This window comes from Melospiza melodia, chromosome 9 (genome assembly GCF_035770615.1).
Source record: "Melospiza melodia melodia isolate bMelMel2 chromosome 9, bMelMel2.pri, whole genome shotgun sequence".
Classification (NCBI taxonomy): Eukaryota; Metazoa; Chordata; class Aves; order Passeriformes; family Passerellidae; genus Melospiza; species Melospiza melodia.
This window is the reverse complement of record NC_086202.1, coordinates 34,975,904-35,110,035: the sequence shown is the minus strand read 5'-3', so window position 1 is coordinate 35,110,035 and position 134,132 is coordinate 34,975,904. Positions and strand designations below refer to the sequence as shown.

The following is a 134,132-nucleotide window of genomic DNA, read 5'->3' as shown; positions in this document are numbered from 1 at the left end:
CAGTTGGCTCAGCTGTGGAACTGCAGCAGCCAAGCTTCAGTTCTGCTGGAGCAGTGAGCATTGAGCCAGGTCACTGTGTGTGCCCTGGTGTGTTGTGTCTGTAGGTTCCCCTGTGAAAAACATCAGGACAGCTTTGCAAATTGCTGAGCCTGTGCAGGTGCACTTGACCTTGGCAGATAACCATATTTTTAAGCACATGCCATGTATATGGTGCTGAAAAATTCCCTAGCTTTGTAATACCTCAGAGCTTTTCTGCTGCTCTAGTGGTGCAGTGGGTTACCAGTCATTCTGGGTGGAAACTTCTTTCATGATCTATTGTGTGTGTATACAAAGGTACATAATGCAACCAAATTAAATATATAAAGTAGGTGAGAAACAATTAAATGTTCAAGACATGTCCCTCTGGTAACACGATAAAAGGACTCCTTTCTCCTTTTTGGTTTTTTGAGAGGTTTCTGAGCTCCTGTTTCTAAAGTGTGCTTTCAAGCAAAGTTATGTTGAGAGGGTGTTCTGTGCAGGATCACTGGGGACAGCTCTGCTTTCTGGGCCTCAGCTGAGGGAGGTGAGAAGGACAATGTGGAACAGAAGAGAAATGGGTGAATTTCAGTGGTACTGGAGAGTGGTGGAGCCTGAAGTGCAGCTGGGACAGGTCCTTGGCTGCCAGAAACAAGAGCCCAGAGATGCTGAGGAGGAAAGTGAACTGTTCTTTACGGGAAAAGGTGTCCAGTGCCAGGCTGGGAAGCCCCAGGTGAAATGGCTCAAACTCCTGCTGCAGCTGTAGGTTGTTATTCCATTTCCAGTATTAGTTACTGAGTGTCCCTGCAGGATACAGCATTCTCCAGTGAATTGTTGGGTTTGGATGCTTCTGTAGCCGTGGCAGGGAAAACAACACAAACAACCAAGGCAGGAAAAGGAGTGATTCTGCACACCATGGATTTCTAGCCTGTCTCGTGAGCTGAGTCAAATGTTACAAGAAATTGGGCCCTCAAGGATGGCCATATTTTGGTAGTTACCCACCTGCTCTTAATTAGGCAGCATCCAGCTTGCCATTCTCTCTGCTTTGCTCAGGGTAAGCAGCAGTGTGGCGAGGCTTGAGGCTTTTAGAAAGGCTCTACCTGAGAGGAAATAGTTCTGGCTAGAAGGGAGAGGTAAGATTCTTATTTTGATACGTTGCTTGTGTATGTTTTTGTAAATACAGGTGGAGAAAGTAGGGAGGAATTAGACTTTAACTAAAAACATTGCTTTCATTTCATTTTAAAATTTTGTCTCTGGTCCCAGTCACTCCCCAATAAAAGTAATCAAAGTAATTAGATTGTGTTTTCCATAGTAGTGCAGGTGAAAGACATTCATCTCTTAGTGGGTGCTGCACTAACTGCATCTGAGTTTTTAACCTGGATACCTAGCAGACAGTTTTGAATGGGTTTATGTATGTAGTCATAAATCCTGAAACTACCTAATTTCTCTAATGGATTGAAACTCCTTTATTTTCCTAATATTGATGGTGACTTGAAGTTGCTAAAATAATCTGGTTAATGACTGAAATAGCATTCTTATCTCTCTCTTGTTTTTCTCTGAGGGAAGCATAATATTTTGGTTAATAATAATGGTTTAGAATTAAAATATGACTCAGGAATAATGCTGTGAGGATTGTGGAATAGCACTAAATTGGTACCTGCATAGTTAGAGAATCAAAGATTGAATTTTGAGCAACTGGGTAGACATAGAAATTCTTTTGGTGATTCTGATGTTTTTCTGGCTTGAGATTATCTAATGAGGATAAAAAAGTAAAAGGGAATTTTTTTGAGAAATGGTTGATGTACAAAACCCACAAAACTAATATAAGTTAGGATTTAAAAAAGGTTTTAGCACCACAGCAGTTTATCACATCAGGATATAGTAAGAGCTTTAAAAAAATATATATATAATAAAAATATTGATAATAATTTAAAAAATATTTCAAATGGTAATACATACGAGGAATTGTTAAAAGTAAAGGGAGGAGAGAGTACAATTACATAAGGGCTAATTGAGACAAACTGAAATATAGAGGAAATCGAACTGAGTGAAGGAAACCTGTGAAAATTCCAGCTGATACCCTTTCTCCTATACCCTGAGCAATAAAGCAGATTATTTTTTAGTTTGAGGTAACAATATCAAAAGGCAATGCAACGGGGCTGGGCAGATGAACTAGATTGCGTGAGTAGGACCTTGATACATTTTGTATTTTTGTTTCATAGAGCAGGAACTTCACAAAATTTCAAGCGATGAAAACCAGGGATTTTGGTCAGCCAGCATTTTTTAGCTTTGCCTATGAGCTATAAAATCCTGTTATTAGTTCATTGTTAGTCTGAATGGATCTGGGCTCTTGTCCTGTGATTTGATAGTAAATCATTTATGCTGAAGTTACAGCGTGTTCAGTAGGAGAGATAAATCACAGCTCCTCTCCTGAGATTACAGCAGCATGTTAGTCAAAGCATGAGGATGGTGGTGAATCAATTAGGAAGGGGGAATTAACAGCACTGCTGTGTGCTGGGTCACCGTGCACTAGTGAAGGAAAATACAAAGTTTCTGAAGCACTGTGATTTTTCAATATATTTGAAGTCTTCATTGTAATTTATGCTGGCTGGACATACTAAGTTAAAAAAACAAACTGCTGCCAAGTGAAAAAATACAGTACTCTGTTTTAAAGGGGAGCTTTTTGTATTTATGGTTAGCAGCATTCTTAAGATGAAGAGTGATTAACTACCTGCATTGAGTAGCAGCTAGTTCATGAGAACACACAGCATTTATTACCTTACAGAACACCTTAATTCTCTGGTGTTCTTTTAGATGAAAAATCATTTGACTTTCACTGTAGGAGACATAGGGTTTAACTAACAAACTTAGGGATAACCAAACAAACTTAGGGATAACAGAATTAGGGCTAGAAGGCTGCAGGAGCACTAAAATGCGCTTAGCAATTGCATGAAGATCAGATGTGGATCTTCTTTCCTGCACATGCAGTATTCCCGTGGAGCATCCTCAGAAACAGGAATCTCACAAGTTCTAACTGCTGATCCTTTAGGGGAGACATATGTTTGCGTGGGGTTTTGCAGGGAGCTGTTCTCACACAGACAATCAGAAAGTGGCGCTTTAGCGAGTGCTGAAAGCTCTTTATGTTTGGGGAATAGGTCAGTGCACACACACACAGCCAAGTCGAACATTTCTAACGAAACGTGACCAAGTTGCACTTCTTTAAAAATTGAAGAAGTGGCATACATTTTGATAATGGAATAATGGAGGCTCCCCACCCCAACTATCATCTCTGCTCATGATCATTAGGATGGGGAATATTAAGAGCAGAGCAACTGGGCGTAACAGCCGACGTCCAACATCTGTCGCGCTGGGGTCCATTAGTGTTCAATTGCATCCTATTGTTTTTGGATTATTCAACCTCATTTCATTGTCATTGCTTTTGCTAGGGATTAGTCAGCTGTTTACAGCTACACCAAGTTTTGGAGTCATAATGGAAACAATTGAGCTATAGTTCTAAATAAATATACAGTATTCAGTCTCTAATGAAAAAAGTTACTAATTTATGAATGCTGGTAACAATTTAATTAAGTTTGAAATCAATACAGATAATAAATCGTTGTGTGGCAGGGTTTTTTTTTTTTTCCTTTTGTGTACATCATAAAAAGATCATGTGATATTTCCTGGTAAGTTTATGTACTTGTGATTTTAGTACAATACAAGTACAGTAAAAGAAATATGTTGTAATTATGGGGCATGGCTCTGTGTATATTGTGACTCCTCTGGCATTACAGTTGTCGCAGAATTGATCCCTTGCTGCCAGCAAGCAGATTTGTTTTTCATGTCCTCTTTTACTCTTGTCACTTATTTCGAGATCTAGTACTAAAAATACACCTTTAATTCATGTCAAATACACATAGGTACTTTAATGGGGTGTATTAAAAAGGGCAGTTTTCAGGTGATTAGTATACTTACATGTTTTTGTGTATAACTATCATAACCCATCTAAATATTTTTTGCAATTATTAGGTAAATCTATTGCTACATTTTAACTGTTTAAATATATTTAAATTATTTTAATGACTTTGAGTTTGCTGACAGGCAAATATACAATCCCCTTTTTTCTTGAGATACTACTCTGGTTGCAATGTTGTGCACTTTATAAAATATTAAAGTTGTGAATGCTGGAGGGTTTCTAGCAATTTGAGTTTACTTATTTTGGTACCATATGTGCGAAACAGTTCTACTCTTGGCCGTGTGTCTTTTAGCTCTTTCTGCTGTTTGATTAATGCAGTTATTCTTCTATCCCCAACACTTAGCCAGAATTTTCACGGGTTTTAATGTACAAACACTACAATTCACAGAGATTTTTTTTTTCCCCCTGAGTTGCAACAGATTATCCATTGAAAGGGTCTTTTGCTTAACTGCCCAGAGTCTTGTGGGGCCAGCCAGACACTACTCCAGATGGCAAGTTGTTAGGGCTGGACAGAACGGCTTTGGAAGACTTCTCACCAGATGAAGGCTGTAATGTTGGGATTTTGCTGTTTGGCTTTTTCCCCTGTAGTTCCCAGGGTGGGAAGGTGCTGGGATGGCAGCAGCGTGCCGCCCGCCCACCTGCCACCACCTGTTCAGCCCTTGTGTTCCTATAAAGCCTGGTCCTGGCCGCTGCACACCATCCCTGCTGCCTGGGGGAAACAGAGCTCTCTGAGGGAGCCACGGCTGCAGAGCGCAGCCAGCACCATCACTGAATCCCTCCTCAGCTGAGCCAGAACTGCTCTCACTGCAAACTGCCATCACTGAATCCCTGCTCAGCTCCTCAGAGCGCAGCCAGCACCATCACTGAATCCCTCCTCAGCTGAGCCAGAACTGCTCTCACTGCAAACTGCCATCACTGAATCCCTCCTCAGCTCCTCAGAGCACAGCCAGCACCATCACTGAATCCCTCCTCAGAGCACAACCAGCACCATCACTGAATCCCTGCTCAGCTCCTCAGAGCACAGCCATTGCCATCACTGAATCCCTCCTCAGCTGAGCCAGGACTGCTCTCACTGCAAACTGCCATCACTGAATCCCTCCTCAGCTCCTCAGAGCGCAGCCAGCACCATCACTGAATCCCTCCTCAGCTGAGCCAGGACTCTCTCACTGCAAACTGCCATCACTGAATCCCTCCTCAGCTGAGCCAGGAGTGCTCTCACTGCAAACTGCCATCACTGAACCCTCCTCAGCTCCTCAGAGCACAACCAGCATCATCACTGAATCCCTCCTCAGCTCCTCAGAGCATGACCAGCACCATCACTGAATCCCTCCTCAGCTGAGCCAGGACTCTCTCACTGCAAACTGCCATCACTGAATCCCTCCTCAGCTCCTCAGAGCACAGCCAGCACCATCACTGAATCCCTCCTCAGCTCCTCAGAGCATGACCAGCACCATCACTGAATCCCTCCTCAGCTGAGCCAGAACTGCTCTCACTGCAAACTGCCATCACTGAATCCCTCCTCAGTTGAGCCAGGATTGCTCTCACTGCAAACTGCCATCACTGAACCCTCCTCAGCTCCTCAGAGCACAACCAGCATCATCACTGAATCCCTCCTCAGCTCCTCAGAGCACAACCAGCATCATCACTGAATCCCTCCTCAGCTGAGCCAGGACTGCTCTCACTGCAAACTGCCATCACTGAATCCCTCCTCAGCTCCTCAGAGCATGACCAGCACCATCACTGAATCCCTCCTCAGCTGAGCCAGAACTGCTCTCACTGCAAACTGCCATCACTGAATCCCTCCTCAGCTGAGCCAGGACTCTCTCACTGCAAACTGCCATCACTGAATCCCTCCTCAGTTGAGCCAGGATTGCTCTCACTGCAAACTGCCATCACTGAACCCTCCTCAGCTCCTCAGAGCACAACCAGCATCATCACTGAATCCCTCCTCAGCTCCTCAGAGCATGACCAGCACCATCACTGAATCCCTCCTCAGCTGAGCCAGGACTCTCTCACTGCAAACTGCCATCACTGAACCCTCCTCAGCTCCTCAGAGCACAACCAGCATCATCACTGAATCCCTCCTCAGCTCCTCAGAGCACAGCCAGCACCATCACTGAATCCCTCCTCAGCTGAGCCAGGACTGCTCTCACTGCAAAGTGCCATTTGGAGTTGCTGTGCCTGTAACCCAGCAAGAGCTTCTTGGGTTCAACGGACTGTTTTCTTCCTAACATACATTTTGAGAATGGAGATTTCATTGTTTCCTCTCTCTCTTTGAGATTAAAGAAATTAAAAGAGTGAAAGCATAAGACGTAAAAATGCTTCATTCTTTCTTTCAACGATAAGAAACAATTTTCAGACATTTCCAGAAGAACCAGAAGAACTTTTATTTTATTATATTTACTTTTTTAGAAGGCAAGAAAAATACTCCACAATTGATATCGGGAAACAGATTCAAGTGGTACAAGGGTTACTCCATTAATGGTTTCCTTAGCACTCTTTAGAAGGAGAATTTTTGCTCTCTTTGTGATCTTTGTGTGTGTGTGCAAGTGAAGCTGCACCAGCTATGAAGACCTGTAAAGCCAGTCCCCTAGAGAATGGGACAGGCTGTGTGCTCAGGGGCAGCTCGGAGAGGATGGAGAGTGAGGCAGGCTGTGTGCTCAAGGGCTGCTCGGAGAGGATGGACAATGGGATGGGCTGTGTGGTGAGGGGTAGCTCAGAGAGGATGGAGAGTGGGACAGGCTGTGTGCTCAGGGGCAGCTCGGAGAGGATGGAGAGTGGGACAGGCTGTGTGCTCAGGGGCAGCTCAGAGAGGATGGAGAGTGGGACAGGCTGTGTGCTCAGGGGCAGCTCAGAGAGGATGGAGAGTGGGACAGGCTGTGTGCTCAGGGGCAGCTCGGAGAGGATGGAGAGTGGGACAGGCTGTGTGCTCAGGGGCAGCTCGGAGAGGATGGAGAATGGGATGGGCTGTGTGCTCAGGGGCAGCTCAGAGAGGATGGAGAGTGGGACAGGCTGTGTGGTGAGGGGTAGCTCGGAGAGGATGGAGAGTGGGACAGGCTGTGTGCTCAGGGGCAGCTCAGAGAGGATGGACAATGGGATGGGCTGTGTGGTGAGGGGCAGCTCGGAGAGGATGGAGAGTGGGACAGGCTGTGTGGTGAGGGGCAGCTCGCAGAGGATGGACAGTGGCACAGGCTGTGTGCTCAGGGGCAGCTCGGAGAGGATGGAGAACGCTGCCAAGAGGAGGCTGGCTGCCAACGCCCGCGAGCGGCGCCGCATGCAGGGGCTCAACACGGCCTTCGACCGCCTGAGGAAGGTGGTGCCGCAGTGGGGCCAGGACAAGAAGCTGTCCAAGTACGAGACCCTGCAGATGGCCCTGAGCTACATCATGGCTCTGACCAGGATCCTGGCCGAGGCCGAGCGCTTCAGCAGCGAGCGGGAGTGGCTCAGCCTGCACTGTGAGCGCTTCCACGGGGACGGCTGCCGCCAGTACCCGGCTCAGAGAGCCGCGGCCGACAGCGACCCGTACGCGCACAGGCTGTTCAGCTACCACCCCGAGCACTTCCAGATTGCCAACTAGAGCTTCTGACAGCGTGCAGCAGGCCAGACGTGTTATTGAATAGTTAGCAAGAGTTAATCTGCTTGACTAAGGTAATATTGGCATTGTAATAGCTCATTCTTAATTTGCTCTCAGAGCATAAACTCGAAAGATCATAAAGTCATAAATTCAATGACTGAATTTATTTAATGCTGGTGGAAATTATACTTTTAATTTGAAGTGTTTCTGGCAATTCTTTCCTAGTTTATCTAGTGTATTTAATGCTTTAATTGAAGAAGGTTTTGGTGTCTTTTTTTACTGTGATGAATCATGACAGTATTTCTACAGATCATGGGACAAGTTGACCCGTGGCGTAACTGAATGGAATAGCACCAGAAATGGACCTCATTCCATGTTTTTCTTTTAACGTCAGCTTTAAAGTTGTTCTTCAGTGTCTTTGCATAAATGGTTCACACATGGAAAAAGTTTTATAATGTATTGGAGTTCTAGTCCTCAGAGAACTAACTTTCTTAAACTTTGTAAGTTTGACGTATGGGTTCCAAAGTTGTGTAGGTTTGCTTTAATCCAATTTATGGTGTCTCTTGTATGCTCGAAAAAGAGCTGGTTTCAAGTCATGGATGGAATGTTTTATTTTCAATGGTTGTAAAAACATGTGTGATTGTATACTATAAATGAGAATGCTTGTGTGAAAATAATCTAAGCTTCTAGATTTTTGTAGGCTTTAAATGATGGGATTTTATTTTTTAACCTTATGTTATCTGGAAAAAACAACAGATTTTGTAAATCTTAAATAAAGTGTTTTATATACTATGTCCTCACTAAATATCTGAAATTCCTACCCTAGGTATTACTTGCTAGTGGATTTTCTACCCCAAATGTTTCACTACTTCTGTCACAATCCTGGCAGTTTAATGTTCTGAAGAAACAACCAGCAAATGATATTTTCTTCCCAGTTACAGTAAGGAGTGTATTTTATGTAGGAATTTGGGGAAGAATTTATGGAGCGTTTTTGTAGAGCAGTTGAGTTCATTTCAGCCCTGGTGATGTGCTGAATGGCCTTTTGTTTACTTGCTGCTTTCACTTGTGGGGGATAGAGGGGTCTGGGCAGAAAAGGCAGAAGAGGAAGGAGGTTGTGAAGATGAAGAAACGAGGGGAGAGAGGATGGCTGGGGAAGCAGCCGTGTTTGCAGCAGGGTGCAGGGGCTCAGCTGGCAGTGCTGAGTGGTGGCTGCAGAGTGTGGAGCTGAAGGAAGGTGCTGCTGCTTCTGCTGAGGGGAGAGTGCAGAGAAAAGCCCTCCCTGGGGTTACCCTGGAGAGGGAAGGGGAGAAAGAGCTGCTGCCATGTCACAGCATCTTTCATGGAAAATCCTTTCCTTAGGGTTTTTTCCCCTGAGGAGCTGAGAGGCCTCAGGAACAAAATGTAAACAATGGTTATCTGCTGCTGTGGAATGCAACAGGTGCATCTGGGATTGGTCTCATGTGGTTGTTTCTAATTAATGGCCAATCACAGTCAGCTGGCCCGAACTCTCTGTCCAACATACAAGCCTTTGTTATCATTCCATTCCTTTTCTATTCTTAGCCAGCCTTCTGATGAAACCCTTTCTTCTATTCTTTTAGTATAGTTTTAATATAATATATATCATAAAATAATGAATCAGCCTTCTGAACCATGGAGTCAGATCCTCATCTCTTCCCCCATCCTGGGACCCCTGTGAACACTGTCACACTGCCCTCAACAGCTGCTGGTGGATTTCCAGCAGGGAAGGCTGGCGGGTTCCCTGCTGGCTGCTGCCACGTCTTATCATTTAGGATTCTTTCCAATGACAAAAGAATAGCTTTGATAGGAGTTATTTTCGACAATTAAGCAGCTTTCAGAGAAGAACAAAGGCATGGATAGGAAGTGAGCCGTGTTTGGGGGAGAGGAGCAGAACAGAGTCCTGCCCTCCCTGTGCCTGTCCCTGCTCCTGCCTCTCCTGCCCTGCCATGGAATGGCTTTCAGGCTGCCTGAAACACACTGTGCATTCTGAGCAACTCTCTCCTTTGAACACTGGCATTCAGGAACGGGTTTGTAATGTGTATTTAGGCTCTTTAAAGGTAATGAATAGTGTTAACTATTAAAATGTGGGCCTTGCTTCGTGTGAATTGCATTAGATCTTTATCAGCAAGCTGAAAGTGGGTTCAACCTCAGAGATATGAAGTCATGTTACTCAGACAGTAGAATTAATTGCTTTCCATCACATAGGTTACCACTGTGTGAATATTACTTACCATTAAGTGGCAAGTTTATGTATGTAATAACAATGAATACAATTCTTAATTATATTATTTGTTATCTTACCCTAAAGTACCAGCTGTAAACTTCAGGCAGAAAGTCTCACCTGCCCTGCCAACAGCAGTGGGTTTTCCATACTGGAACAGGAATTGGATGCAAATAAGCCATGTGGTTATATGACATAGAAAGCTTGGAGTAGTGAGAGATTGCCTAAAGCTGAGGTGGGAAGGGGAATACAGTGCAAAAGGATAAATGGCAGAATATGGTGCAAGAACACGACTGATGCTTCTGTGCCACTGACATATGATTTGTTTTTGTGGGACATGACATTGCAGTCATTCAGGTAAAAGTACTCAACAGCCATTTCTCTTCCAATTTTGTTTCTTCTATGCAGCATTGTACTTTATGCTGCATATGATGATATAGTTTAAAAAATGGATTAGTATCCAGGGAAGGTATTATTAAATGGTAATAAACTCTCATAAAGAGGAACAAATCAACACAAACCCATGAAATATCTGTGCTCATGTTACCAGAAGTCATTAAGAATTGAAACTGAAGTCCTGCAAAGCACTTCAGTGCAGTATGTAGGTAGTGAGCACTTATAAGTCAGGTCATGGTATCAATCTCTGCTTCTGACCAGTATGGTTAAAGTTGTAATCCTCTGTAATCCCCATTCTCTTAGATTTTGTTGTGCTAATGGGACATGAATGTTTATTTTTATTTGTAATTAGTAATATTGCTGCTGGGAAATTAGTGATTTTATCCAATGCTGTGCTGGTTTTATTCCTTGGGAGGGTGCAATGTTGAAGTTGAGATTTTCAGTTCAGTGTAGTAGTGAAGGCAGCAGAGTAAATTCTGTGTCGTGCACAGACAGCTGTCTGTCTATTGATTATCTGCCAAATCCTTTTGGGGAATGAGTTGAGGTGATGGGAAAGTTTGATCATTAAAAATTCTGTCTGAGTGCAGTTTGAAAAGCAGATAATATCCATGCTGGTTGGGACTTCTCAAACACAACACCAATTCAGTAACTCATTGATTTCTTTTAATAGCTTTTTTTACAAATACTTCAGTGACATTTGTAAAGTGTAAACTTGACAGTTTGACTTGGGTTTGATTATTACTCCCAAATATTTGTTCTCCACTGACTTTTTTGATGCTGGTCAGGCAATGGGCTCTGAGCCACCTCCTGAACTGGACTTTGCTGGGGTGGGCATTTCATGCCCCCTCCCCTTAAATAATTATGGCTTCTGTTAGGCCTTCAAAGAAGATCAGATGCTCAGAGCCTGGTGTGTTCTTAGAGGCTGAGTTTTGTCAGCTCATCAGTCTTTGTCCCACTGAACAGTGCAGTGCAGACCTGAAGTACTTCTGTTTGTAGTGTCAGTACTACATCAGGTGCAGTTATCACTGTAATTGTGGAACCACGTTGTTGGGGGAGCTTTGGGGTGACAAATGCTTGCTTCATTTAGTGTGTCTTGCATATTGTACAGATATGTGTGTCACTGTTGAAACTCAGTGTGAAATTCTAATGAACTATTTGGGGGAAATCACCCTCTATTTTTCTGAAAGGACTTTCTGCAGGGTTTTCCATTTGAAGCTGCAGGTGCTTCCATGATTCTTCAATCATATCACCCTTTTTTTGACCTGCCAAGAAGTTTGAGCTTGGAACTAGAGTGGCATTTTTAACTGGCTAAAAGCAGAATTAGAGTAGCACATTCCCAAAATGTGTCTTAGTAATAAAACCTCAGTGCTTTCTTCCTCATCATCACCATGCCTTTCAACCTCCATTCATCCCAAAATTTTAGGCTTTTGTCTTCCATCTCACCATTTATGAGGTATTTAGTGCACAATCCATCTTGTACTATACATAGACAGATTTCTGTGTGAAATCTTTGTGAAAGTCCCTCCTGTGATGGGATTCACTAGGAACAAATTCTAAAAAAGTTCTATTTCCAGGCCAAAGGAATTGATTTGCCAGAGGAAGCTTTGGCCTTAACACGGGTACCCTTACTCTTGGGATTCCAGCTATTTGAGCTGAGCAATATGGAGGTGCTTCTGTCTAGTTTAGGAGTGAAATTTATCCAGATTTTTAAAATAATTCACAGAATCACCTGCTTTTTGCTCCAAGTATGTTCAACTCTTCTATTTCTACAAAATATCCAGAGGAAAAAGCCAAGTGCACTGAGGATGAAGACATTGTATTCATGGAAGAAGCAGTCCAGTGTTTCCTCTACGCAGATAGCTTAAAAAACCATTTATTTCACCTGGTACTTGTGAACTTCCTAAAAATTCTCTATATTTTAAACTTTAATTACATGTCAAACAAACCTGGCTTCAAAACCCCTAACCAACCCCATGTTTATACACTATTAAAAAATACAAAAATATACTCTTCTACGAAAGAGTACATTTTCATATTGTCTACCTTTTTTTTTTTCCTAATTTGGAGTTCAGTTTTAATTTGTATAGAAATTAGCATTTGTATAGAAATTAGCAAAATATGTCTTAAAATTTGCTTGAAGTGTCTGCATACATAACTCCAAGAAACAAGAAGTTCATTTTTGACTGGCTTCCTGCAACCTGAAGTCCACAGTAATATTTTCTTGTAAATTTTCAGGTTGTCTTCAATGTTCTTCCATTCCTTTACAAAACTGTGTTTCTGTTACTAACAGACTGTGTGATCATAAAGGATGGGCAGTTCCTGAACAGAATTCCCACTGGCATAAATGGAGAACTCCACTTAAATTCACACACATATGGCCCAAGATATCTTTTGATTATGCAATAAATGTGATGGACAATTCCACAGGAGTATATTTCAGAACTGATAGGAACTGATACCAAGAATTGTTTAAAAAAGCAACAACTTTATTTCACAGCTACCTGCTAGAAGCATGGCTAGTATATAACTTGACAATATTTATGATTTTCTTCTAAATAATGTAGTCTGATTTCATTAACCAGCTGTCACAGCAAAGTTCTGAGAAAACTTCTGGCATTGTTGCACATTTTCACAATTATTTGAACATGTGAAAGACACAGTCTTGTATGCAACTCTGAAGCATTTATTTAAGTTCAGGAGAGATGAAGGGAAATACATTACTGAACAGTCAGGTGGTTTTTTTTTCCTTTCATGTGCAGTTAAAATATACTATAAAAGTGACGTGAGCATTTTTCTTCCCAATGAGAATGACTTTGAAAAAAAAAATCAACTTTAATCAAGAAGAAATATTAGCTTAGAATGTTAAGGCTCAAAGTGAACATTTTTGCATTGAAAATAATGAGGCAATTTTCAATGAATCACTTCTCCAGTATTAACAGTAGAAATGTTTCATTAGGTTTTGTAAAGACATTTTTCAGAAACTAGTGCTTTTAAACCTGGTAGCATGAAGAGCCCAGTTCTGGAATGAATCTGCATTCCAGATTTATTGGCTGAAGTACCTACAATTGCCGCAAACAATTGGGACTGGCACACATTGTTCACACATGGAGGTGCAAACTGCAGGCTTTCCTTTTGCAGTGTGTGCTCTCATCTCCTCGTGTTAGCAGATGTGAGGGCTCCTGAACCCCTCTGATTTTCTGAATTCCCACACGAGGCATTCGGAAGGGTTGCTCCACCTTCCATGTGGAACTCAGTCCAGTGGTTTTAGGGCAGGAGGCCCAATGGCACCAGTGCAGCCCCATCTGTAATGCTGCTGCAGGCTGCCTTTGCATCAGTCTGGACCAAAAGTTTAAAGCAGGAAGGAAACTTTTTGGAATCTAGAATTGCAACACCAAAGATGTCATTTCTGCTGTAGTGTGCAGTAAACTGTACCTCTGATTGGTTGTACATCAAACCAGGACTGGCAGGAAATGGGAAACCAAACAAACCCACAAGATTGTGAATCAGTGAACACCTGAGAGGCTCCAAACACGAGCATTTCTGTATCACACACAGCACTGTGCTCCACACTGGGGTGGTTTCATGGGTTTTGGGAGTTAAGAACTAACACTGACTTCAGGGAAGGTGTAACATGTCTTTTCCACCACTTAACAGCACAAAGGTAATTTTGGTGTTGTTTTCTTGCAAGTTCTTGTGATGAGCACATCAATAGCACTTGTCCAGCAGCACTGCCATCCATTCCCCCTTTGCAGGCTCTCTGCATGGGCTCAGCACACAGAGGGGAAATGTCCTGTGGCATTTACTTAGGGAGGAAAATGTAACAGCTCCAGGCCATTTGGGACCAGGGTATGAGCTGGTTTTCATCTGAGCTACTGAAAGGAATTGAAATTGCTGGCTTCTGCATTTTGTAGGGAAATGTGAAGAGTTTTGTTCTTTTTGTTAGGAAATACTGTTTGGGGAGAGAATATTATAGTTCAGCTAACACATTTTTGGTGATCTACCTTCAGTAGCATGACTCTCACTTAGATTTCTGGGGCCCCTTCTTGAATGACTAAGGATTAATCCTTCTTACTCAGATCTTTGGGAAAAGTCTTTCAGCTTCTTGTCCTCCCACTTCCAAAGAACTGAATGGACATTTTAAGAAACATTTCACCACATAATGGTCAGCATGTCAGCTCAGCTTATAACGATGACAGTTTGGGGACACTCCTGTGGTATTGCAGAGAGGATGCAGAGAGATGGTTTGCACGTTTGCACTGTGCACTTTGTCTTTAGATTTGCACTGAGTTTTTGGGTGTGATGTCTGAGAGAAGCACTGCTGTGTCAGTAATACTGATCAGGATGGTTCCAGCAGTGGTAACCTGGTATTTCCAGTGGGGAGTACCAGATTCCTGTCTTCTACACTGTGTGAAGAGCTCTTGGAGCTGGCCTTGCCTAATGGGTTGGAGCCCAGCAAAAAGGAAAAGTTTGTGCTCGCTTGAATTCTGAGTTTCTACGCAGCTGACAGGTAACCTAATCCAGGTGGGATATCTAGACAGGCAGCGGGAAATAAAATAATTTAGGAAGTGCGGAGTGATTTAGGTCTGAAAGAAGCTCAGGGGGTTATCTGGTCCAACCCCTCACTGTCAGCCAGGAAAGAGCCACAGGGAACTTCCAAGCAGGCAATCTCCTGGCTAAGCTTGTGCTGATGGCCAATATACAACCTGGAGTATTTGAGTTCAAAACCTGCTCTCTGCTTTGTGAAATGATGGCATGACCAGGGCTGTGGGTGTGAGTTTGATCTTTTGTGTCCTAATTTCCTACCTTTCCATTTCCCAGCAGCACTGAATTAAGCAAGCAAAATCCAATAACTTTTCTTGGATTATTTTTCCAACAGTAGTAACTAATGTGGGAAACTTGAAATTTTGGGAGTAGTTTTGGAATCCTTAAGCCATTCCAAGAACCAAAAGAAGGAAACAGGAGCAGTAGATTCTCTGTCCTAGAAGATCAGACCCACAGAATGTCTTAGGGTTTGCATCTCATTACTGAAGTCACTTAACTCAATGCATCTCTTTCAATAGCCATGAGTTTTATTTTGTTTGCCAGGGAAGAGGTACAATGTTGGAAACCCCTGTACCTTGTCTTAACCCTTAGGATAATTCTGGGTTTTATCTTTCTGGTCTGTCCAGGCTTGAGTTGCCTGAGATTCCTAACAAAGGCATGAGAGTTATAATGATGGTGTTGTTTTATGGTGTTCACTCAGGTGGGAAGTAAAACAACACAAGAAATTCACTTCCTCTAAATCCTGAGGGAATCAACAGTTAGGAACAGCAGAAGCTCTATTTGCGGGAAGCTCAGTGAAAGACATTCTCTTTCTCAGTCTCTGGCTATATCCAATATTCTTTTGCTCTTAACATAACTCTTCATTGTTTTCTTTGCATATGGACTTTTTTTAAAAGTTAATATTTTAAATTTGAAGAATCCACAAAAATAGTCTAAAATGAAAGCATCTGTTAAATTTTTTTCCATCTCTGTGACTTTGATCATGACTTTGTGGCATTCTGCAGCCATGTTGAAAGCAGTAAGTAAGGAGTGCTTGAAACCAATGTCTACAGAGAGGGTTAGCAGTAATTTAAAGATGCAGGAAAACATCTTAAACATTCACAGATTTTAACAGCTGGGGGTATTGATGCAATTGTATAGATGCCAAATATATTTAAATCAATCATTAAGTGTTGTCACTTAGTACCTCCTGTAGATTTTTCAATCATTTGCCTTATTTATTACTATTGTTGGGGTTTTTTAGCTTTTTGCATATGACTGTTGCTTAACTTCTTAACTTTTGTATATTAACAGAATTTTCTGTCTTCCTCTTAGACACCACACTTGTGATCATTTCCTACATGGTGGTAAAAGTTTACCAGGTCACAATTCCTTTCCATTTAGCTATAAAATGAGTTAGATGGTAGATGCACATTAAAAATTAGGAAAAAGAAACTGATATTTGAAAGCCATGAAGTGACAAGTTTGGTATCATCCATGTTAAAGTCAGAGGATCACTAACATGGTGAAGAAAAAAGTATGAAGCACATCTGGTAAATAATTTCAGCTATGGGCTCAAGAGAACATGCTTCAGACAAGAGGAATTTCCATTTCCTATGTGCCTTATGCACATGCCCTGTACCTTATTTTCTGAACCCTTACACCAAGAATACACAGTTCATAGAGTACACACACACACAGATATAAATATTCAGGGTATACAGCTGTACCTACATGAATTGCTATATTTACCTAGTCTGGAGTTCAAAAATTCTAGAATAGGCTGGCATAATAATAATCATATATAAAAATGAGTTACATCTTTTCCATTTAACTTGTGCTCTGTGATTATTGGGCATGTTTTTTTAAGTTACATTCAAAGTCTTGTTGTTTACCCTCATTCAGGATTGGTGTTACTGTAATGTCAGTGTTTTCACTGGCAGTATTCCAGTTAATCTTTACCATGGCAGCTACAGTGCAGTAGCTCCAATTCAAGAAGTAAAAGTGGTATTGGCTTTTAGGTGCTGAAAACTATGTTTACTATGTAATTCTTAGCAAACTACACAGTACTGAATTTATTGCACAACACTCCATACCACAATTATCCTGCATTACAATCATATGCAAAAGTCTTGTACCATATGTTACTCGCAGCACTTGCAGCAGCAGAACACTTAATTACAAACGAGTTGCTTGTAAACCTTGAGCACGGTGAGTTGTCCCTCTTTTTGTTTTTATTATTTATTTTTCACAGTTCCGAGTACCTCCGCAGGCGCACCTGGAAGGAGTGTTTGTTTTTCAGAGTTCTTCACTCTCCACCAGCTTGTGGCTGGGGGCTGAGAACAGCACGGGGCTCTCGGGAGCGGGGAAGGCACAGAAGGAGTCGAGCCCTTGGCTGCTGACGGAGGGGAAGCGGCTGCCCCCGGGCCACAGCTTCAGAGCCTGCGGGATCTGCCGGTGCCACTGAGCTGCAGCGACACAAACACAGACACAGCGGGCTCCAGAGACCCTGGCTGGGCTCTCAGGAGGCAATGCACACGGGAGGAACACTGGACATCCATCCACACACAGGAGAAACACTGGACACCCATCCACACACGGGAGGAACACTGGACATCCATCCATACATGGGAGAAACACTGGACACCCATCCACACACCGGAGAAACAATGGACACCCATCCACACACGGGAGAAACACTGGACATCCATCCATACATGGGAGAAACACTGGACATCCATCCACACACCAGAGAAACACTGGACATCCATCCACACACCGGAGAAACAATGGACACCCATCCACACACCAGAGAAACAATGGACACCCATCCACACACCAGAGAAACACTGGACACCCATCCACACACGGGAGAAACACTGGACATCCATCCACACACGGGAGAAACACTGGACACCCATCCACACACCAGAGAAACAATGGACATCCATCCACACACGGGAGAAACAATGGACATCCATCCACACACCAGAGAAACAATGGACATCCATCCACACACCAGAGAAACAATGGACATCCATCCACACACCTGAGAAACACTGGGCATCCATCCACACACCAGAGAAACAATGGACATCCATCCACACACCTGAGAAACACTGGGCATCCATCCACACACCAGAGAAACAATGGACATCCATCCACACACCTGAGAAACACTGGACATCCATCCACACACAGGAGAAACAATGGACACCCATCCACACACCAGAGAAACACTGGACATCCATCCACACACCAGAGAAACAATGGACACCCATCCACACACGGGAGAAACACTGGACACCCATCCACACACCAGAGAAACACTGGACACCCATCCACACACCAGAGAAACAATGGACACCCATCCACACACAGGAGAAACAATGGACACCCATCCACACACCAGAGAAACACTGGACACCCATCCACACACCAGAGAAACAATGGACACCCATCCACACACCAGAGAAACACTGGACATCCATCCACACACCTGAGAAACACTGGACACCCATCCACACACAGGAAAAACACTGGACACCCATCCACACACCAGAGAAACACCGGACATCCATCCACACACAGGAGAAACAATGGACACCCATCCACACACCAGAGAAACACTGGACACCCATCCACACACCAGAGAAACAATGGACACCCATCCACACACAGGAGAAACAATGGACATCCATCCACACACGGGAGAAACACTGGACACCCATCCACACACCAGAGAAACAATGGACACCCATCCACACACCAGAGAAACAATGGACACCCATCCACACACCAGAGAAACACTGGACATCCATCCACACACCTGAGAAACACTGGACACCCATCCACACACAGGAGAAACACTGGACACCCATCCACACACCAGAGAAACAATGGACACCCATCCACACACCAGAGAAACACCGGACATCCATCCACACACAGGAGAAACAATGGACACCCATCCACACACCAGAGAAACAATGGACATCCATCCACATACCCATGTCACAAGTGCACCTCATATGGCTCTACACATTATTCACTATCTGTATTTTCTAGTATTGGTTAGTAGTGCTGCATTAACATTTCAATATAATATATAATTATATATATAAATATGTAAAAATATTAAATAAATATATGTTTAATAGACATAGAATATATGCATTTAATAAATGTAGTTTTGTAGTTAAAGGGAACTTTTATATTTAAAATAGGAACTATGTGAGTGGGGGGTTATTTTAAGAAAGGAATGAGGTGCTTGCACCAGATAGCAGCCAAGGACACCTGAATCTTTCAGAGAATGAGAATTTATTGCTCCATTATCAGAAGAAGCTGACTTCTTCCTGCCTAGCTAAGGATTGAAGGTGCCTTAGGATTAGGAGGAAGAAGCTGACACTGCCCAGACAGAATCCTGTGTTTGAATGGAATTTATGCATCATGGATGAGGTGTATGAATATGCAACAGGCTGTTGCTTTTAAGGGTTAATCCTCTGTTACCGTGGGGCCTTTTTCGGGCTTGTGCTGCCCAGGAAAAGGTACCTGGACTGTCTGTAACTCTTTGTTTTTATTGCCTCATATTGTCCTAATCCAAATTGTCCAGATTATTATTACTCTAATTCTATTACTATTTTCATAACCATTTTATTACTATTCAACTTTTAAAAATTTAAAAACAAGTGATTGGCCTTTTCACAGCCGGGAAGTTGCTCCCAACATCCCTGAGGAGAGCACAGCATTGAGCTCTCTGGGTTAGGGTCTGTTCTTTCAAATCTTATCATTGGCATTGTTTTTATGTTCAGCAATTTTCCCTTGAAGTCTACAGGTAAGATTTCATCCCTGTTCAATTCAGTGGCAGTGTTTGCATGGATTTCACAAAGTCCAGAATTTAGTGATTGAATCTTTGGAGCCTTCTCCAGAGCCCTTGCAATCAGAACTAGAAACATCCATAGCATGAACAGAGATGAACAAAGTGGCCAGGGCTCTGATTCTGTTCTGCTTCATCCTCTGGATGGCTTTTCTAGTTACAACTGCTAACATGTTTTCTAGAATTTTTTTTAAATACTGAAAGAAATGTATTCCAAAGACACATATTTGGTAATTTAAAAGTACAATTCTACATGCTAAAATTTTGTAAAAATATTTTATTACATAATATCTAGTAGTTGATATCCCTAAAACACTTCAGACAAGGGAAAATGATATTATCTTTGCCAATGTTTATCCATTTGGGTCTGCCCCCAAATTAGAGAGACATATCTGTCAGCAGTTAAAATGAAAAGGGTATGAAAATGGAAGTCAGGTTCAGGCTCCAATGCTCTGAGATAACTTAGTGTGGGAGACAACAATCTACATGTTAAGCATTGATAGGACATATCTTTCCATGCTGAATTTTAACCCTATCTATCTGGAAATATTTTAAAAAGAAGCTCCTTTTTTCTTGCAGTGCCAATTTTGTTTCTACTTGAACTCATTTTTTACTCATTATTATTTTCCTTTGCATGCAGAATTGCAAATATCAGACCACACCTACCATCCATCGACTCCACCCATGCAAAATAGCACAAAGAAAAATTACTTCTGTCACTGGGTTTGGGGTGTGAGTTGCTTATCTTAGGAAATGTGGTTGGAATTGGGAAGCATTTCTTGATTTCTGTATTTTTCCTGTTTGTGCCTTGAATCCTTCATTTGAAAATTTATGTCTTTCAGCATTTAGATACCCAAGGAAATTTTAAATTTTGTTTCACCTTTCTCAAATCAGCCTCCCCTCTCTTGAGCCTTCCATGCTGCCCATACCACCACAAGGTGGCAGGAGGCTGACAGAGATGTGCCGGTGACTCACTTGTGATGATTAGCTGGGGTTTAAAAACCAAAATGGAAATACGAGTTTGAAAACACGGGCTCTTTGTTTTTTTTGGGGTTTTTTTAAAGGTCTGTTCTAATCCAACCTACCATAGATGTCCAGGCGGGCAGTGCAGGAGACGATGCCAGCCTCGTTCTTTGCAGACAAGGTGTACCAGCCAGCGTCTGCTTTCTTGGCAGGCTGGATCAGGAGGCACACATACCCCGTTGTGTCTTGGTGCATGCTGGAAAACAAGTGTTTGGAAATTAGTACTTCTCATGAGCACGTCAGCTTTCAGATTTTAATAGATGTATATTGAATATGAAACAGAAATGTTGTCATCTCTGCTCCCAAAGAGGCAGCGGTCTACAGTCAATAGATTTCCATGAGAAAATGACCAAGTGGGAAAATCAGAAAGATTTGTTTGGCTGACACTCTGAAAGAAACCTGCTTCATTGTTCCCTCCACTTCCTTGGCTCTCCAGTGATCTGAGGCTTTGTGGCTGCAATTTCCAGGAAAAACTTTCCAGCAGGATGTAACAGCACTGAGACTCTGCTCTCTAGGCTGAGCCTTGTCCTTTTTATCAAGCCAAGTGCTTCTCTCATTATAAAGGAACAGAAGTGAGATGAGCCCTTCAGAACACTTGAAATTCCAGGATGTTCTGAAATTTGAGATTTTGTTTCCATATGAACTGGAACGAAACCGCGGGCGTGCAGGACAAGAGGACATTTTGTGCTCTAATAAAAAGGGAACATTTCACCCTTTGTTCCCAGCACTACACAGTTTGCCTTGTGCTGGGGTGCAGGAGCTGCTGTGTGTCCTTGTTGTGCTACAGAAGCCTCTCTTGGCTTCAGGCAGGAATCAGTGAGCTGGGATAGGGACAGGAGGGGTGATGCTGCCCTGGGTCTGTGCACAGCCACTGGAGCCTTTGGGGTTTCTGCTCTCAGCTGGCTGGGGTAGCAGAGCTGTCACAGCCTTTATCCCTGCTCCTGTGGGCTGGGAAGGTTTCCCTTAGCCATTCCTCTGCTCAGCTGAAGCAAAATTTGTTTTCTAACCTTTTGTGAAACAACTGGAAATGTGGCATTTTAGGAGAGTTGTTGATTTTCCAGCGACTACAACATGTGTGTGTGTAGAACCACAATCCCTATGAAAGGGGAACATCTTTATAGTGTAATCCATGAATTTGCTAACAGCAGACTCAATTCCCTCCTCCAGATTATAAAGATATTAATATTAAACAGGACAGGGCCCAAACCATAGAGCCTGTAGGCTGCAGAGGGTCAGGGTTAGGTGGGGATTTTGGAGAGTCTCTGGGTGGTGACCATAAAAGAGTTTTCTAAGAATGCTTTCCTTGTGCCTGGTGTCCATCCCTGAGCAGCTTGCTGCACTCACAGCCTATGTGGGAAGGGATGGGGACTTCTTGAAGCTGATCTCAAAGATCCAGTGACTGCAGCAAGTTGATACTTGGAGCCAAGTGAAATAAAATACTAAAAATCAGATAGATGCTGAAGTAGAAATATTTAAAAAAAGAAAGCACTTCACTTATCATTAATTACAGCCAGGCACATTATTTCATCAGCTCTTCTTTTTGCAAAAATTAAAAAATAGTGCTGCACTTGGCTGCAAGAGGTGAACCTGAACTTTGTTGTATTTTGTAAGCATGGATAAAAGGCTTTACCTTTGTTTGTGACCAACTTTGTTAAGTTTCTTTATTTGACATGATAAATTCTCTATTACCCATGCTCTGGGGCACTGAAACTGTTCTGAATTTGAATTCATACCTAGTTGGAACCAAGGTGGGAAAACACAGCTTAGAGAGAACAAGGTGCTGCAATGCCCTGAGGTACCACCACACCAGGGTGTGTGTGATGAGGGGATGCAGCACCCTGGCAGCCTGCAGGCTCTGTCCCCACTCTCTGAGGCAGGGGAGCATCGTGCCTTTGTTCTGACCCAAGGAACAAACCACAGGGAAGCAAGGCTTGTGCAGCTTTCTGTGGCTGAAAGGAGCTGTCACCCAGCACTGGGATCTGCCCTCAGCACAGACTTTTCATGGAAGCTGCTGGTCCAGGCACAGGAAATTCAGGCATGGTGTCACAGTACCTCATCCTCTCTCTGTTGGATGGGATGGTCTCGTTGTCCTTCTTCCAGTAGAACACGGGAGGTGGCATTCCCACGACTCTGCACTCCAATCTGACAGGGTAGCCTTCTGGAACTCCACAGTTCTGAAGCTTCTCCAGAAACATGGGGGCTCTCTTGACTTCCTTTGCTGCAAAGAGAATTATTCACAACAACAGGTATTTCATTCTTTGTTTCTCTTTGAATACTATGGGAGAGCATGATTAAAAGTTATTCTTGTGATAGCAAAATAGGTTGTGAATTTTTAGTGGGATGTTGGAAGGGAAGTGAAATGCCATGATACAGCTTTTATAAAGTAAATAATAGGCAGAACTGATGTTCATAAAAGAATATATGCATGTCTAATGAGTCTAAACATACTACCATTGCAGAAAATGAATGCCAGATCTATAAATTTCAATATCTCACATATTTTAAGGCTTTATTAAAGAGCAATATTCAGATTAATTTTTTTTCTATTTAAAAACATTTTTAACCAATAAAATTTGGGCTGAAATCTGGAATACCTCAACATATACATTATGAATTCAAACCCTAAGGATTTTCTGGGGAGAAAGTGAGGATGGGTGATAATGAGGCAGAACTCTTCTGGCACTCTCTTAGTAGCAGGACTCATCTGAGCACCAGGTGGATTTCTGTGATGGTGTTCACAGGGGTTCTTGGGTGAGGGAAGAGACGAGGAACGGACTCCATAATTCAGAAGGCTGATTTATTATTTTATGGTATATATTACCTTAAAAATATACTAAAAGAATAGAAGAAAAGGTTTCATCAGAAGGCTGGCTAAGAATACAAAAGGAAAGAATGATAACAAAGGTTTGTGGCTCAGCTCTCTGTCTGAGCCAGCTGACTGTGATTGACCATTAATTAGAAACAACCACATGAGCCAATCCCAGATGCACCTGTTGCATTCCACAGCAGCAGATAACCATTGTTTACATTTTGTTCCTGAGGCCCCTCAGCTTCTCAGGAGGAAAAATCCTAAGGAAAGGATTTTCCATAAAAGATTTCTGCGACACATTTCCCTCATCAGCTGGGGAGGGAAATACATAGGTAAAAATTACATGTCTGTGTCTACAGCTGTGGGATTTTCCTACTCTTAGTGCATTAACTATTTATTAACTATGAACTATAATTGTCTGTAGGTGAGTTTGAAGGAATGCACGCAGATAACATCATTACTGAGGTGAGTTTTCCAGCGCTCCTTACCTACAACGGTGAGCTCCAGGCTGAATGAGTTCTGTCCCGTCCTGTTGGTGGCCAGGCAGGTGTAGGTGCCAGCATCACTCAGGGACAGGGGGTCGATGAGCAGGGAGTGCACCCCTGTCTCTCTGACCAGCATCTTGTGCCTGCTGTCGGGGAGCACGGCCTTGCCGTTCAGCAGCCACGTCAGCTCCGGCGTGGGCAGCCCGCTCACCTGGGACACAGGGGACACCTCCAGGCTGCTGCCACTGGGGCACACAGCTGGGGACACTCACAGCCAGCCCTGCCTGCAAACGCCACCTGAGTCGTGCCAAAATCTACACCAGAAATTTATTTTTGTAAATTATTTCTCGGGTTTTGTTTGCCTGCTGTCTGCTTCCGAAAGGGAGAAACCCAGAAAACAAAAAAGTAAAGAGATTTAAAAGTACATTAAATAACTACATTTTTCTTAGTTAAAAAGGAAGAAACTTGGTTTGAAATATGAAATTAGAATATGAGATTCACAAAAAACCTTTTATGTTCTGCTAAAATTATTTCTCGGTTTTTGTTTGTCTGCTTCCGAAAGGGAGAAACCCAGAAAACAAAAAAGTAAAGAGATTTAAAAATGCATGAAATATCTACATTTTTCTTAGTCAAAAAGGAAGAGACTTAGAAATATGAAATGACAATATGAGATTCACAAAAGACTCTTTATATTCTGCTAAAATTATTTCTGGTTTTGTTTCTCTGCTGACTGCTACCGAAAGGGAGAAACTCAGAAAGCAAAAAAGTAAAAAGATTTAAAAGTACATTAAATATCTACATTTTTCTTAGTCAAAAAGGAAGAAACTTGGTTTGAAGTATGAAATTAGAATATGAGATTCACAAAAAACTCTTAATAATCTGCTAGTTTTCCTTTTTTTGGTGATGAATAGAAATCGAATTCCTTGATGTAAAATACTACAGAGTTTAAAGAGTTTAAATACAAATTACTTTGTATTTTGTAAAATTTGATGAAGAATGATATAATACTTCATAGCTGTTGAACTTGCATGCTGTAGAGCACTACAAATTAGGTATTTTTTGCAAGATTAGACTGTTTTGTAGTATTAAAAACCTTTTCAATAGGGAGCAGTACTTACTCATGTCTAGAATACTGCTTTCCAAACAACACTTTACAAAGCAGAGACAGAGGGAAGTGGAATTTTCTGAGTGGGGACTGCTCTCTCCCAGCTCTGTGCAATGCCAGACACGCTTGAAGGCCTCACAAGCCCTGCCAGGCCAGCAGAGCTGGGAATAACCAAATTCTCTGGCATGCTCCTTGTAAACTTCACATCGTAAATTAAGTATGATGAGTCTTGCTCATCCTCAGGGCATTAACTTGTGCCTCAGAGCCTCTCCCCTCTTTGGTCAGGGTCAGCACTGCCACCTTTGCTGCACTGCAGGGACATAGAGGGTTCCAGAAGAGCTTGGGGCAGATGGTTCTCCTAAAGGTGTTCAATATTCACTCTGTGTACTCTAACCTCTGACAGCTCTTTCATGCCAGGATTTCAATCAGTAAATTGGGATGTTTCTGCCTCTGTGCATGCTGGGGAAGCATAAAATGAACTGGACTGCATCCCCTCTTTTCAGGGAGTACTAATCTTCAGTAATTCAGTCCAGTACAACGGGAACATTTGTTTGAACACCAAGCAATCCTCTCTTTCTCATGGTTTTGTGCCATTCTGGGCTATGTTTAAGAGTCTGGTAATGGAGCAGAACTTCTGGAGTTCATACTGGTAAAAGACACAGTGAGCACATCTAGTAATTTGGACAAGCCTTCTGTTTCTGGGTTGTGTTTTCTGTGTTCTTCATCCCATGGAATATTTGCTCAAAAGAAATCCCTGGAATCAGCTCAGAGACAACGGCATAAAGAAATAGTTTTGAAAATGAAGCGTCCAGACTTTGAATGGAGCTCATGCATGCATTCAAGAACATGAGAGCACTGCATGTACAGAGGTAGGTGAAGTGAGAGTGGCCAGAAGGAGCAGTTAATACCTTACAGTCCAGCCTGCAGAGCCGCCCCTCGTGTGCCACCATGTCCCCCGGAGCCTGCAGGAAGTATGGCCTGAAGAAGCGTTCCTGCACGGCCTCCTTGTCTCCCTCCGGCGCCCGGGGCCGTGTTCTGCAAAGCAAAAATCACACGGCTCTGCTTGGAAGGCAAGTTTTTCCCCCCAGTGCTTAAAAAAAAGGAGGAAATTGAGGAAAAGGATTGAGGAAAAGGATGGAGAGATAGCTTGAGTTACATAAAAGGGCAGGAAGAAATGGACTGATTGTAATTTAATTCTTGCATATTTTCATTTAGAAAGATTATCCAGTTAACTATATCATGTAGTAGCCTTGGATTCCCAAGCCAGCCTTTACTTATTTTTGCTTTTTTTGGCTGAATTTCATTTTGCTAATCCTTTAGCTCCACTACAACAAGTAAATGAAATCGTCCTTAGACTTCCCTGTATTTGAGGATGCCCTTCAAAAACATAGAAGTGACCTGTTGGGAGGGAACTGCTGCTGTTATTTCCACTTTATGACTGAGAACTGAAGTTCAATGAATGCAGTGGCTATTTTGGATGCCTTCATTAAAAAGGATAAAGAAGTTCTGCAGGACTTTTTTCTTTCACCTGTGAGGCTGAGTTGTGGATATTCGTCCCCGAAAAGGGACACTCTGAACCATCAGGTGTCCTGAACAACTGATCCTCCCCTGCAATTCACAATGGAAACACAATTAATAGTTGGTTAACGGCTTATTTAATTTTAAAGTATAACTATTGAGCCTTACAGTGCATTAGGATTATTTTTATAAAGCAGCTGAGCTATAGTGAGAACACCACTTCCCCAGAGCAAATGCTGTCGGCCTGCAGTTGAGGCAGGGCTTTCCCAAACTCTTCCAGGCTGTGCCAATGCATTTGGCAGTGGTGCCTGTCCCTGCTGATTTTATTTATTCATGCCACAGGTACTGTCTGCTGGTACCTTTGTACTGGCCTGCTTTAAAGTGCAGCCGTATGGAAACTGAACAGAAAAATGATTTCAAAAAAGAGAAACTTTTAAACTGGAAAAAGTTGCCTGATGAATGTGCTTCTAAATAAACAGCTAAGCTAGCACATGGGGTCAAGGAGAATGGTATAAGGGAATGAGACTATTTGCAGATCCATACCTTTGCATCCTGAATAAAGAATATTGTTTAGTAACAGTTCCAAATTTGATTTAACTGTTTGTTCCTGCTCTATTCTTTCTGCCTGAAACATCATGTCAGTCTTGTCAGCACATCTCAAAGGTACCTACCAGCAACAGGGAGTGGGAAGGGGATAGGGCAGGAATTACTGACATGGGAAAATGTCCTTAGTGCTTTTAACCATCTGTGTAACAGGGGAGTAGTTTCATCAGTCATCCGTACATGGTTTCCTCTCCTGTGCTCTGAAGCACCTGATTTGTGATACAGTCACCACTTGATGTCAAAGCATGTGGCCTAATTTGTGTTCTTCTTAATATATATTAGAAAAAGATGAAACAAGCGTTTTTGTAAAAGAAAATAAAACACCTTACTTGTGGGTTTGCAGCCATAATTGTATAGTTGCCATCATCATCATTAGTAGCAGCTTCAATATGTAAAGAACACGTTCCATCCTCTTCTCTGTTCATTTTGAAATGTGTGTTTTTCTTTGAAATCTGCTTGCCATCCTTGAACCAGTAGACCTGTGGTGATCAGACACACCCCCCGTGACTTAACAGGGACTAGAAAAATAACAGAAATTGAGGGACAGCTAATACAATTTTAGAATTGTATGAACTTTGCAGGTCAGTTGTAATGTGAAACAGTGATTCCAGGCAGAGCTCAGGAAGCTGCACATCACAGCTGGGCCTGCCAGGTTCTCTTTCCTCGGCTCTCAGCACGTTACTGCTTAGATCATGTCTCATCTCTCTGGAAGTTCTGGGCTCGAGCAGTTCTGTGTCTTCTGCAGTCAGGGGGTTGCACTCAAGGCCTGCTGCATGCTCAGGAGCAGATACTGTGCTTTTAGGAAGGTGGGGGAATGATTTATTTGGGAGCTCTCTCACGTGCCTAGGAGGGATGAACAGAAACTGCTGGGGAGTTGGGTTTTGCTCCTTAGCAGTCCCAGCGAGAGCGACCTACCTTGGGAACAGGAATTCCAACTATTTTGCAGGTGAAGGTGATAGGGAATCCTTCCATGACCCGGAAATGCTTGAGTCTCTTGTCAAAGATGGGAGCAATGTATTTGCCCGTGGGGATCTCCTCGTGCTGGATTTCATCGTCCGACTCGTCCACCGGCGTCCGCTCCAGGCGGAACTCGATCTCGTTCATCAGCCTCTGCTCGAAGCTGGAGATCCTGTACTCCTGCAGGGACAGGGACAGGGACAGCTCTGAGCACACTGCCAGGGCCTGGCACTGCAAACCCAGCTGGAGACAGCTCAGGAGCTCACACACTGCGCAAACTTTGAGATAAAAATGCTGACTTAGAAATGCCGCGGAACAGCAGAGATGTGGGGTGGTGTTGGCAGGGGTGCCAGGAAGAGGGAAGAGATGAGAACCTTGACTCCATGTTTCAGAAGGCTGATTTATTATTTTATGATACGTATATTATATTAAAACTTTCATTCTTTAATAATAAAAGAATAGAAGAAAGGATTTCATCAGAAGGCCTGCAAAGGATAGAAAAGGAATGATAACAAAAGTTTGTGACTCTCAGAGAGTCTGAGCCAGCTGACTGTGATTGGCCATTAATCAGAAACAACCAACATGGACTAATCACAGATGCACCTGTTGCATTCCACAGCAGCAGATAATCAATGTTTACATTTTGTTCCTGAGGCCTCTCAGCGTCTCAGGAGGAAAAATCCTAAGGAAAGGGTTTTTCACAAAATGTGTCTGTGACAGAGATATTGTTGGGAGTCAAGTGGAGCCAGAAACAAGTTTCAAAAGATGGCCTTACAAATGAAACTAGATACTTTGGAGCAATAGAACTATGAAAGATGCACTGTAGTAGGACCTAGAAGGGATAATTTTAGATTATTGCCTTTAAGGCATTTACTGCATAGTGTGGCAAAAGCTGATAGGCTAAGAAACACTTGTAATTAGGAAATAATTGGCTTCTGATAGTGATGCTGTGAATTATAACATCTGTATTGTCTCGCCCTTCTCATGAAACTGAAAATAGAAATAGTAGTTTTTAAAACTCCTCTCAGTTGCCCTATCTCTAGGTCAAGAAAAAAGTATTGCACACTGGGGTATTTGCAGCACTTTTAGACTAATTCTACAAGTGAAAATAAAAAAGCCTAAGTAAAGCTAGGACATCATGAACTGAATTTGGTTTGCAGGCACAGATACTGCAGAGTGAGCCTGCACAGTGTAATGACACTGAGTTTTTTCACAGGCAGCAAAAGAAATCACACATGTAATTCCTCTTAAGTCCCTGTCAAAAAAATTATACTCTTGCACACTGTTGATCAAAAGAAATCATTAAAACATACCAAAGTTTTGAGGATTTTGCATTCAAGTATTAGTCACCTGCTAATTATAGGAATGAATGCTGTATATTTTCATTCATAATTAAATACGGAAAACTATACCAACTAAAAGAGAAAATTAGGAAGAAAGGGAAATATTTTCAGAGTAATTAACATCAGATTAAACTTGGACAGATTTCTAGCTGGTGTATCTGAGAATGCAAAACATATTACATTAAAATTCTTAAAAGATTAAACAGATTAAGCACTAAACCCAGCATATTCCTACATAAATGAACATTTCCAGATAGTTTGATGTGATTATGAACTTTCTCCTGATCCCCTGAATTCAATCAGAAATGTCTTATCACTTTGCTGTTTTGCATGAGGAAATCTCCTGTCTAGACCAGGAGGCATTTGACCAAATTTCTCTTGCTGTGACTTGTGAAGCCTCAGAGCAGGAGCCAGCTTCAGTCTGTGCCTCCAAAGCAGTGTTTGTCCTGGGCATGTGGAGCCTGCAGCTGCACTGCATTTTTTGGGGGAAATATTCTATTACCTGTAGAAGACAAATCAGTTTGCTCGGACCTGGATTTGTGCAGGTTTTAAGCCCAGAGATTTCCTGCTTCTATTGAAAATGTAGTAAATTTAATTTACTATTTAGTAAATTTCTATTCACTGTTGAAAGCAGTAAATAAAGGTGTAGCCAATCCTTAGGTATATTCAATTTGCTGAAAAAACAAGGTTCAGAAAATGCACCTTGTCTGAAATCCTAGAGGAAGTGAATTAAAGAGCCAGCAGTTATCCCAAAACACTGGCAATTACCTCCCTGATCGTTTGGCCATTCCATCCCACTGCTGATTGTGCTCTTGACCAACAGTTTCCAGAGAAAAGGGAGAAAAGATGGAGGCAGCAAAAAAATTTTAGCTGACAAACTCTTCTGCTTTCTTCAGGAGACCAAGGAGACACAAGTGGCCAAAAGTTTAGATATTGCAGTGGAGTTTTGAGGAGTTTGTAAGACTTGGGGGTGATAGAGTTTCATCTCCACAGCCTGATAGAGTTTCATCTCCTCAGCTTTCCTGCCCTCATGCAGCAGCTCTCAGCAAATTGCTGCATGGATCAGATTCTCATCTCATGAAAGCCAGGGTAGAACTGGAGTTTCTCTGATTCCTCACCAACCAAATGGATCATTTTCCCACGCAGGTGGCAAGAACTGGTTCTAGTGTTCCAAGGGAAACTGAGCCATTGCTGTTTCACCCTTGACACTGAGAACAGCCCTGTGTCTTTTCAGGAAGGCAGAATCGTGGAACAATCAGGGAGTGGCTGCTGTAGCAGAGGGAAGAAATGGGCTAGAAAGGCACTGCCATTGCACTTTGAAGGCATCACGTTAATGTGCAGAGCAAAGTGCTGCAGAACATAGTTAAATTTTGAAATATTGCAAACTGATGGCACCGTCCGGTATTGTTTATAGGCAGCTGAGTTTAGTCAGCAGGTTTTCATATGGATTTTTTTCTAGAATCATTGCTGTCCAAAAGAAGTCATGGTATGTTATGAGAAATGAATAGTGAATGGTTGCTGTAGCCATGATGGCCTACAGATGAAACTACATAATGCTGATAGAAACAATTACATCTTTTTTCCCTCTACTCAAAAAGTGCAGATCTGTGTTAAGTGATCTAACCAACTAACATAAATAAAACTTAGAGCAATCATTTTCAAGTTGTAAGTAACCAAATTAACCTTGAGTCTGCTTTAGATCCTAAAAAGTGAATGCAATGTATGATTTTTTTCCTGGCTGATGTGCTGAGGATATTAACTTCTTACAGACTACTTCATTTAGAAATATGGGCACGAACTCCTTTTCAAATGTCTGCTTGCAGAAGAAAATACAGCAGAGGAAGGAATGCATTTCACGGGACCCTTTGAGGTGAATCATGGACAGGTTTTCTCCGACTTTTCCTTGCATGTGACCCCGGGTATACAGAAAGAGGCACAAAAGAGACACTTTGTGAGGACAGAAGCATTTTGCTGCGCCATCAGCTCAGGACTGTCACTGCTGGCAGCTGCTCCCTGTCCCTGGCAGCCCTGGGTGCCCTTGCACAAGTGCAGGGCTCTGCAGGAGTCTGGAGGAGTTCTATTCAAAAATACATTCTGAATTAAAGACATTGAAGTCAGGGTTCCACAGCCCCTGTTCCCTGTGTGTTGCCCTCTTCAGTCTTTGCTTTTCTAAACCTGTTCTGTGTGTATATTTATGCTTGTATCAATTCACAACCAAACCAACAGGACCAAGTTAATTTTGCTGGAAAAATCTGAACACCAACATTCAGAGGCTGAAGGTGTTACACCAAACTTCTCATAAAGAATAGAAATCTCTGACAGAAGTGAGAATGCACCTCTGTATACAGAGAATAACCTTGGAGGTTTTTGCTTGTTTGGTAGGTTTTCTTTTACGATTGGCAAGAACAGAAAGGAGTGGTTAATATGGCTTTCTGAAGATCTGTGTTCATCACAGAAGCCATGAACCTATTTCTGAATGTGATTACAGCAGTGGTGTAGGGCAAAGAGTTGTTGTTGTGGTTCAGACAAATATTTCACAAAGTGTCACACAAAGAAGAAGCCCATGTAGCCACGGGTACAATGTTAAAACTAGGCTGCAGTTCAGCATACTGGGGACACTGAGGGAAGGAGCACAAAGGTTCAGGCCCTGGTTTGGACTCAGAAGTGTAGCATTGCAGCTCCTTTTTTGGCAGCTTTCCTAGAACATGAAACTTTTACAGGCAGTAATTCACACACTTGTTCACTACAGCAGCCGGATATTTAAAATTATTATAGCTACCAGCTAAAAATTCAAGCTCCTCTTCAGTGGTGTAATGCTCTGTGCAAAGTATAATGCATACAATGCATCTATAACTGTATATATTTCTGTAGGCTGAGAAGATTGCAGCTTTGGAAACCTGGCTATTTCTGCTGCATCTAATGCACATTGTTTAGCGTGCATGGTGTGCAAAAGGGGAGTAGGCAGTGGTGCCTGTATTAATATTGTCACAGTGTAGTTTGAAGGGTAAAGGACTTAAAACTGGCCAAAGCAAAGCTAGAAAATCTGCTGAATATGCATCTGAAGTGGTTTGGTACTGTTCTGGTGGGACTGTGTGGCAGATGGAGAAGTGGAATGCAGCTTTCCTCCTGCTTGCTTTGCTGTGCCTTGGCAATGCTGCTGTGGCTGCTGCTGGGGGCTGTATTTGTCCTGCACTACAAACAAAATCTCCTCTGCGTGCCAGCCTTGCTGAAGGTGCAGGTTCACAGCATTTTGTCTCTGTGATGGATCTGTTTGGCCCCATCACCATCATTCCTGACAATCTGAGGGCACAGGGCTGTCATCTGCATTTCACCTGTGGGAAACTGAGACCTAAAGAAGCTCAGGGAGCTGTTTAGGTAACACAAAAATCTGTGACAGAGCAGAGCTGGATCATGCTCTCCTAGGTTTTGTCAAGTAATTTAACACCTAGGCCTTTCTGCTCCCTGGGAACATTTTTGGCAAAAAAGGGGAATTGCACAGAGTGTAGTAACTCCCATTAGATTCCAAGCACCTTTCTATATGAATATGAGTTCTAAAATCCTGCATCTGTTGTAGTTCAGATTTATCTTTAGCAGGATTTTAATTTATCTTTAGCAGGATTCACTGAATACACATACATTTAGTATATATATTCAGTGAATATACATACTAACAGTTAGTAGAAGCTTGTAGAGTCAAAATAATCTGATGTTAGGATAGTAACTCATGGAAATTACCACAAACAGGAAGCCTAGGGGAGCTCTACTCAAATGTTGATTACCATATACTATGTAAAAACAGTTCTGTTGCCAACTTAATGCCAACGCTAGACAAATTTCCCAATTTAATCCCAGTTTTGTAAGTTTTACTAGATTGCCTTGTTGGCAGGATGACTCTAAATCCATGTAACAACAGTTTATCTAAGAAAGTGGCATGTGTTGCATGTCAGCATCTGCTTCCAAGCTGTACCACTCCTTAACTCCACAGTCCAATCTGGGCTGCTCTGCCTGAAATCTCCTGCTCACTTTGGGGTCTCTCTCCTCTCCCTGCTCCCTCTCAGCACTGGGAGTCAAAAGCAGCAGATCCAGTGGTTCTGTGTGATCAGTGTTGGGGAATTACTGCACTCAGGGCCTGTGTGGTGAGCTGGCATCTGCATGTGCCCTAGGCTTTTAGTGATCAAAAAGCTTTTGGACAAACCCTGCTTCTCTTCTGCTCTGAAATTTCTTACCAAGCATTCTCTGGCAGAGGTGAAGGACATTCATGTGAGGGCTGTGCATAATTTTCTAAACAGCTGTAGGTTTTTCTATGTCTTAAAAATCAGGCTGCAATCTGAGTCTTATGCACAACACAACCAATCAGCATTACAACCTGATGTTCTTCATAGTAAATGACACAGATGTGTGAGCATGGTTTGTAGCTCTTTTAACCAAAATGTATAAACCAGGCCCTGGTGTTTAACTCTGCTGTCCTTTATTATTGCATGAGTAATTAATTTAGTTTTATTTCTGTACAGGATTTTGAGGTTTAATGACATAATTTTTCTATTTTATATTATTTGTATAACAAAATGTTGAGGAGGTAATAGCATTAATTTCTAAAGTTTTGCCTGTGAAGCTGAATTTCCTCTGTTAACAGAGGAAATATTTATAGATTTATTTATATTGGTGAAGCCTGTGAATGCTTTCAAATACCAGGGGAAAAGAATTAGTTTCCATTAGACATTTATATTTTTCCATTTGCCAAAGTCTCCTTATTTCCTTTTCTCCCCACACACCTTTTTGTTTCTACATGACTCATTCTAGCTGAAGATGACTGAGATATTTCACTTGCAGGGCAGATGAAAGGCCCCATGGACTGGAGAGGCAGAATTTGGGGAGTGGAGCTCAGGCTGCCTGTGCTCTCCTTTCCTCGGAGGCTGCAGTTCCTGACCCTCACTGAGATTATGAGACTTGGATGTTTGCTCTCACAGCACTCCAGTGTCAGTCTCCATGAGGAAACTCCCAGCTCTGTGCCAATAAAACATTCTGGGGCTGGAGGGGAGTGCATGGGATCCTCCTTGTCCTTCTTGTCCTCTTTCACTTTGCAGAAACACTGAGACACCCACCACAGCAAGGACAAGAATGCAGGAGATTTTTGTCCTGGTTCCTGGGCAGTAGAGTGATTATCTTGTTATTTCTCTGTCTCAGTCTGCCTCTGTTCCTTTTCTCCATCACAATCTGGAAGAAAAAATGCTAACAGCTTCCTGAGAGGACCCTAATCATTGAGCTGAAATGCTCTTTGAAATGTCCTGCTAGCTGGGGGCCTGCTCTTGGTGCCTGAAGTCTCAAGTTTTATCCTTGGGGCTGGAGGAGGTGGTTTTCTACCACCTAGCTCTCTTCCTAGCTTTTCTAGCTCAGGTCCCCTGTTACAGAAGCTGCTCTGAAAGGTGGCATTTCCACATTTTTCTGCTGCTGCTAAAGAACGCTGAATTATTTGAGCAGCCTGGTTCAGCACCAACACAACACACACCCACTGGCAAGGAGTGAAGCCTGTCCTTAAGGGAGTGCAGAGTCAGGAATTCAATTGTATTCAGGCCAAGGAAGACACTGAGTCAGGTCTGCTCTGTCCTGGGATTTGTCCTAACACCTTCCTGGGATTGCACAAAGCCACTGCTGCCCCTTTTGTTGGAAAGAACTGAGCAAATCTGCCTGATATGTTTGGGTGTAACTGGATCACATTTTTTTCAGCACTCCTGGCCGTGACGAAGTTTCACCTGGCACTAGAACTTGCCACCATCTGCAGAAATGAGGGGCATGGCCATTTTTTTCTGGTGAAAACGACAGCTTGTTGTTGCATGTACTTGGTCAAAGTTGCAGTTAGAATCTTGGCAAAGTCATATTTGTATTTCTGTCAGCACCTCCTGGCCATCACGGATGTGGAAGCCCAGAGAGGAATCTGCTCTGTCTCCTGCAGCATCAGCAAAATTCCCAGCTCTGCTCTGATGCTGGATCTCTTTATTGCTGGTGATGAATGATGTACTGGATGAAACAGAAGGAGTGCATCTGGATTATCAGATATCCTGCTGAGTGCATAATGCTGACACTTAGGAAAATCCCATCTTGTGAGCTGAACATTTTTCATATGGAAGTCAATTTTAGATAATAAATAGAGCACCAGAATGCAGATCCCTCCTTTTCATTACTGCCCTTTATGTAGCAGTACAAGACAATACCAGGACTTTAAGGCACAGGCTTGTCATCTGCAGCATTTGTTCTGGATGATCCCTGCGTGCTCTGCAGGTATTGTAAATGGGAATGAACTCTGCCATTGAAATGTGGGGTCCCAGTACAATGCTCTAAATGAAAATACACCAGAGGACACATTGTCTGAGAAGGAATTCTTAAGGTAGTATGTAGACAATACAAGGAAACCAACATCTGAGATTCTAACTGGATTCTGTACTCCATTTTGCAGTGATCTCTCACTCAGAGGAGACTTGCATTTGTGTTTATGACAGAGTAAGCCTTGCCCTACCATTACAATAATTGATTTAATACAGATATTCCATGTGTGGAATGAAAATGTCTCCTTTTTAAATTCTGTGTTAACTGTGAGAGGAAAAACCAGGACAGAATATATGGGTGTGAATGCAGCACTCCAGCCTATTATTCTCATGATGCTGACTGTTCTGTATAGTGCAAAACAATAGGAATTGTGGAAAATACTCTCCATCCTGGCATCTGTTGAAATAGTCACTGCCTTCATTGAGGAGAAAACTCAGACTAGAATTTGCTGGAGTAGGCTTTTCTCAGATGAGAAGAGTAGAGTCAGAAGGGATTAAAGTCGGGAGTTGAGAGGAAAATGAGGAGACCTTTATTGATTTTAGTTCATTGCCATTGGCATTCTAATTACTGTAACAATTACAGAAGTGCCACCTTTGAACTTTTCCAGTGTTTGAGGAATTTGAGAATCAAGATTTAGGTTTGGTCTCATATAGAATAGCAAATAAGTATTAGTATAAATATCTTTTGCTGTCAGCAGCTAACTTTGACACTGGTAGTGATCATTTTGTTCAGGTTTAGTAATTTCAACCTCTAAATACTATTTAATTTTTTACTTCTTCTTTAGTTTCATAGACAGTGCGCAGATCCAGTGATTCCAATGAAGAGGGAACTGATATTTTGTTCCTTGAACTTTGTAAAAGGTTTTTTATTTTGTTAAATTCTTATAAAAGTTCTCCAAGAAGTCCCTGTCAATTCATATAAGTTTGGAAGTTTGGAAATACATTTGGAAGTTGAAAGCCCATTTTAGTTAAACTGAAAGAAGAACAAAAACCTTATCCTAAACTGGTTTGTTACATTACACTTTGTTTTAAAACAGAGTGTATGAATGTGTTTGTGCAATGAATTGAGCAACTTGTAAAGCAAAAATTTAAAAGCCAATGTCCAGAAGCTTCCATGAAAATAAAGGAGTTTTACATTCATACCAGCCTTTGAGATGATCAGAACTGAGAAATGCTGCTCAGTCACAAAGTGAATTTTCTACAGCTGCATCCCTCATGCTTTCTGTTTAAAGTTCCAGTTTGCTATTCCAAACCAGCACTCACATGAAAGCTCCTCCTGCAAAGCTGTGCAGCAGCTCACCCACACCAACACCTTTTTTCCCACATCATCATCATATGTGTCTTGTTCATGAGTGAAATTTACTTTTATAACACCTGATTTTCTTACCTGCTGACCACTTTGCTGGTTAGCATCCTCTCTGAAATGCAGTTTTCTCTCCAGGTCCTTTACAAGTGCAGCTTTGTTTTCCCGAATGGAATCCTCTGTTGCCAATGGCAGAGGCTTCAGGTTTTTCTTTAATCCCTGAGTTGGGCTATTAAAAGAAAATTCTGATACTAACATGCAGCAACCAGTATTTATATATATTTTTATATATATATTGTCACCTGTATGCTATGATACATTATGGTGGAGCCTGTGTTATTTATTTACTTAGGAGCCAAAGCACAATACAGGATATGATTTTTTTTTTTGGTACTATCTTAATGTGTAAAATAATCCCATTCCCATGCAGTAGAAATTAAAAACACACATCTTAAAGAAAGTAAGGGTTGTAATGGTACAATAAACATCTAAGTGCCATTTATATTTATCCTGCAATAATGATGTCACAGTAAATGCTAAAGAAATGAGTGTAGGTGTTACCTGAGGTGTACAATGTGCACATTTGACTGCTATCAGGCAATAATTTAAAAGTTAATACAATTGATCTTTATCTCACATCTCATTGATCTTTATATCACATCCTCCCTGATCATTTACTCTTTCCATGAACTTTTACTCCTTTAATTTCTCTCACCCTTTTATGACACCCAATATCAGCAGGGTTATTTTTTGTTTGTTTGTTTGTTTTTATAGATGTGTGTTTGATTTTAGTACAGTTAAGTAAAGAGTACAGGTCTGAAGGCAGGATTCTTGGCACACAGAGTGGTGAATGCTATAGACACAGGGCACATTCTTCTGCTGTAATGACAATTTGGTTGATCTAGTATCAGCAGGATAGCCAGGAGATTGTGACTTGCTGGTGGTTACCACTACCTTCAGCTGTACCATTGATAAAAGGGGAAAATATTCCTCACTTTGTGCAGGATTTGGAGTTCTCTGGTGAATAGTTTGGTAAACAGTTGTACCAGTGTACAGGTGCTAGCCATGCTAATGCAGAGTTCATGTAGTCCACAAAAGGGAAATTTGCTTCAGCTCCACCACTAAAGAAGAGAATCCTAATGCCCCCACTTTGTCAGTGCATCATCATCCTTATTTGCTTTACCAGCTGTTTTGTCATAGAAATCATGCTGGCTCTTAATGAAATTATTTATGTGCAAACCATTAACTCTCCTGAGATTTTTCTGGGGCACCTCAAATGTTGAAAGTACTGCAACCAGAAAAATACCTTTACAGAAGTTATTTCTTAGATTCACCTGGACTAGAAAAACCCTTGCAGTATGAGATACCTTTAAAACTTTACTTCTTGCTTACAATAGGTATGAATGTTTTTATACCTGGTGTAAGCAGAGAGCTTTGGAGTGACTTATCCTGCAAGCTCATGAAACATCTTCTCTCACACCAGTACAGTCTTATGAACCTCTGAGCCCCCACACTCTTGTATATCTGTTTGTACACTCACATCTCTCCATCTTCAATTCTCTCTTTCTACAGAAGGTATTTGTCACCCTGTTCCTCTAAAGTTCTTCTAAGCCTTCTGATGTTTACATCTCTGTAATGGAGGTTCTCACACACACACTTTTCATGTAAATAATGATTGTTTTGCATTCCTTTCTGGAGGAGGAGAGAATTGATGGACCAGTGTGTGGTTGGAGAGGCGGCAATTTCATCCTCCAATCCATGGTCACATTTGGAATTCTATAAATATCGAGGTCCAGAAATAAACCAGCCCTTTTTGCCTTGGACATCTCAACGCCATTTCGTGTTGTATTGCGGCAGGTGTTATCCCTTCTTTTCTTTACTGGGTGTAAAGGTTGGATTAAATGCCCAGAACATCTGGACATCCCACTTTTCTATTTTACAGAAGACTTGCATTTCAGTGACTCCCTGTCCTGGGTTGACCGTATGATGCTTTTATCCCCAGCCTGTGAGTTCTCTCCAGAATCTGCCCCGCACCGGGACGCTCCCCACTGAACAGCTGGACAGAAATACATCCCGCTCCCCTTGAGCATTGCCGCCGTTCGGTGCTACTCACGCGGCCGGGGTGCTTCTGGGCAGTCCCATGGCGTTGGTGGATGGTGCGGCCGGCAGGGAGGGCAGGACGGCGCTGAGGAAGGCCACGGGGTTCTGGATGCGCGCCGTGGGGGACAGGGGAGCGGGGGCCACGCTCTGGGGCTGGAACTGCTTCACGGGGGGCAGCGCCAGCGGGGGCACCGCGGCCTCCCTGGGGCTGGGCACGCTGGGCTGCTCGCCGCGGCCTGCGAGGCCTCCCGAGGCCCGCGCCGGGTTTGCGGGCAGCTTCTCCGTGGGGCTCGTCCTGGGGGCACCCGCGGCGGCGCTGCCCAGGGAGCCTGAGCAGGAGCTGGCACAGGGGCTGCCCGGCGGGGTCTGGGGCGCCAGCAGCTGCTTGGGGCGCCCGTAGCCCAGGGTCTGGGGGGCGCAGGCCGAGCCCTGCCGGTAGAGCACGGAGCCCGACTGCTGGCACAGGGCACTGGCAGAATTCACCAGCGTGCTGGCGAAGGACAGCTCTCTCAGAGACGCCTGGTGCACCTGCTGCTGTTCGAGCAGCACCTGGTTGTGGAGCTGCTTTAGCTGGCTCTGGTCACTGCACAGAAAATAAAGATGAACAGAATTGGTTACGAGCCCCACGTGAGCCAGTTGGTTGCCTTTTGAGTATTAATTCAGAGAGGAAAATTCAGTGTCCTGTGATACAGTAAGAGGCAGGAAACTGCTACATGGCATATTCTCTAACATTATGAGAGAAGCATAATATTAGTTTTCTACTAAAATAACCTTTTCCTTCATGTTCCCTTCTTTGCCAGAGGCACCAAAGCTTTTTGTCCACAAATTATTTGATTGAAGATAATTTTTACATTTTAGTATATGAAATATAAATATAAATCTTACTCAAAGATATTTAAGGGATATCACTGTCAAAGTCACCTTAGTACCTCCTTGCTTGTGTAACTGAGAGTGAGATTTGGTGTATCATAATTTAAACGAGTGTTTGTAAGCCAGGTTGCATTATTTACCTCCTGCTGAAGTGGTTTCTGAAACCAGCACTTTGACTGCTAAAGCTGTGTAATAATCCACCACAGGATATGCTACCAATGGGGTTTAGGTGGGGTTGGCACTCAGTGACAGGCAGGAGTGGGTACCTCAGAGAGGACCTGCATTCCATGCAGTTGTTGTTTCTCTAGATGCTATCTACTAGATAGTTTTTCAAGGCTTTCTTACTTTGAAGTTAAGGAAAATAATTTTGCCTTGTCAAGAGGTTTATTTAGTTATTATGTCTATGGAAATACAGCACATGAAAAACAGGAGAGCTTTTTCCCTTCCAAAACCAGAAAAGACATGGAAGAGATGGAAAATGATTGTGTAATAAACTATGGAGTATTAAATATCTATTGATAAATAGTGGAAAATGTGGATATAGAGACCAAGCACAACAGCTCCTGACAAAGCAAGTACATGCTCATCATAATTGGTTTTAGTTAAAAGACTTTGTTTATACAATGTACCAAACAAAAACCACATTAAAGGCAGATAAAGATAGCAATTTCAAGCTTTCATAAAGGAGAATGGTGGATTTAGTAGTTCTGTGGGCCTGATTTTGTGCCCTTCATATATACATCTGCATAATAAAGCAATTCTTTGTAACACAGCTTTTTTGGGAGGGGGAGCTGAGAGAAATTCTGCTCTGTGCAAGCACTGGGCACTTAAATACTGGTTCTGTCCCCCCAAAACTCACTATAGCTCAGAAAGTGTGTAGGGCTGTGAATGTGGGCTTCACAATTCAAACCCTGTGCTCTGAGTTCTCCCTCTGCCACAAGGAATGTAAGTTCTGTCTTCTCCTTGTAATGTTTATGCTATGGAATTACATCCTGGCTTGAGAGTACCAGGGAATTACATTATGGAGTCATTCCTGAGCTCTCAGGAAAAGCCTCTGCATATTTAAGAAATTAAATGAAGATGTTTGTTAAATTGCGTGTGGGAGGTTGAAAAAATGCTGAAAATACTTCTCATTCACTGCAGTGTGAATTCCATAAATTGTCCTCTAAGAAAACCACATTACTTCTTCAAATTTCCCCTTGAGCTCCCAGCGCACCAATCACTCTTTAGCTCAAGTGGGTTCCCATTATCAAGCATTTCCAAGTATTTTATCTGTTTTGGGGGGAGATGACGTTTGTGGGCCACACGAGTCAGGAGGCCTTTGGGATGACAGTCTGTACTGTGTGTCTGCCTGAGTGTGTCTGCTTTGGGCAGTATTTCATACCCAGAACTGAGTGAGATATGTCTGAAGAACCTACTTTTATTTTGCCTGCATAAGATCAGTGTTCTTCACCTCTTGATTGCAGCAGAAAGCATTGTGGAATTAATAACATTTCAAAGGGAAAACATTTTTCCTTTTAAATCGGAGATCACTTTTCCTGAGAGAGATATGCAGAAAAAATAATCTAGTGCTGGAGAATTTGTTTTCTAAGATTATGTTCAGCTAGGCCAATACCATGTAATCTCTTTATCCTGCATTTGAGTTTTCACTCTGGTGCAATAGTGTTGTGGTCAATAAATACTAAATAACCTCAGCGATGCTCCTGAGAATTAGACTTCTGTTTACTCACAGCTTAGGTTTAGCCAGCACTGGGGGAGGCTCCTTGGATGGTGATGCTGGCTCTGGTGTTTTCACTGGCTGTCCATTTATCTTCTCGGGGAAGTGGTTGGGTCTGCTTTGGTTGGTGGTGCCAGGTCCATCCTCTGAGGAGGATTCACCGCCCTTCTCATCTTCGGGCAGCTTGAAGTGCACGCGGAGCCCTGCCTTGGAGCTGGACCTGGGCTCGTTGTGGTTCACCAGGACCCCCTCCAGCTTGGGCCTGGGGGCTTGGCTGTGGAGGCTGGAAGGAGCCTGGGGGGCAGCCTGGTGCTCGGTGGCCACAAAGTCGATGGAGCACGTCGTGTGAAGGGCAGCAGTGCTGCTGCTGTCCTCGGGAGCTGGAAGAGGAAAGGTCAGACCTCTGGGACGTGTAAGTGCCAGAAATCACAGTGAAATGAAAGCACTCGCTCTGTCGTTTGTTTAAGAACACGGGAATATTCCCTTGAAAAGGGAATATTGTAAAGGTAGAGGGGAAAGGGACACTGCTCCAGTTTGGAAAATCAGTCAGTGGTCTTCAGCCATGTCCCCAGTGAATTATTCCCCTACATCTTTGAAATACAAAGATGTATTTGTTTTATTGCATTTGTTTTTTCCCCAGAGAATTCCCCCACTTTTTAGTTACGAGGAGCAGTGCCACAGCTTGAGCTGCATTGGAGCCAACAGCACACAGCCCAAATCCCAGCTCTGCTGGATTTACCAGGAGCTTCAAAGGACTCACTGGCTCTTACCTTTGACAGTCAGACGAGCTATGCTGGACACTGTGCCATATTTATTGCTTGCAGTACAGGTGAAACTGCCAGAATCTTCTGAAAATACTTCAGCAATAACCAGAGTACAAATCTCCTCTGCAAAGCACCAGAGCAGGGTTAGCACTTGGAGCGAGCATGCAGTGACCAAACACACAGAACCCTGACTGCCTTTGGGGAGATTTCCTTAGGGACTTCCACCTTGCTCACTTTGTTTCTAGTTCCATCAGTATTATCAGTTTTGGCAGCCTTTGTGTGCAGCAGCTGTTATCAGCATTGTCTGCAGCAGCTGGTACCCTCTGTGCTCCAGCATGCCCAATGGAAGCAAAGAACAGGTGTCAGCAGAGTGTGGAAAACATTGGAAAATGTTTTCCTAACGTGAAGTACAGACTTAAAAGAACTGAAAATTTAATTTGGAAAAATATATAGTGTACTCCACACTCTCAGCTCATTAAAATATAGGCATTTTTCATCTCTGATGATTGAGAGATTAATTATAATTGACTGGGAACAATTCAAGTGGAGTCACTCTGTAATGGGGATAAATATAAACCTCATACATATAGCCTGTTGTTTTCAAAAGTACAGATTTGCAGATAGAGAGGGTAGTGCTAACTGTGCTTACAGAAAGTTAACTTTTGACTTCTTTGTGAAGATGACTAAAGGGCACCAAAAATATGCTAGCAAAATTGTACTAGGTAAAACCATATTCCATCTAGAAAAGTCAGTCTGGGTTTATGCCATTCCTGTCTGACCAGGCTGGGCAGCAGTGCCAGCTAATAAATACCTGCTATGATGGGATTTGAAGTCTTTTGGTTTGCCTGAGTAGCTGGGAGGAGGAGGGACAGCAACATCTAAAGTGAATTTAAATGTGGGCTGATAAAATTCCTTCACCTACTCAGTGGCTATTTTTCTACAGTTGTGCAATAGACTTTCCTAAACCCCTACAGGATAAATATTTTATGGGTACTTTTGTACACTTGTACTTGATTGTTTCATGTCATCACCAAGGAAAACCCAAGAGCAACAAAGAGATTGTTTCCTATCAACTATAGGAGAATAATAGTTTATTATAGCAGTATGATAACAGAACTAGTTTAAGGCATTATAGTATCTAGTTTATCACGCTGGCATCTGCCAACCATTGCATGCATGGAAATCCAGATTCCTTCTGAATGAGCAGCAGGTGATGAGGCTGTGACAACTGCACCCAGCTGATTATCCCCTGAAAAGTGCCTCGCATTACTCAGCAGTGATGCCACTGCACAGTAACAGAACGGTGGCACTGCCTTCTGGCAGAGTCTCCATCTTCGTATTCCTCACTCTCAGACACAGGCACTTTCTTTCACGACTCTTTTTGGGGTAAAAATGTTTCAAATAGCGCAAGGAGAACACAGAAGTTTGTATTCCGTAAGGATTAATACTGGCTTGATAATTTTTTTCTTTGATAACTTTGCATCTTGACAGGTGCGACTTCTTATTTTTGATGGCAAAGAGCCATGAGGAGAGTGAATCTGTCATGGAGAAACAGCCAAAGCCACAGGGCTCCTGTGCTGCAGCCCTGTGGAGCAGCCCCCATTCTGCCCTGGTCCTTGGCATCAGCAGGCCCAGCCACATTTACAGGATTTGCTGATGCCAGGGGTGGAACACCTGATGTGCTGCTCTCACATTTCGCTGCTCGGGAGCGCGGGGAATGGCTGACATGGCTGAGCATCTGGTGCAATGTTCCCTGACTGGTAAACTGGGTAAAAATAGCTCAGCTCTACCTCATCTCCTGTGCTTCAGGACCTCAGATCTACAGGGGACCCTCATACATTCATTTTATTAATCTTTAGCTCGTTTAAATCCAGAGGTAAAACTGAGTCTAAGCAAAGTGGAAGCATTTTCTGCAAAAGAGACTGAATTAATTCAAGTTACATGTTTGTGGAACAGCCTACAGTGAAATGTGTGCCACTAGTAGCTACAGAACATGAGGAAAAGAAGAAACTATGTTAATTAAATAACGAAGTTTTATATTTAATATTTTATAAAGTTAAACCACCACATTTATGTAATTAAAAGTTATGAACCTCACCTGGTTCAGCCATAGATCGTGGTTCTAAAGGGAAGAAGAACAGAATTATTAGATTGAATATAATTATTTTTGCCAATATTTCTTTTTCCTTAAGCACTATATATAATGTTTAACCTTCTAAATAAGATGGAATACTCTTTTTGATCCAATTTTCTGTTTAAGGGGAGGTGAAGACAGCCAGGCCTTTTACTCAATAATATGTCAAAGGCACAGTTGAACAATGTGAACACTTATGAACACTGTTGGGAACTTGGGAATAGGAAATAAATTCTCCAAGTAGCTGGGTGGGGTTTTTTTCCAGTATTGGCACAACTTTATTTTGTCTTGAAGACAATTTCTGAAACTCTGACCCGCATGAAATCAAGATATGATGAACCACTGTTTCGCTTAGGTTTAGTTTAGTGTGGTATTTAAGGAATTCCTGTTGAATTTTCACAATTTTAGCATTTCAGTGACTTAGAGAAAATGGCAGATGTTCTGACTGCATTTGAAAATTAAAATTACAGTTGTAATAAGAAATTCACAGTGTTGCTATGTTAGCAGTTTTGTTGTTTGCCTGTATTTAATTAGACACAATATTTTCACACAAGAAACATACTTTTCTGTAATATCCTAAAATCTGGAGAGTCTTCTATCAGTGTTCCTTCTCTATACCATTCAACCTTTGGGGAAGGAGCTCCTTTCACCCGACATTCAAAAACAACAAGCTGCCCCTCAGAAGCTGAAATATCCTGTAACATCTATTAGAGAAAATGAATAGACAGTCAGTAAATGTCTTAATGGTCTGGATGTAACACTGATTTCACTAAGATTTAATAAAGCCAGTTAAACCCTTGAATGGCTTAGGAAAAGCATTTTTTCCCCTTTTTTTCTTTTTCTTTTTTTTTTTTTTGAGAGCTCATTTTTAGTTATCTCTCTTTACAGTTATCTGACCTCTACTTTTCAAATATGTCACAGAAGAAATTACCTTTGTAAATACAGGAGCAGCAATTATAGGTCTTCCATCCAGTCCTTGCAAATAGTTAGTGGGGCTTTGAGCCTGTGGATTGCAAAACATCACAAGATGATGTTGAGGTGTGCAGGCATTATTGAATTTATTCACATACAAGAGAAATGTGCTTTTGGAACGACATAAAAGAGATTTTGGTGGATGAATTCCAAAGCAAAATAACTAATGCAATGAACAGAAATTCTGTTGTGGACAGCTGCTGGTGATCTTCCTGGATGGGATAACAGCAGAAATGTTATTAATTTATTGCCTTACTCAGTTCATCATGGCAAGAAAAGCTTTAGCACAGTGTATTGGAACATCTTTTCTTCATACTTCAATAAGGCAAATATATGTCATAGTCTTCTTTTAAAAATCCTTAATCTACAAAATAGTTATTGATGTTAATAAGGAAATGTTAAGTCACATGTGTGACTGCTACTATAATTCTTCTCCTTTGACAAACCCAAACCTTTTACAGAGGTGGGATGTCAACCTGTTGATCCTACTCAGTGGAGCAGAATGGAATTGTTTTCCTGCAGGGAAACTTTGTTATATGGATTGAGTATTTAACACAGTTTTTTATTTTAGTGTACCAGGAGGTGCCTCAGAGCAGCAGAATTAATGATTCAGTATCTCAGGAAATAACCAAATTTACACACAGATGGTGCCTTATCAGCCAACAAAGTTTAACAGTAGTGATTTTTCAGATAACTATTACCCTTAAGCATCTTCTTTCAAATTGGAAACGTGTTACTTAGTTCTATTTGTTCTTAGCTCTATTCTCATTGTAATCAAAAGCAAACGTGCATTAGTTCCCCTGTTCAGTATCTGTTCATTGCTTACCACCTAACCCTGGGCTGTAAGCTTTGAAAAGGCACTGGAAAGTGAGAAACTTGTGAACTTTTTGGTTTTAAGTAAGTATGGCACTCTTTCCTACCTGGAAAGAATTCACAGCTGTGAATGTGCTGTCAGTTTGCAACACAAAGCACTCCCAACGCATGGTAATGTTAATTGGAAGATGGCAATGTTAATTAGAACATGGCAGTGTTAATTAGAACATGGTAGCGTTAATTAGAACGTGGTAATGTTAATTTCCTTTGATGTGGAAAGTAAAATGTTATGTGGCAAACAAGTTTATTTACATATAAAGCGAACATAGCAGTGAAACCATTCCGCCTAAAGCAAGTTTCAGTGGAAGGAAAGGACTTCAAGTGAGCTCTGCATTGAGGGAGAGGAAATCCTGCTGGGCTGGAAGGGGCACGAGGCAGTTTGGGATGGGAGAAGGGCACAGCCAGGTGCCCTTCCAGCCTCGGAGCTGCAGGAATGCACCTGCTCCAGGAACACACCTGGATCCTGTGCAGATCAATGAACACACCTGGATCCTGTGCAGCCCCAGGAACACACCTGGATCCTGTGCAGCCCCAATGAACACACCTGGATCCTGTGCAGCCCCATGAACACACCTGGATCCTGTGCAGCCCCATGAACACACCTGGATCCTGTGCAGCCCCAGGAACACACCTGGATCCTGTGCAGCCCCATGAACACATCTGGATCCTGTGCAGCCCCAATGAACACACCTGGATCCTGTGCAGCCCCATGAACACACCTGGATCCTGTGCAGCCCCAGGAACACACCTGGATCCTGTGCAGCCCCATGAACACATCTGGATCCTGTGCAGCCCCATGAACACACCTGGATCCTGTGCAGCCCCAGGAACACACCTGGATCCTGTGCAGCCCCATGAACACACCTGGATCGTGTGCAGCGCCATGAGCACACCTGGATCGTGTGCAGCCCCATGAACACATCTGGATCCTGTGCAGCCCCATGAGCACACCTGGATCCTGTGCTGTGTCTGGATGGCTGCCAGGCTCAAAGCTGGAGTTCAAGAGCAAAGCAAATGCTAGAAAATTTGGGGTTCTCAGTCCCAAACTGCAGAAGAAAGCCTTTATTAAGAGCTCACTTTTAGTCCTAGAAACGCCCCATGGTGTCCCCCTACCTGGCTAACTGGTGGTGGCACAGTCTGGACCAGGACAGACACGGGCTGGAGCTCAGCTGGTGGGGCCCTGGAGGTTTCTTGGTGCTTGGCTGCAGCTCTGACAGCAGGAGACGCTGCATTCGCAGAGGTGCTGGCTGGCTTTGGTTTGCTGTGAAATATTAACAAGAACAAGTTCTCTGACTGGAGGCCAGAGCTGTGTGTGTGTCCCTGAGTCACATCTGTCTCAGTTACAGCCTCGCTGCTGGCGCTGAGCTCCTCTTGCTCCAGGCTGAGCTGTGCTCTGTAAAGCTGCATTTGGTCAGAGTGCACACCTGGGCACTCAGATCTCATTTTTGGCCTGGCTTATCCCAGCTGTGGCTTTACCAGCTCACAGCAGCAAGAGAGAGCAATGCTGCTTTCACAGAGGACACTGCTGCTTTCCATTTTGGGGAGAGCTGGGCCTCTAAGGTAATGCAAATACCACGGTTTGCTTGGATACAGATTCAGTAATTAACTGCTCAAAAATAAAACAGAGACATGCTTTCTGATCAACATATCATCAGTTCTAGTGTGCAGATTGACACCTCTTCACTTTGTGGTTGTTTATAGAGCTGACCCTTTTTGGTGAAATGATGCAGACAGTGAGCAGCTGGTCTTTTAATTCAGTTTGAATTCCCCCCAGAAAATCTAGCCTTCAAAACAGAGGGTGCTTTACTCAGAGTGAAGGTACAGCTGTTGTGATCACTGATTTCTCTTTTGAACTTCTTTTAGCACCTGTTCTCATATGAACTCCCTTTAGTTACAGGTGCTCAGATTGGTGTGATGGCAGTGGAAGCTCAGCAGAAATGAAGACATTACACCCAAAACTGGCCTTTCATAATGTGATCATTTGGGGACATCCCACTGTGATGTCAGAGCAGCATTCTGAGAAGAAAATTACCTCACAATTTGATGAGGTAAGTGATTCAGAGATGCCATCAAGTGATCAGGATCATGGTCAACCCTACATTGACACCTAATGAGGTGAATTTGGAAAAAAAATAAAACAAAAAAAAACTGCCTGTGACATTTGGACAGGGCTGAGCTGGAATGGAAAACTTCACAATTCATCCAAACTGATTAGCAGTACATCCCAAATCTGAGACTTTCTTAACCTTAAGTTTTATAAAACCCCTAACATTTATCAAAGTCCATGAACCAATTCCATCTGGAGTGCTTTATGACCTTGAAGTTTAAATTGCATACAATAGGATTTGCTGTCAGCCTGAGGTGTTCAGTCAAATACACTGCAAATGTCTTCTCTTTGCATTTTAAAAACTGGCATTTGTAATGAGTGTAATTCTCCTTAGTGGTAGAAAAAACCAAGAGGGTGCATAAATCTATCTGATTAGGGCCTCTTTTATCAGGGACTGGTTGCTTTTGATGTTGAATCTGTGCATACAAAGGAGTTCAAAATAAAAGACTGACTATTTTAGTTTTCAACCAGTCTGACTCCCTTTCTAGTTCATAGAAGGACTTTGATTCTGAAAGATTTTTAACAGCATTGGATCAAGTTCTAAATCATCAGGGGATGGATTTCAGTTAGGAAAAATAAAGAAATGAATAAATAATATTTCCCAGATTTTAGGTTAAATCTGACATATTTTCTTTTTATAATTAAATAGTCTTTGACACCATTTCAGTTCACTCTAGTGCATGTCTCTTAATTTCTTCATCTTAAATCTAAATCATCAATCTACCTATATTCTGCCAAAAATCTTGTGTATTTTCATGTGAGAAAGTGTACTGCATTCTTTGTCCAAGTCAGACACTTAGATCAGCATTTAAGCTGATTATAGTCAAATGCCTTTTGTTTTAGTAAATTAATTTTAGAATTTTTAGAATTTTTTAGAATTCTAAAAATTTTAGAATTCTAAAATTTTAGAATTTCAATATTTATGGTAACACCTTTCCTTTTATATTAATATTTAATAGTGAAATTTCGGTTCTTAATCCGAAGTTGAGGACACAAAAGCAAACTGGTGTTTGTTCCATACTATTTGTAAAGCAAACAAGTGCACAAACAAAACCCAACACAACCAATCCAAACTAATCCTAAACAGAATGATAATGTCTTGGCAGCTGCAAGCTGAAATGTCTGCACTTGTGGGGTTTTTACTGTAAGAAATTTGGGAGGTGTAGTTGGTTTTAAACTTACTGATCCATTTCGTCCTTGGTGATTTCACCTTCAGAGTCAGAAGAAGAGATGCCTGTGAAAAAAATAAAAATAAAAAAAAATCATTTGGCAGAGAGGTTTTGAGTTTCTCTCTGAATGGCACAAACCTTCACTCAGCTTTGCTGTAGCCCACTCCAGCACCCACCTTGGCCCCTGCCTTGTAAATCCCTGCCAAGCACAGACATCTCCCTCTGATCAGGGCAGGGCAGATGCTGAAAAAGGGATTTGTCCTTTCCCTGTCAACTTAGAGCCATGGAAGGAGAATAGCAGCAAAACTAAATTCATCTTTTGGGTATTGTTTTAATTTGTGAATGGCCCCACTGTGCTCAGTGATGGTGCCCATAGTATGCTTCTCTGAGAGAAAAAGAAAAAAAATTCTATGTGTTTATTTTAAGTTTGTAGTCATGCTAGCATAATAATGGATTCAATCTCAAATCTTACCCAAGAAAGTGTAAAAAGAAATATAATACATAGACCACTCTTAGGTCTGCTATGTACAGTAAAAAGCATAAGGAGAAAGCAAGGACACCTAAACCTGCAAATATATATTCTGTTTGATTTACAGCATCTACTGGGCAAGGAGAATATAAAACTGATGGCATATTTATTTTGGTTACAAGGTCCCAAGAAAGAGTTAAGAGGAAGCTGTCCTACATTCAATTTGCAATAATGACTGTAGGGAAAAGGGATTAATAAGAATTAGACACAAAGTTTAGTTTCTTACACTTCTGTAGAGTTCCACAGACAAAAAATACAAGGTAGTTTCAGAATCTGAGTAATTTTAGACTTGAATCTTGCAGTGAGATATATAAAACCTCTGGGAAGTAACACAATAAAATGTAAGGGCTGGTCCCTTGTCTGAAGAGTGTTTTACAGGAAAATAATAATGATTTTGGTAACGATGGAAAGTGTTGACTCCTGCTATGGTTTTTTTTAATGACAAAACTATCACAGTCGGCAAACAAGACACATAATTATGTCTTAGTTTCAACCATCAGTTTGTGGATTACCAGCTGTGTGATTACCTTCTATGTAAATCTCTGCAGAGGTGGAGTCAGTTCCATAGATGTTGGAGGCGAAGCACGAGTAGCGCCCCGTGTCCTCCTCAAAGGCCTCAACAATGACCAGGGAGTGTCGCTCTCCTGCCTGGATGATCTGGATGTCTGGTGAGTTCTCAAGCTCCTTCCCTTCACAGTACCACCTGCAAGGCAAAAAGAAATTGTTCTTCAACGCAAACAAGTTGGTGATAATGTCTGAAGTCTTTCTGATGGTTAAAATGGGTAGGTTTAGCCTGGAGATTCTGACAGAGTACTGCGGGTAAGTATTGAATCAACAGCCATAGGAATAAAACATGGATGATTCTCGTAATAGTCAATAAAGAGTAAAGGAGCTCTGAATTTGGAACACTGTCAATCCAGCTCTGAATTTCCCTTGAGGTACAATCAGATCCGTGTAGTGGCTCAATGTGCAGCAAAAATCACCTAACTCTAAGTTAACAAATATCCCTCAAACTTTGTTTCTTAAGTTCATGTTAATTCAGAATGTGACTGAAATTTGTCTTTGTTTGGTGATATATTTAACACAATCTGCTTTTTATAAAAGATGTCAGAAGTGTATCACAAGGTGAGAGGGTTGATCTGTTCAGGAGGGAGAGCAGCACTGATGGATGCTGGTCACAAGGCACAACAGAGGCACACAAAGCAGGTGGGTCTGCAGAAACAGATTCAAATTAAATCTAGGCTTTATAAAGAAGATGAAGTGCTGTGTTATCAAGATCCAGAGTTCAATGTTTGAGATAATATTCAGAAATACCTGTAATTATAGATAACTAGCTGAATTTGAAAAGCCAAACTTGAGTGCATTCATCTTCACTGTAACTTTTTTAATGAAGATGGATAGATGGATAGATAGATAGATAGATAGATAGATAGATAGATAGATAGATAGATAGATAGATAGATAGATAGATAGATAGATAGATGATAGATAGATAGATAGATAGATATAGATAGATATAAATGCCACTAAAGTATTTGTATTTTCTTACTGTGACTATCTTAATTACATGTGATTAGCTACTGCATCTGCTGCATGTGAGGGTGGGGGCTGTCATACTGGCAATATATTTTATTCAATTGAGTTGAAAAATTATTAATAATTTCATCCATCTTTTATGGTACCTTGGTAAAAGAACCTGTCAACATTTGAGTGGTACTACAGAAAATAAGATTTTTGTGGAAAGGATAAGGATAGGTTTTTAAGTAAAAAGTTGTAATAATGAATACCTCCTGTCTTACACTATGAGGCACTTTAATACATTTCCATCTCAGATATTTTCAGAAAACATGAATAAATTTTTTTGATGAGTCGGTTGCAGAACTTTTTAAAAGCTTTGTGCTACAAATTAAGCATGAAGAAAACACCAAATTAATATATTGGAAAAAACCTCTAAGCAGTCCATAGCAGCAGAAACCCAGAATATAACTGAAGTAAAACACAGAACTGAGGAAGGAGCCTCAAGGGGTGCCTGAGGTATGGAGGAACACAGATGTAGCACTAAATGCTGATTGTGTAGCTGAGCAGAAGAGCAGGCCCTGTTTGTGCCCATGAGTCTGAGCCATCCAACTCAGCTTTCTCACAGCACACAGGGAATTCCTGCATTTCACACACCCCAGTTTGCTGCTTCCCAAACCCCAGTGGAGATGCTGAAGCTGCAGAGAGTTTTCTCTGGCCACCAACCAAACCTCTGGAGGCTGCAGAGCCAGCTGTGCTCCCACAGGAGGGAGCAGTGCCAGCAGCACAGATCCAGGGGTGCCAGGTGAGCTGGCACAGGTGGGAGGAGGAGGAGGAAGACCCTGGGGGTTGTGGCTCAGATCACAGACCCACCTCACCCAGCAAGCTCTGCTGGCACTGGCCCAGAGTGACACTGAGGGAAAAAACAGCAAAATGAGCTGTACATGTGTGTATGTTCTATGTATGTGTGTACATTCTATACATGTGTGTATATCTGTACATGTGTGTATATTCTATGAATGTGTGTACATTCTATACATGTGTGTATATCTATACATGTGTGTACATTCTATACATGTGTGCATATTCTATACATGTGTATATTCTATACATGTGTGTATAATCTACCCCTGTGTGCATATTCTATACCTGTGTGCATATTCTATACATGTGTGTACATTCTATACATGTGTGTATATCTATACATGTGTGCATATTCTATACATGTACATACATTCTATATCTGTACCTTCTATACATGTGTGTATATTCTATACATATGTGCATAGAACATTCTATACATGTGTGTACATTCTGTACATGTGTGTACATTCTATACACATGTGTATATTCTTACATGTGTGCATATTCTTACATGGGTGTACATTTTATACATGTGTGCACATTCTTACATGTTGCATATTCTATATATGTGTGCATAATCTACCCCTGTGTGCATATTCTATACCTGTGTGTACATTCTGTACATGTGTGCATATTCTATATCTGTGTGTACATTCTATACATGTGTGTACATTCTGTACATGTGTGTACATTCTGTACATGTGTGCATAGAATATTCTATACATGTGTGTACATTCTATACATGTGTGCATATTCTATACTTGTGTGTACATTATGTACATGTGTGCATAGAATATTCTATACATGTGTGTACATTCTATACATGTGTGTACATTCTGTACATGTGTGCATAGAATATTCTATACATGTGTGTACATTCTATACATGTGTGCATATTCTATACATGTGTGTACATTCTGTACATGTGTGCACAGAATATTCTATACATGCGTGTACATTCTATACATGTGTGTACATTCTGTACATGTGTGCATAGAATATTCTATACATGTGTGTACATTCTATACATGTGTGCGTATTCTATACATGTGTGTACATTCTGTACATGTGTGCACAGAATATTCTATACATGCGTGTACATTCTATACATGTGTGTACATTCTATACATGTGTGCATATTCTTACATGTGTGCATATTCTATACATGTGTGCATAATCTACCCCTGTGTGCATATTCTATACCTGTGTGTATATTCTATACATGTGTGTACATTCTGTACATGTCTGCATATTCTTACATGTGTGCATATTCTATACATGGGTGTAAATTCTATACATGTGTGCATATTCTGTCCCTGTGTGTATATTTTATACATGTGTGCATATTTTATACATGTGTGTACATTCTGTACATGTGTGTACATTCTATCCCTGTGTGTACACTCTATACATGTGTGTATATTCTATACCTGTGTGTATAGAATATTCTATACATGTGTGTACATTCTATACCTGTGTGTATATTCTACACCTGTGTGTACACTCTATACATGTGTGTATATTCTACACCTGGGTGTATATTCACTCATTGCCCTGGAGTGTGTAACCAGTCTCTTTAACTTCTTCCCCAAGGTGTGAAGCAGCACTTAAAAACACTTCTAAAAATGTGAAATCACTGGTCTTAAAATCATAATTTATGAACTACCTCTCCCTTTAAGAATTTAATGGTCACAGTACCATTACCATTATTTTCCAATAGATTAGACTGTATGGTTCCTTGCTAACATTTATTTTGAAAATACAAATCTTTATTTATGTTATCTTTATTTTGAAACTATTGGTTTGCCTTTCCATTCAAAATTCCTTTCTTTTAAAAATAATTATCTTTCTACCTCCTTCTGATCAGCTTTTAGTGGTCACACTCTGTCACAGTTCTGTCAGATCCTCTAACACAAAACCCTTCAAACAGAAGGAGCAGCTACACCTATTTTAAACTTTGCCCATGATGGCTTGCCCAAATCTGGAATTTTTACCACTAATACTTGGATACAAAGGGGGTTTTTTTGACAGGTTCCTCAGAAGTGAGGATCACATTTTTCTTTCTGTTCAGTGCTGTCCTCACACAGGTACAGACACCGTAACTCATAGCTGGGATCCAGGGCAGAAACCTCCCCTGCCTGGGATAGATGAACAACTCCACCAGGGGCAAGCAGAGGAAATGTTTACAGTCCCAAGGGAGAACCATGGTAATGTGCATTACAGGGTCCATTGAAAATATCCTTTTATTACATTTATTAGTGCCTTTTCAAGGTCCAGACTTGGGAATTACATAGGATTCCTGTGATACTGAAGAGAGAATTTTTAAAAAGTCTGTTTACATTATGGTTTATTCTACTGTTGTTCTCAAGAGCTGCAGTTGGTGATCACTGAAAATGGTCACATTACCAGGAGAGAAGGTCCATGCAGTTGTGTGACTGCAGGCACAAATTTGGTATGTGAATGTACAAGTTGCCTTTTAGGTGTGTAATTCATGTAGGCAACTGTGTACTTTGGGACATGAGTCATGGCACTTACTCATGTCTTTTTATATTCCCACCTCATGCCTCTTCCTTATATTGTAGCCTTGTTTGAGTGTGTGAGCCCTGGCAGACATCAATAAGCATTCAGGAGAATACCCATGCTCTAGAATTTGATTTCATTTCCAGCAGCACCTTTCAGAACATTAAAATAACTTGCATACTACAGTGATATTATATTTTTGTGTCCACTTAAATCTGTTTCCTTAGTGAAGTGGCACATTGGGCAAAACACGACACAAAATGCTGTGATATAATTGCCATTAAGGTAGAACTCACTGTGTTGCTGATCAGCTTTTCCAATTAACCTGTTGTGCTTGTGCAGAGTTAAGTCTGTATTGTCCTTTTGTGAGGCACAATTTAATTTTCCTACAAGCAAATTTTAAAACACCATGTAAGCTAATCTTTACACTTCCCTTGTTAGTATACAAGTATTATATTCCTTAAGTAGACTCAAACTGTGAATTGAGTTAATTGGGATTTTCGCAGTTATTTTTTCCTTTGGTTAGTCCCAAATTTGCAGCATCAGTAATTTAAAACTTCAGGAATAAACCTGTGTTTAGTTCTCTGTGCAGTGTGTTCTGTAGTGACTCTTTTCAGCACAATGTTCAAGTATTTTGAGATTAAGTTGGAAAGAGGAGCATGTTGTGTGGATGCTGTCTGGTTGTAATGCTGATAAATCAGAACCAGTGGTCTCCTGTGAAGTTAAGCTTCGTGGAAACCTTTGGGGTGGTGTAGCTACTCCTTCCTTGCTCACATTTGGTTTTACACTTGCCATGAGAACACTGTACGTGGTGGCAATGAAATGTCAGCCCCAGCAGCCCTGGCCCTGAGCTACGTGCCATGGCTGAGCACAGAGCTCTGCACTGACATTTCATCCCTGCCGTGGATTGCAGGGAGAGCTTCCTCCTGCAAGGGAGGCTCACATTCAGCACAGCACTGCCATCCCCGTGCCAAATTCATCCCAGATCCCGATCCACTCACTTGACTGCAGCTGAATGTAAGAGGAGTTTGGCTATAGACAGAGCACTAAAACAGAAATGCTTTCATTTGGCAGCCGGGGAGAAAAATCTTAATTAATCTTGCAGGGTTTCAGAGTTTCTAAAAATCTGTGATTACTTACAGGTCTGGTCTCCTCAAACAAAGCAGCGTAAAATGCAGCTTTTAGGCTTTGTATGCCTATGTTAAAGAATGTTTTCATAGAAACCTTATGACATACAGCCTGTTTTTAGAACATTAAATCCTCATGACACTTCCAGCATAGCTGTGTATGCCAAACCATGCAATGTGATTCATCAGTAAAATTAACCTGAGAGTGATGTGCCAAACAGTTTGGAAAAATGTAGGCACCTCTGAACTTGAGGGAAAAAGGAGTGCTCTCCTCACAGAGGGGAGTAAATGTCACACCTACCATTACTCATAGAAGGAGCATGAGAAGGAGGTCATCAAACACTTTGGAAGTACACCCTGCATTTCTCTCGAGGTTTGTTTCTAGCCCACAGTGCAGCCAGAGCAAAGCAACCAGCAGGAATTGCAGCAGTGCTCTGTAATTGCCAGCTGAGGTTGGAGCTAGCTGAGGCACACATCCTGTGCTGTCACACTGAAAAATGAGTCACTTCTCACACACATTTCTGGACAGGCTGGCCAAATGAGCTTCCTCTGAGCTGTGGGCTCGTTGCACTAAGGCTGAGTTACCTTTAAGAACATTTGGGCAGGTCTCTCTGAATTCAGCCCAGAGGACTTGGCTTTCCATGCCCTGGTGTTTCAGATCAGTTCCCCAGTTCTTCCCCTGCTCCACCATCCAGTTTTCTTTCCCTCAGTGAGCCCTTGTGCTGGATAGTTATGTACCACACCTGTAATGCTTTATCATTGCCATGCTTTGGTTATTTGATGAATAACCAAAATGGTATTTTGACCCTGATCCATCACAAATGTCATTTACACCATCTTTTACATCAATTTGGTTTAGTACTATCTTGCTTTCAAACATGGTATCTGCCCTTCATATTTTCCAGTCCTTTCTATCCCTGTGATCAGCTTCTTTCTAAATATCCTGTCTCTAATTTCTCTCTTGTAATCCCCATTACATCAGTCTGCTCCTGGTGTTGACTGATTAACTGCATTGCAGAGCTTGCTGAATCCTGTTCTTGTTTCACAGTGCTCTGGGTTCCCACAGTGACTCCCACTTTGTCATTGTGTCTAATATATGCATTTAAGGCACTTGGGGTCCCTTTCTGTGCTTCAGAAGTCCATCTCAAGTCAAAGGTCATTGAGATTTCTTTCAGCAGTTGCTCCCTTGCCAGTTGGTCCTTTCCTGGGACTCTGATTTTTTTTATTTCTTTTACCTATTAAAATCCTTCTGTCCTTGCCCAGCTCCACAGACTCTGAACTCACCATAAACCTTGGAAAACTCTTACCCTCCAAGCAAGACATTTGGCAATTCTGAGCAGAGTTCTGCTCACAGTCCCACAACTATGGCCAGCAAGATGCCTCCCTCACTCTTTCAGAAGCAGATTAAAACTAAGCACTATTTTTAGGGAATAAACCCCACATTCTTCTGGTCCCCATGATTGATGGCACACAAACCCCAAAGTACAGTCTGGTTTCTGGTTTCCTTGTGCTGCAGCAGTGACTAACAAGGCCACCACACATGGAAGCATGTGAATATTTATCACTCAGCCAAGTGACAATTTTTGCACCTTCTGCACAGTGGTGGAGGTGAAAGGATCTTTGAGGAACATGACAAAGTTTTGTTAATAAATAATTATGATCAGGAAACTCTTCCAGCAGCTAACATTCCCAGCTTTCTCCTTAGTACAGCACATACATACACACACAAACACAAGGGAGAGAGAGAGCAGAGTTCCCCCCTTGTGACTTATCTTTTATTTTTTTAGTTAAAATTGTGAAACTGAAAGCTGAGTCTGATCTTTTTCTTAAGCTGTAACTGCTTGGGACTAACTTTCCCTAGGGGATTTCTTTCTCCCTGTCCCTCATTTCCTGTATCTGATGGATACTTCTTCTACAGAGGTGTAGTAGCTCCTGTACTGAATGGTATTCACATAAGTCACTTATGTAATTAATCAAAATTAACAAAATCAAATGTTGAAATAGAAATTTCAACTAAAAACCATCAGGATTGTTGGGGCACAAATGGACCCAAGTTACAAAGATATCCATCCTCCATTTCTGTGTGGGATCAGTGGTTCCTGAATGGGGTGTGCAGGCATTCTGCTCAGCCCTGGGTATCTGCAGCATGAGCCATCACTCCTGGCTTCTCCAATCTGCCCTCGTGAGCCTTCGGTGACTCCACTGTGTCAGCTTCTAATTCTGGGGGTTGTTAAACACCTAAACTTGGCTGACATGAGCACCTTGTCACTTTTATGTATGTCAACAGCACAGACATGACTGCTGGGATAAGGACAGCGCTGTGGCCTTCTGGAAAAACACCTGAATTGAATATTTTCTGTTGGACAAGCAATTGTGACAAGTCTATGAACAAGCAATTCAGTGTTCACCTGTTCTGAGTATGAAGAAAGCCAGACTGAGTTTGTGTACAGGTTCAGATCCACAAGAGAAGATGATTTCACTTGTTGTCTTTGCATGATAAGCTATGAATGATAAAAGGGGGAAAATAATTTCTGACTTCCAGGGATCCTACTGACATTTTTATTATCAAAAGGATTTATCAAGGCAAGTGCCTGGAGAAAGAAGCAAAAGAAGTGTTCAGAGTCTTGCTTTGTAAGCAGAGAGTGACCCTAATATCTAGGGGATATGTTTGTTTTCTGTTAAAAAAAAAAAAAAAACACCTTAATTTCTGGCACTGTTTTCTCTTTTAGTCAGACTCCTCTATGAGTTTATGGGCTGAACACAATACAACATTTGTAATGGCTCCACCATGGGAATGCCTCTAAACTGTTAATAAGAGCAGTGAGTTTAGACTGGAACATAGTAGAAATAATATTCTTCCCAAGCAAGGTATTCCCCACTTGCACACACCTACCATTACAGAAATACAAAATGACAAGTGCAGAATGTGTTTACCTGACTTCAGGTGCTGGGATTCCTACCACAATGCAGTCCAATTGCACTTTGGATCCCTCAGGAACTTCCCTGCTCTTCAGTTTTTGAGTAAAGCGTGGTGGCTGTCCAAGGGGCTCATCAGAATACACAGAGGCAGATTCTGACTCTGCTTTCAGCTCTGCACTTGTTAATTGACTGAGAGATTCCAGGTGTGCTGCCTGTTGATCATCTGTTTGTTCCAAAGCTTTCTCTGCTTTGTTTTCCAAGTCTTGAGGTGTTGGAATGGAAAGCCTTTCTCTGTTTTCTGATGTGAGAGCCGGGTTAGAGCTGCCTTTTTGAGCAGACTTGTTCTTGGACTCAATTTTGCTCTTGTAGTTTTTGCACGTTCGGGGCCGTATTCTTTCTGAGTTGTGGGCTTTGAAAAGTGACGAGAGCTCCTCGATGAAATCCGCTGCCTTGTTCAGGAACTCCTTTTTGGATTCTGATTCGGAAGGGAGGTGGTGTTTCTTTAGGTCCTGGGAGCTCCCTTTGGACCCCTTTGTGTTTCTGACGTGTTCCTGACAGAAGTTGGAGGGCAGGCCATTGTCTGCTGTTTTCAGAGCCGCGGGCTGGGCCATCGCTTTGTGCTTCCCCGTGGTGTTCATCTGCTCTGGGGGGCACTGTGAATGTGCCTGAAGCTCATCCTGCTTCGTTTCCAGCGGGCTCTGATCAATAGCTTGCCTTGCCAGGTTTACGCTTTCATCGAGCTCTTCTTGGCTCAAAAAGGCAGACAGATCTGGGAGGTCATCTTGGGCAGCTACCTCATCTGAATCACCAGAAGCATTGCCATAGTGGAAATTGTGAGAAACTGGCTCTGACCTGCTTCTTTCACTCCTCCCTTGGTGCTTGGTTTCTGCTAAATAGCTCTCTCTCAGAAGCTGAGATATTGAAGTGGAGGTTTCTAAACTGTCGTCTTGCATGCTGCCAACAAAAAGGACAAACAGGACCACGCCTTATCAATAGCAATTACTTTGATTGAACACAATGACAGGCTTCTGGAAAGCAGAACACAGCGTTTTCAAGCTGCACCTGTGTGCTGAATACTTGGGAGCACTTGTAGTACTTGAAGCATAAGGATGGCCTTGTGTTAAAGGCTCCTTCTGCCTTCAGCCAGCAAAGTTCATCCTTCATCACTTTCCACTGTCAGTGACCTCACATAAAACAACTGAGAGTGGGGTGTTTTCTACTCTGTTCAAGGCAAAACTTCAACTACAGAGCTATTAACCGAGTTTCAATGTCAAATCTTCATCATTGCTGACGTGTGTTGCTCAGCTAAGAAACAATCTCACCAGATTAGATGAAGTGTTGGATATTTCAGGGACTGAAATTTGTTGAGAATAAGAGTACTTTAAAGTGAAGTAAATTTAGCTTGAAAAGCACTGAAGGAGTAAGTAAATGAACCCTCAAAATCATAAGATGGATGTGAGGAGGAAGGAAAAAGAACTAAAATATTCTATAATGACAATTTTTCTTGCATTATAGGAAGGTATAATGGTGCTAAATGTTCCACAGCTTCTTAAATCCAGCATTATTTCTAATAAGCTATTTAAAGTAAGTAGAGAACTATGCCATTATTTATTGAAAGTAAGTAGAGAACTGTGTCATTATTTGAGGCAAACATAATTTGTACTACAGGGCTTTCAGAATCATGTTCTTAGGCCATCCTGATTCTGAAAAAATGTACCACATGAGATGAGAGCATCAGGAAGCCAAACTTAACCTGCACGCCTGGTAAGCAAAGCTAAAGCATCCCCTTTGATACTTGAACAAGCGTAACTGTGTGGGGTTCTCCCTTTATTTACATGAGCCACGGTGAGTGCAGAGGGATTCAGACACCCTGATAACACCCTCCTCTTCTGGTGCCCTAAATAGGGAGACAAATGAGTACTCTGTACCCCACTGAGAGAGCTGATTGCTCCCAGGTACTGAAACAAGTGCAGGACTGGTCCCTGGATCTGTGTCTCAGGCTGTGCAGTGCTCATTATCTCCCTGGATCTATCTCTCAGTGCTCATTATCTCCCTGGATCTGTCTCTCAGATTATGCAGTGCTCATTATCTCCCTGGATCTGTCTCTCAGATAATGCAGTGCTCATGATCTCCCTGGATCTGTCTCAGGCTGTGCAGTGCTCATTATCTCCCTGGATCTGTCTCAGGCTGTGCAGTGCTCATGATCTCCCTGGATCTGTCTCAGGCTGTGCAGTGCTCATGATCTCCCTGGATCTGTCTCTCAGAGTATGCAGTGCTCATTATCTCCCTGGATCTGTCTCTCAGATAATGCAGTGGTCATGATCTCCCTGGATCTGTCTCTCAGTGCTCATTATCTCCCTGGATCTGTCTCTCAGATTATGCAGTGCTCATGATCTCCCTGGATCTGTCTCTCAGTGCTCATTATCCCCCTGGTTCTGCCTCTCAGTGCTCATGATCTCCCTGGATCTGTCTCTCAGTGCTCATTATTTCCCTCCTGCTTCATTTATGATGTGGCAAACCTTGCTGCAGTGGTTTCAGGCGTTCCTGCCCCAAGCTGTGTGGTTTGTCACCCTGCAGAAGGTTCTGTTCCTGTCCTGACATCAAGAGAACATCCGTGCCTCAGCATTGGCCATCTCCATTCACAGCTTTGAGTAGCAGCTGAAGTGACCAGGGAAGGGAAAGTTAAAAAGGAATTGCTGCTGGGAAAGGCTTTGGGCTTTCTAGTGGGACGGTTGTCCCTGGAAAAGGGATGCTTAAGAACAAATGAAGTGGTAATGTCTCATACTGCTGCAGTATTTCTTCCAGGAATGTGAGTGCCAGCCCTTATTCCTTATTTACAAAAAGGAAGGCTTCAAATTAAACTGTTTCGATTCTTCTTCAATGAATGGACACCCAGCTATCATAATCTGATGTGCATTTTGAGACCTTAATCCCTCTGCTTGAGGCAAGTTTCTTAATACTGAAATCCTCTTCCTTATGTAAACATTGGGCATTTTATATTTATTGATTTTGCTTTATTTTCATAGTATTAAACAAAGAAAATCACTAAGACTACAGAGGCACCCAATCAAAATATTGCTAAATTTGTAGCTGGAAATAAAATGCCATATAAATTGCAGGCTTTTAGCACACCATGGAGTCCCTGCACTGAGCCAGCTCTGTGATACCCACTGAACACTTGGCATTCCATTATCTGGAGCAGTGTTTCAGCAGAGCTGTGGCACACAGAGAACACTGATTTGGGAATCCCACACAAGATAATATCGTGAGCTGTTTCATGACCGCACAGAGTTTATTATTTAACCTCTTAAGAGTACAAAGAGTTCTCCATGAGGCTTAAAGCTCCTGCTCAGTGGAAAGTGCTTTTGCTTGCTCAGCTTTCACTTGTTGGGCAGCTGTGCCCCCTCGGTGCAGCTGAACGTGTTTCAGGGGCTCTCTTTGCTTGTTTATGTGCTGATCACAGACTCTGCGCTCTAAAGGTCACTGCCAAAGCTACAGTTTCAGCTCCCTGGAGTTGAAATGCATTCTGCCATGGGGAGTTTACAGCCTGCAGGACAGGCCTGTCCCATGAATGAACTGCAGCCTAGAACCTCTCCACGTGAGGCTCTGGCTGAATTGGAGCATGCAGCTCTTTGCAGCTCCACAGGACACAATGAGAGGCTGTGTTTTACATGGCTGGAGAAGTGTGTGTTTTACAAGGTGGCAAAATTTAGCTTGCTGCATTTCTTGGCCACTCTTTCTGCAGCATTTCAGAATGGCACATCTTCATGTCAGTGCCTGTAAAGGTCATCAGAGCTGGAAAAAGATGATGCAGATCTTTAGAGACACTGGATGCTCTAAGGAGGGAAGGAATAGTGTGATCAAAACCTGAAGTCAAATGAAGAACTCCTTTAATGGTTTTGTCTAAAGAGTATATGAAAATTGTCTGACTGAGAGTGTTCAGGGTTTCATTTGCTGTGTTGCACAGACATAAGTGTTATTTCACAGTGCTATGTCTGTTTGAACAGAGCTTGTTAATCACAGTGTGGCTTTTCTGCAGGAAACCATAGTAAAGCACCATAGTAAACCATAGTAAAGTGTTCAGCATGGTTATGAGAGACTTCATCCTGGGTATGTTTGACACTTTGTTCTTGCATGTCTTCTCTTCATCTTTTGATGAATCAAAAGCATTGAAACATGAAAGAAATAATTTCTGCCAATTTGCTTAAGGAGTATTACTACAACAGAAGGAGCTACTCTCCAAGATGTGTTCAGGCAAAATAATTTTATAATTCTAGCTTGAAAAACCTCAGTGAGGAAGCCACTGTCTGATAGCAAAGGGAGGAAAACAAACAGTTCCCCAGCAATGGAGCTGCAACAATTTCCTTCCTTCTGCCCATTGGAGCAGAAGAGGGAACAGGGAGCAGAGTTCTCCTTCTAGAGCTGGGAATGAAGATATTCATGGGAATTAATCTGATGCCAAATTCTTATTACTTAGAGGGCCATCACTTTTCTTTAGAGCTCACCCAGGCTCAGAATTTTATATCTAATTCTTCTCTATTTTCAGCTTGTGTAGAAGATAACTTTTTATTCTATTTTTAGTAATGAAGTCTCTGGGTTCTGGTCAAATGTAGCACTTTGAGGCAGTGCTTGTCTACTGAAGTTTCAAAATATTTGGAATTATTTTGTATTTTTAATTTAATGGAAAATGTTAAGTTTCAGCGAGTGTTGGTTACAAGTAATGTCTCTGAACTGGTTTTATTTAGGGGAAATGGGGTGACTGCCACCAGCAGCCTGCAGTTCTCCACTCTTGGCTGGCTCATGAGCACCAAACCACAGCACAAGGGCATCTTTGGCTTTCCTGGCACACCAACTGCAGTGACCTTGGGCTCCTGCTGTCCTGAAAGGCACCAGAGGATGCCACACACAAAACTGATTCCAGGAATTTCTTCACTCTGCTAATTCAGTTTCCATTAGGCAACTAATTGAACAAGCTTTGAGTTTCCTGGAGCCTCTGCTGATGGCAATGTCCTCTTATTAGCCAAGGGATCTTTAGGATTAAACATTCACAAAGGTAGAATAAGTTTCCAAAGTTTGTTTTGGCAGTGGCTTGACCTGAAAATCCTGACATGGAAGGGAGGAAATGTGTACCACAGGGGTCTTGCATAGTGTGACACCAAACACTTTCATTTCTTCTTGTCTGAGTTTTCTTAGACTCATTCCTGAGTCACCACTGAAAGAATCTGAGTTTTTCCTACAGAAATAGCACTAGTGAAATCTCAGCAAGCTTAAGGGAATCCCAGATAAATCTGATGTCTCCATTCTATTCGGTGAGAACAGCTTCTAATGCTTGATGCCCTAAAGATAATTTTTCAAACTCTCCTTCTCTCTATCAGAATAAAGAGGTTATTAATTAGCATATTTGATGCAAAAAGCATTGGAACATCTTGGTGTTTCAGAAGTTAAAAGGAGAAATTTTGGTGGTTCCTGTCTTTTCAAGCTCCCATTCCTTCTGTTGGGAGTGCCTTTGTGTGAAACCCCAGCAGCAGAGCAGCAAGCACACAAACTCCTGATTCTGATTGATTCTGATTCTGATTCTGATTCTGATTCTGATTCTGATTCTGATTCTGCCCAGAGGCCTTTGTGCCCTTTGCACAGCAGCACTCTGCATGCCCAGCACCTCAGTGTGCCAAGGGGAAAGTTTAGCAAATATTCTAGGTTCTGTCTGCTTCACGGTTAATTTAATTGCACATAAATTGCATTTACCCATAGAGAGCTTAACGTTTCTGGGGGTGTTGCAGCTGTATGGCTGCAGCTGTGGAAAACAAGGTAAGAGCTGACACAAGTGCTGTGCCTGCAGACCTTGGAGGATCACAGGCACATTCCCTGGGCCTGCAGGAATTCTCACTTAGCAGTTGCCATTGTCACCCTTTCTGTGCTGCCTGCTGACAAGCTGTGGCTGCTGCAAGACGGGCTGAGGCTCCAGACACAGGGAAAGCTGGGCTGGGGTGGAGGACTGAGGTTGTGTGTTTGGGGGCGTGGGTGTGAGGTATTTTTAAATGGTGTTTAGAAAGCTGTGTGCAAGAGGGTGCTTTGCTTTTCTATTCTAGACACTTTAGTGGCTTTGATTTCCATTCCCTGCACTGAGCCAGATAACCAGATTCCCAGTTTCAATAATGCAATTAAATATGGAAAATGGGAATCTCCAGGCTCAGGAGTGTAACAACTTCTCATGGAAACGAAATCCCTCAGAAATGGGATGGGATCAATCCTCTCTCCAAGGTATTCTGCAGCAGACACTGCAGGAGCCCTGTGTGCACTTGGAGTCATGCCCTGGCCCATGACCTCACCGTACAGTATTGGACACCCTGAGCAGGAGGAAATACTCAACTCTGCTTCAAAGGAAAAGCTCATTAAGAGCTCTCTAACTTTGTCAACATTTCCTTTGTACTCTCATATAATGACAAGACCTTTGATTTTTCACTCTGATCACAAAAGATCTTCCTTATTTCATAATTAATATTGTCCCTTAGTGGTTCTCAAAATGAGAATTGAGACCCTTTATCCCATGTCTCAGGTTCCCGTTTCCTCCTCAGTGATTCTCCTTGAACTGCAAGGCAAACAATATCCTGAAGAAACAACATCTCATTGAAACAAGTACATTTTCAACTGATTTTTAAATTAAAAGTTCAGCAGGAAGACGGGTGATGTCTCTGAGGCCTGCTTTCAATGGTTGTCCATCCTCCTTTCCCAATGCCCTGTGCAGCCAGGCCTCAGATATGAGAACAAATTCTGAGGGAACAAATTCTGCTCTCAATGCAGGACAAGTTTTTATTGATTCAAGTAATGTGTCCTCTTTCCTTCAAGGATTGCCCATATGAGAAAAAGCTTATATGCAAGGCCAAAAAAGAGTTGCAGCAGAGATCCACAATTTGATGCTGAATGTACACATGGAAGTCCTCAATGAAAATACGACTAGCAGGTAACAATATTCATTTTATCCTGGTTCAAACACACACACACACCACTCTGCTAGACTCAAATGCATTTTCATGGATTGTGAGCCAAATGATCTGAACTGAGCCGTGTCTGTGGCTCCTGCTGGCAGTGTGTGGGAGCAGAGCAGAAATCCACACCTGCACATGTCTGAGGATTTCAGCTTGGGACTGAACTCCAGCTTAGCTCCAGTGTTCAAAGGCTCAGCCTGGGCTGACACATCCCAGCCCTGCCCTGGCACTGCCATGGGAGTTTGCACAGCCCAAAAGCTGAGCAGAAATCTCTGTGGTCCCCTGTGTGTGAGTGGCACCAGTGCCAGGGCCTCACACACGAGTGCTGCTGGCTGCAGCCCTGCCAGTGTGTGCACCCTGAAAAAGCAGGGCTGTGAAAGCACATGGCATTTGCACATCTCAAATCCATGGGCTGGTTGGTTTTGAAATGAGAGTCAGTTTTTCTACAAATACTGGTTCCCGGTGGAAAAGGGAACTTTAGTGTTAAATTACACACAAAAGCAGTCTAGATCATGTTTTTCTCCTCAGGTTTTTCAGTTGTGCCTTTCTTGTCTCACAGTCTCGCTGTATTTCTTTCTGTCCACTGTTCTTTTTTACGTTTTTTCAACAGTCTTCCCTAAGAACATTGTAACATAAAAGCCTTCATATTCTAGTCATATTTTCAAACTGCAATGTTTAAACGAGGATTATATTCTGCAGGAATAATTTGCCCATTCTTGTTTATGAAAACAAGCACGAATTCAGTTAAGCTTTAAACTGAAAAGTAAACTTAATTTTTTTCTTTCCTCCCTCACCCTGTGGTTTAGGTTACAATTGAGGTTGCATTGCCCAATTACCTTTATGGTACTGTGTGTATTTTTGACAAATTATCTTAATGTTGTGTTTATGTGCAAATATGCCTTGACTACTAATAGTTATCAGCTGTGGGTAGAAAAACATTCCTTCAGTACCACAGCAAGACCTGCTGTAAAATCTCTAAAGAATGCACAGGAATAAAAACCAGCACAGATCACACAGTTCCCCTTTGTGCTTGGTACTCTGCCATGTACAAGACCTATCTCCTGAATTGACCATAAATATTCTTTGATATGTAAATATTATTCTGCTCAGCTACAGGAACTACCACACTATTGCTGTTTAATTTTGTTAGCTGTTTCTCAAAGTAAAAAAAAAAATTAAAGACAGACAAAACCAAAGAAATATCCTGACCTTAGGAACCTTCAGGAGGTGTAGGGGAGGGAGAAGAGCAGAGCTGAAGTTTATGAAATTGTTCCATTAACACTTGCTGATTTTGTTTTCACTCTTAAACTCTAGAGCATCTTCACAAATGTAAACCTCACAACTGAAACAAAACTGCTGATGAAGTAATCAGTGTCTTTAGCATGATTTCTATAATGTTCTGTTAACTTATGCTCAGGAGCTACTCTGTTCTCTTGTCAATTGTTGATGTATTATTTGGTAACTTAACATGGGCTTCTGATTACTGCTTAATGTTGCAATATATTGGGCCAAACATTTGCTACTGACAGTCAAATACTTTTCTGAGAGAGAGAAAGAGAGCAAAGGAGATAGTGAGCTCAAGGGTGAGAGCTATGCCCTTCTAGCAGGACTGTTTCTGCAGCTGTTGTGTACATTAATCCGGAGAGCAGATCTCCCTGCACTAAATATAGCCACGGGGGTCATTTTACATGACAGAATAAATAATTAAATAAATAGAAAGCATTTAACTATGGGGGTCACATTAAATTAGGCTGGATTTTGCTTAAGAAGAACTACCAAATGGTGGTATCTTGGTTTAAGGCTGAGCACAAGAATGTGTATATTTCACTCCTCCGTTGTTCCATGAAGGGAAGATGAGCAGGAAGAGGAAAGAGTCCCGGCAAGGAACTTTTCAGGTCATTAGAGTCTCGTTGACTCTTCAGAGGAGTCAGACTGGCTCCGAGGGATTTGAGAACCCCACCACTGCTATTCAGGTCCTTTATAATGCTGCAGAACACAGTTTCCCTTTCCCTGCAATGCGCATACCTCAGTATAATCTACGTTAGCTTAAAACCTACTTGTTCCCTGTATATGCCTTACCAGCTATAATTAGCATTCAAATATACATGCTTATCAAACCCTGCTGCTACACTCTGCAAAATCAAAATGCAGACCAATCTGAAATGGAGGGATTACCTTTTTTAATTGCTCCAGGTGTCGCTGCCCAGCGTGGCAGTGAGTAGCGCCGAGAGTTATCCAGAAGTGCGAGGCTAAAGTTAAGGCAGCGAGGGGATTCTCGAGTCCTCAGGAAGAGAAAGAGTTAGGAGTCCATCCAGTGAGGGGAGTTAACCTTGGTTATTGTGAGGATGGCCGTGAGGAGCTGGACAACCTGTCACCACCGGAGCAGCAGCATTTGTCAGTGTGCAGGTCCCAAGTTATTTTGAGCAGCGTGAACCATGTGCCCGCGGAGCATTCCACCTCATTGGACAGGGAATCCGCTGCTCCCACAGCACCTTGGGCACCCACTGCCCTCTCCCCACTCACACAACAGCCCCTATGGGTGCATCTGTGGGTTTTGCTGATTCATCCAAGAGCCTCTGGAGTGGCATTGGATCACTCTTGGCAGCTGCTGTGCACTTCAGCCTTTTCAGAGTGCTCGTTATCGCTCTTTCCTTACGTTTCCATCAGAACTCAAAGGTTTCAGTCACAGGGAAACCCATCAGCTGGTAGCAACATAAACGTTTTGCAACTCCAAAGGCAAACCTAGCAAACGTGTTATTTAAATAGTAAAATATTCCTGACTTGTGTGGAGTGTTCAGTTTAATAGACACAGTGAACAGTGCAGAAATCCTTCAGGGTGACCCTTAACTACAGATCTTCAAAGGGCTAGAACGTCTACATCTGTTACTGAAGGCACAGAAATGAGCTGTTGGAGGGAAAGCAATTCAAAGAGGCAATTGAAACGAAGCTCTAAATAAAACTGAGGAAGAAACATAGGTGGGATAACTTCAACACACTTGAACCAGTACACAGAGAAACCCTGTTACTATATAGAATTTCATTGCTTAAAACCTTGACTTGGCCAAAACCTACAACACCACTTGGTAAACACAGAGATGAGATTTTCATTTCTACTCTTCCTACGCACAAGCAACAAAAAGTGGCCTGTAATTTTAAACAGTTCATCATGCTGCTCAGTTGTTGATATCTTGTTAAAAATTCTGATTTTAAAAGATTACTAAAATATTATGCATTCATGATGGGGATTTGATATGTAAGCCTTTTCATAGCAAATGATGTAAGAGCTGGCTTCTTGACCTTCTCCCAGACCTCTCAAAACATTATCAAGTGAGCACCTGTGCTACAAAAGGAGTTCATCTGTGGAATGCAGTTCTTCAGAATGCTATTTTATGAGTTGTAACAGTATGGAAAGTCAGAGGGAAAGGCAATTACTTCGTGTAAAACTTCCTGATGCATTGCAGATACTTTTCTATTATTTCCCTCTCTTTTTGTAAGACATTGTCGTGGTTTAACCCCAGCTGGTAACAAAGGCCCACACAGGGGCTCACCCCAACCCCTGGCAGGAGGGGAGAGGATTGGAAGAGTTAAAGTGAGGGAACTTATGGACTCAGATAAAGCCAGTTTAATAAATGAAACAAAAGTTGTGCACACAAGCAAATAAAAGCAAGAATTTCACATAGAACCACAGAGTAAACTGAGTTGGAAGGGACTGATAAAGATCATCAAGTCCAGTTCCTGATCCTGCTCATGACCATCCCCAAGAGTCATGTGCCTGATAGCATTGTCCAAACCCTCCCTGAGGGTCTGTCAGGCTTGGGGCTCTGCCCATTTCCCTGGGGATCCTGTTCCAGTGCCTAGCCACCCTCTGGGTCATGAACCTTTTTCTAAAATCCAGGCACAGCTTCAGGCTGTGCACCCAGGTCATCACAGAGGAAAGATGCTTGCCCTGTCCCAGGTGCAGAATCCAGCGCTTTCCCTGTTGAACTTCATATGGTTGATGCTTGCCCAGTCCTCTAACCTGTCGAGGTCTCTCTCGAGGTCTCCCTGCCTTCAGCAGAGTCAGCAGCCTCTCCCAGCTCTGGATCATCTGTAACCTTGCTCAGTGTCCCTCCCAGTCCTGTGTCCAAGGCATTCATGAAGATGTTGAAGAGCACAGGGCTGAGGATGGAGCCCCACTAGTGACAGGTCACCAGTCTGATGTCACCCTTCACTGTAACCCTTTGCACCAGACCGGTGAGCCAGTTGTTCACCCATCCTGTAATGTGTTTGTGGGATGGACCTTTTGTCGAGAAGAATCCTGGAAGAGACAGTGCCAAAATTTCAGATTTATTGAAATCCAGGAAGATCACATCAGCAGGCTTCCCTTGATCACTTGGTGGGCTGCCTTGTCCTAAAAGGAAATCAGATTTGATGAGCAGGACTTGTCTCTCATGAAGCTGTGCTGGCTGTGACCAATGACTGCATTCTTTCAGGTGTTTTCAATGCCTCCCAGAATATCTTCTCCATGACACTGCCAGGCACTGAAGTGACACTGACAGGTTTAATTTCCAGGGTCCTCTTTCTTGCCCTTCTTGAAAACTGGGACGACATTTGCCAGCTTCCATTTACCTGGGATTCCCAACACAGCTCATAAATCAGGGAGAAGCTTTGAGATGACTTCATCAGTTCTGTGTGGATTCCTGGATGGGGCCCATGAGGTCCCATGGATTTGTAGGGATCCAACTGGAGCAGCAGATCCTGCACATTGTCAGAGTTAGCTGGGAATTGATCATTGTCTCTGTCATGGTCCTCCAGCTCAAGGCACTGAGACCCCCTTGGTCCATCATCCATGGAAATGAGGAAATGAGTGCATTAAACAGCCCTGCCCTGTCCGTGTCCCTGATTGTGAGGTGACCAGCCTCATCCTGGAGTGGCTGGTGTTATCTCTACACTGCCTCCTGACACTATTATATTTGAAAAAAACTCCTTTTTCTTGTCCCCTGGAGTTCTGTCAGCTTCAAGTCTAGCTGAGCTTTGGCCTCATGAATTTTATCCCTACAGCTGCAAGCAGCCTATCTGGATTCTTCCCACATCTGCTGGCCTTGCTTCCACTGGGCATACACTTTCTTTTTGCCTTATTTCTGAGAGATGATTCCTGTTCAGCCGAGCTGGCCTTCTCCCTCACCAGCCTAGCTTCAGCATTTGGGGGCTGCTCCTCCTGTGCACTTTGGGGGTGATGTTTAAAAAGCAATCAGCACAGATCAACCCCAGCACCTGCACGAATATATTCCATGGGGACCTTGCTTCCTAACTCCCTGAGCAGCCTGAAGTCTGCTCTCCTCATGCTAGGGCTGGAGTTCTGCTGGCACTTTCCCTCCTGTCAACAGAGATTTTAAACTCAATCACTTCATGGTCACTGCGGCCAAGAGAGCCCCAGTCCCCACTTTGCTCACAAGATCCTCTCTGTTGACAAGCAGCAGGTCAATGAGGGGATCTTTCCAAGTCAGCTCCCTCAGGACCTGTTCCATGAAGTTGTCATCCGGGATCTTTTTAGGAATTTTCTGGCCCAGGTTGTACCAGTTCATTTCTGGCAAGTAGAAGTCCCCCATAAGGCCACAGTTGATTTGGAAGTGTCCCTTAGATGCTCAAAGGAAAGTTTGTCACTGTCATTGTCGTGCATGGGAGGTCTATAGGAGACTCCCAGGATGACATCTCTGTTACTTGCTTGCCTCTCAGTTTTATCCAGAGCCCCTCAGCTGTGCCCTTGCCAGCTGTGAGCTCAGTGCATTCCAACCCTTCTGTTCCATACAGTGCCTCTTCTGCCCTGCCTCTCCCACCTGAAGGGCCTGCAACCATCCAACAGGGAATTCCAGGCACAAGACTCATCACACCAGGTTTCACCCATACAATGATGTCAAGCTCTGGGGCAAGGCCAAAGCCTGGAGCTGCTCCTGCTTGCTACTGGTACTGTGTGCATTAGTGTGGAAACATTTCAGGTGTGGTGCTTTGTAGCCAACACCTTGTGTAGCAGATTGAGGGATCTGTGAGTGCTCATTTCCTCCAGGTTTGGCACAGCATCCCATCCCTCCCTTGTGCTACCAATGCCCAACACCCTGTGCTACCAACACCCTGTGCTACCAATGCCCAAACCATCCCTGTGCTACCAACACCCAAACCATCCCTGTGCTACCAACACCCAAAACATCCCTGTGCTACCAATGCCCAAAACATCCCTGTGCTACCAACACCCAAACCATCCCTGTGCTACCAATGCCCAAAACATCCCTGTGCTGCCAACACCCAAACCATCCCTGTGCTGCCAATGCCCAAACCATCCCTGTGCTACCAACACCCAAACCATCCCTGTGCTACCAACACCCAAACCATCCCTGTGCTGCCAATGCCCAAAACATCCCTGTACCAATGCCCAAACCATCCCTGTGCTACCAACACCCAAACCATCCCTGTGCTACCAATGCCCAAACCATCCCTGTGCTACCAACGCCCAAAACATCCCTGTGCCACCAGTGCCCAAACCATCCCTGTGCCACCAACACCCAAAACATCCCTGTGCTACCAACACCCAAACCATCCCTGTGCTGCCAATGCCCAAACCATCCCTGTGCTACCAACACCCAAAACATCCCTGTGCTACCAATGCCCAAAACATCCCTGTGCTACCAATGCCCAAACCATCCCTGTGCTGCCAGTGCCCAAAACATCCCTGTGCTACCAACACCCAAACCATCCCTGTGCTACCAACACCCAAACCATCCCTGTGCTGCCAGTGCCCAAACCATCCCTGTGCTACCACTGCCCAAAACATCCCTGTGCTACCAACACCCAAACCATCCCTGTGCTGCCAACACCCAAAACATCCCTGTGCTGCCAATGCCCAAAACATCCCTGTACCACTGCCCAAAACATCCCTGTGCTACCAACACCCAAACCATCCCTGTGCTACCAATGCCCAAACCATCCCTGTGCTACCAATGCCCAAAACATCCCTGTGCTACCAACACCCAAACCATCCCTGTGCTGCCAATGCCCAAAACATCCCTGTACCAATGCCCAAACCATCCCTGTGCCACCAATGCCCAAAACATCCCTGTGCTACCAATGCCCAAACCATCCCTGTGCTGCCAATGCCCAAAACATCCCTGTACCAATGCCCAAACCATCCCTGTGCTACCAACGCCCAAAACATCCCTGTGCCACCAATGCCCAAAACATCCCTGTGCTACCAACACTGATTCCAGCACAAATCCAAAGCACAGCCACTGTGGAAAACTCCTGAACTCTACCCCAGCAAAAACCAGCACAAATTCCTTTGTCAGAATACCTTAGAGCATGAGTTTGTGGTGAAGACAGGGAAAGGCTGTGTAGTGAAGCCAGCCATTCTTTTGGGCACAGGTGAGGCATTTTATGGGTTGGGTGGGTGTGATGTGACTTTATATTGGGAATAGAGATCTAAGATATTCTTCATGGTATCTGTAAGAGTAGATGTGAGCCATACAGGGCTGCAGGAGCTGCCTGTTTATGCTGTACCCTGTGCTGCTGTGATTTGGACAGTGTCTGTACCAAGTCTGCAGCTTGAAAATGAAGTCTGATGTGTCTGGTAATAATTGTAAATCTATGGAGAGTTCTGCTGAGATGCAATTATTTACTGTGGAGTCTTGCTGTCATTGTGCTGTTTGTGCATGATAAACAAAATTATTCAAGCTGATCAAAAAAAGCAAAAAGCTTCCACTTTAAGACAGAGTTTAAGATGCTAGAATTGCAAAATCATTGGCTAATCTGAGCAGTAAATAAGCTCAGGGTTATGTAGAAAGTACAGCATTGAGAAACCACAAAAAGTTATGAGCCTTTGCTGTGGCAGACAGACCATTGTAATAGCAGATGGTACAAGGCCAAAAATTCCAGAACCACAAAAAGTTGGAGCCTACACAATGTGCCAGGTCTTGCAGAGCTGGCATTTTGATAGAGCAACACCAGAGAATTTCAGATTCACTAGTTTGTAAGTAACAGTGCAAAGCCCATGAAAATACTGTGGCTCCTCTGTCTGCATCTATAGAATAAAAATGAAATCAGGCTTTTGCCTACTGAGCACTAAAGAAAACACTTCAAAGTATGATGACCTCCAGCTTCATGTCCCTTTGTCTTTGCTGGCTGGCACAGGAATGAGGCATAGTGTCCTAGAATAAATTACATGAGCACTATTTCCCTCCAGATCTTGGCTGTCAAAGCCCAAAGCCTTCTTCTTTGGCCCAAAACCCAAAGCCCAAACTACCTTCACAAGCTCAAACAAGACTCACAAGAGGTGAATTTAAAATGGAACTTTGTACATGGCTGGTGGGCTGTTATTCCTCAGTAGGATTATCCAACTGTGTTTGTCAACCTGTGGGTTTATCATAAATGGAAAATTCTTGATTTTCTAGATATTAGGATGAAATCATTACTGTTCTATTAATGGCATGTCTTAGGCTGTGACCATTGTGCTGGGCAAGGATGAATGTTCACTTTGTCTTTTGCTGGACTAGGCTGTTCCAGGGGCAGTGAATTAATTGCTCCCTACCTGTGCAGCTTTGGGCAAGAGCAGCCATGGCTTTTCCTGAAGCATCAGTGAGTGTTGCTGCTTTAATAACCACAGTTAGAGGCTGGGTAATCTGAACAGCAGTGGCAAGCCCTATTTCTCCTTTATAGACTTTAATAAATTATTGTGAGGCCATTGTTCCTTTGGTAAGAAAAGTGTTAACAGCAAATTTCTGGATGTTCCTGGAAGAGCTATTTCAAGTGATCTACAAACCTTGTGCAAGATGAGTTGGGTATTTTCTATTCATATCACTATGCAGCACATCTCTTACCATGAGTCTGCCATGTATTGTGTAATCCTAATTTGGATTCTAATTTTAGAAGTGGAGACATATTAGAAGGATGATAGAAATGGTACCTCTTTTCTATGGAAAGTACAAATAATGATGTTAGAAATTCCTTGAGTGCCTATTTCTTCTGCACCCAGCCCAAACCAGACTTTATCATTGCATGAGGCAGCTTCAATCCTCACTTCATCTGAGGATTGCCCAAGTGTTACCAGATAAATTTTCAGTTGTCATTCATTATTTAGATGAAATGTACTTGTGATTTATGGGGCCTGATGCTGTTTCCAATGAAATCAGATTTTGTTCTGTCACTGTCATCAACAGGAGAGGAGTCAGACTTTTCCAGAAAGTTATAACTACAGTAATGAAAGCAATCTTCCAGTCATCCACACAAGACCACAATCTCCTGTACCCCAGTATTCCATCTATTTGCTTTTCAAAATTATTCAATAGGTTAAAATATACCAGTAATTTGCTTTGTTGCAGTAGACAAGGTACAGCTGAAAAATGTTATAAAGACAGATAATCTCCAGGACATGAAGTAATTGATGTTATGGGTGGCAATTATACAAGGTGATTTGTAAAATCCCTTTTCTTGTAAAAAGCTTCTACTCAGTTGTAAGAGCATCAGGTTCTTTAAGGCAGATTCCCTGTCTAAAAACAAGGAGAACACCATGTCCTTATTTTAAATTCTGATATTTTTTCTTGTCTGTTATTAGCCCTTGTACAATGCTATCTTGTAAAATATCAGCCTTTCAAAAATGCCTGTGATACTAAAGAGTTAGCAAAAAGTGTTCACAGGCATTTCACTGTTCCTGTACAGTTAATATTTCCTTAGCTTCTCCTACATTCTTCCTTTTCTGAGGGAAATTACTTTTGTTTGAATGTTGGTAATTTAACCAACATTTTACAAGCTGCCAGCATTCAGATTTTAAGTGGATAGGTTTCCCCTATGGTTCCAATAGAACATGCATGCCCTCTGCCAGGAAAGGCTCATGTGGCTGAGTAGGATCTTGTCTCAGGGTCTCTTGCTGCTCACAGTGACCCCAAGAAAATTGGGAAGTCTCTTTTCCCAGCCTGGCACTTGAAGAAAGAGTCAGGGCTCTTCATTTCTTGGTCTCAAGGTTGTTTATTGTTCCTTATCTATAAAATTCTTTCTCCTGCCTTGCCGAGATCCGTCCAGCAGGACAGACAGAGGCACTCTGCCTGCCCTGGGGTGGTGTTATGTCTTTATACTAAAAACTACATGTACAATATTTACAATCACTTTCCAATACCTATCATCTATGTTAGACAGTGAACTTCTACTCTAAACCAATCTAAAAGTGACACCATCACAGCAGAAGATGGAGGCCAAGAAGAAGAAGAAGAAGACTGGACACACCCAAATCCCTCCATCTTGCCCCCTGAACCCCCATTCTAAAAACCCCAAAATCTGCTTTTTCACCTTGTGATAAATTCACTGTCATTCTACTTAATTTGTCATGGCCTGCAGATCTTCATACAGGGTTGGTAATTTGCTCCATGGGTCACAATCAAACCCACACAGGGGCATTTTGGGCTCTGTGCCAGGGTCTGCGAGCCCCCTGGCAGGGTCTGGGCTGCTCAGCACAGCCACAGGGATGTATGGGTTCTGACAGGATCTCCTGGCAGTGGCCCTGCACCATGTCTGGGTGCAGGGTTTGGCTCACACCAGCCTTCCTCCCGTGGTCAGCACCCTCAGGCCTCAGTGACTCACAGAGCACACAGCAAATACCAACACACACAGACTGGCAGTTGCCAAAAAAGCAAAAGTTGGTTGCAACCTCTTATATCAGATTGGTTTTAGAAATAATTTAAAAATTGAGATAAAACTAATGAGGGCTCCTATATATAAAGTTCAATGTCTTGGAGACTGTGATTGACAGAAACACAAGATCAGAAAACAATGATTAAAACTAATAACCAGAAGCTTGGTTTGATTACTGGGTATGTGCCCTTCCACTCATGAATTTCTTTGGGCAAGTGGAGCAGGAGGAAGCTTGATTTGACACTGATACCAGCTGATTTGACAACCAGCTTGACTGAAGTGTGAGATTTACAGTCAGGGCCACTGCTCCCAGCATCACCAGAGACTGGGGGATCCATTTTGACACTACAGGATTTCAGTGTCCCTATTACAAGGCATGATTAAAGCAAAGAGACCAGAGAAGGGATCTGATAATACCAGTTCTGGTGTCTTCACCTAATTTGGGACACTTTGTGATATGTGAGATTTGCCTTCCTCCTATGACCCCTCTCCTTCCCTATCTTGTTTTACTTCATCCCTTTATTTCTTGTCTTACATGTCTTTCCTTCTCTTGTTTTTGATGGGACCCTGGTGTAGCAGACAAGGCTCATTTATTTTCTGTGTTGTTTGCAGCTGAGCCAGCCTCAGCCTGATGCTGGCACAGGTGTGAACACCTCTCTGAGCTGACACACCACTGGACTTGGGATTTCCCTGGGATTCAGTGTAAGAGAGGGCACTGAGCCAAACACAGGCCCATCAATTTCTATTTCTTTTTCCTCTTCTTTAGAACATACATCTCCAAAACATGTAATAATAATAAATTAATATCCATAATTAATAGCAACTGAACACATTGTCAGAGTGGCTGATACAGAGTGGCAGTACCTGCTTAACTAAATCTAAACGAAAAGGAAATACAGCAATATTGCTAAGTGGAAACCATATTATATATTTCTATTTTGATTATTTGGACTTCTTCTTGTGTTACTTGTAGAAAACATTGTTTTTTTTTCTCCTGGTAGCTATTTCTGTGGTTGATATTAAGTTGGTGTTAAGTAGATATGACATCTGCAGTGTCTGCCTTTGTTAACCACTTACTGTTGTGCAGAGGCAGGAGCAGGAATGCTTTTGACTTGGGGTTGAGATTAACACAGCAACATGTTGTGAATTGTATTTTTAAAAGTGGATTAAGAGTCAGTCCAGGGAGGCATATTTTGTAACCACAGTCTCTATTTCCAATTACACATTTGTCAAACAGAGATTTACAGTTCACTCCTTATTCTTATCACTTAAATGGCTTCATACATCTAGAAAAGAGAGCAGAATTTCACCTAGGCTCCTTGCAAAGAAATTCCCAAACCCTGAAAGAACAGAGAGACTACTGAGAGCCTATTTGCAAGTGGTTTCAACATAAAACAACAAAACAAAGTGTGACAATTATTTGTGGGAACCTGATTAATGTGAGTTGCATGGTAATGAGGAAAATAAGCTCAAAGAATCTTGACTTCTGTTTGAACTAAGAACCCTATATATAAAATATAGGTATCTTCAGTATCTTTTTTCTGCTTAGGGGTAGTGTCTTTGCAGTGTTGTTTGGTCTGTGTCAGAGGCCCTGAGGCCGCAGCAAATTAACCCCAGAGGGCCGGGCAGGTGGCAGGAGGCTGAGGCTGCCAGTGTGGCACTGTAGACCAGGACCTCTAGGATTTTGGAGAACCCACACCCAGAATGAGAATGGCTGGTGTTTTCAACCTGTTCTAGACAAGCAAAACTGTACAAAATACCAGCTCTATCACACGTTTAATGGGAAAAAACCTTCAATAGTTCAGTTGTCAAAATTGTACTTCACAAGATACACCCCTAATTAGAACGTCTTAAAAGTTGTTGGTAGATGAAAAAAAGGAGAGAGCATTCATGGACAGTCTACATTTTAAAAATAATTTCTTGAGACCTCTTGCTTTCCAGATACATTCAGATGAGAGTTTCAGTGTTTACCAGTAGTGCCATGACAGCCCCCTCATCTCTGAACCTGCACTTATGGGATCACCTCAGATAAACAATCTGGGGAGCAGCAACACGATTGTTCAGTGAGGTGGTGTCCTAGGGTGACGTTCTGATGCTTGTATCCCCATCCCTGTGTTCTGTTCATGCCTGATATCGTGTTCTGTGCCTTCAAGACTGGCTCTGCAGAGCAAATGTTTTGTTTTGGTTTTGCTATCAGCCACTCCCCCACGGCTGGCGGGACATACAGACAGGGCAGTGCATGGTGCTACTTTTGCTTTTTGCTTTGCTCTTGCTTCTGCTAATTAGCTAGTTTAGCTAAACAGTCCAAATTTCTTCCTGAACTGTTTCTCCTTTCCCTTTTTTGGAACCACTCGAGCCTGCTCCGGGCTGGGCCCTGGGAACCCCGAGAGTTTGCACCTTGGGCCTAGCAGGGCCTACTCTGGGCAGCAGCTGCCCCAGCACTGAGGGACTGAGAACGGAGCAAGCACCCCAGAGAGACTTTCTGAATTTGTCATCTTTTTCAGAGTAGTGTCATCTGGTACTGTTCACTTTGTGTGCTGGGGGTGCTGTGCCTGTTAAATAAACAGGTTCTTTCCACTTCTCTCCAAGGAATCCTTCCCGACCCGGTTGTGGGGAGGAGCCATGTGGTTTGCTTTCTGGAGGGGCCCACTTTGGAGGTTTTCTCCCAAATTTGCCCTAAACCAGGACAGGTGGCCAGGAGAGCTGGCTGGAGAGAAGAGCTTGGTGAGGTAGATTGCATAGAAATGTGTGGCTTAGGGGGCAGGAGAGCATGGTGTGATACCAGTTTGCTAAAATGTGACAGGAGCGAACTCCATGGACAGCAGAGCCTGTGTGTGATGTATGGCAGGATGGGCTGAGGGAAGGAGACGGGAGCAAATTCCATGGACAGGAGAGCCTATGAGTGTTCTATGGCAGGATGGGCTGGGGTAAGGGGACAGGAGCAAACTGCATGGACAGCAGAGCCTGTGTGTGATGTATGGCAGGATGGGCTGAGGGAAGGAGACAGGAGCAAATTCCATGGACAGGAGAGCCTGTGAGTGTTCTATGGTAGGATGGGCTGAGGGAAGGGGACAGGAGCAATCTCCATGCACAGAGAGCCTGTGTGTGGTGTGTGGCAGTGGTGCATGGCAGGATGAGCTGAGGGAAGGGGACTGAAGCAAACTCCATGCACCAAGAGCCCGTGTGTGGTATATGGCAGTACAGGTGCAGCAGGATGAGCTGAGAGAAGGGGACAGGAGCAAGCTCCATGGCAGGAGAGCCTGTGTGTGGTGTATGGCAGGATGAGCTGAGGGAAGGGGACAGGAGCAAACTCCATGCACAGCAGAGCCGGTGTGGTGTGTGGCAGTACAGGGGACAGGAGCAATCTCCATTCCCAGAGAGCCTGTGTGTGGTGTGTGGCAGTACAGGGGACAGGAGCAAGCTCCATGCCCAGAGAGCCTGTGTGTGGTGTGTGGCAGTACAGGTGCAGCAGGGTGAGCTGAGAAGGGGACAGGAGCAAGCTCCATGGCAGGAGAGCCTGTGTGTTGTGTATGGCAGGATGAGCTGAGGGAAGGGGACAGAAGCAAAAGCAAATTCCATGGACAGGAGAGCCTGTGAGTGTTCTATGGCAAGATGAGCTGAGGGAAGGGGACAGGAGCAAACTCCATGCCCAGAGAGCCTGTGTGTGGTGTGTGGCAGTACAGGTGCAGCAGGGTGAGCTGAGGGAAGGGGACAGGAGCAAACTCCATGCCCAGAGAGCCTGTGTGTGGTGTGTGGCAGTACAGGGGACAGGAGCAATCTCCATGCCCAGAGAGCCTGTGTGTGGTGTGTGGCAGTACAGGGGACAGGAGCAATCACCATGCCCAGAGAGCCTGTGTGTGATGTGTGGCAGTACAGGGGACAGGAGCAAACTCCATGCCCAGAGAGCCTGTGTGTGGTGTGTGGCAGTACAGGTGCAGCAGGGTGAGCTGAGAGAAGGGGACAGGAGCAATCTCCATGCACAGCAGAGCCTGTGTGTGGTGTGTGGCAGTGGTGCATGGCAGGATGAGCTGAGGGAAGGGGACAGGAGCAATCTCCATGCCCAGAGAGCCTGTGTGTGGTGTGTGGCAGTACAGGTGCAGCAGGGTGAGCTGAGGGAAGGGGACAGGAGCAAGCTCCATGCCCAGAGAGCCTGTGTGTGGTGTGTGGCAGTACAGGTGCAGCAGGGTGAGCTGACGGAAGGGCACAGAGCTGGGCCAGCCCGGTTACATCCGCAGCTCCAGGGGAGCTCTCCCGGACACACGGGGGCAGCAGGAAAGCGTGGCAGTCCCTGTGCCAGCCCGGAATCGGGAATGGGGAATCCGGGCTGTAGCTGCTGAGCGCTCCGTGCACAGCGACCGCCGGCTCCGACACGGGAAAAGCCCTGTGAAAATGTTCCTCCTTCCAATTGCTATGGGGTCGTTTTGACATGAGAACACAGCCAGGGTACGATCGCTGTGAAATACCAAGCTGTGTTTTGTGTCAGGTACATACAGGCAATGTGCGTATTTGTGATTGTGATATGTGTGGAGACTGACCATTATAAAGACGAATTCTTATAATAACTGAGGAAAGTAAAGCATGGAAAAAGGCCTTTGAACCTATCCTTTGTTTGCAATTAACCTTAACTGATTTAGGAGCATGGGAATTAAAGCACTAGGGATGTTGCTCTTTGCTTGTAGCTAAGCCTTAAAGAGTTTCGCAATAATAAACTTTTGAAGTATAATTTCAGAATATTGCTTGTGTCCTTGAAACTATAGCTTTGGAATATATATAAAGGAAACATGTTTATCTCACACCTTAACAAAACAGAGAAAAACAGCTTGAGAAAGAAAGATGAACATCAACTCAAGGATTTATAGTTTTGACCAAGGGAAGCTGGTCATCACTGCTATGGGATTTATAGTCCTTGTAATTAAAAGGTGGACACACATCTGGAGAGTTGGACTTCACCAGATGGGATTTGTCTTTCTTCTTTTGGGATACATCGTGAGGAAAACTAAATCACAATAGTGTATAGAGTTGTGACATAAACATTGGGAATAGAAACTGTTGATGAGTAGATATTGGAATAAAAACTGCTGAGAAAGCTGATGAGTACCCCTGTAAATACCTGTAAGCCCCAACTATGGGTGTGCAGTTGGAGGGAAAACTTCCCCCACTGTACCCAGCGCCGTATTGCTCACACTTTACCATATTAATTAATAAATTGGTTGCTGCTTGAATATTGGCCTAGTCAAGGTTCTCATTTGTAACATCCCCAGAGTGCTCCCATTGCACGGCTGGAGCTGCAGTGTCCCAGCGCTGCATTGTCACCTTTCTGTGCCCACTGCAGTGTCCCAGCGCTCCAGTGTCACCTTTCTGTGCCCACTGCAGTGTCCCAGCGCTCCAGTGTCACCTTTCTGTGCCCACTGCAGTGTCCCAGCGCTGCAGTGTCACCTTTCTGTGCCCTCTGCAGTGTCCCAACCCTCCAGTGTCACCTTTCTGTGCCCACTGCAGTGTCCCAGCGCTCCAGTGTCACCTTTCTGTGGCCACTGCAGAGTTCTCAGCCCTCCAGTGTCACCTTTCTGTGCCCACTGCAGTGTCCCAGCGCTGCAGTGTCACCTTTCTGTGCCCACTGCAGTGTCCCAGCGCTCCAGTGTCACCTTTCTGTGCCCACTGCAGTGTCCCAGCGCTCCAGTGTCACCTTTCTGTGCCCACTGCAGTGTCCCAGCGCTGCAGTGTCACCTTTCTGTGCCCACTGCAGAGTTCTCAGCCCTCCAGTGTCACCTTTCTGTGCCCACTGCAGTGTCCCAGCGCTGCAGTGTCACCTTTCTGTGCCCACTGCAGTGTCCCAGCGCTGCAGTGTCACCTTTCTGTGCCCACTCCGATGGGATCCCGGCCCCTCCCGGGACTCTGGCGCTGTCCCTGCGCTGCCTCATCTGTCTGGAACGCTTCCCTCGGGCCACTGAGTCACCTCCCCTCTTTAAATGTCGCGTTGTAACACTAAACTGACTCGCATTATAGCGTAACCTGCACAAATGTGGATGACGTGCTGCAAAATGTTATCTGTAGATGCTGATGAAGCTCCAGAGCACCAGGGGGGTTTAGGGATACGACTCCACTGACAGATTTGATGGATTTCATTTTAAATAAAGATCTTTCATGTCAAAACACAAGCACAAGCAAACTCTCAGAAGCGACAGAGAGGAGAATTAAAGGGAATTGTTAGTACCAGCTTAGGAAAAGCGAATTGTTAGTACCAGCTTAGGAAACACCATCAGTGTCAGAACCATTCTGTATAGCTGAAGAACAAATGGCTTTCAGGTAAGGTAAGCTCTCTTACATGATCATGACCCAGAAAATTCCCTCAGTGTGAGGCAGTGGCCATTCCAGCGAGGCAAGCAGATGGTTGGCTGTGCCAAAGTGACTTTTTCACAAATATAGAAGACAGAAAAAGAGTGAGGATAAGTAAAAGAAAGGAGGCTATGCCTTTTCTTTTAGGACCTTAAATAAGACCTCTAATTTATTTCAAATAAGTCACCTTGTAATCAGAAATATCACTGAATACTTTCCCAGGCCAGTGGTTCTGCTTACTCAGATGAGTCTCCAGAACCATCTAATTTCTTACCAGTCAAAACATTATTTACTCAACAGAAGGAGTCAAAAGATCTATCACAGGATTTAAAATACCTTGTGATCTGATAAACCATGCATATAACAAGCCAAGTTTAGATCAACTGGTACATCAGTGATATATATTAATGCCTTGTGCTATGCCACCAGTTATAGAAAGGAATTATCTTTCGGGCAAGGGTGCCTTTGGAAATCCTTTTTTAAGAGTCTCACTTTTTTCTTTTGCTTTAGTAAAGGAAGAATATTGGAAGACTTCAACCTGTGATACTTAGAAAGAAAATGCAAACATGGTAAGTGCTTTTCATTTAATCTGATTAGCAAATGCCTTTTAAAGCACAACAAAACCTTTCTGCCATGCTTAATTGGTGATTGGGGCTGTGGAAATTCAACATTTGAATTAAATTTTAGATGTAATGCTCTTAATGTTAAATCAGGACAACATGGTAAATCAAGAAGAAATTTTATGAAGAAATATTTACTAGTTTGGAAATTTTGGAAAGGATATGAAAACCAAGATTATATTTTCATTAAATAGTTAAAAAGATAAGCTTTAAATTTTATTACATTTTTGTTGAAAATCTAAGGTATTGCCTGTGCAGATCTACTTGTATATTCCCATTTGAGGTGTTTACCTTCATATTGGCCAACAGTTTGATTTAAAATGACTGGAGACAGTCACCTAAGTCTTTACTCACCATTTTTTCAAAATGCCAATACCCATTTTGAAGCCACAGAGCTCAAGAAGTCTCAACCACAATGTTTATAACCTGTGGGCATGAAAGCTGTTCCTCCTGTGTGGAGTGGATTTGTTGTGCATTTTGCTGCTGAATAGGATTTACAGTGTTGGAGGGAATAGGGAAGTGTAAGTGGGGCTGGGGTGGAGGGGAGCAGAATCTCTAATTTGAATCTCTAATTTACCAAAAAGTAATTTAAAAAAAATTAAGTTTCTTGAAATACAGCTGTAAACATAAATTTATTTGATAATCCTTGAGCTTTTAAATTTCACTTCAAAATATGTATACTTAAATTATATTTTTAAATCCATTTAATTCCGCTTGTCAAATGGTATTTCTTTTAAAACCACTTGCTGTGGTTTTTTAAAGAAAACATCAGAAATCATTATAATAACAGTATCTGTTTTGTTGTTACTTGGGCAACTAGTTCTGCGTCCAGTCAAAATTAGCTGTAAAACTACTGGTGTGGGAAGTTTCAAATATGAAAATTTTAAAACTGTATGTGTTGTTATCAACTATCCTACACCAAAACTTTGCCAGAAGATAACAGTGTTCATAAATTTGATTTGAAAATGTCCAGACACTTTAATCCCAAATACTGGATTCCTGAGGGATCATTGCTGATACAACACACTGGAAATTACAAGTGTTTGTAATGGCTATAAATGGAACATTTCTAGGTTCCTGCCTGTTATAATTCTGCAGGACTATTATAGTTATGAATAGACTATTTTAATGCTTGTGGTTATTATAAACACAGAAGACAACACAAACAGGTTTATAATGGTGATGAACTATTTAGAAACTCAAACTTGAACAAGAGGTCAGGGAAAATGATAAAAACCACATCATTTGCCTCTCAGAAAAGTGATTTTTGATCCTGTTGCTGCTTGCTACAAAGCAGCCACTTGTTCATGAGATAAATAAGCATTCATTTCCTTCATTTTATTAAAAAAAAAGAAAATAAGTTTTAATCAAAGGAATGTAATTTGTAATATTGATTCTGTTAAAAAGCCATTTTGCCTGGCTGAGTTTGCTACAAGCTAGAAGCACCTTATAGTGTTTGTATAGAATTGTTTGTATTTGCAGAATACAGAATTATATCACATTTGGACATAGTATTTTTTGACAAGTTTATTTGCTAAAATAGGATGTGTAACTGTTTTCTGAGCAGACTGGTGTTTCAAGCTGGCTCTCCTGTAATGTTTCTGGTTTTGCATGTCCCCACTGGGCCATGGGGTGAGCAGAAGCTGCTGTGGCATTTGGACACTCTTGAAATGCTCTGTCTTTTCCTGAGACAGTCTCAGGAACAATCTCACTCACATCTCCAGGGTCCTGAGCTCTAGGACTCCTCTCAAATCCATTCTGTCTGTTCTGGGAGTCATTTTGCTGCTCTGGAACCTTGACCAGGAGCTGAAAAGATCTCTGCACTATTTTCTATGAAAGTAAGTTTGTACATGTGGACTGGGGAGTATCCAGTGCCCTGAAATGATAATTTCTGACTGGGACCAGTGATCGTATTTAGTGGTGTGCTGACATGAATGACAAGAAAGCCTTCACCAGGCAGACACAGGTGATGAATCACTGCTCCCTCCTGCCCTGTCCAAGAAAAAGGCACAGCTAAAAGCAATGGGGGCTTGGCACAAGTGGCTGCTCTGCTCTTTCTGCTTCCAAAAGATATTCAGTTGCTTTGGCTTCCCCTTGCAAGCTTGAAGTTCTAAATGGAAGCAGTTTGTTCTGTGCTGGTAGACCAAATAAACAAAGAAACGTTATCCCCAGAACACTGACCCAAAGTCTTCTGCAGTGAAATAGGAGCATCCAAATCACTCGTACCAAAAAATCAACCACAAAATTGGCAGCACTTTGCACCACTCCAGGGTCAGTAAACAGAAACAAAAGATTACTAATTTGTGGCAATTTTTCTTTCCTAAATAAAGTAAATATTGACTTAGGAGACCTGTGGGAACATGAGGAGTCATGGGTTTCTCTACATAGGAATTGTGTGTAGGGAGCAGCAGTGATTCCATTTTTCAGACAGTTATGAGGATTTGATTGCTCAGCTCATACAGTTCACCTTCTATTTACAATTTTTTTTTTATTCTAATGCCATGGTTGAGACTTACTCCATAGGAAATTAAGAGTTACAGTCCTTCAAGGACTCCAAGCTCTGACTGCTCACGTACAATTTCTGTGGAACTCCTTAAGAACATCTGCAAGAGAATTTAGTTTTCCATCTGTCCAAGACTCTTTAACCACTGTGAATATTTAATCCCCTTTATGAACAGAGAAATCCTATACTGTAGTTGATACAAATGTCATAGATTCACTCCCACTTTGACACATTTCAGCCCTTGCTTCACCAAATATCTGTTGGTTGCTAACAGCACAAAAGAGACCTTATAGAATCATGCCTCTCTGGGTTTTGGTAATGCATATGAAATCATAAATGTAGTCTTGAGTTAAATTATAAAAGCTGCAGAGTACTGTCCAATCGTCTTTACTGAACAAAAATACCTGTGTTGCAAAACAGTCCCATATTTCTGAGTGATAACTAATAGCAGAAACAGCTGTATGTAGTTTGGATGTACCAGGCACAGTTTATGCCCCAGTGTTATTTTCTTCCCAGCTATTCTTGCAGAGTGCTACCACAGGAATAGAGAAAACAAAACAGCATGCAGTGACAATTGTTGGGGCACAGGGCCACAGGCTGTCCCACCCAGCTGCTGGGGGCTGCTCTGGTCCCAGAGGCTGTGGGCTGCCCCCTTCATTCCAGCAGCCCTCTGATATCCAAATGTTTCAGTTTCTTTTCTCTCCCCGTCAGCAAGCCTTACTCTGGGCTGGGATCTTTTCCTCCACTGTTTTTGTTCCTTTGCACTAACACATCTATCTTCCTATTTCCCTAACACATCTACCTTCCTACTTCCCTAACACATCTACCTTCCTACTTCCCTTCCTTCCAACACCCCTGTATTCCCACTGCCTGGAAGGTGATTTTTTTTTTTTTTCCTCTCAAATCTCACTCCTTGTAAAGCAAAGGACTTTAACATGCAGTAAGTGGGGTAGAGATAGAATGGAGTAGCAGGACAAAATTGGTCTGGCTCAACAGAAAGGGACTTTATCATGTTGTTTCTGATTTTCATATCAGCCCATTTTTTTCTTCCACTCCCAGCTATATTCCAGTAACAACAAACTCAGTTTTTGTGGATTTAATGCCAGCTCCCACCACACTCCTAGAAGAGACCATCCATGTCATTTTCACAGTTAAACTCCCTGAACCCCAATCCCCCTGAGAGAACAGGTCCCCCCTCCCCACCTCTGTTTACACGAGCACCTTTCCTTCTTCACGCTCAGCTCAGCCTGTGCCTGGGGTAAGACATTCCCCTGAACAATCCCACATGGAAATCTGCAAAGAAGCCAGGGGTGCTCACCATCAAGTGCTGTGGCCAGGCTGTGTGCGAGCCTCAGTCCTGCTCCTCTCCTGTGCTCTTTGTTCTCCTCAGGGCAGGCTGCTACCTTTCTGCCTGCTCTTTACGAAATAGTAAGAAGGCTAATTTTAGGGTGCTTCATCATGCTGCCTTGCAAAGACACAGTGTCATGTCAGAACCAGCAGCATGTGGCACCACTTGCAGCTATTTTATAAGCTGAGGTTCAGCCTGTTACCAAATCGGTCTCTGCGGGGCACAGCCCGCTCAATTATTGATGTTGTGTTCCCGAAGGATTGCATCTCAAAAATCAAAGGTCACTTTTGGCCTGACCAAAACCCAGTTTCATGGCATGGCAACCGGTGTCTCAGCATCCATCTCTTAAACCAAACAAAAACCCCAAAAGATTACATGGGAATTTTCGTGCTCAGTTAGCACCTGGCCTGCCGATCTATTTATAACAGAAAAATACATGTAATAGTGTGAAACATCACTGCAATAGGAAGAAAATATGCCACATGTGGGAAGGGGCTGCACTCCCAACACTCTGTGTAGGATGCTCAAAAATGTTCAGCATCTTGAGCCCCAGCCTGCAGGTGCCTCAGCACTTGTGTGGCTGCTGCCAGGGCACAGGGAGGCACTCAGTGCCAGCTGCTGTGGGCCTGGGGACCCTGGATCCACAATGGGTTTGTGAATGCAGGAGCTTCATCCCCAACACAAAGGTGAGCTTCTTTCCTTCGTTATAGACTTCATGTCCAGGGCTCTTCCTCACCTTTCACTGCTTTTTCATTTTATTGCATTCATCATCCTATGAATAGCTTTCCTTTGGCTATTTCAGCTATGGTTTGTGGCCTGAGAGAATGAGGGGAGTTGCAGGTTTTTGGTTTTACTTATCTTAATTTGAAGGTGTCTCCTCAGTTTTCCCTTAACCAGCTCCTTTTATCAGAGGCCTTGAGTTAACCACAGAACTTACAATGTCACCTGTTTAGTGTTTTTATAGTGACTTATGTTCACAAACAGGTAAAAAACTGTTCAGTTTGTTTCAGCATGTTGCCATCAATTAATAAATGAATTGTCTTACTGGCAAGCACATTTGCATTTGAGCTAACCAGAACTGTTTGTGAGCAGGGTGGGCAGAGAGAGAACTACAACACGCTGAGCTATGGGCATATAAAACACATCCTCGGTGTATGTGAGCTCCCTGCATGGATACTGTGCAGAATCTAAGGATGAAATGTAAAACTGAAATGGCATAAAACATCCCTTGTTTGTAAGCCTATTTGCATTTTAAAGCCTTTTCTTTGTCTTCATCAAGAATATTCTACACAAAGGCTTCACACAAAGGTGGGTAATTTCTCACAGCAAAATGCTGACATCTCGAATTTCACGTTATCAGCTGTTCTGGACACCCAGTTCTATTTTCTGTAGTCTGTGACACATCAAAGTATAAAGCAAAGGGGTTTGAAATCCAAATTGAAGTTTATAAAGTATGTCCTGGCTGTTGCCAGGAGAAAATGGAGGCAGAGAGCAGAGTCTGTCTCTGTTACTAACTACACAGAAAGTTTTATGCCCTAATACTGTAGCCTTCAAAAACTTCATATTAACTGAAAGATGTTTTCTACTAATTGAGCATAAAGGACATATTAGTTAACCCTAGACATGATTATTCTCCCATTTTTGTATTATCTCAGTGGGGGATTAACTTGGGTACAATTTAAGAGCCACAATTGTGCTGACAGCTATCACCGGGCAGTAGCCAAGCATTGCTATTTTAATAATGGCAGGGGAACTGAAAATAGGTTCCTGCTTGTTGTGACCATCAATAAGAAGACTGTGCAATGGTAACAGGAAACCCTCAGGGCTAAGGCACTTACAAGGAAACAAATTCCTTCCCTGAAGTTAAGCAGATTTACATTTCTTGTTTTCACTGGACTTTGCATCTCTGAGGTTTTATTTGCAGGTACTAGAAGGGACAATGGGAATTCTGAGGTGCAAGCACCCCACAGCTCCCCAGAGCACTGCAGAGGTTCACACATCCTCTGCCCCCCGCTGCCCGTGTGCCTTCAGCCCCAAGGAGGGCATCCCATGAGGTTCTGAGGCATGGTAGCTAGCATATGGCTCCTTGGGCACAAAAAAGCAAATTTGCTAATATAAACGATAAGTGGAATAAAAATATGGCTCGTTCTTTATTTGAAGACACACTTGTATTATTCAATTTACAGTAATCTGATGTTAGGATTAATATAATTCTTTAAAATAAAATAGCTATGTCTATCGCAGAAGGAAGTTGAGATTTGTGCAACACTGTATGTTGTTTCATGCGTTATATGTTTTTTATTTAATGTGTTAAGCCAGTTATACCAAGTGACTTTTCCTTGTATAAAATTGTAGTGGGCATATAATGTTCTCTTCAAGTACTTGGGCATATCCCCCCATGCTGGTCAGAGGACACATTGCACAATGAATGCCAATATTTAAAATCCATTTCACAGAGTAGTTATTCACAGTTACTACTCCATTGGGCTCACAAATAAAGGAAAAAGGAAGTTTAGAAGGTAAGAAATGAAACGTTTTCCTCCATTTGGTCTGTGTCACAGCTCCTGCTAACCTTTCAGTCTTAGATGCAGAATGGCAAAAGGCAAATCACTCACATTTCTCCTTTAAATAGCAAAACCGGGCATTTGTTGCCCTGAAAAGTGCTGCATCATTTAGCCTGTGTCAGCTGTGCAGCAATCTCATTTTCCCTAGGTATGAATTTCATATTTCTGGTTTGGATCTTTCCTGATGAATCTACAGCCACAAATCCTGAGGAGTGCTGGACAATCTTACCCATTTACATATACAGGAGTGTTTAACGGCTGGACCAAGACATCCCATTTAGTGGGATTTTGTGAAATGATTTCCGTTTCACCAAGCACAGAACTTTCCTCACACGCAGTTTGCAAAATCCCTTGCTGTGACGCGTGCCTGGTCCTGGCCTTTTTTCACTTCCCGACCTACATAAAGGTGGATCCTTCTGCAAAGAGGCTGCTAAATAAGGAAATCTCATTTCGATGGCCAACCCGGTCCAATTACACACATTGCAATGGATTTTCCTCCCAAGCATAGTACCCAGGGGAAAAAAAAGCTAAGAAATGTGTGTGGCGTGTAAACTTCTCCTTCAGCGGCTCCACTAGAGATACGTGTTCAGTGAAAAGAGACGTTTTACGGTGCCCATCGTGGGCACGGACACTGAGAGCAGCCTGCGAGCGGGCTGGCACGTTCCGAACGCTGCATCTCTTTCTGGGGAGGGCAGGGCAGAGCCCCAGAGCAGCCACGGGAGCGGGAGGCCGGGCAGGGCCGGCGCTGCCGGCGGCTCCGATCGCCCGCGGGAGCCGCAGCCTGCTCCCACAGCCAACGACGCCTAATGGGAGTGTGGGGAACAGTCTGTTCCTCCTGCATCCCCCCGGCGGATCCAGCTCCGTCCCACTCGCTGAGCTCATTCTTCTCGTGTCCTCAGAGACCGAGCAGAGGCTGCCGCAGATCAGGAATAAGGGTCAGCAACACGCGCCCAAGTGTCTGGAGAACTCCGCAAGGCGGACGAAACTCGCCATACGAAGACCTCTCCTGTGGGAGCTATCTGCCCCAGAACCCGCTCCAGTTTTTTAATTCTCAGTTTAAAACCTGCGATGTAACACAACGGCGGCTCTGTATTTTCGCGCTCACACTGTCCCCATGCCAAGAACGCGCACAGTTTCGGTCACCGCCGGAGGGAAGGGCCGAGCTCCGCGCCAGCCCCGCGCTCCCCGAGCTCACGGGCAGGAGGAGAGCGTCCCTCCGGAGCTCCGCGCCTCACTCCGGCTGCCAGCTCCTCGCCCCGCCTCCGCACAGCCCAACGGCGGGAACCCAACCACGCGGTGCCTCCGAGCGCAACGTCCCTGTGGGGGCCCGGCCGAGCCCCGGTGACGGCTCCGCGCCGCGTCCCCGCCCCCGACCACGCGGCCGGGCGGGCGGTGGAGCGGGCGCTGCGGTCCCGCCCGCCGAGCCGGCGCCTGCGCGGCAGCGGCGGCCGGGCCCTGTCACCGCGCCCGGGGCTGCTCACGCTGCTCACGCCCCGGCCGTGGCCGGCGAGCGCCTGCGGTGGGCGGGCTGCGGAGGGCAGCGGAGCGCTTCGCTGCCACCGGTGAGTCCCGCCGGGCCTCGGCGGAGCCGGGCGCCGCCGCCCTCGGGCCCCGCGGGGCGGACGGGAAAGTGGCCGGGGCCGCGCTCGGGCCGCGGGGCCCCAGGGCGGGACGCGGGAGCGGGGCGGGCCGGGCGGCGGCGCCGCGGGGCAGGTGCGGCCCGGGGCGGTTGGGCCCAGGCCGGGCGGCGCCGCGCTCGGGCCGCGGGGCACGGAGGGCTCCGGCCGCCGCCCCTCTCCGCCGCCGGGCCGCGCCCGCCGCTCCCTGCGCGGCTCAGCGCGGCGGGCCCGGGGAGCCGAGCCCCGCCGGGGGAACGCGGGCCCGCGGCGAGCGCCGGGCGGGCGGGGTCCCCTCACGGGCACGGCCTGAGCGCTCCGGCAGCCGCCGCAGCCCGCGAGAAGCGTCCAGGCGCTTCCCGGGCGCCCGCCCGCGGCCCGGGGCGAGTGCGGGGCTGCCCCGGCCGGCTCCGGTGCCCACACCGGGCAGCGCCCGCAGGAGCGGGGGTACCCGGCCCTGGCCGCCCCAGTTGGCTCTGATGGCCACGCACAGCGGTGGAAGAGTGCCGTGATTTGAGATCAAAGTACAGAACTTTGGCTACTGGCTCTTAAATGATGCAAAACAAAACAACCCCGCCTTCCGTGGAGATACATATAGAGTTTAGCAGAAAGGAGAACTTTTCTTATTTTTTTCCCCTGCTGGAGATGGAGATAAACCTTGACTGTAGAAATCTCGAAGAACTATAGTGATACATCTTTTCTGATTTCTTGTGTTGCAGGTTGAAGCAAGTCACCGCTCCAGATGTGTGACATGTGCTGCTGCATAGCTATGGCTTAACTGAAGGCGTCTTGGTTTCGATGTCCCCTTCTGAATGTGGTAGGATATAGCTAGGGAAATATTTGATCATGCCTCACCTCCTGAGATAGGTAAACAGAATGCAATATATTTTAAGCTGTTTGGCTGTTTTGGTTCAGTATTGCTATAGGGTTTTTTTATGCGGTCCCAAAATTAAGTGTCTTGTTTATTGCATTTTGTCTTTTGCAGAGAAAAATAGTTTATCCGGTTGTGCTGGCAAGAATTCTGCCCTTTGGTGTACGTAACGCTTAGATGTTAAGTGTTGGCTTGCTTCTCCGAGCCGTTTGGGATTTAGGTAGTTTATACATGTTATAACCCTGCAGAATAATAGTCACAGATGAAAAATTTGTAGTAATTTCTCATTAGATTACATTGACTTTTAAATTGCTCTGAAAATGCAGAGAAACTTGCTGTCGTGGAAACGGGGTATGAGTAGTAGTGAAAACTTTGTCACCGATTTTTTTGTTGTATGCACTGCTGCGAATGAAAGAGAAGGGCAGCTTTGAATCCTTTCCAAAAAGGTGCAGAGTCTGTCAGCACAAATACTGATAATTGTAATTTAGGGATTAGGGGTGTGGACTTGCCTGGGGGAGCTGGTGTACGTGGCCTGCTGCTGCTGCAGAGTAACTGAAGCTGTAGCTGATTGCAGTGCAGGACTGGGGACTTGACTTTCAGCTCTTTATTTTCTCTTAAATTGTGAGTTCAGTTGACTCCTAGTTGTTTAAATGCAACGACTGACACAGCATGTTGTACTTTGTGTTGCATAACTGGATTGATCAGAGCTGAGCACTTTTTTCCGAGCTGTGAGTCAAGTGTTGTTTTTGGTGATGATCTTGAGGCCGTGCACAGCCCCTGCTGGAGTCGTGCAACTCCTCAAGTAAAGAAAGTAGCCTGCACTGTCCCCTTGGAAGATAGCTGGGGTCGTTTCCACTGGCTGGGACTGGCTGCAACTGCAAGTTTGTATAAATCTGAATAAGGGATTAAAGAAGTTCTACGAAGAATGATGTTTTAAGTTTTTGAAACAAAGTTATGCAAAACCAGTGACCTGCACGTCTTAAAAGTTGTATCTGAAAGCATTTTACTGCAGAGTTAAGGCAAATCCTGTCCAAGAAAGCAAATCACACTCTTAAAAATTGTTCAGGGTTTGAATACATCGGTATAGAGAAAGTGAGCTCATGGGTTACATGCTGTGTAGAAAGTAATGTAAATGCTGGGGACAATACTGAAAAATGTACGTTTTCCTTTTTTCTCAACAGCTACGCAGAAGGAATATTCTAGAAAAGTGAAGTTGGAAGATCTCTGATAACAAGAAGTGTAAACATGTTGTGCTGGGGCAATGCATCTTTTGGACAGCTTGGATTGGGTGGAATTGATGAAGAGATTGTTTTAGAACCCAGAAAAAGTGACTTTTTCCTAAATAAAAGGGTCAGAGATGTAGGATGTGGACTGAGACACACTGTTTTTGTCCTGGATGATGGGACAGTTTATACATGTGGATGCAACGATCTGGGACAACTAGGGCATGACAAAGGCAGGAAAAGACCCGGTAAGTTTAGAAGTGATGAACTGTGGGGATCCTGTGGGGTGGTGGGTGTGGCTTTCGTTTTGTTGTGCTTCATCAGAGCCAAGATTACCCAGGTGTCTGCATGGGGCAAACTCATGCCCAGCAGTTCTTCCAAGAATGGACATCTTTTTGACTGGAAAAGCATTGCTTTGTGGGATGGGTTCTGGTGAAGCTGGAGACACACAGCTGTGAAACGTGGCAGTCCCCCCATATTTTTGCATGCTGTGCAGCTGGACACTGCCACTGGTTTTTATTTCAACCATGGATGTGAGAGACTCAGTGATGTTTTTACTCTCAAGGGGAGCTGAGCTGCTGCAGTCCATGGGTTGGTGTTGTACTTCATGTATGGGTTTGGCTGTTGGACTGTGGTGGAAATGAGTATTTGGGATATCACTGCAGGGAAACATGCAGTTTTTAGTTGTCTAATACGTGGTGTACAGCAGGTCTGATTGAAGCAATGTTCTCTTTTTGTGAGAACTAAAAATAAAACTTTTGATAAAAGACTTATCAGCACAAGCAGCGCTACGGGGAGAGGATGTGGAGAAGCCTAAAGGATGCTGTGTAACACTTCTTTGGGCTTTTTTCCTTCCCACCTCTGTTTGGTGTGTGTTTGTGCTCCCTCCTAGTGCAGTTCTGAGCAGAGCTGGGTAAACATCTTGCAGGGACTGCAGAGGAGTGTGCACATGGGCTCCCTTCAGAGCGTGCATGTGAGTCATAGCTGGTGCTGAGAGCCAGGAACAGAGCTGCTCACTCTGCTCACAGCACAGCACACTGGGAAGGCTGACTGAGACTTGCTGCTAATCACTCCTAGAGCACTTTCACAACTTGCTTGGCTCAGTGTTTGCCACAAATTTTTCAAATGGAAATGAGGTGTCATGCGGTATTTTAGTAGTTCTCCTTTACACAGAGTTTCAGTTTTGGTGCCAATTAAAGATTTTCTTGATTTTTTTTTTAAACTAATGTGGACTTCTGTTGGGAAACAGTATGTGGATATTAAAGCTGATAAACTTTAATCCTGTGCAAACATCTGCTTCATGAACATGAAGAGAAACTCAGCATGTCAAACTTACTCTGACTGCTTGTTGCCCACTTTAAAAATTTTGCTGAATTGTCTTTTAGTCTAAAGGTTACAATGAAAATATCTGACGTTTAATTTGCCTGGCCTTTCATATGTAATGGACCTACTTGCATTTTTTTTTAACATGCTCAGACACACGAGGATTGTAATGTCCTCCCTAATCTTCCTTTCACCCAGAGGTTACTGATATTACTGCTGAGTGTTGTATGAAGTCAGAGCATTGGAATAGCTTCAGTTGCACAGCCCAAAGAGGCTTGGTATCTTTATAGATGGGTGGATGCTCTCCTTTAAACGTGTTCCTGCTAACTGAAGATAATTTTGTTGCTGACTGGGTGTCTTTGCTGCCTCCTTGTCCCACTGCCTTTCTTCTTTCCTCCTCCTAGAGCTCTGCTTGCCACGGGCACTGCATGGCTGTGGCAGTCGGGCCGGCTGGTGCAGCAGCTGGGCGAGATTGCCCGAGCTAATCCGTGTGCTGGTGCCCCAGTGGAGAGTGAGAGTGCCTCCGTGACCTCTCCCACTGGCAGAGCTGTGGGAGGCTCTCGTGGCTGAATTGGGGTGGCAACCTCTTCAGTCAGACCGGCTGGGTGTAATAAAAAGAGCTTATATCTGCTGCCTGTGTCGGTTTATTTTGGAAGCTGGGTGCCTGTCGTGCTGCAGATAATGTGAGCTACTGTTGTGAAGCTGCCTTGGGCTGGGCTGTGTTTAGAGTGCCCATAGCATTGACAATACACAGGCTTTTCAGGCTAGGATGGAGTTTGTGTTTGAAAACTGGGAGTAAAATGTCCAAGCAGTCCCTTATTTAAGGGAACTGTTAAAAATTCTAGCCTTAATGACAGGCCCTGGTGATATTTCTCTGCTTTGCTTATTGCTGGAATTGAAATGTTATTCCGATCACAAATCATAAGCCCAAAACCAAGCTTTGAGTGTTTCCAAATGCATTGGTGCAGGCTCCTGGAAAAAAATCAGAGATATTTTAGTGTGTGCTTTTCAGAGGTGTCACCATGTGTCTAGAAAAATTACTCTTTAGGATCCATTTCCACAGTATTTTGCATTATAAAGAAGACATTGTGTAGCTCATTGCAAAATCGGTAGCTTTAGTCTGTAATTTGCCCTGCCTTGTTTTGCAGGCTCTTTCTTAATGATGAATAGGTGAATTTAATTTGCTGTGGTGGAATGTTTTCCTCTTACATAATGTTTTACACGTGTAGTCATTTGACAGTAATCTATTTGCCCTTACTGTTAATTGAGTTTCTGCACTCATTTTCAGATGGCAGCGTTAGAGGGATCCGTCAGGATCGAGGCGCAGGTTTTGTGCACTTTGTGCATTGCTCCAGAAACACTCATTACCTGGTTACTTCAGGGTGTCAAATTTAACTCATTTCTCCTAGAATTGCATAATTGCATGTTTATAATTTTAAATAAAGGGTGTTTCAGCAGAACTTATGGGCTTAGTTGATGTCTTAGTACTGTGTAAACTGTTTGGAACAAGCCTAGCTTGTTAGTAGCTTTTATTTTTTTTTTTAACCAACTAATTTTATTTATTCCTTTTTTTAGAGCATGTTGGTGCACTGGATGCCCAAAATATTGTAGCTGTGTCATGTGGAGAAGCCCACACTCTTGCATTAAATGACAAAGGTCAGGTATATGCTTGGGGTCTGGCTACTGATGGACAGCTTGGCTTGCCAGGAACAGAGGAATGCGTCAGAGTGCCCAGGTTAAAAATAGTACATGATAATTTGCCTTTTTTTAAAATAATGTGCTTGAATCACATTGGTTAAGCTATTCTGTTGTTACAGGTAAAGCCATATAAATATAGAAAATGTATATTAGCTGTGACACTTGAATGCTGTGTGTGGACAGTTTCCTTTCTCAGAAACTCTTGTGAGAAATGTCTTACAGGTGTGCTTGGTTGGTTGCTTTTTGGGGTGTTTTGTTTGTTGGTATTTTTAATAGTCCTCCCCCAACAATAAGACTTGCATTGGAAAAGTAGGATGGGTATTTTAAGAGTATGAGTGCCATTTAAGAGAAGTTAAAGAGAAGTAGTGTGTTAAACTTTCAATGTGAAGAAGGTGCATTTGCTGTCCTATCTTTGTACTTCAGTTTTCAGCCCAAAGCTTTTCAGCTGTGATTGAATAATACACCTTCTAGTTAAAAAAATTCATGTTGGCCAGGGTTGTTTTCAGAATGCCGTAAGCATTGCAGCTACCTGAAGTCCACACACAAAAGTAACAATTCCTTGGAACCTTAGTAATTCATATTAAAAATGTTCTATCTGCATCCAGTTTAAATGCCCACAGGCCCTTAGAAACTTTTTCCTCATCCCAAGTGGAAAGCATTATTAGTTTCAGTGCACATGTGCATGTATTTGCAACTTCTTCGGAATATTGTGCAATATGTATTAGGTTTATAAACTGAAGTTTTGGAAACTGGAAAGTAAGAATGAGTTTCTTCTCGTATTCTGTGTTCATTCCTCCCTTCAGCTGTGTGAGATCACCTTCACAGCATGTGAACCTCCCTGATTCTTCATTATGGACTTTTACAGACTTGATCTATTTGAAAATAAGGCAGAACCTGCTCTTAGAAGGTTTAGAAGAAAAGCAGTTTTGTCTTCAGATTTTACTAATTAGCATCTAATTAAAGTTGTGATGTTTAGTACACTTCAGTAAAAAGGATTCATATTTTGTATATTGCTCTTTATTTCATACCATGAAGTAAAGCTTCATTGTAGCTTAATTGTTTCTCTGTTTTCTTACTCCAATAGAAATATTAAAAGTTTATCAGAGATCCAGATTGTCCAAGTTGCTTGTGGTTATTATCACTCACTAGCACTCTCAAAAGGTAAGCCAGATCCTCCTGAAGTTTTGTGTAATTTCATACCAGGGAATTCAAATGTTTTCAAGATACATTTTATCTTTTTTTTTCATTATTAAACATGCTACCACTTAGCACAGATGGGATTTCAGGTTGGTAGGGGCTCTGTAATTTAATGATGGAAGCTGCCATTTGAAAAACAAATGTAGAAACAGATGTTGAGTTGTGCTTTTATTTCTTCAGGGTGTGTGTTTATGTTGATTTTTTTCTCATAATTTGGCTTTCATGTGACTTCCTTTTTATTTTGTTTCTTTTCTTGGTCCCAAATCTTTCACACTGGTCTGTTTTAACCTGTAACCTCAAGTTACTGAGGCTGGCAGGAGTGACTTCCTTGTGTGCTTTATTATGGCAAAGCCTCTGGTTTTTGGTGCTTCCATAGTTAAAATTCCATATCACATACAAGCCACCTTTAATGTTTCTTAACAATGTGTGTTTAAAATATGAGCCAAATAACTGTGGAGAGGCAGGTGTTCATGGTACTCTGACTGATGTTTATTCTTTAAATCCAATAGTTTATGCTGTTTATATGTGCCTAGGTTCTGTGTGTGACTCTTCATGGGCTCATATTGGGCAATTCCTGTGCCATTATGAATTCCCAGGTGTAATTATCATTATAACCCAGGGGAATGCCTTTGTTTCAGGGCAGGCAGAGCTTTAGGAGTAACCCTTTGCCTGAGTTAAGATCTGCAGCAGAGTTGTGAGTTGTGTTGTCAAGCGTTCTGTTGGTCAGAGGTGCGAGAGTGTCACAGGAATTTGTGATTTGAAATTTAAATAGTCACAGGCTTCAAGTAGAGCATCACTGTTTTATTGCCAGGTCATGGGTTTGCAGCTCTGTGTCTGTTCTTGGCGTGGGCTGTAGGGTGTTTTGGGTTAGTTGTTAATATAAATAAATAAAATCTGACACCCGTACTCCAGAGGATGGGTTTCATTGTTTCCCCATCTTGATAAAACTGTTACTGGAAAGGTGGAGATGGGAGAGGCATGGGAAGCATTTTGAAGGTAACATTGCTCTTGAAAACATTTCATGTCAGCAAAAGTAAATTATTTTTGTCTGGGTGTTGATCTTTAGGATAGTAAATACCTTGGCAAAACATTGGTTGTTCAAGAAGAGAGTGTTTTATTTTAGAAGCAGTTTTAACATCAATAGGTCTTTGATTGCTATTCTTTAAAATGTTTTTCTTTGTAAATTATCAAGTGACATTATAAATCTTGTGCTTCAGTGATCATGTAATGAAGACAGTATTTAAAAATATACATCTCTTAAATTGTCTGTCAAAATTTAAGTATCTTACCTTAGAAAACCTTAAATGAGGCTTTTGATTGGAAGCAGGAAAATTTTCCATGTCCATCTTCAGCAGATGTCTGCATAAACATCTGTGCAGCAGAGGAGCTTCCCATGGAGCAGTGCCTTGCTTTGGAATAACCAAGCTCAGTAGATCTGCACTGTGGAAACAGGAATGTTGAGAGCGGTTTGGAAGGGCTTGAATGTGATTTAAATACTTCCAATCTGATTAAGTGCTTGAGTTGAATGCCTGCAAATTACACAAGAATGCTCAGCTTCACAAGTCAGTAATTTGTATGCATTTTCAAACTCAAAAGTTTTGGAAGAGTGACAGTCTAACTTTTAGCTTCTCTTACAGTGGATAAACATTGTATTATTAAACTGTATTAATTGTGTTTCTTGGTTGTTTATTTTTTCCTTCCAACAGGAAGTGAAGTGTTTTCCTGGGGACAAAACAAATATGGCCAGCTGGGCCTAGGTTATGAGTATAAAAAACAAACCTCCCCACAGATGATTAAATCTCTGCTGGGAATCCCTTTTGCACAGATTGCAGCAGGAGGAGCTCACAGCTTTGTGCTGACTCTTTCTGGAGCCATCTTTGGATGGGGACGCAACAAATTTGGGCAGCTGGGTGTTAATGATGACACAGGTAAGGAAGCATTGCTTCAGGGGGGTGTGGATGGTGAATCTGAGGTGAGCAGTGTTCTGGAAAGGAGCAGACACAGCTGGGGTGTGCCAGTGCCACGTGGGATGGCACAAACAGGGCACAGAGGCGTTTTCCTCAGTGTAGTGGGAATGCTGACAGTGCTATGCTGAAGCTCTTGCCTGCTTCACTTGTGTTCTTTGCCTGTCATTTCATGGGATTGAATTGAAATACTGTGCAGTAGTTACAGTTTGAACTGAATTTAAGTGAATGAAATTGCTTGGCAAAAGCAGCAATCTGTCACAACTAATTGGTTGTCCTTAGTAGTCACATTTAGGCCATTTTCATATTTTACTGCCATTTACTTTTACGTTCCTTTCTCAGGCCACTTTTGATAATCATTCACAATTTTTGGCTAGCCATTTCTAAAATTTCCTCTGCTGGGTGGATGACCGCTCAATGATTTTTAGCAAATGGTTAGATTAGACAAAAAATTCTTTTTTTGGTTGTATTGTTTTACATGCACAGTATGTGCTCACAGGGCTCCAGGGTGACAGTATTTGCTGTAATACACAGTTTAATAGTGGATAATCTATAGATGGTTTAATGAGTTCAGATTTGCTTACTGGTTCATTGTTGTCACCACCATTTAAAATGGGGAAGATGGGTTGTAAATAAAATACTCATCTGAATGCCTTAAAAATTGCCACATTCATGTAATAAGAGAATTACAATTATTTTTCAGAAATCATGGGAGACTTCAGTTGCTCCTACATATTCTTTGGAATGTGTGTAACCCTAGGTTTTATCACTTCTCAGTGTCTTCATAGGGTTTCTTGCAGACATGTTAGCATGCCTGACAGGTTTTAAGACATTAGCACTGACATTTTGAAGAATTGCCTTTGTGCAAAGTTGACAAAGTTGACTTGTCCTAGTGATGGAGGGAAGTTATGCTTGCTTCCTGTTTGTTCAGAGCTCCATTCTGTCATGCAGTCTGTAACATTAAAATGTGTATAAATTTACTTTCCAAAGAAGCCCGACTGACACTGATGCCAAGATGATTTTTTGCCTTTTTTATCTACTTTCTATGTATCCTCAGTGTTCTTAGCATTCCTTAAGCCTGATAACTTGGCATAGTGCTGGTAATGTGCCAGGCCAGGAGGCCAAACATCCTGAAGGCCTCGCAGCAGGAGGCTGCAACTCCTCTGGAACACACCCTGTGGAACAGAGATTTGGCCCATCCAGGGTAGAATTCCACACGTGGGGGAATAGCGCAGCATTCATCCAGGCCTCCCACTGGGGCATCCTTGGTAGAAATGCTGATTTGTAAGGTCTGTAAATGGCACAGGGGGTCTGTCACGTGTGAGCATTGCAGCACCTTCACCTTGGCCAGTAAGGATCCTAATTAAACACTGAGGTAAAACCCCTTATCCCTTAGCTGGGTCTGGCTCTCCATTTTTGGGACCAAGGAAAAGGTGTCAATACCAACTTACAGGAACATTTTAAAACATGAAACACATAAACAATTCATTTCAAACACAGAAACAATGATAATTTATCTTTTCTCATGGCCAGTGCCAGGTCTAATGTAATGTTCCATATTTAGTTGTCTGTGTATTGACACATGATCCCGTGCTAGTGAAAATGAGGGCATGGGCCACAAACTTTTTCAGTGTCATAGTCCCTGTCTTATTCTGTAGTAACACTTCCATCTCCAGGATCCATAAACCCAGTTGTGGTGATTGTGTTATGTTAACAAATTTTAACTGCTTGATTGGGTAGAATCAAATTAGAATACATAAGCAAAACTATTTGGGTTTTGATTTTTATTGTCAAAATAAGTGACCTTTCTGTATTAAACCTTTCAGACAGGTATGTTCCTACCCTGCTCAAGTCCCTGAGAAGTCAGAAGGTTGTTCATATATGTTGTGGAGAGGATCATACTGCTGCCCTTACAAAGGTACAGAACTTTAGGATATGTTTATGCTCCAATTTTTTAATGTTTCCATTGAAGGAGAAGATGCTACCTGAACAGGAAATAATAAACTAAATTCTAAATAAAATTTCTTGTAAATTTGTGGGATTAAGTTGAGGAAAGATTGGAAGAATGGTTAAATATTTGAAAAAAATCACCAAATACAAGAAGTCTTTATTTCTAAATGCTTATTTTCCTTTTTCATGCATAGAAGTTAACTCCAAACGTACTTTAAAGCTGATGGGCTGGGTTGAGGTTCTGAGTGTACTGTGAATGTTTGCAGAGATTGCCACCCATGTGCATGGCTCCAGTGTCCCTGCAGAGCCAGGGGCTCACACACCTTTTGTAGGCAGCTAATTAATTAATTAATATATTAACCAACACTTAATGTTTAAACCAAAAATATTTTCAGCAATTATACACCTTACCTCACAACAACTTTGAAACTGTGTGTGTGTGAGCGTTCTCCAAGTCCTCCTGAAGCTCAGAAGAGCCTGGCACTGTTTTCTGTCCTGCCTCAGTGACTGGGGCTCTTGGGTTTCCTCAGTGCAGTTCTGGTGATGGTTTCCAGCTGAGGGCCTGGCTGGTGCAATTAGATTTGAAAGAAACAGTCACAATTTCAAAGCATCTGAAAATGGCAAGTTTCAAAGTTGTTGTGAGGTGAGGTGTACAATTTCTGAAAATGCTTTTGGTTTAAACGTTAAAGGTGTTGGTAATTTCTTGATTAATCAAAAACTCTTCAAAAATTACATGCCTCACAACAATACTGAAATTTCTGGTTTCTTATGCTTTCAAATACTGAGGCTGTTTCAGCCATACTGTGGATCATCTGCTGAGCAGGGCAGCTTCCTGCTGGCTAATCACTTCAACATTTGCAATCTGAGTTTCAAAGCTGAAGTATACTTTTAATAGTGGGAGTTTGTTCATCAAGAAAACTGGAAAAGAGGGAAAATGAGGATTAGGATCTGTAAATGACACAAGTTAATGGCAGGACTGTTGTATGATAATAAGGAAATTAGATGAGTCTGATTTAGCACAAGTGAGGTAATGTTTCATAGCTGTGCCATGTTGTCATAACTCCAGTTAACTTGCAATTCTTCTGTGTCTCAGAACTCTGTTCATTTTCTGTCCTTTCCCTGCAATGCCAAAATCACCAGAAAAGATTTATTAAACCCCTGTTTCTGTGGAGTTTCTTGTTCTGAGATATATGATCATATTAATGTAAAATATTTATTTGTTTAGGAAGGTGGGGTTTTCACATTTGGAGCTGGAGGCTATGGCCAGCTGGGACATAACTCTACCAGCCACGAGATAAATCCCAGGAAAGTTTTTGAGCTCATGGGGAGCGTTGTCACACAAATCACCTGTGGCAGGTAAGGTCTATTCTGTGCTAACCCTGTGACTCCTACACATAACTTGCTTTGTATAAAACTTTATGTGTATTGCAATATGAAGTGGGGGTTTTCTTAGCCTTTGTGGTCAGGGAAGACAAAATGACCCCTAACAAAAGATATTTAGTGATGTTTTGGGGATTCTAAAAGCATTGATGGAAGAGCTAAAGGAAGCTGTGTATTTGAGAGGCTGTGATTTTCTAAACTGGCAGTGTGAACAGTAGTGTGAGCTGTGAGAGTTTGTTGCTGTCACTTCATTTCCTGTTGAAGAACAAGTGTGTTTGGGAAAGTACAAAGCAGTTTGCACAAATTGCCAGCTGGTTCTTCACAGGCCTGTGATGGGAGAGGGGCAGTCAGGATGGGAAGGGAAAGGAGGTGTGGGCAGTCTCTAGACATTCATTTCTGATGTGCTCTGAAGGTCAGCCAGGGGCTGGGCACTGGCAGCCCCATTCTGGGAACCTTTCCATACAAAAGGAGGGCTGCCTGTTGGAGTGTGGGTGGAATATTGCCAGTGGCAGGGCATTGCAGGGAGTGTTGGGCAGGACAGGGCCTTTCACACAGCGCTGAGCCCGGTCCTGGCCAGGCCTGCTCAAAGCTGCTTCCAGTGCTTAGCTTTGTGGTACTGAATTCTCTTTGCCCTAGGCAGCACACCACTGCATTTGTCCCTTCTTCTGGAAGAATTTACTCCTTTGGACTGGGAGGCAATGGGCAGCTGGGCACAGGGACCACCAGTAACAGGAAAAGTCCCTTCACAGTGAGAGGAAACTGGATTCCCTTTAGTACCCAGTGCCCAATGAGCACAGGTAAGCACCAGCTGATGCATTTACTGCTTGGTTGCCTGTTCCTTTCTAGGGCTTGAAATTCTTGAGTTTTAAACTGATTATGGGCTGTAATAATTTTTCCCAAACAGTCTGATTGTGCTCTGGGTTCCTGCTGTAGGAATTGCATGCCTGTGGCTGGTGGGTGGGGGCCTCTGGTAGCACCAGACCTAGAACTTAGAAAAAGATGGCATGGACCATTTTATCATTAACTGGTGTTTCAGTGTGTTGGATCAAGGTTCTGCCAGAAGGGAGCCTTTCTGTAACCCAGTGTTGATTGCAGTATCTCATTTTCACATTTTTATTCCTCTTGCAGACAGTGAGGAGTGCTACTGTGTAAAGAGAATTTTCTCTGGTGGGGACCAAAGTTTTGCACACTACTTTTATCCACAGGTAACAAATTAAGTGTAATTTGGTTCCAAAGCTTGTGAAAGTTGGATTTTAGTTTTTTTGGATGCATTTTAAACTATTTTGATGTTGAAGGTGCATGTGACTGTATTGTAAAGTTTGTTGGAGCAGTGTGGAAGCAAAAGGCACCAAGTCATGGTAGCAGCTGGAGGACTTGGATCCAGTTAGTGTGTGTTAGCTGTCAGAAATCATGTGAGATTGAGACTTTTTTGGCATAAGCTTTTTTCTTGATGGATGAATGCACTTCTTTGCATGCCTGAAGGGAAGAGTTGATTGAATATTTGAGCTCTTTGCTCCTTGCCCAGTCCTCCTCATACCTCCTTTGGTCTCTTCTGCTCTGTGGCCATTTTAATGTACCACAGTGGCAAGGAAACAAATGGAGCTTTTTGCTAAAAATTGCTGTTGGTGACATAGTTTATGTCAGTTTTATCACAGTCTTAAAGCTTACATTTTAAAGCAACAAGAATTGATCTGTTTAAATTCTGCTACCTACAAGAGTCTAGAAGGACTTTACAGTAAAAGTGGCAATGTGGAAGTGTGATGGAAGGAAAATGCTGTTGGGGGATGAGTTGGGAGAGAAAATAAAAACAAGGTGAAGATTCATGGAACTGTTTCCAGTACAGCTCAGCAGATATTAGACCATGGGGATTAATGAAGCATCAAGAGTTCAGTATGTAGGGTGAAAACTAATTTGGACACAGGGGAAAATGGATTTTAGTGGGGAAGCATGCTTATGAAGAAAAACTGAGTGCAGGTCAGACTTGCAGCAGTGCTTTGTGCTCACAGCCTGTTCTGGGTGTACAGAATCAGCAGTTTTTCTGGGATTGACTTGTTGGATTCTCTGTCTAAATTCTGGTAGAGTTTTAACCATTGCTGTATTTGAGAGAAACTTGCTTAGCAGGTGTACACCTGAAGATTGCTTATAATGGAGATTCAAAACTTGTCTCTTAAAGCTTCCTTAATAACTTTATGTGCAATTTTCATAATTACTGGAGTAGTTTCTGACTAATTGAGGTGAACTGGAGGCTGTATGAATGCAGTTATTGTGGCTTGTTCTGTACAGAAGGTATTAGCAGTAGATGAACTTCGATGCTGCAGAAGTATCCCTTTAGAACTCTTTGGTTTGGTAATTTGTGTTGAATCCTTCCTTAGTTCTGTGTGTACTGTGCCCCTGGGGGTTGTGTGTCCCTGCCATTTAGGGGGCCCAGCCAAAATCCATTTTGGGCTGCTCAGTTCCCTGAGTTATTTCCTTTGGCTGGACAGAAGGGAAATGGCAGAAGTGCTCCTCGAGCTGATGCTGTGGGACGGGATCAGAAGTGCTGATTTTTGGCAGCAGGTAGCCATTGTCACACTGAGTCAGCTGATGGCATCCTCAGGAGGAATGTTTTCTGTTGATAGTTTCATCTTGGTTTTGGTGCTATTTGCCTTCTCTTTTTGAACCAATGCTCCTACTGAAAACAATGATCTTGCTTCTCCTCTTTACTATCACAGCTCTTAGTGGAATTCAATTTTCTGTGAGCAGCACTTCCAAATGCAGCTCCTCTGATGAGGCAGGGCGTGTTCACAGAGGCACGATCATTCTCAGAGGAGCCTGGTGGCAGTGGGGTGGAAGAACATCTGTCTGGAGAATGGAATGGCTCCTTTGCTGTGTGCTCACAGCTTGGCAGGGAGCTGAGTGCCTCCTGTGGCTGCAGGGCAAGAGATGCTTGCTGCTCACACCTGAAGCTCAGTTAGTGATGTGCAGGGAGCTGCCATTTAGCAAGGTGTGTGAATTATCACCTAATCCAGCTGGTTTTATGCATGCTCTGCTTTCACAGGGAGGCAGAGCTGTTAAACACAGAGTATTTCACTGCAATAGTCTGGGTAGGCAAATGGTCAGCTATGACAGCTCAGCCTTGGCTGATTTTTCTGGAAATCAATTCTGTGTGCCTGACTCTTTATGTTTTCTTTACAATTTATTTAGAACATGGTGCCACCAGATGATTTTAGGAATCCTGACCTTTTGAAGCAGATCTGGACTGTGAATGAAATGTTTATTCAAAAATTGCTGAGTTTCCCATCTGGAAGACTTCCTGTAGAGATAGCTAAGTAAGTGATGGAAGGGACAGGAGTGGTCTTTGGTGATTCTGCTTCTGAATTGAGCATTAGTGGGGCTTTGGACTATTTGTAATTACTGATTTTGAGACGTGCAGAGCTCTTGCTGTGCTTTCATTGTCGTGCTTGTTGAGTAGTTTAGATCCTTGAGACTGTGGCATCTCTGCTCCAGCTTAGATGATTATACAAGATAAATTAAGTATCTAATTGCACATTGAAAATTAGCAATGCATCTAAAGGAATATGAGAACAACTCAAAGATTATTGCTTCTATTTTAATAAAAGAGTATGCAAAGCAAGATTGGCTGTGATTTGAGCTGTCCTAAGTGTTGAGTCTTGAATGGAAGTTTAATCTAGTATTGCCTAGTCACATTGGAGTCATCCTTTGCGCAGTCTAATTCGTTAGGGATTAAATACAGGGGTTTTTATTTATTGCAAACGCTGATTTTTAAAAGGAAAACCAAATGTAACATTTCGTGTGACCAATTTCAGTGAAATTGATGGAACGTTCTCCTCTGCTGGGTGCCTGAATGGGAGCTTTTTGGCACTGAGGTAAGTGGTGGGCTTTTACCAGGTGTTCCTGTGGTGACTGCCTTCCTGGTGTCCCTGGGACACCTTCCCAGGGTTTCCTGTCCCATTCCTGTCTCATTCCTCCATTGAAACTCCTGCTTCTTTCCTGCCCTGTGTTTTGTCAGCTGCCCCAGTGAGGATGGCTCCATGTGAGCCAGCAGAGCTCATCACATTTGTCACCCCTGGGTTGTTGGTAATTCCAGGGCAGTCCCTTGTGTGGGATGGTTCACATCCAAGTCTCTTTGTGAGATTTTCTTGTGGTTAGAGGAGATTTTTTCTGGTTGTTTCTTAGTTGTTTCTAAGGCCATATAAAACATGGAAGTCTGATATATTTTAAATCCTTAGTCAGTGGGTCTAAAAGTCAGGGGGTTAAAGTCTTGAGTTGCTGAGAGCACAGGATTGAGTCTTTCTGGTTTTTCCCTTCCTGCAGCAATGATGATCATTACAAAACCAGTGCTAGATTCTCAGGGGTTGACATGAATGCTGCTAGACTACTCTTCCACAAACTCATACAGCCTGAGCACGCTCAGATATCACAACAGGTTTGTGCTGTGTGTTTTCTTCACATTTGGGATTATCTTTCTGGGTTACAGCTCTCCAGAAATACTTCTGTTATGCTTGATCCAACCCTGTAAATGGATTTATTTACTCAATAATGTATTGACTGCAGATGTGTGAAACTGTGTTTTGTTGAGACAATTAGGTGATACACCAGTGTATTCTATTTTAATATTTACTGTCATTGTCTAAATGTATAATAGTTTTCACCGAAGCTCTTAATTATTGTCTTCTAGATTAGTTTTCATATACATGGGCATTTTGTTTAAAATCTCAATTGTATTAAAATAAACAGAATTTTCTGATGTGCTGTAGGTGGCAGCTAGTTTGGAGAAGAACCTTATTCCCAAATTGACCAGCTCCTTACCAGATGTTGAAGCTTTGAGGCTGTATCTCACTCTACCAGAGTGCCCACTGATGAGTGATGAAAACAATTTCACAACGTTAGCTATTCCTTTTGGAGCAGCTATTCTGAACCTGGAAAAAGCTCCTCTGAAAGTTCTTGGTAAGAAACTGAATTTTTACTCTTAAAACTAAGGATCTGCAGATGAAAATGTGCAGAAATTCCATCAGTGAGACCTGGCCTTGGCAGCACCTGCTGTGTATTTACAGTTCCCTGCAATTCCCCAGTGAGAAAGTTAAGGCTCAGCATTGCTTGGTGTAAGAAAACACTTATTCTGTTGCTTCAGGGTGAGTTAGCAGGCCATCCCTGTGAATTCATGTGCTATTGTAGTTTTTGGACTGATGCCATTTGGGAGGAATTACGCCATGTAGCTCAGTGTAATTGATATGTGTCTTTGCTTTTTAAAGTGAAAATTATGTGGTCAGACAGCTAACAAGCTCTAAGCAATTTACAGAAGTGTTGCAGAGCAGATGTTAAATTGTCTTGGTTGTGACTGCAGCACCTGTTCTGAGCTTCTGAGGCAGTTGATCTTTTCTTGCTGGTGGTGCCAAGATGTGGTCTTCAAATATGCAGCTGGGAATAGCTCTGGTTTTTTAACTCTACTTCTTTACACTTTCTTGTTGTGCCTCAGCTTAAGGAAATTCAGCCTAAAGAATTGTTTTTGGAATATTTTGCTATTAATTGGTTTATTTTTGAGAGGGTTCTTTCATTTTCCTCAGTTATGCTTTGCCTTGTAATCTCACTTTGGTTTTTTCAGTAGTTTTTGGTGAGCGTAAAGAAAAGCAAACTGACAGATTTTAGAGCTCTAGATCCTTTTCCATCATTTTCTGTTGCTCTCACTACTGTTCCCTTAAGATTTCAGGTTTTGATCCATCTTTTCTTATCAAATGTTACATTGTGACACTGTCTGGATGAGCCGACTTGAGGGGACTTAGATTTGATGTGTAGCAATAGCACATTTGTTGTGCTGCAGCTTTCTTTTCAGAGTCTGCAATAAGTGATGCTTGTGCTTTCTAGCCAGACATGTTTGTTAGTTAAGAGATAACATAACAGTGTGTGGCAGTGACAAGTACTAAATTTGTGTTCACCATGTGTTGACAGAAAATTGGTGGTCTGTGCTTGAGCCTCCCTTGTTCCTCAAGATAGTGGAACTCTACAAGGATGTCGTGGTGCACCTTTTGAAGGTGTGCAAGATGGGCATTCCCCCTTCTGACAGGAGAATACTCACCAATTTCCTCCACACAGCCTTCAGAGTTCTGGAAATCCTGCACAGGGTAAGTTTGTGGTGTTTCTGAGCAGCTCCTGGGCTGCTTGGCTTGGTCAGCATCTCTGTGCTGGGCACTTGGTGGAAGCTAAGTTACTGATCAGTGTGAGGGATCAGAATTGCACCTACAGAAATATCTGTAGCTCTTCCATCTGGACCTATGAATCATTGGGATTCTGGGTTCCAGCCTGACAGGATGGTGATGGAATTAACTGGTTTTTGGGAACACAGAGTTACCCAGTCCTTTGCTTCTGTGTGGATTAAAGTGAGAGGGGGGGAAGGGGGTGGCAGCTCTGGGGTATTTTGCAGATATTGAGTATCTGGTGGTTTGGAGGGGGATGTGGGAGGTATTTGTGAAAAGTAGGCTTAGATTATCTGAGTATAAAGGCAGGATAAACTTGCTGCCTTGCCAGTTAGCAGTGCTTGGGAAAAGAAGTGTGTATGAGGAAAATGGGGATGCTTCTGGATTAAAATTGTACTGTAGAGACAAGCCTCTGTACAAAGTTACTTTTCCCACATCTCTCTTTTTTTAAGCTTATTGTTTTTAGATGGAAACTGTTCCTCTGCTCACAGGTGATAGTGTCCATATTATAACTAAGACTAGAGTTATTGAATCATAATTCTTTAACCTGTGTGAATACAGGTTATTATTTATTCCCTTGTGCACATGAATGTGTGTACTATCACTGTTCCTCTGAGGTGTTTCAGAGTGGCAGCCCTGTTATGCAATAACTGTAGTGCAGTTCATTGTATTTTCCTTCACTCTTTGATGGGATTTTGAATAGTCCCTGTATCCATGTTTTTAACATTGTTTTTTGCTTTCTTGTAGGCACTGTTGTTTTTCTAGATTTTTTTTGGTAGCTGGGTATCTGTGGCTGATGTATGAAATGCTTGAAAAACATGGAAAAATATCCCTTTGAAAGCTAATAAAAAATAAATTGCACTTCCTTAGGTAAATGAAAGAGGACAAGTTATACAGTATGACAGATTTTACATTCATGAGATACAAGATTTGATAGATATCAGAAATGACTATGCCAACTGGTTCCAGCAGCAGGTGTTGGGAATGGTAAGTTGTGTTGAGTTTTATTTGGGTTTTTGTGGGTGTTTTCTTCCCATGTTTTGTGTTTGTTTTATCCCTTTAAAGAAACCAGTAGATTCTCTAAGCCTGGGGATTTTTTTTCATAATTTTTTAAAATTTTTTTTTCATACAAATACCTTCAGAGATGAGCAGTGCTGAGCAGACTGGTCTCAGGTGCTGGCTAAAGAGAAATTGTTGAGAAGGTGTTTTTCTCCTGGGGTGTCATTCCTAGGACTGACACTGCTCAGTATTTGAATCCGTCAGTTAAAATGTGATTCAGAATTGCTCTCACTGAACACTTGCTATGTCAAAAACGTTGGGAATGTAAGAATCCACAGTAGGAAAACATGCAGAATAATCTGCATTGCCACATTAGACAGGTCCAGTGAGTGAGCAGGCTGCAGCTCTCTTGGGTAATGAGTGCAGCAGGAGCTGCAGGGGCAGATAACTGATGGAATTTCCTACTTGGAGTTTAGCAGCCACAACTGAGATAATTAATTCCTGCATCTGTAAACACAGAAGAGTGATAAGTGGGAGCAAATTAATGACTGTGCAGACAATTAGTGAGTTGGATAGGTTTTTGCACAGTTCCTTGACTTTAGCTTTGAAAGAATATTGTAAGTAATTTAATAAGTTTTCTCTAGCCACCCATATTTTATTATTTTACAACAGTACCAGCAGATGTCATTAATTAATGTGTGGTGGAAGTAAACATTTTAAGTGTGTAATTTTGTGCATCCAAGCAAACATGGTACTTTAGCAGCCCTGTTTTTAAAGACTGATAAACAGGGTGTTGAAAGACAAGCTTGTATTTAATAAATGAATTAGAATGTTTATGGTTAATGTTTATTTCTCAGTAAACCTTCTCTTGGGGGGAAGCAGTAAATAAATATTTTTTGAATTCTACATCAGAGATGAGTAATTAATGCAGACACTAATGCTGCTTTTTCATCTTAATTGTTGCTACCTTTGTGCAAATGCTGTCATAGGATGTCAACCATGGATTAACTGAGGTAAGATTGGATGCAGTCTGATTTCTTTGGAAGAATGTAAGGAAATCAGAAACGTTAAGGATTGTCTGCTGTGTTCTGTTGGGAGTAAAGCTTCAAATTAGCCATGGCTGTAATCTGAAAAAAATCTTGTGGTGTAAAAATATGTAATTGTCTCTATTGCAAATTTGGAACAGCAGTTGGAAAAAAGGGTTACTTCTGTGCCCACTAGCTGCAATAACAGTTCTGAAGTAAAAATGTGCTAAGTGAGAGTGTTGTTTGTGCCTTGCTTGATTGAGTTTTGTTGGGGTTTTTTTTTGTTTGTTTTTGGCTGAAGTACTAAACAATTAAAAATCTACTTCATGTTCCTTAGATGCTTTGGTTCTGCATTGATAATAAGTCAGGGTTGAGTTCTCTTTCCAGTAAAATAGATCTATTAAATGAGTGCTACTGTGGTTTTTTTAACCAGGATTGTGGCTTTTGAATGAGCTGAGCTATGACATGGTTCTTCTCATTGCAGTTAACAGAGGTTCCTGTTATAATTTGCACATACCCATTTGTATTTGATGCCCAGGCAAAGACAACTCTCTTGCAAACCGATGCAATCATACAGATGCAGGTAGGAGGCTCTGTTTTTAATGGTTCAGATTCATTCTTTTTTTTTCCCTGAGTTGGGGACCCTGGGGGTTCCTGTTGTATTTTTTTGTTTGGCTGGTTGGTGGTGTTGTTTGGGGTTTTTTTTTGTGGTTTGTTTGTTTGGTTTTTTTTGTTTGTTTGTGGGTTTTTGTTGGTTTTTGTTTGTGTTTTTTGTCGTTGGCTTTTTGTGGTGTTTTGTTTTTTTTAACTCTGTGCTATTTCTCCCCCCTAAAAATCAAGGATCTAGTTTTAATTTCAGGGTGTGCACACAATAGAGGGTAGTGGGGTTGGGATCACATTGAAATTAGACTGTTTTGTACTTGCCATACATTTCCAAGGAACTTCTTTTCCTTTCAGTAGTGAGATTGGTTTTTTTATGTGTTATCAACCCACAGTATAGGTACAAAAACCCCAAACCCACAACCCAAACAAAGCAACAAACATAAAACCCCCAGCAGCTCCCACAACCAGGGAACAACCCCACCTCCCATATGAGCAGACTTGGAATATTACCTTGGTCATTGATCTGACTCTGAAAATAACCAGATGATGGAAGTCATGCTCAGGTAATGGGCTTGTGTAGGAAAATATTACCTTGCTAATTAATAATAAATGTCCTTTATGTGCCTTTAAAAATGGATGTGCACAGTCAGTAACCAACATTTGATGGATTCAGGGAAATGTTCACATTGAATGTTTCTATTAATAATATTAAATAGCATTAAAACACACAAACTCTCAAGAGTTCTCTGTCGTATTCAGAACATTTGCAACAGCATTTTCTTTTTCAAACAATTTTAATACAGAAATTATCATGCAAGTTAAATGAATTGCTTTTCATGCTGTGAGTTAGTTTTTAATGTATGTTTGGTTTCATGCCAGATTTATATTAAACAGCTACTCTTCATTAGATGGAATGCAGGATCTTTTTGCTTCCTTTGGAATGTTAAAACCTGAGTTCTTACACTTCCCTGGGAGCAATGGGTAAAGGAAAAATATTTCCTAAAGTCAAATACTTGCTGAGATAAAAGGAATGCAGAGAAAAGTTGGGCGAATTCAGTAGTTATTGCCGTCTGCATTCTGCAGACAAGACTGCTGGCCAGGTGGTCCTGACAGGAGCTTTTCACTTTGTTTTCCTGCAGATGGCTGTGGATCAGGCCCACAGGCAGAATCTGTCTTCTCTCTTCCTGCCAGTGTTTGAGTCTGTGAACCCCTGCCTGATAGTGATGGTGCGGAGGGACAACATCGTGGGCGACGCCGTGGAGGTGCTCCGGAAAACAAAGAACGTGGACTACAAGAAGCCCCTCAAGGTATCCCAGGACACTGCTCAGGGTGCTGCAGGATGCTTTGGGGCATCTTTGGACACTCTGTCTGCAGTGCAGTGCTCACTGGGGTGTGTGTTTCAGGTCATTTTTGTAGGGGAGGAAGCCGTCGATGCTGGAGGCGTTCGCAAAGAGTTTTTCTTGCTCATCATGAGGGAGTTGCTAGATCCCAAGTATGGAATGTTCAGGTACTACGAGGAGTCCAGGCTGATCTGGTTCTCTGATAAGGTAGGCTGTGGTCTGTATTCACTCATTTTAATTTACAGGATTTATATTAATAATATATGAACATTGTAGTTGGTGGTGGTTTTATTTCATGAGTAGGAGCTGAAGCAAGTGTTCTCAAAAAAGTTAAATTTCTTTGGCCATTGTTAGATCAAAACTTCCCTCATTCCTTGTTTACTCCTTACTGGTTGTCCCCAAGCCCTCCAGATTTTTAGGAAGAAGTAACCAGAACAAACTGATTCCAAGGGCAGGGTCAGGAAGTCAGGGTGCAGAGACAAATTCTGGGGGTGGCCTGTTGAACAGGGCTCCCTGTGTGCACTTGCATTTATGGGTGATGGGTGCTCATGGAGTTGTACTTTATTGGAAGGTTTGATCCCTGACTTTTAAATCATCTTTCAAAGAACACTGACTGGGGTGGCTGGATCCCAAATACCTGAATATTTACATTCCCACAGTTGTGCTTAAAGCCTTGGTAATTAATTCTGAGGGTTTCAATAGTGAACTCCTCCCTCTTCCTCCCCAGAATAATTTGTTTTAAAATTGACATCTTAAATCACTGAGCAGTGCAATAGGAAGTGACTGACAAAAGCAGAACCTTAGTGCAGTCTGGGTCCCCTGTGACACAGGATATGTTGCAGCTCAGCCTTTTTCATTTTAAGTAGAAAGGATTCTGTTCCCTTGGATTTCAGTCTCAGCTGGTTAAACTTTATTGTGTTTTCCTTGGTACTTACATATTTAAAGAAAATATGAATTAAATTCACTCAGATTATACTGTACTGTACATTTCTTCCTGCACTCTGCAAGGTTAAAATAACTTCTTTATTTTAAACCATTTTGTCTGTTTTCTGTTCTTAGACCTTTGAAGACAGTGACTTGTTTCATTTGATTGGTGTTGTCTGTGGGCTAGCAATATATAATTTTACTATTGTAGACCTTCATTTTCCTCTGGCTTTGTACAAAAAGCTATTGAATCAGAAACCATCCCTGGATGACTTAAAAGAATTGATGCCAGATGTTGGCAGGTAAGCAAGAAAGAAAAACGGGTGTTGGTAGAAATTAATTTTGAAATCAGCATTTTCCTCTAGGAACATTACATTTCCTTTCCACAGTCACTGGGAAAACAGCTCAGAGTAAATTGCAGCCACTGTGTCATTTGGTGTAAATGTAATAAACACCTGTGTCCCAGTGCCTGGTGTTAGTGATTGTCTCTTCTGTTTTATGATCCTACAGGAATTTTAGGGGGAAAAAAACCCTTTGAAATTCAAACCCCTCGAGCTTTAGCCACTAATTTTATAAGCCTAAATGTGAACATAGTTTCATTCCTAAATTAAATCCATCAAGGAAATATTTTTGCTTATTTCAGGAACAAATGCATGCTAAATATTTACTTTTGACCAGGGATTTGAATAGGACTGACTAGCAGGTAGGAGGCTCAAATGAACAGAAGAGGCTGCTTGCTTGCCTCAGTGTTGTGGATGGCAAAGTTTTCATAGATTCAAGGAGAAATCAAAGGTGTTAATGGAAGAGCCAGCCAGTGGTTTTTAATTACCAGGTGCCTCTGCTTTGGGAACCCCTTAGCTGAAGTCTTGGGGCAGGAATGTTCTCTCTTCACCCCATGGGATAACCAAAATGAAATGATTGCTTGGAATTTCCCAGCACTGCACAAGTTGCAAGTCAATAAGATAATGAATGAAATAACAGTAGAAAGATACTTTTAAAATTTGAATTATCAAAGCATAAAGAACACTTCAAAATAAATTCATTTTTCTTTCCCCTGGTGCAAGTATTTTGTAACTTATTTTGCAGGGGAATGCAACAGCTACTGGACTATCCAGAGGATGACATAGAAGAAGCATTTTGTCTTAATTTTACTGTAAGTTTTCTGTAGTGTTTGAAGTATGTCTTGCCAAGCTCACACCATCTATTGTAATTGCCTCTGATGGAGTGTTTGAACAAAAGCATCAGCAGCTGATTCCCATGGGGTTTAGCTCCTGTGTCTGCCATTCATCTTGCTGTTCACTAAGTGATGGGAAGAAGTATTTATGCCATAAATAAGATTTGCACAATTTTTGTTTGTTTCAAATAGATCACTGTGGAAAACTTTGGTACAACAGAAATTAAGGAGCTTGTTCCTAAAGGTGCTGACATTCCTGTAGTCAAACAAAATAGGTGAGTTGTGTGGGTTGGTGTTGCTGGGCTGCTGTGAATGCCCTTTGCTGGGCTCTGACACTGCTGTGGGAGGCAAAGCTGCTCTGGCTGTTTGCCCAAGCTCTTCTCTGCTGTTGTCCTGTATTGACACAGACAGGCTGTGCCCCATCCCTGGGGGTGGACAGGGCTTGGACCAGCCTGCTCTGCTTGAAGATGTCCCTGCCCGTGGCAGGAGGCTGGACTGGATCTCCAGAGGTCACCTTCAAGCCCAGTTATAAGATTTTATAAGATTAAAAATGTTGGAGGTGCTGGTGATGCCTTGGAGTGCCTGCCTAGGCCAGAGGCTAGACAAAGTTAGGGGAGTAATGTGGGTATTTATTCAAGGCCTGGGCAGCCAGAAGCCTTCCAGAGGCTGCACCCAAGCTGGACAATGGTCACCAGTTTTTCAGACAGAGATCAGTTTGGTCTGTTTGCACATGAGGGGTTAAAGCTCCAATTGCAGCCTCAGGCAATGAAGTCACGTTCCCCTAGGTTGCTGCCCCCCAGTTCACTGTTGTTTGTACTTTTTGGGGCCTGAGGCTGTCTTTGGGTCACAGGCCCAGAGGGATTGTTTTGTCTAAATAAATGTGAAGGGAGTTCACTAACACTGTGTATGGAGTTCAGAGTTGTGCACTAATGCAGTGCAGGATGTGAAAAAATAAAAGCTGAAGCCTTAAGGCATCACTGCAGGAAGCTGCATATCACTGAAATTCAGTAATGATGAGAACTCTGACTTGAGGGCCATTATTACAACTCCTCATTCATACATGAGTATGATTTCAGTGCAGTCTTCCCTTTGTGGAGTAGATAACATTAAATAAGTTAATCCAGTGTTGTTGTCAGAAGAGGAGTCACAGGAGGGTTTTTTCCTCAGTCAAGGATTCTGTAACTTTTATTTATAAAAACAGTCTTTCCTGCCCTTTGTTCCCTTTCTGCTCCTGGAAGATAGGCAGAACATACCTGCTGGTGCTTTTGTCCCCTTTTTGCAGAATTTTCCAGTCTGTTCTGTGATCTTTATGAATTCTCTGTGCTTGTACTTCTCCCAGGCAAAAGGGAGAATTGAATGGAAAGAATTGAATGGAATTTAATGCACAGGGAAAACACTGCAGCTCTGCAGTTCTCTGGTGTAGGTTTGATGTTCTGTCACTAAGAGACTGTAAAATTGAGTTATGGGAAGGGTTTCAAGGTGCCTATGGAATGCCTTCTGCATTGCTACCACACATTGTCTTGCAGTAATGAAGAATTCCTCTTTCTCAAGCTCTAAATATTCCCTGATGCTTCAGTTAATTTTATAATATAAATTAGTTTATCACTGTGACTTTTCCCTGGAGCATCCTTGCACTGTTAGTGTTACACAAGTTACCTGCCCTCCATGGATAAGGAGATCTCATGGAGTGCTGAAGGGGAGCAGTGTGGATCTCCACTTTGGTCATCTCCAGCATTTTCAGTGCAGCAGCTGCAGTAAACACATCATCTAAATGTGTTTGTGTGAGTCTGTAAACTGCTGGTGGTGTTGCTCAGGGGCTGGGGGTGGTGTTGGAATGCATTCTGTCTGCACAGTGAACATGTGTTGGTGGGATGGCTGTAATGTGCAGCCGAGGGCACTGCCAGTGCAGAAACTAAGCACTGTGCACTGGCATTGATTCAGAAACCACCATAAATGCTGTATCACACCAAGGAGTTTCAGATCTCCCTTCAGTGCTGCTGGAGATGTTTCCAGCAGGATCTGAGAACTCCTTGTACCAAGCACAGATAACAGCCCATCTGTTCCTCACTATCCCAGCTCCTTGGCACTGGTCTTTTTGCTGTGCAAGACTCAAATGTCCTTTTGAAGTCGATTTGCATTTTTAGTGCAAATATGGTAATCTTTTTAATTTAAAAAAATGGAGCAGTGAGTTTGATTAGTGGCTTTCAGGACACTCCCTGGAATTCAGGCCTTCCAGCTTGTTGCCACTGAGTCCAGTTCACTGCAGTGCACACAAGGGAGGTGTTTGTAGTGCCTGAGGTATATAACATTAAATGTTCCTGCTTTTGTGTTGCAGACTGCCTTTGGGGGTGTGTTGGGAAATACATTCATGTGCCATTTTATCTTCACTGTGGTTGTTACATAAAGCAGGCAATACAATGTGTTGGGCTCCTGGTTGCTTCATTGTCTGTTCTGTACAGAAATGGCCACTGGTTTACTGGTAAAAGGATGACCTGTACTACTTCCTCTTGATTTCCTTAACATAATTTTTCTTTCTCTTTGTACAGGCAAGATTTTGTAGATGCATATGTGGATTACATCTTCAATACATCTGTGGCTTCCCTATACAGTGCATTCCATGAAGGCTTCCACAAAGTGTGTGGAGGCAAAGTTCTTCAGCTCTTCCAGCCCAGTGAGCTGCAGGCAATGGTGATTGGGAACACAAATTATGACTGGAAGGAGTTGGAGAAGGTGAGAACCAGAGTTAGCTTTTGCTTTTGTATAATTCTAATTTCAGGGTGCAAAAGCAGCTAGGTGTCCTCTTGAGCTCTGTTTTAATTAATGTGATTCCTGTTATTTATTGACACCTTGAAACATCAGTGAATGAAGATCCTAAAATATTATTTACCTTCCTGCTTTAACTCTTTCCATCTAATTTCTGAAGGAAATCAGACTTAGAGGAGAGGCAGAAAAATCCACAGAACCCTGAGGCAACTATACAATCTTTCATATTAGACATGAGAAAGCGAGGTGATTGCACACAGTTATTAAAAGTAAATATTCTCGATTGTCAGAGCTCAGTGAGACTTGGTCTCAGTTGGGATTGAAAATGCTTTGCAGTACAGGCATCTGTCCCTGTATTGAATTCAGAGTGAGCAGCTGAAGGAAATGGAGGGAGAAAAGTTGTAGTAGTGTGTCACTTGCTGTGTGCCTGCACACAAACTGCATTCATTCTGCCAGCTTATCCAGCTGTTCTGTGAGCAAGCAATAACCCCATTTCCTGCTCATTTTAGAACACAGAATACAAAGGAGAATACTGGGCAGACCATCCTACAATTAAAATATTCTGGGAGGTTTTTCACGAGTTGTCTTTGGAGAAGAAGAAGCAGTTCTTGTGTAAGTATTGGAAATTATTTCACAGAAGTTTCTAACTGAGCAGGATCACTGGGATTTCAGGCTGTTGCTGTACGAGGGCAGGTGTAAGTATTTGTAATGATGTGATTAACTATTTGGGAAAAAAAAGCATGATAGAAAAAAATGATTGTGAGCTTGTCTTTGATTTTCTTGGGGGTGTCCTGAGTCATTCTGGGTGATTGGTAGTTACAGATCACAGTAGCTCAGAGCAGCATTAAAAAAAAGAAAAGCCAACCCCCCAAAACACCAACAACCTCATCTGCTGGTGGCATTTATTTGGTAACTAGGATATCTTTTCCTGTGCTTTGACATATAGTCCACATCCTCCAGGTTTTTCACTGCACAGAGATGGAAATTTGGAGTAGTAACTGATTGTGAATCTGTCAAGACACTGATATAAGTGGTAATGTACAGGTGATAAAGTAATCAAAGCTTGTTGTGAGTGAGGATTTGCTTGGAATCGATCACAGATTAGTTTCCAGTTCAGATAAATTACTGAACAAACTAATTGTGTTTACAAGATTCTTGGAAATGCTCAGTAAAGATGCAGCCAGTGGATTTTAAGTTAGAAGGTTCTGTTGCATGAAAAACTTTATAGTATTTGAAGGACTGTTTGGTTTCATATGCTAAAATGAAATACTTTCCTTTATGGATCACTTGTTGTGTTACAGTTATGAGCTCAGATGTAGAGGGTAGAGACAGGGTGGAGTCATTATTCCCTGTTTCCCAGAGTTCACAGAATGCTGGTGTGAAAAGCTGGCCATTGCTGGAATGATGACAAAAGGCCAGCAATGATTAGAGCAGCATAAGTGACACAGACAGTCTTCAGCTCGATATTACAAGGCTCTGTTTTTCCTTGGCAGTGTTTCTGACAGGCAGCGATCGGATCCCCATCCTCGGAATGAAGTGTCTGAAACTGGTCATCCAGCCAACAGGAGGGGGAGAAGATTACCTGCCCGTAGCTCACACTTGCTTTAATCTTCTTGATCTTCCAAAATACACTGATAAAGAAACCCTGAAGTCTAAGTTGATCCAGGCTATAGACCACTATGAAGGTTTCAGTTTAGTATAACTTGAGCAATGAAAGTTCCGTGTACCGTGGGATCATTGAGTTTTCGTGTCTTTCTTGTGGTGGTAAATTCAGTGGATTAAGTGATGCAGTTGATAATATAACTGATTATTTGCAAAAAAATGTTCAGTGCTATGGATATTCATGAGAGCCAAAAAAAATCATTTCCAAAACTGAGGAGCTGTCTTAATACATATACCTTCCTGTACAGAGCCATGTGGATTTTGCCATCTTACAATAAAAATGAGAGTATTGTGAATGGGAGTCAAGTTTCACTAACAAGAATTAACATTTCACCTTAAGCAAACAATTTGGCGTGTGAGTGCATGAGAGACTTGCTTCAGTTTTTCAAATCACTTAGTAAGAACATTTAACTTCTTCCCTGATAAATTCACTTGGTACCTTTTCATTTTGTAAATAATAAATTTTTGTGATAAAATAGTTCTGTTCCAATACCGGTATGGTTTCTATTGCTTGTAATTGAATATGAGCTTATTTTATGGCTTTTAACAAAAAAAAAAAAAAAAAAAGTAATTACTCTGATTTCTGAAGATATCTATTTTTCTGGTTTGTTTTAAGAACCTTAATGAAAGTGATTGTTCAAGAGACATTCATCCTCACAATGTACAATCCATGAAGCAGTCACTTAGTGCCGATACAAAACCGCAGCCAATGGCATTTTTAATCTGTGGATGGACAAGCTGACTTGAGACACCGCTTTCTTTTTAAGGACTGATTCTGTAATTAAGTGGACACAGTTATAAAAGAGGTTAACTTATGATTTGAAACCTCTGCGGTCATGTGTCAAGAATACAGCTGAAAAGAAAAAGGTGCACCAGCCAATTGTTGCTGTCAAGAGGTTAAAACGTTTATTTTTAAATGCTGAAAGCGTAGTTTATGGTTTCTAATAGAATTTTCACTTTTTTCCAGATAAATGCATTTGAAATAACCTTTAACACCCCTCTCCCTTTTTTCTTAAGATTTTATTTTTAGTATAATTGCCCTGAGACGATTGTGCTTAGCTGGACACTTTTGGATTTGACTTTTCCTTCTCTGGTTAAATTCCAGATTTTGTGGTGTTAATGCATATGTGACTTGCAGCTGTGAAACAAATATTTATTTTTTTTAGATTTTTAAATGCAGTGAAAAAATTCAAGCTATAATAAAAGACTTGAATGAAAACCTTTGTTGGTTGATGTGTACGGATGCTTGCAGCAAGCAGAGTTCTTCAGCTGGAGAGGAACTTCAGTGCATTAAATTGGAGAGTACAACTAGGAAAAGCAGGGAAATGCAGTCATTGCAATAAGCTGTATAACATCCATTTTCTGTGCTGGCAGTACATATTGATATAATACAAAGAAAAAGGTCAGTACAGTTAAAATCAGTGTTTTTCCTTAACACTGTTTTTTACAGCTTTCTCACACAGTGTAACCTCTTAGTAATTTCTTTGTATGCAGCCCATAGTCCATCTTTTCCAACTTTTGTTACCTGGCTCGGAAATCCTCCCTCTTGGAAAAAACAAGAAACCAGTAAATACTAAAGCAGCTTAATCTCATTGTACATGGAAGAAAGAAAAGGAGAGAAGAAAGAGGAAGAAAGGGTATTATGCAGTCATTTTACCAGGTAATACCAAACCACCATTTTTAATTATGAAACACCAAAAGTTAGATATTCAGAAGTTAGGAAGTGGCTAATGTAAAATTATCTTCTTCCTTTCTCCCCTGTGTATTATTGCATGTCCAAGTGCTGGGTTTTTCCCATGGGAGCCTTGTTTCCTTTGCTGCTGGTGTTTGCTCAGTAAGAAGGGCTTTCTGTGCAGTTGTGATTTAGTCCATATCATGCAAATCCAGTGGTACATGTATGTGTTTCATTTCCCTGTGGGATATTCTCTGGCTTTTGCTGTATTGGATTTCTAGTCAATGTCAGTGTTAACCTGAAGGGTGACTAAGGAACCTCATTCTGTAAGTGAGGGCTCAGAGGCAGAATCCAAGCTGTAATTCACTTGCCCAATTTAGGATGCACTAAACATCATAGATGTCCTTCGTTTTTGATGTGCAGTTCTTGCTGACCAAACTGCTGTGCCAGGTGCTTCATGTAGCTGCAAAAATTTCTCCATCATGAGGCAGACACATTCCTTAGTCTCTTGGAACATGAGTTTGGGAGGAGGGTGGTGGTTCTGGAATGGTTGATTTAACATCAGAGCCCACTGGCAGAGCAAGGCTGGAGCCACTTCCCTCAGGACAGCACTCACCTGAGAATTCTCTGCAGCTCTGGCCTTGGTTTGACTCACTTCTGCAGGAAATGCAGAGGGCTCCTGCAGTGCTGAATGCTCCTGGTGCTCTTACAGGTGTCAGGTCGCTCTGCAGGGAGGCAGTGCCCAGCTGTCTGTGTGACACCAGAACAATAACCAGAGGTGGCATCACTTGTGCCAGGCAGTTGGAGGCTTCCTGCAGTGTTCCCTTGGCAGTCACAGCAGCCCTGGGCAGCACAGCTCTGCTGGAATTGTGCCCTGAGGCAGCAGGAAGTGCTTTCTCTTGCTTGGATCAGGTATCATTTGTATACAATATTTGGTGCTGTGCAACATGTAAGAAAGGGGGAAAACCCCATTTTGTGTGTAGCTGAAATAGCCATGATGTTAGTGAAGAAAGCTTAGAGCTTTCCTTTTCCTCGGACCTTGTTACTCAGGAAACCTTGGGTACCTCTGCTAAAAGGGTAACACAAACTGGGGAATGGCAGCAGTTTGGGATTCAGGGGGAGCATTTTACAATAATTAATTTTAAAGTATTTTTATTTGATTATTAGATTAGCATTTGATAAAGATTCAGAATAATCAGTGGAGAAGACCAGTTGCATTGCCATCGTGACTGCTGAGGGAGATTTGCTGTTGCCAGAGCAGTGCAGCCATGGCCTGGATTCCACGTGAGTGCAGGGATGGAGGCTGAGTTTGCCTGGCAGAATCCCCAGGCTTTTTGAGCTACAGGCACAGCAGAGGTTTGTCCCTCATTTTCCAGGGCCAAGGTAAGAACCCAGTGCAGAGCTGTTAAAGCAGTGAGCCCTGCTTCAGCACAATGGTTTGTGTCCTTTGGCACTTTGTGGGAGTTGCTGTTAATGAGGCTGTTACTCATCACAGAGCTTTGAGCTATGGTGTTCCCTTTAAGAATGTTTATAAACAACTCTGAAGAGGGTTTTAATTCATTGCACTGCTCTCTGCTGCAATAAACTTGATAATAAATGAAGCTTCATGTAATCAAATGTAAATCACTGTAAATGAGAGCTCCTTAAAGGCACATGAGGTTCTGCTGCTAAGATAAATGTAGATAAAAGGTTTCATTTAATAGTACAGTGTTCAGCTGTGGTAGAGAGTTGAAACCTTCAAGAGTGGCTGTGTTGACTTTCTGTGAGCAGCCAGAACTATGTACTTGTGTATCCTGTGAGGAGTTGCCTTACTCAGTTTTTGAAGGGGAGAAGATAAAAGAGGAAAAACAAAATACTTGTTTCCCCTGACAAGAGTCAGGGTCCCATTGCTTACTAGGTGGATATTTCTAACTTGCCAGGGCAGAGTGGGGTTTGGCTGCACTAATAGCAGCCTGCTGGTTTGGTCCTTCAGTCTGCTGTTTGTGTTGGTGTTGGTCAGGTCTGGAGCAATGGCTTCAGTAACCCCAGCTAGACATTGAAAGGTGCAGAGCATCTTCTGTCACTGGCTGTCTCCAGATCAATGCAGCTCCTTAGAGCCCCAGGAAATGCCTTTGGGTGTTTGCCTGCTCTGCGTGCACAGTTAATCCATGGAGGAGCTCCACCAGGCATCATTCCTGACTGAGTCCTCAGGTTTTTTGTTTTCCTGGGGAAGGGATCCGGTTTGTGCCTATACACAGAATTTTTCTCTGTGGTATTACCTCTTACACTGAGTGCCTTTCTGTGGGAATGCTGAAACTTGGTAGCTGCAAACCTTTGCCTGTCCCTGCTGCAAAGTGCTGGATGAGGAAGATGTGTCACCTTCTCACCACAGGGCAGCTGGGGCTGGGGAGCACTGGCCATGGCAGGCACAGAACTGTGCTGAAATACCTCATCCCCAGCCCTGCTGATCTGAACAGCCTGAGCTCCTGGGTTTGCACATAGCTATTGACTCTGCAAAACAGCAAAATCCGGTGTGGCAGGTGCCAGGGTGCCATCAGAGCCCCCTTACATTAGCCAGGACAGTACTTGGCGTCATTATTTTTCTCCAGCCAAAGGCACATCAGTTTCAGATTAGGAAAATGAGGTTTGGGAATCTCATTCCACATAGGCAGTACCAAATTAGTAACTTCAGAGTAGCTGGAGTGTGCAGTGCTGGTGGGGATCTTGATGTCACCAGTGCTCCAGGCTGGTTTTAGCAGCAGGTGATGGATCCTCACCTGTGCAGTGAATGTCTGCAGGTGCTCAGTGCCTCCCTCCATGAGCCTCATGGCAGGAGGAGACAAAGGATGGGTGTTACACAGAGAGTTCACCTTGAGTGGAGTGCACAAGTCAGGGTTCCTTCCCTTTTCCAAGCATGTCTGGGGGGAGGAATACACTTGGCAGACTGCAGCTGCACCAGCTTCCAGTGGGAGTTGTAGCTGCCATCAGTGTAAATTTTGGTGGCCTGACCCTGCCCAGAGGCTCCGTGGGAGCCCTTGCCAGCAGAGTTGGAGGACTCTGGGTGCAGCATCTCCAGGCTCTGGGGCTGTGCAGCGTCAGGGGATCCTGACCAGGTGCCAGTGTGACATCAGGAGCAAGCAGAGGGGAAGGGTAGCTGAGGTAAGGAAGCCCTGCAGTGTCTTTAGAGGAGGAGGTGGCTGGAATAGCCCTGCAGGCTGAGGTGTGAGTGCAGAGGTCAGGCCCTGCAGGGATTTCTGCCAGTGCCCAGCAGGGAATGCTCGGTTTTAGTCTGGAGCAGGAGGGTGGTGGTGCCCCACAGGGCCCAAAGCCAGTTCTCCACAGCATTCAGCACCCCTGGGTGGTCTCTGGAACCCAGGGTCTGGAGCTTCTCTAGGATCCAGGCTCCCTCCTGCTGGGGAAAGGAAGGAGGGTCCCCCCCAGCCCAGGTTTGGACTTGGGAGCAGGGTTCTGCCATTGGAAAGGGTGGTGGATAATAATTGTACAGAGTTAAAAAACCCACAACTAAATCCAGACAACTAAATCCCACCCAAAGGTGTTTGTGTTTTGTTTCTAAGGACTCCCAGTTTGTGTTTCTTTGTGGCTTTCAGGATAACCGAGTGTGTAGTTGGTGCATTTGCTTTGGGCAGGGCTCTGTCCCGGGTGATCCTGGTGCAGGAGCTGCTCCCAGGGAGCCTGGGCTGCTCTCCAGGGCACATGGGGTTTGTAGGGAAACAGAGTTTACCTGCTCTGTGAGGGTAAAAACAACCATTAATCATTAATATTGTTATTTTCCTCCTGAGTCCTAGTCTGTGTATTCTTGGAACTGCCCAGCAGAGTAACCCAGGGTACAACTCCATGACTCCTCAAGGATTTACAGCTAGCTTGGTGCACCATTGTCACCTAGACATGGCCAGTTGTTTTAGCCTGAATCCAGCCTTTTGCACAGGGTTTTATTCTCCAGTCACTTTGTAGATGAGTGTACTATGCAAAGAAATGCAGCTGCTTTTCAGTTTGGCTGTTCTGGTTCAGTATTTAAGCACAGATTACTGAGCTTGAGGAACTCCCCTGGGTCTTCTTTTCTCACTTTTTTCCAGTTTGATTCTGGATGCTGGTTTCACTAGAATGTTGTGCTCCTGTAGCCCCTCCTAAATGGATGTTGTCTGTCCCTTTGTTGTTAGGCATTTTAAAATATTACATATTTTCCGTAATCAGAAACACTAATTAAAAATGTACTGAATTCAAGCCAGATCCAAATAAAATACATAGCCTTTAAGAAGAAATTATGAGAAAATGTTTAAATATGTGCTTCTTTAAATACTTTTGCAAGGTCGTTATTGTCTAATGTACCTGAATAGGCTGGAAGGTGGCTGGGGAATGGCAAACAAATGCTTGTACTTTGCTTTTTTTTCAGGGCATCTATTCAATATGAATAACAAGGGCTAAGATGCTTTCATAGGGTAGTTGTGTAAATTATCAGGAAAAATAAGTGATCTCCTTTTTTGAGATGGTACAAATTACAGCTGGACCTGGACATGCTCTGCCATGCTTTCATGCAAGGAATAACACAAAGCTGTGACAGCAAATGTTTCCTCATGCCCACCGCTGGGCTCATCACCATATCACCATGTTAAATATTCTTGGAAGACAGCACCGTGTTTTCAAGTCATTCAGAGTAGTAAGTAATTGATAGAAAAACATCTTGTGTGCTGAGTCTAACTGTTTTTAATACTTTGTGCCTCAAGTATGTGAGTTTTATCACCTCTGGTTTTTTTTCTTCCAATACAAATCAATTTCTGTGTGAGAGGTGGTGGTTTAGAAGTGCAGTGGAGCCCTCCACACAGTGAGGTGTTCCACAGTGGGGAGCTGATTAAACTGGGCCCCGAGGGCCACTGCAAGGGCTCTGGGGTGTGCTCAGCACAGCTGCAGCCCCCAGGGAGCCACGGGCAGGTGGAAAAAAGCCATTCCAAATGTGATGCCTTCATTAGCCAGGGTATGCCTCGACTTTATAGGGCATCTTTGGTAAGTTTGTAAGGTATAGCGAGAAATTAATAGAAACCAGAAATCAAATGACAATTTTAATAGACTTTAGAACAGAGTGTACGAGTATAAAACACTGGTTTTGTATTTCAAAAGTTGCAGGAAGATAGCCAGTCATTTTAAACAGTCTTCTACAAAACATATGCCAGTAGATTACATAAAAGACACTATATACAATATAAAAGAGCAGAAACCAATCCTCACTGTAAAAATAATTTAAAACAAAGTATTTCAATTTAAAATATCTCCTATAGCACAAACTAATACATTGTGACATGCAAGTGAAAACTAAACATATTGCATTCTTTATGTAGCCAAATAAGAGCCGTGTTAAATTTGGACAATGAGACGACATGCCAACATTTCCCCGTGAATACAGGAGGCTGTTCTTAAATATTTATTAACTGTTGGTTTATGTTCAAAGAACAGCTACTATACATCTTCCAAAATGTAATAAATATTAAAGCAAAGTATATGAATAATCTACATCGTTGAGTTCATCATTTGGGCCAATGTTGAAAAAGTGGTTTATAGAAAAATGCTGTTTCACTGACTACTGCACTGTGCAATTGTACAAAATAGTTCTAAAGGCTTGGAAACAATCTGCACTTGAGCATCTGCAAGATCCAGTTTTAAGGCAGCCTCGCACGTGAGAGAGCAGGGTGGGAGCTGTGCTGGCAGCTGGAGCTCTCCCAGCTCAGCCAGGGGCTCAGGCCAGCAGGGGTCAATCCTCGTGGAGCTCCTCGGCAGCACAAACAGAGGCTCCCACCGCTGGAGTCAGTCTCTGCTGGGCTCGGTGCATCCGTGAGCACAGAGGAACAGCTTCGTTTCTGCGCCTTCCCACGCCGGGAGGAGCGCTCTTCCCAACTCTGTTCCGCGCTGGAGCCTCGGCAATTCCTCAAACGCTGTTTGTAAAGCAAGCTGCTCGAGAGGTGACCGCTGGATCCAGCGTGGCAGCCTCTGACTGGGGGGATCCTTTCTGTTTAAATGCTGGATTCTCACTGCCAGGGAGCCAATGTCAACAACGCTTCGTGTCCACAGGAAGCCAAACACTCAGCAACCTCAGCATTTTCACAGCACTTCTTGATCAAGCTAAAAACCATTGGATTCCTCAAGTGCTGCTGTCTTGTTTCCATCTCGCTATCTGCTTGCAATTAGGTTTGTCTCAAACATACAAAGGAACTGTTAAAGCAAAAAAAAATTAGCTGCCACAGTAGGTCTTAGAAAATGCCAGTGTTTAATGACAGACTAGGCGTGAATGAAAGGTTTAGCAGAAGCGTGAGAAGATTTTAAATAAACCAAAGTGTTACAAAGCAAGAGGTGTGAAAATACCATTCTTTGGTCTAAATTAGCTGTTCCCTTTATATTAGTTTAACATTCCAATGGCTTTTTCAAAACTGTTTAAAAATAATATAAGCTGAAATTTATTAAGCAAAAATATGTATTATATACATGGATGCCTGATCAGACAGATGAAATTAAAAGTGAACATAGTGACAGTTGTTTAGATAATCCTAGTACCTTAAAAAAAAGATGAGTTAGTGTTGAGTGCGCAGTAATAGATTTTTATTGAAAAAGGTAAAAAACTAAGCATGAAAATCTGTTTTAGTTATTTATAAACACTACATCCTTGTGGTTTTGTTGCTCTAAATTCAGACGTAAACATTCATTCTGACATGCCAAAGCTCCTATTGCTGGTGGGAAGTTCCTGTAACCATCAGCGATCGCTTCAGGGCGCGTTGCCGGGACGCTCCCTCCCCGCGGCCTCGCTGCTCTCCGCCGGTTCCTCAGCCGCCAGCTCCTCCTGCTCGGCTCCATCCTCCCCGGAGCCGGGCTCCTCCTCGCGCTCGGGAGCATCCTCGTCCTCCACGCCGTTGTAGAACTCCTCCATCTCGCTCTCGTCCTCCACGTCCAGGCTCTGGCTGCGGCAGGAGCCGCTGTCGCTGCTGCTGCCGCAGGAGCTGGAGGAGACGATGTCGTCCTCGGAGTCCGAGTACACCTCGGCGCCGTGGAAGATGTAGCGGTTGGGGGGCAGGAACAGATACTGGGAGCCTGCAACACAGTGGCAACGGTCAGGGACTGCCGGGTACAAAAGCTGGTGGTTGAAATAGATCTGTTTCCAACAGCGGCTCTTAGCCGACAAATCAGATGACATGGAAATGCATTTATGCCATGCATGTGTATTTATTACAAAGGACAGAAGAAATGCTTCACTGGAAATTCAGTGTTCCTCCTCCCCTCCCTCTGACACCAAAGAGAATTTACACTGATTGTTCAGCAGCTGTTTTATGGGAACACGTTCCCAGCTAGACTTCCTCCACCTATGACAGAACAGGAGCCCGTGCATGGAGCATCAGACAAAGTCTAAACCCAGCCTTTCCTCTAGAAATGGTAAGCAGAAAGTTGGGTTTATACCTGGTTTGTGTTGATCTGAATTTAGAGTCACTTTATTTCCTGACTCCTTACATCAGTTACAGGACTGCACACTTGAGGGCTTCCTTGGAAAGTCTAAACGTTCCTTAAAAACGTGCCTCACTCCAGCTGTGAGATTTTTAAGTCCTGTCATTACTTTGTCTTCCAGCTCTACTGCAATACCAAATCATGCTCTACTTGTGACCAGCTTCCGAACACCTCAGGATCAAACTAACTTTTCTGAAAATACATTTGAAAATGTTACGAAGGGATTTATTTTTTGATACCTACCTTCGGCCTCCTAAACTTTGATCTTTTAGGTGAGGATGTAATCACTGATTTTTAAACCTATTATGAAATACAAACAACATTTCCTACTGGCTTCTCCAAAAGAAATAAATGGTTCAATGAGAGTTATGTAGACACTTGTCTGAACAAAAATAGCCACCAAAAACCACTGATTGTCTCAAGAGTAACTTATTTACCACTTTAAAGTAAGTCTAGCATAAATGTATCTGCCAAAAGGAAGCAAAATACTGAAAAGCATTAACACTTACCATCCAGCCTTTTGCTAATCTGTTCTTTTGCAGATCTGTTTACCCAACACTTCTTCAATATTTCACTCTTTTCTTTATTTTCTCCATCATTAGATCCATTTTCCTTCATTGTTTCAGAGTTCATTAGCTCACTAGCAGGATTTTCAGGGTTTTCTGATGACACCTGAAGCGTCTCCTCTGAGCAGGTCCCTTTCGTTTCAGAGGCAGGCTCACAGTTTTCTAGCTTACATTCGGGGGGGTGCTGTGACACCAGGGCAGGACTGGCTGGGCTCATCCTCCCTGGTGAGCTGGAGCCTTCTGAAATGTTCAGAGGGGTTGGAGGGAGCTCAGCCGAGAGCACTTCCAGCTCCTTGTGCGGCCGCGGCGGCTTCTCTGTGATTTCCGAAAGTTTCACCGAGTTGTAGCAAAGTTTTGTGTACTCACTGCCCAACCTGTGGCACAACTCGTTAATGATAACATCACAGTCTCCGAGAAGCTCCACGTCAAAGTGAAGATGAGGCAAAGGTTCCCTATTGATTAAGATCTGAGGCACTTCATGGGGGATGGAACCTGCGGGTGGAAAAGAGAATTCAAAGGTGGTCACTTGGGTTTTACTTCCAGCAGAGACCTGCTGAGGAGGCTCAGGCTTCTCTTCATGCCTTCACTTGGAACAAGACAAAACCAGCCAGGTCAGGAAGAAGGCAAGCCAGTCCCAAATTTAACAATGGCAGTTTGAGGTGCTGTGCCTACTGTAGCCTGCTTAGATGGATTTTCCCTCCCCCCATTTTTTCCAGTTAAAAGCATTTCTCAATCACTGAGAAACATATGCACAGAAATACTGGCTACAGTAATATTAAAGATTAAAATTAGTACTATAATACCTTCAAATTATGTTGATTTTGTGCGTTTACTTTATGTACTTAAGTGCACATGAAGAATTACTGCTTTTGAGATGCTTCCTTTCTAAAGCCTTCAAGCCCTTCTAAAGCATTTCACAAGTATGGAGAAAAATGAATCTTAGAACTGAGCCATTCAGGTTTGAGAGAGCAGTTTTTCAGATAATAATTTAATTACCTTGAGATTTACCTAGAGTGTAGAAAAGGCATTTAGAATTTGTTCCTTTCTCAATTTTGCATTTCAGCTTTACATAGGCAAGCAGCTTTAGTCTTACAATTTTGTGGTGCTCACTGAATTGAACCAAAGATGTTCCTAAGAGCTTGGAGTTTGTTAACTGAGAATCCCACTTTTGATCCAAAATTTGTAAAGAAAATATTACCAGACAGAGTCACTTACTTGGGATCAATGCTACTGGTCTTACTTTGAGTGAAGACCCAATGACAATGAGGAGATCCACTTCATTTTTGTCATACTTCATGGCACGGTGGAACTGCTCAGGCAGGTTCTCCCCAAAGAACACAATGTCCGGCTTCATGATGGCCAGGGGCTCCTCGGGGGGACAGCGGGGACAGCGGGGCACCACCTGCACACAGAGCCAGTCACTGCCTGCAGGAATGCCCTCTGAAACACCCACATGTGCCACAGCCCTGTTAGTGCCTGCAGGAATGCCCTCTGGAACACTGACATGTGCCCCAACCCCTGTTAGTGCCTGCAGGAATGCCCTCTGAAACACCCACATGTGCCCCAACCCCTGTTAGTGCCTGCAGGAATGCCCTCTGAAACACTGACATGTGCCACAGCCCCTGTTAGTGCCTGCAGGAATGCCCTCTGAAACACTGACATGTGCCCCAACCCCTGTTAGTGCCTGCAGGAATGCCCTCTGAAACACTGACATGTGCCCCAACCCCTGTTAGTGCCTGCAGGAATGCCCTCTGGAACACTGACATGTGCCCCAGCCCTGTTAGTGCCTGCAGGAATGCCCTCTGGAACACTGACATGTGCCACAGCCCTGTTAGTGCCTGCAGGAATGCCCTCTGGAACACCCACATGTGCCCCAACCCCTGTTAGTGCCTGCAGGAATGCCCTCTGGAACACCCACATGTGCCCCAACCCCTGTTAGTGCCTGCAGGAATGCCCTCTGAAACACTGACATGTGCCACAGCCCTGTTAGTGCCTGCAGGAATGCCCTCTGGAACACCCACATGTGCCACAGCCCTGTTAGTGCCTGCAGGAATGCCCTCTGGAACACTGACATGTGCCCCAACCCCTGTTAGTGCCTGCAGGAATGCCCTCTGAAACACCCACATGTGCCCCAGCCCTGTTAGTGCCTGCAGGAATGCCCTCTGGAACACCCACATGTGCCACAGCCCTGTTAGTGCCTGCAGGAATGCCCTCTGGAACACCCACACCTCACAGCTGCCCTCTGAAACACCCACATGTGCCACAGGCACTTATTTTGGCAGAGACAGGGAAGTTTCAGTGATGTTTCCTCATTTCATTGTTCTGAGGATGTACAGACAGCTACACTTCTCACTGCTGACTGGAACCCCGCTCAGGGAAATAAAGCCACAGCAGGAATAAAGAGGGAGAAGCCAGGCAGGTCTGTCACACAAACCAAAGCCCAGCAGTCGTGCTCAACACCAACTGAGCACACCTCCCATTGGACAGCAAGAGATTTTTCATAGTCTGATCTGAACAAAAGCTGAGATTTCACTGTCAGGTTCCAGTGGAGGATCTGACACAAACCCTGTCCTGATCCAAGAGTCTTGTGTAGAGCTTCACCTGCTGTCCCTCCCCTAAAAGGTTACAGGTGTTGCACCCACAAAGCTACAGGGCACTGGGGCAGGCAGCTGGCCAAGAGCATCCAGCACAAGAACAGAGCCCAGAACTTGCTTGGTCTCCATTTTAAACTTTTCTAATTCCTCAGAAACAGAGGAGAATCCTGCTTCACTAACCACAGTGGCCACTAGTCAGATTTGTGGAGAAACAGATTCCCTTTTTTCCTGAGCCAGGGAGTTTTCTGATCTTTGGGACCTCTTTCAATTCTTTCCTATTTAAGGACTTTTTAAGAGAGAAGAAAAACAAGAAGGTGAGTGATAGATCTACAGACAATACGGAGCAATTCCCTTCTAATAGTGCAAATTTTTTCAGCTGTAGTGCTAAAATATAAGACTTCACAATAAATCCAAGGAGCTGCAATCATATAGGAACCATCACAAGCTACAAATTAGAGCTATAAAGGTGAAAAGATATGTACATTACCTATTGGAATAGAAAAATACCTGAAAACTGACATTTAAATGCATAACAAGTCCCTACTATACAGAGAACAGCTGCAGAAAAAATAATACAGAATGTTGAAAGTTTAAATGAAAGAATTAATTTTATGGATGCCTGCAGTGGGACAGAAGACAATACTCTCCAAATCAGAAAATATCACAAGTAGAAGGCCTTCCTCTAGTGTCAAATGATCTTTCCCAAAATTCAAGTGTTTGAACAAAGAAAAGCCTTTTGGGATGGATGCCTTGTGGGATAAGAAGCAATTTGGCACAAGAGCTAGGAACTGGTGTGGTGAAACCTTCACCCTGCACCCAAGCAAGAAAGCACTCAATAATCCCACATTCAAGGGAAACCACCTAAAGGATTCCCAAAAAGGAGCAGATGGCTAGAATGAGTCTTGAACTTTCCCCTCAGATATTTATATATTAGAAAGAGAAAATCTAACTCCAGCCAGCTGGCTCTGGAGGTAAAGGAGCAAAAAATATCTGTAGGATGTTCTTAAAAATACTATTCTTAATAGCAGAGTAAACCAAATTTCACATTCAGTAATTCAGTGTTACAAGGCTTCAGGCTTATGAGATTCTCAATTCTTAAAGCTTTAACTCAAACATCTCTTGTGAAAGGCTTTCACTGAATTCCATTTCAAATGTAATGAAGGATTTACATCCCTTCCATGTTTCTCATCTAAAGTTGCAACTGTGGACTCAGAAGCATTTATCAAAAAAACCAATGAGCCTGCAGAAAGAGCCCCTTTCATTTGCATAAACAAGATCTTTTTGATCACAGAATCTGTTCCTTCAAAGGAAGGGGAAGAAGAGCAAAGGCACAGAGGATCCCTCCAGGTCAAAGACAGAGCAGAACCAACTCCTGCCTTGGTCCCAGGTCACCCAGACTGGGGAGTCTGGAACATGGAATAGCTCAGGAGTCCCAGGAACACCAACACCCCATCTGATCCTTGCTCTGTGGTTAGCAATTTCTCCATGTGTCAGCTGCTGTTTGAAACACATTTTTAATAACATCCAGTGTTATAAAAAGCTAAGAATGCTTTCTCAGTGTGACTCTAAATTCAGATCAACACAAACCAGGTATAAACCCAACTTTCTGCTTACCATTTAACCTCTACTTTTTATCAGAAGAGCTGTAAAAAATGGACTCAAGGTTTTGTTCTGATTTTT

At 42.9% G+C, this 134,132-nt stretch overlaps 4 protein-coding genes across 11 annotated transcripts in view; 2 read left to right on the top strand and 2 right to left on the bottom strand.

Moving 5' to 3' along the window:
• The first annotated feature begins 6,772 nt into the window (after positions 1-6,772).
• Positions 6,773-7,730, top strand: ATOH7 (atonal bHLH transcription factor 7). Its single transcript, XM_063162874.1, has 2 exons — positions 6,773-6,909; positions 7,180-7,730. The coding sequence occupies exons 1-2, from the start codon at positions 6,804-6,806 to the stop codon at positions 7,563-7,565; spliced, it is 492 nt and encodes a 163-aa protein (XP_063018944.1). The 5' UTR covers positions 6,773-6,803; the 3' UTR covers positions 7,566-7,730.
• A 7,514-nt stretch (positions 7,731-15,244) lies between these two features.
• Positions 15,245-87,774, bottom strand: MYPN (myopalladin). 3 transcript variants are annotated; one of them, XM_063164193.1, is made up of 20 exons: positions 87,648-87,774; positions 59,256-60,194; positions 50,823-50,998; positions 49,780-49,831; positions 47,604-47,751; positions 45,577-45,648; positions 45,208-45,349; positions 44,610-44,633; positions 42,518-42,634; positions 41,761-42,127; positions 39,174-39,743; positions 37,145-37,289; positions 28,053-28,274; positions 27,467-27,616; positions 26,545-26,624; positions 25,925-26,051; positions 23,915-24,122; positions 22,670-22,835; positions 20,680-20,813; positions 15,245-17,186 (listed from the first exon to the last, which is right to left on the bottom strand). In XM_063164193.1, the coding sequence occupies exons 2-20, from the start codon at positions 60,191-60,193 to the stop codon at positions 17,017-17,019; spliced, it is 4,008 nt and encodes a 1,335-aa protein (XP_063020263.1). In that variant the 5' UTR covers position 60,194; positions 87,648-87,774; the 3' UTR covers positions 15,245-17,016. The 3 variants fall into 3 exon arrangements, with proteins under 3 accessions (XP_063020263.1, XP_063020262.1, XP_063020264.1); XM_063164192.1 differs by lacking the exon at positions 87,648-87,774 and adding an exon at positions 68,402-68,824; XM_063164194.1 differs by lacking the exon at positions 59,256-60,194 and having other exon boundaries at positions 87,648-87,755.
• A 3,931-nt stretch (positions 87,775-91,705) lies between these two features.
• Positions 91,706-121,363, top strand: HERC4 (HECT and RLD domain containing E3 ubiquitin protein ligase 4). 4 transcript variants are annotated; one of them, XM_063164190.1, is made up of 27 exons: positions 91,706-91,803; positions 92,577-92,724; positions 92,843-92,890; positions 93,910-94,199; positions 96,850-97,009; positions 98,057-98,133; positions 99,876-100,097; positions 101,960-102,051; positions 103,309-103,439; positions 104,100-104,260; positions 104,592-104,668; positions 106,647-106,771; positions 107,270-107,329; positions 107,778-107,889; positions 108,221-108,410; positions 109,410-109,582; positions 110,525-110,641; positions 111,643-111,666; positions 112,163-112,261; positions 113,421-113,588; positions 113,685-113,828; positions 114,681-114,847; positions 115,632-115,698; positions 115,912-115,994; positions 118,266-118,449; positions 118,992-119,094; positions 119,976-121,363. In XM_063164190.1, the coding sequence occupies exons 4-27, from the start codon at positions 93,974-93,976 to the stop codon at positions 120,182-120,184; spliced, it is 3,171 nt and encodes a 1,056-aa protein (XP_063020260.1). In that variant the 5' UTR covers positions 91,706-91,803; positions 92,577-92,724; positions 92,843-92,890; positions 93,910-93,973; the 3' UTR covers positions 120,185-121,363. The 4 variants fall into 4 exon arrangements, with proteins under 4 accessions (XP_063020260.1, XP_063020258.1, XP_063020259.1 ...); XM_063164188.1 differs by lacking the exon at positions 92,843-92,890 and having other exon boundaries at positions 92,577-92,674; XM_063164189.1 differs by lacking the exon at positions 92,843-92,890.
• Positions 121,364-126,857: 5,494 nt separating this feature from the next.
• The window catches only part of SIRT1 (sirtuin 1), a 16,591-nt gene continuing 9,316 nt past the window's right edge, over positions 126,858-134,132 (bottom strand). For 2 of the 3 annotated variants that reach the window (XM_063164185.1, XM_063164187.1), the window contains exons 7-9: positions 131,074-131,260; positions 129,802-130,350; positions 126,858-128,884 (exon numbers count right to left, since the gene is read on the bottom strand). In XM_063164185.1, the coding sequence (XP_063020255.1) occupies positions 128,562-128,884; positions 129,802-130,350; positions 131,074-131,260 (1,059 nt within the window). In that variant the 3' untranslated portion in view covers positions 126,858-128,561. The remainder of the gene's footprint in view (positions 128,885-129,801; positions 130,351-131,073; positions 131,261-134,132) is intronic. The other variant, XR_010028755.1, reaches the window with a different exon arrangement.

Coding starts and splice junctions, on each gene's coding strand:
- MYPN (XM_063164193.1), bottom strand. CDS start 60,193: ATGCAAGACGACAGTTTAGAAACCTCCACTTCAATATCTCAGCTTCTG. Junction 28,275..37,144: donor ACCAGCAAAGTGGTCAGCAG/GTAAGAAAATCA, acceptor CTGTCCCTGCAG/GAGTACAGGATCTCCAGCTT. Junction 27,617..28,052: donor TTGGAATTCCTGTTCCCAAG/GTAGGTCGCTCT, acceptor TGATCACCACAG/GTCTACTGGTTCAAGGATGG.
- HERC4 (XM_063164188.1), top strand. CDS start 93,974: ATGTTGTGCTGGGGCAATGCATCTTTTGGACAGCTTGGATTGGGTGGA. Junction 114,848..115,631: donor TTGATGCCAGATGTTGGCAG/GTAAGCAAGAAA, acceptor CTTATTTTGCAG/GGGAATGCAACAGCTACTGG. Junction 115,995..118,265: donor CCTGTAGTCAAACAAAATAG/GTGAGTTGTGTG, acceptor CTCTTTGTACAG/GCAAGATTTTGTAGATGCAT.
- ATOH7 (XM_063162874.1), top strand. CDS start 6,804: ATGGAGAGTGGGACAGGCTGTGTGCTCAGGGGCAGCTCAGAGAGGATG. Junction 6,910..7,179: donor GAGGATGGAGAGTGGGACAG/GCTGTGTGCTCA, acceptor ACAGTGGCACAG/GCTGTGTGCTCAGGGGCAGC.